Source organism: Taudactylus pleione, unplaced genomic scaffold, assembly GCF_031769625.1.
Source record: "Taudactylus pleione unplaced genomic scaffold, aTauple2 ptg000084l, whole genome shotgun sequence".
Lineage (NCBI taxonomy): Eukaryota > Metazoa > Chordata > Amphibia > Anura > Myobatrachidae > Taudactylus > Taudactylus pleione.
The window spans coordinates 204,138-348,316 of NW_028284486.1; the positions used below are offsets into that span (position 1 = coordinate 204,138).

The following is a 144,179-nucleotide window of genomic DNA, read 5'->3' on the forward strand; positions in this document are numbered from 1 at the left end:
CACCAGTGCTTTACCACCTCAGCCTGTGTGCAGCTATATCGTTCATCTCACCAGTGCTTTACCACCTCAGCCTGTGTGCAGCTATATCATTCATCTCACCAGTGCTTTACCATCTCAGCCTGTGTACAGCTATACCATTCAGTTCATCTCATCAGTGCTTTACCACCTCAGCCTGTGTGCAGCTATATCGTTCTTCTCATCAGTGCTTTACCACCTCAGCCTGTGTGCAGCTATATCATTCATCTCATCAGTGCTTAACCATCTCAGCCTGTGTGCAGCTATACCGTTCATCTCATCAGTGCTTTACCATCTCATCCTGTGTGCAGCTATATCGTCCATCTCACCAGTGCTTTACCATCTCATCCTGTGTGCAGCTATATCATTCATCTCATCAGTGCTTTACCATCTCAGCCTGTGTGCAGCTATATCATTCATCTCATCAGTGCTTTACCACCTCAGCCTGTGTGCAGCTATACCATTCATCTCACCAGTGCTTTACCATCTCAGCCTGTGTGCAGCTATATCATTTATCTCATCACTGCTTTACCACCTCAGCCTGTGTGCAGCTATACCATTCATCTCATCAGTGCTTTACCATCTCAGCCTGTGTGCAGCTATATCATTCATCTCACCAGTGCTTTACCATCTCAGCCTGTGTGCAGCTATATCATTCATCTCACCAGTGCTTTACCACCTCAGCCTGTGTGCAGCTATATCATTCATCTCATCAGTGCTTTACCACCGCTGCCTGTGTGCAGCTATATCATTCATCTCACCAGTGCTTTACCACCTCACCCTGTGTGCAGCTATATCATCCATCTCACCAGTGCTTTACCACCTCAGCCTGTGTGCAGCTATATCATTCATCTCATCAGTGCTTTACCACCTCAGCCTGTGTGCAGCTATATCATTCATCTCATCAGTGCTTTACCACCTCAGCCTGTGTGCAGCTATATCATTCATCTCACCAGTGCTTTACCATCTCAGCCTGTGTGCAGCTATATCATCCATCTCACCAGTGCTTTACCACCTCAGCCTGTGTGCAGCTTTATCATCCATCTCATCAGTGCTTTACCACCTCAGCCTGTGTGCAGCTATATCATTCATCTCATCAGTGCTCTACCATCTCAGCCTGTGTGCAGCTATATCATCCATCTCATCAGTGCTTTACCACCTCAGCCATCTCACCAGTGCTTTACCACCTCAGCCTGTGTGCAGCTATATCGTTCATCTCACCAGTGCTTTACCACCTCAGCCTGTGTGCAGCTATATCGTTCATCTCACCAGTGCTTTACCACCTCAGCCTGTGTGCAGCTATATCGTTCATCTCACCAGTGCTTTACCACCTCAGCCTGTGTGCAGCTATACCATTCATCTCACCTCAGCCTGTGTGCAGCTATATCATCCATCTCACCAGTGCTTTACCACCTCAGCCTGTGTGCAGCTATATCATTCATCTCATCAGTGCTTTACCACCTCAGCCTGTGTGCAGCTATATCATTCATCTCACCAGTGCTTTACCATCTCAGCCTGTGTGCAGCTATATCATTCATCTCACCAGCGCTTTACCACCTCAGCCTGTGTGCAGCTATATCATTCATCTCACCAGCGCTTTACCACCTCAGCCTGTGTGCAGCTATATCATTCATCTCACCAGTGCTTTACCATCTCACCTGTGTGCAGCTATATCATTCATCTCACCAGCGCTTTACCACCTCAGCCTGTGTGCAGCTATATCATTCATCTCACCAGCGCTTTACCACCTCAGCCTGTGTGCAGCTATATCATTCATCTCACCAGCGCTTTACCACCTCAGCCTGTGTGCAGCTATATCATTCATCTCACCAGCGCTTTACCACCTCAGCCTGTGTGCAGCTATATCATTCATCTCACCAGCGCTTTACCACCTCAGCCTGTGTGCAGCTATATCATTCATCTCACCAGCGCTTTACCATCTCAGCCTGTGTGCAGCTATATTATTCATCTCACCAGTGCTTTACCATCACAGCCTGAGTGCAGCTATACGTACCCACCTCTCCAGCGTCATAATCTCTGGCTGGCTCCAGTACCACTACCCACCTCGTTACTGGACTCTGTGGTCCCCACCTACGTGTTACAGTATTGCACCGTGGTGCACTCTTTCTGACCAGCAACCCGGTAGAGTGTGTCCGTAGTGCACACTTCCTTGTACCTCGACCAACACTGGGCGAACTGCAGCAGGCGGCCTCCCACTTTGGGATCGCCCAAAGGGAGGCCCGGACTGTCAGGCCACAGGTTTGTCATCTGACTTAGGGGCCGGACGTCTGGTACTCCAGGCCTGTTTCCTGGGCTTGGCCGATTTCTTGGGCCCAGCCTGCTGGGGAAAAGACTGTGCTTTAGGCCTACCCTGGGCCCTGTAAGGCCGAAAGGAAGATGTACCTGAACTTGAAGGGACCACAGCAGACGGGAGACATGCAGATTTGGCTGCCGCCAGCGTGGCTACAATTTTGTCCAGATCCGGACCAAATAGGACTTCTCCATTAAAAGGCAAAGCTTCCAAGCCCTTTTTGGAATCAGCGTCCGCCTTCCAAGATCGCAACCATAAGGTACGACGAGCAGCAACAGCTGCCAAAGAAATCCTAGACGTGAGGATACTGATATCCAAGGCCGCTTCATTGATGTAAGATTGCCTACCAACTCGACCTGTTCAGCCGAACAGTCGGAATCCAAAGATGCCTCCAAACTATCAGCCCAGTGCTCCATAGCTCTGGCTACCCAACATACGGCCATAGCCGGTCTGGATGCCCCCACCGTGAGGGAATAAGTGGACTTTAGGCAGATCTCCACCTTGCGGTCCGTAGCATCCTTCAAGGAGGACATGGGCAAGGTGGCACTTCGGACCAGGCGTGTCACGTGAGAATCCACTTGTGGAGGGGATTCCCACTTAGAAAAATAATTGTCCGCAAACGAATAAGCCACCGCCAAGCGCCTCTGAGGCTGATACCGTTTACCAGGGTGTTTCCACGCCTCCTCTAAATGGTCTACTAACTGACCTGAAAGAGGAAACACTGTGGCGTCACCCTTAATATCCTTAAAAAAGGCATATTTGGACTGGGACACCGGAGGATCGTCATCCTCAATAACTAAAGCCGTGCGGACTGCCCGAATAAGGCCAGGAATATAAACCTTGGACTTAGCGTCTGACTCTTTAGAACGGAGAGGTTCTTGGTCAGATAGATCCAGAAACTCACCATCATCAGACATCACATCGTCATCCTAAGGAGCAGACAGATGCCACCGGCCGCTTATGTGGCCGCAACACAGACTCCCCCTGTAACACGTCCGACAAATGCTGTACCGAATTTGTCAGTGAATTAACCCACGCAGGCTCCTGGGAAACCTGGGGAGGGGAAATAGAAAGACTGTGGGGTACCATCAATTGTCTCGGGAACCCCTGCATGGGTGACGACACCACTGACTGCTGGGACAATCCCATCTGAGAAAACGCAGGTGGTGGAGCTAACTGGCCCACTAGGGTTGTAAGCGCTTTAGAGAAAAAAGCCCAGGGAGGTTCCTGTACCGGAGCGGCGACAGTAATTCGCCGCGCCAATAAATAACACTGCCGACATAGCCCCTCCGCGTTACCCTCCCCCTCCGCTATTGGTACATTGCACTTAGTACACATAAGCTGGAGAAGAAATTCACTCTCAGACATGATGGTAAGTATGTGACCCCTCTCACTGATACTCATTAGTATAGTGGGAGAACCACCGTGCAATCACCGCACCGCAAGGGCTTTAGCAGAAGAGCAGGGACAGTGAAATGGCTGACAGTAGAAAGTGAAAGTACAGGCAGCAGACGCTAACAGAAGTCACATACAATGCGGAAGAATTAATCCCTGCACTATCAGCGCTGTTCCTCAACTACACAGACACAGAGCCTGGTAGGACACAGCGCTGCATACACAGACCTGTTCCAATGGAGGAGAGGTATTTTCGGGGGACCCAGACCGCGATGCCACCGATCACAGCTTCCAGCAGCGTTCACCATGCAAAGATGGCCACCGAGGAGCAGAGAGGAGGCCGGCCTGGGGGAGGAGCGCTGCCACAGGACCAATCGGCAGCGCATAGAGGGCTGTGTGCAGCGGGGGAGGCGCCAGCTGTGTACAGGGAAGGCACGCTCCCCTGGTATGCAATTAACCCCTGGGACGCCACTGCGATTGCCGCTCAGCTGCGGCCTGCTGTCCCAGGGGGGTAGTGGAAGTGCAGGTTAGCTACCTGGCTCCACGCTGCAGCCAGTCCCCAGGGAGCCCCTGCCTGGGGACTGTGGACCATGTGCTTTCAGGAGGGACCCACTGCGGGACCCCCGCTGCTTACCTGCTGCCCCTTGAATCCGGCCATGGTCCGAAACATCTGTGATCACCGCTAGCCGTGACCCCAGATGCTTACCAGCATCCCCGAATCAGTATCAGCGTTCTGGTACCGGCAGGGTGTAGGGAAGACAGCATGGACGTCAGTAGTGACTGTCCATGCTGTACTTCCAGATGTGCAGCCACAGCTGCCTTGAAGAAAACTTCAGGGACTATCCTTAGCCCCCCTCTAAACAGGTGCTCCAACTCCGAGCCGGGCACCAACGAAACTGAGATGCCTTGACTCGGGGTATTGGAGGGGGACCTTAGTGCATCCTGGGAGGCTGAAAACTTAACTCTATGGTGCCCGATGCCTGACGTCATCACCTATACCCCAAGGTATCCTGTGGATACCCTATGGACCCTGATGTAGAAATTAAAATAATTTTAGACTGACTCTCGTCTTCCCCCGGAGGACAGTCAGTGTTAGAGAGATCAGCATCTTCTGCCTCCTCAGATGACACTTCAGAATCTGAGAGCTGCGTGGACTGTGAGGATAACACAGGACGCTTAGAGGGCTTACTGGGTAGGGGATTCTCACCTTGCAACATATTTCGAAAGGCTGTAGAGGTAGCCACCAGACTCTGTACCGAGCTAGAGAGTACGTCTACCCAGCGCACTTCCCCTGAGCAGGATCCAAGACAGCCCACCTACCGATGACTTCCTCCGTGATGCCAGCTCGATGTGGGCCTGTTAAGATTGATTGGGCCAGCGATTGCAGGTGTTTTGGAGCAGCAACATTGCCAGACATCACATCTCCCGTACAAGGGCTGGACACCAGTGCACCTCCGGTGACAACTTTTGTGCTGCCAATACATGTCAGTTGGAACATAGGCCCTGATTCAGAGCCGGACGCTCTGACCAGAGCGCTCGCTCTGAATCAGGGCCCACCTCCATTAATATGGAGCGTCCTCCTGGACGCTCGTATAGCTGTGGGTCACCACCCACAGCATATACGAGCGTGCAGGATGATGGTGGCGATGGTCTTGACCATCGCGACCACCGAAACTGCGAGCAGAAGCCTGCGGTTGAGTTTTTCAACCGCAAGGCCAGGAGTGATTTTGGCTCTATCAGAGCCAAAATCACTCCCACTGACATCACTAGTGATGTCAGTGGGGCCGGCTTCAGACGGTAGGCGTTCCCTTGGGAACGCCTCCGTCTGGCAGCAACGCCCCCGGCACGCCCACCAAAGGGGGCGTGCTGTCAGTCAACATCGACAGCACGCCCCCTTTGATGAGACACTCCGAGCGAAGGAAAGTCCTTCGCTCGTCGCGTCTCGCGCACGACGGAGCTCCCTCCGTCGTGCGCATGCGCAGACCATCGACTCACTTGCGAGCGGACAGCCGCTCGCGAGTGGGTCTGAATGAGGGCCATAGACACCACCTGCTTGCATGTTTTGTTCCCGGAGTGGGACACTATAACATTGCACTGTTATCATTTACATCAGCGCTGGGGGAAACACCGATATATCACACGCTATGAGAGTTTTATTTTACCATTTACCGCTGATGACATCTCCATCACTACTGAGCCCACCCCGATATCGCTGCCTTAATCATGGAGTTTATTATCTATTTATTATTCAATAGTGGACTATGGAGCTCATTCAGACCCGCTTGCAAGATGTGATCGCTCCCTGGCAAAAAGGGGCCGGATATTTAAATTAAGCGCTCACACTGAGTTGCGTATGGACGCCCACTCTGTTTTAGCGAGCTACAGCAAAGTGCGCTCGCAAGTGTCTGAAGACGTCCCCTTGCCACTCGCAACACACGTCATCTCCGGGAAATGAAGGATTAATCGGGACCATCGAGAGCCATCGGAGCTGCTCGCAGCCCTTGGGGTTGCCTTAACCTGCCGCAAGCACTGTGATCAGTGCTGGCTGAAATACATGCAAGTGACGTGTACAATGACGCTACTTTGCTAATTACTAAAGCCCTTTAAACAGCGTTTTGGCGGCCTAACACGCCTGCGTTCGCACATCCACTCCACAAGCACCTTCCCGTTCAAAAACACAGTTGTCATTCCTACATTAGTATCTGATAGATTGTTTTAGTAACCATATACTGTTACTTAGTCAAAAGATCTGATAGTATCCCTTCTTTCATATAACAAAGTGATTGTGAAGTTAAATCCACATTTCATTGAGTGTAAATCCTCTATCCTATGACTTGGTGTACAGAGAATGCAGTGCGGAGGCACCGATCCCTGCGTGATGTCAGTCTGTCCTGCGCTTATTCTATTAAACGCTTCTCGTATGTCACTGTAACCCCCGTATCATATCACACGTGGGACTGAGTACTCAGTCATTCAATACATTTGGTATATTATAGCATAATAACGCTAAGTCCGGCGGCAGCGTGTGGAATGTCGACGCGCGTTTCGCCGAGTGGTTGCTTTTGAAAATGCGTCTGGGATAATGTGCAGACGGTTCCAGATATTCCATACGGCTATAAACCATTGTGTGGACAAAATAGATTCTGTCGTCACGGCCTGTTGTGTTCTTCACAATTTCTTAAGGAAAAGTTCGATACAACAGCAGACAATGGGGATGACCATCGACGACACAGAGCAACCACATGAGGGTGTCCAAATGCCCTCTGTCGCCACAACCACAGTGAGGGAGACACTAGCGAGTGTGCAGGCAAAACAGGTCAGGGAGAAATACCTGGCCTACTTTAATGGAGTAGGGGCAGCACCATGGCAGGAGGACAGTATCCGATAATGAACTAATATTTACATACAGCATCCATACTGGAGGAAGGCTCACTCCCAGGGTTCTCCAATGCCTCATCTTCAGGCACTAACATGCTTTGAGATGTTCTCTGGGGTTCTGCTTCATGGAGGAAATCTAACAGATAATAGTACCAAAGGGTACAGTTGTACAGCTCATCCGTCCCCGCTCATGAAGCCCGCGACTCACTCTCCTTCCGTCTCTCTTTGACATACACGGTCCTCAGGTTCTGGATCTGCTGTTTTACTCACTTGGGGCATGCTTCATCGTGGTACCTCAGGCTGTAGGTGACCATGTCATCTATCACAGAAGCCCTTTTGTGCTGATTTTTATAATCCCTGGATTTGACTCTCCAAAGACACCTGTGAGAGCGATAAAGCTCCAAGAATCGGGTAATAAATTGCCATTCCCGTGGGCTTGTTATATCTGTGGAAATACAATATATAAACAGCATAAATGTATATGTTTAATGTTTATCACTGTTTATTTTATAATGCTGCTAAAGTTGAGTTTTTATTATATTTTAGAAGTTTTTAATAAAATAAATATTAATCTGCACCAAGGAAATGATTTGTACAGTGGTATAAGCAATGCAGGGCCAGGGGGGATACGCATTGGTGGCACAGTGGTATAAACAATGCAGGGCCAGGGGGGATACGCATTGGTGGCACAGTGGTATAAGCAATGCAGGGCCAGGGGGGATACGCATTGGTGGTACAGTGGTATAAGCATTGCAGGGCCAGGGGGGATACGCATTGGTGGCACAGTGGTATAAACAATACACGGCCAGGGGGGATACGCATTGGTGGCACAGTGGTATAAACAATGCACGGCCAGGGGGGATACGCATTGGTGGCACAGTGGTATAAACAATGCAGGGCCAGGGGGGATACACATTGGTGGCACAGTGGTATAAACAATACACGGCCAGGGGGGATACGCATTGGTGGCACAGTGGTATAAACAATGCAGGGTCAGGGGGGATACGCATTGGTGGCACAGTGGTATAAGCATTGCAGGGCCAGGGGGGATACGCATTGGTGGCACAGTGGTATAAGCATTGCAGGGCCAGGGGGGATACGCATTGGTGGCACAGTGGTATAAGCATTGCAGGGCCAGGGGGGATACGCATTGGTGGCACAGTGGTATAAACAATACACGGCCAGGGGGGATACGCATTGGTGGCACAGTGGTATAAACAATACACGGCCAGGGGGGATACGCATTGGTGGCACAGTGGTATAAACAATGCAGGGCCAGGGGGGATACACATTGGTGGCACAGTGGTATAAACAATACACGGCCAGGGGGGATACGCATTGGTGGCACAGTGGTATAAACAATGCAGGGTCAGGGGGGATACGCATTGGTGGCACAGTGGTATAAGCATTGCAGGGCCAGGGGGGATACGCATTGGTGGCACAGTGGTATAAGCATTGCAGGGCCAGGGGGGATACGCATTGGTGGCACAGTGATATAAGCATTGCAGGGCCAGGGGGGATACGCATTGGTGGCACAGTGGTATAAACAATACACGGCCAGGGGGGATACGCATTGGTGGCACAGTGGTATAAACAATGCAGGGCCAGGGGGGATACACATTGATGGCACAGTGGTATAAACAATACACGGCCAGGGGGGATACACATTGGTGGCACAGTGGTATAACAATGCAGGGCCAGGGGGGATACGCATTGGTGGCACAGTGGTATAAACATTGCAGGGCCAGGGGGGATACGCATTGGTGGCACAGTGGTATAAACAATACACGGCCAGGGGGGATACGCATTGGTGGCACAGTGGTATAAACATTGCAGGGCCAGGGGGGATACGCATTGGTGGCACAGTGGTATAAGCATTGCAGGGTCAGGGGGGATACGCATTGGTGGCACAGTGGTATAACCATTGCAGGGTCAGGGGGGATACACATTGGTGGCACAGTGGTATAAGCATTGCAGGGCCAGGGGGGATACACATTGGTGGCACAGTGATATAAGCATTGCAGGGCCAGGGGGGATACGCATTGGTGGCACAGTGATATAAGCATTGCAGGGCCAGGGGGGATACGCATTGGTGGCACAGTGGTATAAGCATTGCAGGGCCAGGGGGGATACGCATTGGTGGCACAGTGGTATAAGCATTGCAGGGCCAGGGGGGATACACATTGGTGGCACAGTGGTATAAGCATTGCAGGGCCAGGGGGGATACACATTGGTGGCACAGTGGTATAAGCATTGCAGGGCCAGGGGGGATACGCATTGGTGGCACAGTGGTATAAGCATTGCAGGGCCAGGGGGGATACGCATTGGTGGCACAGTGGTATAAGCATTGCAGGGCCAGGGGGGATACGCATTGGTGGCACAGAGGTATAAGCATTGCAGGGCCAGGGGGGATACGCATTGGTGGCACAGTGGTATAAACAATGCAGGGTCAGGGGGGATACGCATTGGTGGCACAGTGGTATAAGCATTGCAGGGCCAGGGGGGATACGCATTGGTGGCACAGTGGTATAAGCATTGCAGGGCCAGGGGGGATACGCATTGGTGGCACAGTGATATAAGCATTGCAGGGCCAGGGGGGATACACATTGATGGCACAGTGGTATAAGCATTGCAGGGCCAGGGGGGATACGCATTGATGGCACAGTGGTATAAGCATTGCAGGGCCAGGGGGGATACGCATTGGTGGCACAGTGGTATAAGCATTGCAGGGCCAGGGGGGATACGCATTGGTGGCACAGTGGTATAAACAATGCAGGGTCAGGGGGGATACGCATTGGTGGCACAGTGGTATAAGCATTGCAGGGCCAGGGGGGATACGCATTGGTGGCACAGTGGTATAAGCATTGCAGGGCCAGGGGGGATACGCATTGGTGGCACAGTGGTATAAGCATTGCAGGGCCAGGGGGGATACGCATTGGTGGCACAGTGGTATAAACAATGCAGGGTCAGGGGGGATACGCATTGGTGGCACAGTGGTATAAGCATTGCAGGGCCAGGGGGGATACGCATTGGTGGCACAGTGGTATAAGCATTGCAGGGCCAGGGGGGATACGCATTGGTGGCACAGTGATATAAGCATTGCAGGGCCAGGGGGGATACACATTGATGGCACAGTGGTATAAGCATTGCAGGGCCAGGGGGGATACGCATTGATGGCACAGTGGTATAAGCATTGCAGGGCCAGGGGGGATACGCATTGGTGGCACAGTGGTATAAGCATTGCAGGGCCAGGGGGGATACGCATTGGTGGCACAGTGGTATAAACAATGCAGGGTCAGGGGGGATACGCATTGGTGGCACAGTGGTATAAGCATTGCAGGGCCAGGGGGGATACGCATTGGTGGCACAGTGGTATAAGCATTGCAGGGCCAGGGGGGATACGCATTGGTGGCACAGTGGTATAAGCATTGCAGGGCCAGGGGGGATACGCATTGGTGGCACAGTGGTATAAACAATGCAGGGTCAGGGGGGATACGCATTGGTGGCACAGTGGTATAAGCATTGCAGGGCCAGGGGGGATACGCATTGGTGGCACAGTGGTATAAGCATTGCAGGGCCAGGGGGGATACGCATTGGTGGCACAGTGATATAAGCATTGCAGGGCCAGGGGGGATACGCATTGATGGCACAGTGGTATAAGCATTGCAGGGCCAGGGGGGATACACATTGATGGCACAGTGGTATAAGCATTGCAGGGCCAGGGGGGATACGCATTGGTGGCACAGTGGTATAAGCATTGCAGGGCCAGGGGGGATACGCATTGGTGGCACAGTGGTATAAACAATGCAGGGTCAGGGGGGATACGCATTGGTGGCACAGTGGTATAAGCATTGCAGGGCCAGGGGGGATACGCATTGGTGGCACAGTGGTATAAGCATTGCAGGGCCAGGGGGGATACGCATTGGTGGCACAGTGATATAAGCATTGCAGGGCCAGGGGGGATACGCATTGGTAGCACAGTGGTATAAACAATACACGGCCAGGGGGGATACGCATTGGTGGCACAGTGGTATAAACAATGCAGGGCCAGGGGGGATACACATTGATGGCACAGTGGTATAAACAATACACGGCCAGGGGGGATACACATTGGTGGCACAGTGGTATAACAATGCAGGGCCAGGGGGGATACGCATTGGTGGCACAGTGGTATAAACATTGCAGGGCCAGGGGGGATACGCATTGGTGGCACAGTGGTATAAACAATACACGGCCAGGGGGGATACGCATTGGTGGCACAGTGGTATAAACAATGCAGGGCCAGGGGGGATACGCATTGGTGGCACAGTGGTATAAACAATACACGGCCAGGGGGGATACGCATTGGTGGCACAGTGGTATAAACAATGCAGGGTCAGGGGGGATACGCATTGGTGGCACAGTGGTATAAGCATTGCAGGGCCAGGGGGGATACGCATTGGTGGCACAGTGGTATAAGCATTGCAGGGCCAGGGGGGATACGCATTGGTGGCACAGTGATATAAGCATTGCAGGGCCAGGGGGGATACGCATTGGTGGCACAGTGGTATAAACAATACACGGCCAGGGGGGATACGCATTGGTGGCACAGTGGTATAAACAATGCAGGGCCAGGGGGGATACACATTGATGGCACAGTGGTATAAACAATACACGGCCAGGGGGGATACACATTGGTGGCACAGTGGTATAACAATGCAGGGCCAGGGGGGATACGCATTGGTGGCACAGTGGTATAAACATTGCAGGGCCAGGGGGGATACGCATTGGTGGCACAGTGGTATAAACAATACACGGCCAGGGGGGATACGCATTGGTGGCACAGTGGTATAAACATTGCAGGGCCAGGGGGGATACACATTGGTGGCACAGTGGTATAAGCATTGCAGGGCCAGGGGGGATACGCATTGGTGGCACAGTGGTATAAGCATTGCAGGGTCAGGGGGGATACGCATTGGTGGCACAGTGGTATAACCATTGCAGGGTCAGGGGGGATACACATTGGTGGCACAGTGGTATAAGCATTGCAGGGCCAGGGGGGATACACATTGGTGGCACAGTGATATAAGCATTGCAGGGCCAGGGGGGATACGCATTGGTGGCACAGTGATATAAGCATTGCAGGGCCAGGGGGGATACGCATTGGTGGCACAGTGGTATAAGCATTGCAGGGCCAGGGGGGATACACATTGGTGGCACAGTGATATAAGCATTGCAGGGCCAGGGGGGATACGCATTGGTGGCACAGTGATATAAGCATTGCAGGGCCAGGGGGGATACGCATTGGTGGCACAGTGGTATAAACAATACACGGCCAGGGGGGATACGCATTGGTGGCACAGTGGTATAAACAATGCAGGGCCAGGGGGGATACACATTGATGGCACAGTGGTATAAACAATACACGGCCAGGGGGGATACGCATTGGTGGCACAGTGGTATAAGCATTGCAGGGTCAGGGGGGATACACATTGATGGCACAGTGGTATAAACAATACACGGCCAGGGGGGATACGCATTGGTGGCACAGTGGTATAAACAATGCAGGGCCAGGGGGGATACACATTGATGGCACAGTGGTATAAACAATGCAGGGCCAGGGGGGATACGCATTGATGGCACAGTGGTATAACAATGCAGGGCCAGGGGGGATACGCATTGGTGGCACAGTGGTATAAACAATGCAGGGCCGGGGGGATACGCATTGGTGGCACAGTGGTATAAACAATACACGGCCAGGGGGGATACGCATTGGTGGCACAGTGGTATAAGCATTGCAGGGTCAGGGGGGATACACATTGGTGGCACAGTGATATAAGCATTGCAGGGCCAGGGGGGATACGCATTGGTGGCACAGTGGTATAAGCATTGCAGGGTCAGGGGGGATACACATTGGTGGCACAGTGATATAAGCATTGCAGGGCCAGGGGGGATACGCATTGGTGGCACAGTGATATAAGCATTGCAGGGCCAGGGGGGATACGCATTGGTGGCACAGTGATATAAGCATTGCAGGGCCAGGGGGGATACACATTGGTGGCACAGTGGTATAAACATTGCAGGGCCAGGGGGGATACGCATTGGTGGCACAGTGGTATAAGCATTGCAGGGCCAGGGGGGATACACATTGATGGCACAGTGGTATAAACATTGCAGGGCCAGGGGGGATACGCATTGGTGGCACAGTGGTATAACAATGCAGGGCCAGGGGGGATACACATTGATGGCACAGTGGTATAAACAATGCAGGGCCAGGGGGGATACGCATTGATGGCACAGTGGTATAACAATGCAGGGCCAGGGGGGATACGCATTGGTGGCACAGTGGTATAAACAATGCAGGGCCGGGGGGATACGCATTGGTGGCACAGTGGTATAAACAATGCAGGGCCAGGGGGGATACGCATTGGTGGCACAGTGGTATAAACATTGCAGGGCCAGGGGGGATACGCATTGGTGGCACAGTGATATAAGCATTGCAGGGCCAGGGGGGATACACATTGGTGGCACAGTGGTATAAACATTGCAGGGCCAGGGGGGATACGCATTGGTGGCACAGTGGTATAAGCATTGCAGGGCCAGGGGGGATACACATTGATGGCACAGTGGTATAAACATTGCAGGGCCAGGGGGGATACGCATTGGTGGCACAGTGGTATAACAATGCAGGGCCAGGGGGGATAGACATTGGTGGCACAGTGGTATAAACAATGCACGGCCAGGGGGGATACGCATTGGTGGCACAGTGGTATAAACATTGCAGGGCCAGGGGGGATACGCATTGGTGGCACAGTGGTATAAACAATGCACGGCCAGGGGGGATACGCATTGGTGGCACAGTGGTATAAACATTGCAGGGCCAGGGGGGATACGCATTGGTGGCACAGTGGTATAAACAATACACGGCCAGGGGGGATACGCATTGGTGGCACAGTGGTATAAACATTGCAGGGCCAGGGGGGATACACATTGGTGGCACAGTGGTATAAGCATTGCAGGGCCAGGGGGGATACGCATTGGTGGCACAGTGGTATAAGCATTGCAGGGTCAGGGGGGATACGCATTGGTGGCACAGTGGTATAACCATTGCAGGGTCAGGGGGGATACACATTGGTGGCACAGTGGTATAAACAATACACGGCCAGGGGGGATACACATTGGTGGCACAGTGGTATAAACAATGCAGGGCCAGGGGGGATACGCATTGATGGCACAGTGGTATAACAATGCAGGGCCAGGGGGGATACGCATTGGTGGCACAGTGGTATAAACAATGCAGGGCCGGGGGGATACGCATTGGTGGCACAGTGGTATAAACAATGCAGGGCCAGGGGGGATACGCATTGGTGGCACAGTGGTATAAACATTGCAGGGCCAGGGGGGATACGCATTGGTGGCACAGTGATATAAGCATTGCAGGGCCAGGGGGGATACACATTGGTGGCACAGTGGTATAAACATTGCAGGGCCAGGGGGGATACGCATTGGTGGCACAGTGGTATAAGCATTGCAGGGCCAGGGGGGATACACATTGATGGCACAGTGGTATAAACATTGCAGGGCCAGGGGGGATACGCATTGGTGGCACAGTGGTATAACAATGCAGGGCCAGGGGGGATACACATTGGTGGCACAGTGGTATAAACAATGCACGGCCAGGGGGGATACGCATTGGTGGCACAGTGGTATAAACATTGCAGGGCCAGGGGAGATACGCATTGGTGGCACAGTGGTATAAACAATACACGGCCAGGGGGGATACGCATTGGTGGCACAGTGGTATAAACAATGCAGGGCCAGGGGGGATACACATTGGTGGCACAGTGGTATAAACAATGCACGGCCAGGGGGGATACGCATTGGTGGCACAGTGGTATAAACATTGCAGGGCCAGGGGGGATACGCATTGGTGGCACAGTGGTATAAACAATACACGGCCAGGGGGGATACGCATTGGTGGCACAGTGGTATAAACATTGCAGGGCCAGGGGGGATACACATTGGTGGCACAGTGGTATAAGCATTGCAGGGCCAGGGGGGATACGCATTGGTGGCACAGTGGTATAAGCATTGCAGGGTCAGGGGGGATACGCATTGGTGGCACAGTGGTATAACCATTGCAGGGTCAGGGGGGATACACATTGGTGGCACAGTGGTATAAGCATTGCAGGGTCAGGGGGGATACGCATTGGTGGCACAGTGGTATAAGCATTGCAGGGTCAGGGGGGATACGCATTGGTGGCACAGTGGTATAAGCATTGCAGGGTCAGGGGGGATACACATTGGTGGCACAGTGGTATAAGCATTGCAGGGTCAGGGGGGATACGCATTGGTGGCACAGTGGTATAAGCATTGCAGGGTCAGGGGGGATACGCATTGGTGGCACAGTGGTATAAGCATTGCAGGGTCAGGGGGGATACACATTGGTGGCACAGTGGTATAAACAATACACGGCCAGGGGGGATACGCATTGGTGGCACAGTGGTATAAACAATGCAGGGCCAGGGGGGATACACATTGGTGGCACAGTGGTATAAACAATGCAGGGCCAGGGGGGATACACATTGATGGCACAGTGGTATAAACATTGCAGGGCCAGGGGGGATACACATTGATGGCACAGTGGTATAAACATTGCAGGGCCAGGGGGGATACACATTGGTGGCACAGTGGTATAAACATAGCAGGGCCAGTGTGGAAACGCATTGGTGGCACAGTGATATAAACAATGCACGGCCAGGGGGGATACACATTGGTGGCACAGTGGTATAACAATGCAGGGCCAGGGGGGATACACATTGATGGCACTGTGGTATAAGCATTGCAGGGCCAGGGGGGATACGCATTGGTGGCACAGTGGTATAAACAATGCAGGGTCAGGGGGGATACGCATTGGTGGCACAGTGGTATAAGCATTGCAGGGCCAGGGGGGATACGCATTGGTGGCACAGTGGTATAAGCATTGCAGGGTCAGGGGGGATACGCATTGGTGGCACAGTGGTATAAACATTGCAGGGCCAGGGGGGATACGCATTGGTGGCACAGTGGTATAAACAATGCACGGCCAGGGGGGATACGCATTGGTGGCACAGTGGTATAAGCATTGCAGGGCCAGGGGGGATACGCATTGGTGGCACAGTGGTATAAGCATTGCAGGGTCAGGGGGGATACGCATTGGTGGCACAGTGGTATAACCATTGCAGGGTCAGGGGGGATACACATTGGTGGCACAGTGGTATAAGCATTGCAGGGTCAGGGGGGATACGCAGGGGGGATACGCATTGGTGGCACAGTGGTATAAGCATTGCAGGGTCAGGGGGGATACACATTGGTGGCACAGTGGTATAAACAATACACGGCCAGGGGGGATACGCATTGGTGGCACAGTGGTATAAACAATGCAGGGCCAGGGGGGATACACATTGGTGGCACAGTGGTAAAAACAATGCAGGGCCAGGGGGGATACACATTGATGGCACAGTGGTATAAACATTGCAGGGCCAGGGGGGATACACATTGATGGCACAGTGGTATAAACATTGCAGGGCCAGGGGGGATACACATTGGTGGCACAGTGGTATAAACATAGCAGGGCCAGTGTGGAAACGCATTGGTGGCACAGTGATATAAACAATGCACGGCCAGGGGGGATACACATTGGTGGCACAGTGGTATAACAATGCAGGGCCAGGGGGGATACACATTGATGGCACAGTGGTATAAGCATTGCAGGGCCAGGGGGGATACGCATTGGTGGCACAGTGGTATAAACAATGCAGGGTCAGGGGGGATACGCATTGGTGGCACAGTGGTATAAGCATTGCAGGGTCAGGGGGGATACACATTGGTGGCACAGTGGTATAAACAATACACGGCCAGGGGGGATACGCATTGGTGGCACAGTGGTATAAACAATGCAGGGCCAGGGGGGATACACATTGGTGGCACAGTGGTATAAACAATGCAGGGCCAGGGGGGATACACATTGATGGCACAGTGGTATAAAAATTGCAGGGCCAGGGGGGATACACATTGATGGCACAGTGGTATAAACATTGCAGGGCCAGGGGGGATACACATTGGTGGCACAGTGGTATAAACATAGCAGGGCCAGTGTGGAAACGCATTGGTGGCACAGTGATATAAACAATGCACGGCCAGGGGGGATACACATTGGTGGCACAGTGGTATAACAATGCAGGGCCAGGGGGGATACACATTGATGGCACAGTGGTATAAGCATTGCAGGGCCAGGGGGGATACGCATTGGTGGCACAGTGGTATAAACAATGCAGGGCCAGGGGGGATACACATTGGTGGCACAGTGGTATAACAATGCAGGGCCAGGGGGGATACACATTGATGGCACAGTGGTATAAGCATTGCAGGGCCAGGGGGGATACGCATTGGTGGCACAGTGGTATAAACAATGCAGGGCCAGGGGGGATACACATTGGTGGCACAGTGGTATAAACAATGCAGGGCCAGGGGGGATACGCATTGGTGGCACAGTGGTATAAGCATTGCAGGGCCAGGGGGGATACGCATTGGTGGCACAGTGATATAAACATTGCAGGGCCAGGGGGGATACACATTGGTGGCACAGTGGTATAAACATAGCAGGGCCAGTGTGGAAACGCATTGGTGGCACAGTGATATAAACAATGCACGGCCAGGGGGGATACACATTGGTGGCACAGTGGTATAACAATGCAGGGCCAGGGGGGATACACATTGATGGCACAGTGGTATAAGCATTGCAGGGCCAGGGGGGATACGCATTGGTGGCACAGTGGTATAAACAATGCAGGGCCAGGGGGGATACACATTGGTGGCACAGTGGTATAACAATGCAGGGCCAGGGGGGATACACATTGATGGCACAGTGGTATAAGCATTGCAGGGCCAGGGGGGATACGCATTGGTGGCACAGTGGTATAAACAATGCAGGGCCAGGGGGGATACACATTGGTGGCACAGTGGTATAAACAATGCAGGGCCAGGGGGGATACGCATTGGTGGCACAGTGGTATAAGCATTGCAGGGCCAGGGGGGATACGCATTGGTGGCACAGTGATATAAACATTGCAGGGCCAGGGGGGATACACATTGGTGGCACAGTGGTATAAACATAGCAGGGCCAGTGTGGAAACGCATTGGTGGCACAGTGATATAAACAATGCACGGCCAGGGGGGATACACATTGGTGGCACAGTGGTATAACAATGCAGGGCCAGGGGGGATACACATTGATGGCACAGTGGTATAAGCATTGCAGGGCCAGGGGGGATACGCATTGGTGGCACAGTGGTATAAACAATGCAGGGCCAGGGGGGATACACATTGGTGGCACAGTGGTATAACAATGCAGGGCCAGGGGGGATACACATTGATGGCACAGTGGTATAAGCATTGCAGGGCCAGGGGGGATACGCATTGGTGGCACAGTGGTATAAACAATGCAGGGCCAGGGGGGATACACATTGGTGGCACAGTGGTATAAACAATGCAGGGCCAGGGGGGATACGCATTGGTGGCACAGTGGTATAAGCATTGCAGGGCCAGGGGGGATACGCATTGGTGGCACAGTGGTATAAACATTACAGGGCCAGGGGGGATACGCATTGGTGGCACAGTGGTATAAACAATGCAGGGCCAGGGGGGATACACATTGATGGCACAGTGGTATAAACATTGCAGGGCCAGGGGGGATACACATTGGTGGCACAGTGGTATAAACATAGCAGGGCCAGTGTGGAAACGCATTGGTGGCACAGTGATATAAACAATGCACGGCCAGGGGGGATACACATTGGTGGCACAGTGGTATAACAATGCAGGGCCAGGGGGGATACACATTGATGGCACAGTGGTATAAGCATTGCAGGGCCAGGGGGGATACGCATTGGTGGCACAGTGGTATAAACAATGCAGGGCCAGGGGGGATACACATTGGTGGCACAGTGGTATAACAATGCAGGGCCAGGGGGGATACACATTGATGGCACAGTGGTATAAGCATTGCAGGGCCAGGGGGGATACGCATTGGTGGCACAGTGGTATAAACAATGCAGGGCCAGGGGGGATACACATTGGTGGCACAGTGGTATAAACAATGCAGGGCCAGGGGGGATACGCATTGGTGGCACAGTGGTATAAGCATTGCAGGGCCAGGGGGGATACGCATTGGTGGCACAGTGATATAAACAATGCACGGCCAGGGGGGATACACATTGGTGGCACAGTGGTATAACAATGCAGGGCCAGGGGGGATACACATTGATGGCACAGTGGTATAAGCATTGCAGGGCCAGGGGGGATACGCATTGGTGGCACAGTGGTATAAACAATGCAGGGCCAGGGGGGATACACATTGATGGCACAGTGGTATAAACATTGCAGGGCCAGGGGGGATACACATTGGTGGCACAGTGGTATAAACATAGCAGGGCCAGTGTGGAAACGCATTGGTGGCACAGTGATATCAACAATGCACGGCCAGGGGGGATACACATTGGTGGCACAGTGGTATAACAATGCAGGGCCAGGGGGGATACGCATTGGTGGCACAGTGGTATAAACATTGCAGGGCCAGGGGGGATACGCATTGATGGCACAGTGGTATAAACAATACACGGCCAGGGGGGATACGCATTGGTGGCACAGTGGTATAAACAATGCAGGGCCAGGGGGGATACGCATTGGTGGCACAGTGGTATAAACAATGCACGGCCAGGGGGGATACACATTGATGGCACAGTGGTATAAACAATACACGGCCAGGGGGGATACGCATTGGTGGTACAGTGGTATAAACAATGCAGGGCCAGGGGGGATACACATTGGTGGCACAGTGGTATAAACAATACACGGCCAGGGGGGATACGCATTGGTGGCACAGTGGTATAACAATGCAGGGCCAGGGGGGATACGCATTGGTGGCACAGTGGTATAAGCATAGCAGGGCCAGGGGGGAAACGCATTGGTGGCACAGTGGTATAAACAATGCAGGGCCGGGGGGATACGCATTGGTGGCACAGTGGTATAAACATAGCAGGGCCAGTGTGGAAACGCATTGGTGGCACAGTGATATAAACAATGCACGGCCAGGGGGGATACACATTGGTGGCAAAGTGGTATAACAATGCAGGGCCAGGGGGGATACACATTGATGGCACAGTGGTATAAGCATTGCAGGGCCAGGGGGGATACGCATTGGTGGCACAGTGGTATAAACAATGCAGGGCCAGGGGGGATACACATTGGTGGCACAGTGGTATAACAATGCAGGGCCAGGGGGGATACACATTGATGGCACAGTGGTATAAGCATTGCAGGGCCAGGGGGGATACGCATTGGTGGCACAGTGGTATAAACAATGCAGGGCCAGGGGGGATACACATTGGTGGCACAGTGGTATAAACAATGCAGGGCCAGGGGGGATACGCATTGGTGGCACAGTGGTATAAGCATTGCAGGGCCAGGGGGGATACGCATTGGTGGCACAGTGATATAAACAATGCACGGCCAGGGGGGATACACATTGGTGGCACAGTGGTATAACAATGCAGGGCCAGGGGGGATACACATTGATGGCACAGTGGTATAAGCATTGCAGGGCCAGGGGGGATACGCATTGGTGGCACAGTGGTATAAACAATGCAGGGTCAGGGGGGATACACATTGGTGGCACAGTGGTATAACAATGCAGGGCCAGGGGGGATACACATTGATGGCACAGTGGTATAAGCATTGCAGGGCCAGGGGGGATACGCATTGGTGGCACAGTGGTATAAACAATGCAGGGCCAGGGGGGATACACATTGGTGGCACAGTGGTATAAACAATGCAGGGCCAGGGGGGATACGCATTGGTGGCACAGTGGTATAAGCATTGCAGGGCCAGGGGGGATACGCATTGGTGGCACAGTGGTATAAACATTACAGGGCCAGGGGGGATACGCATTGGTGGCACAGTGGTATAAACAATGCAGGGCCAGGGGGGATACACATTGATGGCACAGTGGTATAAACATTGCAGGGCCAGGGGGGATACACATTGGTGGCACAGTGGTATAAACATAGCAGGGCCAGTGTGGAAACGCATTGGTGGCACAGTGATATAAACAATGCACGGCCAGGGGGGATACACATTGGTGGCACAGTGGTATAACAATGCAGGGCCAGGGGGGATACACATTGATGGCACAGTGGTATAAGCATTGCAGGGCCAGGGGGGATACGCATTGGTGGCACAGTGGTATAAACAATGCAGGGCCAGGGGGGATACACATTGGTGGCACAGTGGTATAACAATGCAGGGCCAGGGGGGATACGCATTGGTGGCACAGTGGTATAAGCATTGCAGGGCCAGGGGGGATACGCATTGGTGGCACAGTGGTATAAACAATGCAGGGCCAGGGGGGATACACATTGGTGGCACAGTGGTATAAACAATGCAGGGCCAGGGGGGATACGCATTGGTGGCACAGTGGTATAAGCATTGCAGGGCCAGGGGGGATACGCATTGGTGGCACAGTGGTATAAACATTACAGGGCCAGGGGGGATACGCATTGGTGGCACAGTGGTATAAACAATGCAGGGCCAGGGGGGATACACATTGATGGCACAGTGGTATAAACATTGCAGGGCCAGGGGGGATACACATTGGTGGCACAGTGGTATAAACATAGCAGGGCCAGTGTGGAAACGCATTGGTGGCACAGTGATATAAACAATGCACGGCCAGGGGGGATACACATTGGTGGCACAGTGGTATAAACAATGCAGGGCCAGGGGGGATACACATTGGTGGCACAGTGGTATAAACAATGCAGGGCCAGGGGGGATACGCATTGGTGGCACAGTGGTATAAGCATTGCAGGGCCAGGGGGGATACGCATTGGTGGCACAGTGGTATAAACATTACAGGGCCAGGGGGGATACGCATTGGTGGCACAGTGGTATAAACAATGCAGGGCCAGGGGGGATACACATTGATGGCACAGTGGTATAAACAATGCAGGGCCAGGGGGGATACACATTGATGGCACAGTGGTATAAACATTGCAGGGCCAGGGGGGATACACATTGGTGGCACAGTGGTATAAACATAGCAGGGCCAGTGTGGAAACGCATTGGTGGCACAGTGATATAAACAATGCACGGCCAGGGGGGATACACATTGGTGGCACAGTGGTATAACAATGCAGGGCCAGGGGGGATACGCATTGGTGGCACAGTGGTATAAACATTGCAGGGCCAGGGGGGATACGCATTGATGGCACAGTGGTATAAACAATACACGGCCAGGGGGGATACGCATTGGTGGCACAGTGGTATAAACAATGCAGGGCCAGGGGGGATACGCATTGGTGGCACAGTGGTATAAACAATGCAGGGCCAGGGGGGATACGCATTGGTGGCACAGTGGTATAAACAATGCACGGCCAGGGGGGATACACATTGATGGCACAGTGGTATAAACAATACACGGCCAGGGGGGATACGCATTGGTGGTACAGTGGTATAAACAATGCAGGGCCAGGGGGGATACACATTGGTGGCACAGTGGTATAAACAATACACGGCCAGGGGGGATACGCATTGGTGGCACAGTGGTATAACAATGCAGGGCCAGGGGGGATACGCATTGGTGGCACAGTGGTATAAGCATAGCAGGGCCAGGGGGGAAACGCATTGGTGGCACAGTGGTATAAACAATGCAGGGCCGGGGGGATACGCATTGGTGTCACAGTGGTATAAACATTGCAGGGCCAGGGGGGATACGCATTGGTGGCACAGTGGTATAAACATTGCAGGGCCAGGGGGGATACGCATTGGTGGTACAGTGGTATAAACATAGCAGGGCCAGTGTGGAAACGCATTGGTGGCACAGTGATATAAACAATGCACGGCCAGGGGGGATACACATTGGTGGCACAGTGGTATAAACAATACACAGCCAGGGGGGATACGCATTGGTGGCACAGTGGTATAACAATGCAGGGCCAGGGGGGATACGCATTGGTGGCACAGTGGTATAAGCATTGCAGGGCCAGGGGGGATACGCATTGGTGGCACAGTGGTATAAGCATTGCAGGGTCAGGGGGGATACGCATTGATGGCACAGTGGTATAAGCATAGCAGGGCCAGGGGGGAAACGCATTGGTGGCACAGTGGTATAAACAATGCAGGGCCGGGGGGATACGCATTGGTGTCACAGTGGTATAAACATTGCAGGACCAGGGGGGATACACATTGGTGGCACAGTGGTATAAATATTGCAGGGCCAGGTGGATACGCATTGGTGGCACAGTGGAATAAACAATGCAGGGCCAGGAGGGATACGCATTGGTTGGACAGTGGTATAAACAATGCAGGGCCGGGGGGATACGCATTGCTGGCACAGTGGTATAAACATAGCAGGGCCAGGGGGGTACACATTGGTGGCACAGTGGTATAACAATGCAGGGCCAGGGGGGATACGCATTGGTGGCACAGTGGTATAAGCATTGCAGGGCCAGGGGGGATACACATTGGTGGCACAGTGATATAAACATTGCAGGGCCAAGGGGGATACGCATTGGTGGCACAGTGGTATAAACAATGCAGGGCCAGGGGGGATACGCATTGGTGGCACAGTGATATAAACAATGCAGGGCCAGGGGGTATACGCATTGGTGGCACAGTGCTATAAACATTGCAGGGCCAGGGGGTATACGCATTGGTGGCACAGTGCTATAAACATTGCAGGGCCAGGGGGGATACACATTGGTGGCACAGTGATATAAATATTGCAGGGCCAGGGGGGATACGCATTGGTGGCACCGTGGTATAAACAATGCAGAGCCAGGGGGGATACGCATTGGTGGCACAGTGGTATAAGCATTGCAGGGCCAGGGGGGATACGCATTGGTGGCACAGTGGTATAAACATTGCAGGGCCAGGGGGGATACGCATTGGTGGTACAGTGGTATAAACATAGCAGGGCCAGTGTGGAAACGCATTGGTGGCACAGTGATATAAACAATGCACGGCCAGGGGGGATACACATTGGTGGCACAGTGGTATAAACAATACACAGCCAGGGGGGATACGCATTGGTGGCACAGTGGTATAACAATGCAGGGCCAGGGGGGATACGCATTGGTGGCACAGTGGTATAAGCATTGCAGGGCCAGGGGGGATACGCATTGGTGGCACAGTGGTATAAGCATTGCAGGGTCAGGGGGGATACGCATTGATGGCACAGTGGTATAAGCATAGCAGGGCCAGGGGGGAAACGCATTGGTGGCACAGTGGTATAAACAATGCAGGGCCGGGGGGATACGCATTGGTGTCACAGTGGTATAAACATTGCAGGACCAGGGGGGATACACATTGGTGGCACAGTGGTATAAATATTGCAGGGCCAGGTGGATACGCATTGGTGGCACAGTGGAATAAACAATGCAGGGCCAGGAGGGATACGCATTGGTTGGACAGTGGTATAAACAATGCAGGGCCGGGGGGATACGCATTGCTGGCACAGTGGTATAAACATAGCAGGGCCAGGGGGGTACACATTGGTGGCACAGTGGTATAACAATGCAGGGCCAGGGGGGATACGCATTGGTGGCACAGTGGTATAAGCATTGCAGGGCCAGGGGGGATACACATTGGTGGCACAGTGATATAAACATTGCAGGGCCAAGGGGGATACGCATTGGTGGCACAGTGGTATAAACAATGCAGGGCCAGGGGGGATACGCATTGGTGGCACAGTGATATAAACAATGCAGGGCCAGGGGGTATACGCATTGGTGGCACAGTGCTATAAACATTGCAGGGCCAGGGGGTATACGCATTGGTGGCACAGTGCTATAAACATTGCAGGGCCAAGGGGGATACGCATTGGTGGCACAGTGGTATAAACAATGCAGGGCCAGGGGGGATACGCATTGGTGGCACAGTGATATAAACAATGCAGGGCCAGGGGGTATACGCATTGGTGGCACAGTGCTATAAACATTGCAGGGCCAGGGGGTATACGCATTGGTGGCACAGTGCTATAAACATTGCAGGGCCAGGGGGGATACACATTGGTGGCACAGTGATATAAATATTGCAGGGCCAGGGGGGATACGCATTGGTGGCACCGTGGTATAAACAATGCAGAGCCAGGGGGGATACGCATTGGTGGCACAGTGGTATAAGCATTGCAGGGCCAGGGGGGATACGCATTGGTGGCACAGTGGTATAAACATTGCAGGGCCAGGGGGGATACGCATTGGTGGTACAGTGGTATAAACATAGCAGGGCCAGTGTGGAAACGCATTGGTGGCACAGTGATATAAACAATGCACGGCCAGGGGGGATACACATTGGTGGCACAGTGGTATAAACAATACACAGCCAGGGGGGATACGCATTGGTGGCACAGTGGTATAACAATGCAGGGCCAGGGGGGATACGCATTGGTGGCACAGTGGTATAAGCATTGCAGGGCCAGGGGGGATACGCATTGGTGGCACAGTGGTATAAGCATTGCAGGGTCAGGGGGGATACGCATTGATGGCACAGTGGTATAAGCATAGCAGGGCCAGGGGGGAAACGCATTGGTGGCACAGTGGTATAAACAATGCAGGGCCGGGGGGATACGCATTGGTGTCACAGTGGTATAAACATTGCAGGACCAGGGGGGATACACATTGGTGGCACAGTGGTATAAATATTGCAGGGCCAGGTGGATACGCATTGGTGGCACAGTGGAATAAACAATGCAGGGCCAGGAGGGATACGCATTGGTTGGACAGTGGTATAAACAATGCAGGGCCGGGGGGATACGCATTGCTGGCACAGTGGTATAAACATAGCAGGGCCAGGGGGGTACACATTGGTGGCACAGTGGTATAACAATGCAGGGCCAGGGGGGATACGCATTGGTGGCACAGTGGTATAAGCATTGCAGGGCCAGGGGGGATACACATTGGTGGCACAGTGATATAAACATTGCAGGGCCAAGGGGGATACGCATTGGTGGCACAGTGGTATAAACAATGCAGGGCCAGGGGGGATACGCATTGGTGGCACAGTGATATAAACAATGCAGGGCCAGGGGGTATACGCATTGGTGGCACAGTGCTATAAACATTGCAGGGCCAGGGGGTATACGCATTGGTGGCACAGTGCTATAAACATTGCAGGGCCAGGGGGGATACACATTGGTGGCACAGTGATATAAATATTGCAGGGCCAGGGGGGATACGCATTGGTGGCACCGTGGTATAAACAATGCAGAGCCAGGGGGGATACGCATTGGTGGCACAGTGGTATAAGCATTGCAGGGCCAGGGGGGATACGCATTGATGGCACAGTGGTATAACAATGCAGGGCCAGGGGGGATACGCATTGGTGGCACAGTGGTATAACAATGCAGGGCAAGGGGGGATACGCATTGGTGGCACAGTGATATAAACATTGCAGGGCCAGGGGGGATACGCATTGGTGGCACAGTGGTATAAACATTGCAGGGCCAGGGGGGATACGCATTGGTGGCACAGTGGTATAAGCATTGCAGGGCCAGGGGGGATACGCATTGGTGGCACAGTGATATAAACATTGCAGGGCCAGGGGGAATACGCATTGGTGGCACAGTGATATAAACATTGCAGGGCCAGGGGGGATACGCATTGGTGGCACCGTGGTATAAACAATGCAGAGCCAGGGGGGATACGCATTGGTGGCACAGTGGTATAAGCATTGGTGGCACAGTGGTATAACAAAGCAGGGCCAGGGGGGATACACATTGGTGGCACAGTGGTATAACAATGCAGGGCCAGGGGGGATACGCATTGGTGGCACAGTGATATAAACATTGCAGGGCCAGGGGGGATACACATTGGTGGCACAGTGGTATAAGCATTGCAGGGCCAGGGGGGATACGCATTGGTGGCACAGTGGTATAAACATTGCAGGGCCAGGGGGGATACGCATTGGTGGCACAGTGGTATAAACATTGCAGGGCCAGGGGGTTACGCATTGGTGGCACAGTGGTATAAACATTGCAGGGCCAGGGGGGATACGTATTGGTGGCACAGTGGTATAACAATGCAGGGCCAGGGGGGATACACATTGGTGGCACAGTGGTATAAACATTGCAGGGCCAGGGGGGATACACATTGGTGGCACACTGGTATAAACATTGCAGGGCCAGGGGGGATACGCATTGGTGGCACAGTGGTATAAGCATTGCAGGGCCAGGGGGGATACGCATTGGTGGCACAGTGGTATAACATTGCAGGGCCAGGGGGGATACGCATTGGTGGCACAGTGGTATAACAATGCAGGGCCAGGGGGGATACACATTGGTGGCACAGTGGTATAAGCATTGCAGGGCCAGTGGGGATACGCATTGGTGGCACAGAGGTATAAGCATTGCTGTGCCCAGTGGGGATACGCATTGGTGGCACAGTGGTATAAACATTGCAGGGCCAGGGGTGATACGCATTGGTGGCACAGTGGTATAAGCATTGCTGTGCCCAGGGCTGCTAGAGTGTACAATGTTGTATGGCTATGTACAGTATATACTATTTATCAGATTCTGCTCACACACATGATGAAACGCACAGACGATGCTGCCAGCTTCTTCTTCCCTGATACGCTGTTTCTCACAAAATGGAGGGAGGGATTTTGCAATACCTCTTACAATGGATCGTAGAACCAGCAAAACAGCATAGTGTGTGTCACATCTTACACGATAGGTCACAATCTTACGGCTGTGCCGTAAGATCTATGATCCAGCTATACGACAGTGGGGACGCACATCGGCATCGTAAATGTACACAAACATACAATGGCCCTCATTCAGAGGCGCTCGCAAAATGCGAGCGGTTGTTCTGAATGAGGGCGGCCGCTTGTGTTTTGAAGTGCGGCCTCCTGGTCACTAGCTAAGCTGTGGATTACCACCCACAGCTTTAGCGACCGACCAGGTTGATGGTTGCGATGGTCGTGACGATCGGGGCTTACGACGAGACCCTAAGATTGGGTCTCGGCAACTGCAAGCCCCAGGGAGCTTCCTGCTCTGATCGACCAGGAAGTTCCCCACTGACATCACTGCTGATGTCAGTGCGGCCACCCACAAAACGGCAAGCGTTCCTTAAGGAACACCTCCGTTTGTGAAACCACCCCCCCTCCCCACCTAGTAAATGGGGCGAACTGTCGATCAACATCGACAGCCGCCGCTTTTGTAGTGAGGGGCTTGCGCACGTGCAGTGCGGCCGCTGCGTGTACGCAGTGCCTGAACATCGACCGCTTGCGAGCGCTCAGCACTTGCGAACGGGTCTGAATAAGATCCAATGTGCACAATTGATCGTTACGATAGATCGAAATCGTCCCAATCATGCAAAAAATTGCACCGTGTATGGGCCGTATAAAGTTTTAGAATACTGACAAATGTCTACAAGTAATTTCCAACTGTAAGTATTTTTTCTTAAACTGTGGTTTATGATATATGTGTTTTTAACATTATATGTGAACAATAAATAAGAAACTCTTATGTTTAATGATAAACACCTACACGGCTCTTTCTGGTTCTTTAGTTTTGCTTTACGTTTGCATTTGTTTTACCAGGATTGTGTAGACTTACAGCGCCACTATGTTTGTTCTTATTCATGTAGTTACCAACCAAGAGACTATTTGTTTTCTTTTAGAGGCTGCTTAGATGTACCAATTGCAATCTGCTGTTACATATTGTGTTTTAAGATCTATACTCACCTCTGAAGTGCCTTCATCAGCGCCCCTTATATCCACATATATGTGACAACCCTCACCAGTACATTTATTGTAGAGATGTGAGGTAGTGGGAAAAACCCTGAATACGTCAGGGCAATGCCAGAAAAAAGGGACAGATATATACTGATAGTATAGAGAAATATACAGACAGGCAGCGCTAGCATAAGTCACATACAATGCAGAAATACAATATAATGCAGAATGGCGCTACAATCATCTACACAGATTCTGTGGTCAGAGACCCTACATCTGCTAGGCTATAGCGCTACATTACCTGACTCCAGGAAGAGGTATATAGGGGGACCGGACCCTGCGTATCCCTGAGAGAGCTGTGGCTGAGCCTGGAGAAAATGGCCGCCGAAGACCTCTGAGGGGGGTCAGAGGAGGAGAGCAGCCCAGGGACGCGATACCTCAGAGGAATGGCGCCCTGAGCTGAGGGGATGGGACACTTTAATGGGGAAAGCTGACCTCCCCATGCTGATATGCAACCACCGGGATGCTGGATTCCCGTTCCATCTGTACCCTGGTGGTCTAGTGGATCACGTTGGACAAAGCCTGTGTTCACTCTCAGCGCCTCCGGTCTGTCTCCTGAGACCGGAGTTTAGACTGCCAATCCGCAGGTCACCACAAGCGATGACCCGCCTTACCTGTCCTTTGTGTCCGGGCTGCAGTCTGGGTCCGTCCGCAGGGCTGGCTAGTGAGAACCCCCGGGATGCCCGCTGAAACCCCCAGCCGAAGCTGGCGTTGCGGCGCCCGGAGGGGTGACAGAGCGGCAGCGCAGACGTCCTGCGGACAGTCTGCTGCTGCTCGCTCAGTAGATAAATTAAAATCATAAAAAGAAAGCTGTTTGGGCTGCCAAAGCAGCGCACTGCATAATGGTGACCCGACTCTGGCCGGGCACCGATGAAATTGAGGTGCCTCTGGCTCGGGGGTGGGGTATGGGGGTTGGACCAGTGCATCCTGGGAGCTGAAAGCTTTAACTGTGTGGTGCCTGGTCCTCAACCACCACCTACACCCCAAGGTCTCCCTGTGGAGCCCTATGGACCCTGAAGAAGAAATAGAAATAAATTAAATCAAAAAATAAAAGCTTGGGCTGCATAAGGCAGCCCCCTATTATAATGGTGGTCCAGCTCCTACCGGACACCAACGAAACTGAAGTGACCTCAGGCTGGGGGTAGGGTATAGGGAAGGGGTATATTGGGGAAGGGGTATATTAGGGCACATTACAGCCCCCCTCCTGCAGTGTGACACTGTGCTGCTGTCGCCTCTGTACCTGGGTACTGTCAGTGTATGAGGTGTGACTCTGTGTGTGATGGGGAGTATATTGGGGGGGGGGGGAATATTAGGGCACAATACAGCCCCCCTGTGCTGCTGTCTCCTCTCCTCACCCCTTGTTCCCAGCAGAGCAAATTCGTTATAAATAAAGTTGGTAGGAGATGGAGAAGCCTGGGAGCAGCAATATGGCGGCGGCTGTGGCTGTGACGGCGTCATCCCTGTCACCCTGAGCGGCGCTGGGTGTAGGAAGATGGCGGACACTTCCGGTGGCGCTCCCGGCGCGTCCCCGGCGCCCTTTCTCCTCTGCTCGTGCCCGCGCCCGCGCGCCCGCCGGAAGGAAGGAGCCGCCATTACAGGAGGAGCCCCGAGTCACCCGGATACACCCGGAAACCGCGGCCGGGGGCTCGCTGACACCCGACTCACCAGGAGATTGGATGTGCTCGCGGCGGGTGTCACGTCTGCAGCCCGCCCCCCTGCAACACCCGGGAGCCCACAGCTAGGCCCTGTACACCCGGAAACCCAGCCCGGGCCTCATCTACACCCGAGTCCCGAAGGAGAGCACAGAAAGCCGGGTGAGAGAGCGGTGACAGATGTCCTGTCTGTGTGTGAGCGGGGATCCGGGTGTCATGTGCTCCCCCTCCCCCATTATATACATGTTATATACCACCCCCCATTATATACATATATTATATACCACCCCCCCATTATATACATATATTATATACCACCCCCCCATTATATACATATATTATATACCACCCCCCCATTATATACATATATTATATACCACCCCCCCATTATATACATATATTATATACCACCCCCCCATTATATACATATATTATATACCACCCCCCCATTATATACATATATTATATACCACCCCCCCATTATATACATATATTATATACCACCCCCCCATTATATACATGTTATATACCACCCCCCCATTATATACATATTATATACCACCCCCCCATTATATACATATATTATATACCACCCCCCGTTATATACATATATTATATACCACCCCCCCATTATATACATATATTATATACCACCCCCCCATTATATACATATATTATATACCACCCCCCCATTATATACATGTTATATACCACCCCCCCATTATATACATATTATATACCACCCCCCATTATATACATATATTATATACCACCCCCCCATTATATACATATATTATATACCACCCCCCGTTATATACATATATTATATACCACCCCCCCATTATATACATATATTATATACCACCCCCCCATTATATACATATATTATATACCACCCCCCCATTATATACATGTTATATACCACCCCCCCATTATATACATATTATATACCACCCCCCCATTATATACATATATTATATACCACCCCCCGTTATATACATATATTATATACCACCCCCCCATTATATACATATATTATATACCACCCCCCCATTATATACATATATTATATACCACCCCCCCATTATATACATGTTATATACCACCCCCCCATTATATACATATTATATACCACCCCCCCATTATATACATATATTATATACCACCCCCCGTTATATACATATATTATATACCACCCCCCATTATATACATATATTATATACCACCCCCCCATTATATACATGTTATATACCACCCCCCCATTATATACATATTATATACCACCCCCCCATTATATACATATATTATATACCACCCCCCCATTATATACATGTTATATACCACCCCCCCATTATATACATGTTATATACCACCCCCCCATTATATACATATTATATACCACCCCCCATTATATACATATATTATATACCACCCCCCCATTATATACATATATTATATACCACCCCCCCATTATATACATATATTATATACCACCCCCCCATTATATACATATATTATATACCACCCCCCCATTATATACATATATTATATACCACCCCCCCATTATATACATATATTATATACCACCCCCCCATTATATACATATATTATATACCACCCCCCCATTATATACATGTTATATACCACCCCCCCATTATATACATATTATATACCACCCCCCATTATATACATATATTATATACCACCCCCCCATTATATACATATATTATATACCACCCCCCGTTATATACATATTATATACCACCCCCCCATTATATACATATTATATACCACCCCCCCATTATATACATATATTATATACCACCCCCCCATTATATACATATATTATATACCAGCCCCCATTATATACATATATTATATACCACCCCCCCATTATATACATATTATATACCACCCCCTATTATATACACATATACCCCCCATTATATACATATTATATACCACCCCCCCATTATATACATATTATATACCACCCCCCATTATATACATATTATATACCACCCCCCATTATATACACATTATATACCACCCCCCATTATATACACATATTATATACCACCCCCCATTATATACACATATTATATACCACCCCCATTATATACACATATTATATACCACCCCCCATTATATACATGTTATATACCACCCCCCATTATATACATGTTATATACACCCCTCATTATATACATGTTATATGCACCCCCCATTATATGCATGTTATATACACCCCCCATTATATGCATGTTATATAAACCCCCCATTATATACACATATTATATACCACCCCCCATTATATACATATTATATATACCACCCCCATTATATACATATTATATACCACCCCCCATTATATACATATTATATACCACCCCCCATTATATACATATTATATACCACCCCCCATTAGATACATATTATATACCACCCCCCATTAGATACATGTTATAAACACCCCCCATTAGATACATGTTATATACACCCCCATTAGATACATATTGTATACACATATATACCACCCCCCATTATATACACATATATACCACCCCCCATTATATACACATATATACCACCCCCCATTATATATACCACCCCCCATTATATACCCATATATACCACCCCCATTATATACCCATATATACCACCCCCATTATATACCCATATATACCACACCCCATTATATACCCATATATACCACCCCCCATTATATACACATATATACCACCCACCATTATATACATATTATATATCACATATATACCACCCCCCATTATATAGACATATATACCACCCCCCATTATATAGACATATATACCACCCCCCATTATATAGACATATATACCACCCCCCATTATATAGACATATATACCACCCCCCATTATATAGACATATATACCACCCCCCATTATATACACATATATACCACCCCCCATTATATACCCATATATACCACCCCCCATTATATACCCATATATACCACCCCCCATTATATACCCATATATACCACCCCCCATTATATACCCATATATACCACCCCCCATTATATACCCATATATACCACCCCCCATTATATACCCATATATACCACCCCCCATTATATACCCATATATACCACCCCCCATTATATACCCATATATACCACCCCCCCATTATATACACATATATACCACCCCACCATTATATACATGTTACATACACCCCACCATTATATACACGTTATATACACCCCACCATTTTGTTATATATGTTATATACATGTTATATACACCCCCATTATATACATTTTATATACACCCCCATTATATACATGTTATATACACCCCACCATTATACATACACCCCCATTTACATGTTATATACACACCCCCATTATATATGTATTATATAAATCCACCATTATATACACATATTCACCTCCCATTATATACCCATATATACCACCCCCCATTATATACCCATATATACCACCCCCATTATATACCCATATATACCACCCCCCATTATATACCACCCCCCATTATATACCCATATATACCACCCCCCATTATATACATGTTATATACACCCCCTCATTATATACCACCCGCATTATATACATATATATATATATGTTCTATACACCCCCCTCATTTACATATATTATATACCACCCCCCATTATATACATATTATATACCACCCCCCAATATATATATATATTATATACCACCCCCCAATATATACATGTTATATACACCCCCCTCCTTTTATACATGTTATATACACCGCACCATTATATACATGTTATATTCACAGCGCCATTATACACATGTTATATACACCCCACCATTATATACACGTTATATACACCCCACCATTATATACACGTTATATACACCCCACCATTATATACACATGTTATATACACCCCACCATTATATACACATGTTATATACACCCCACCATTATATACACATGTTATATACACCCCACCATTATATACACATGTAATATACACCCCACCATTATATACACATGTTATATACACCCCACCATTCTATACACATGTTATATACACCCCACCATTATATACACATGTTATATACACCCCACCATTATATACACATGTTATATACACCCCACCATTATATAAACATGTTATATACACCCCACCATTATATACACCCCCCCATTATATAAATGTTTTATACACACCCCATTATATACATGTTATATACACTCCACTATTATGTACATATATACATGTTCTATACACCCCCCCACCATTATATACATGTTATATACACCCCCCAATATTATATACATGTTATATACACTCCCCATTATTATATACATGTTATATACACCCCCCATTATTATATACATGTTATATACACCCCCCATTATTATATACATGTTATATACACCCCCCATTATTATATACATGTTATATACACCCCCCATTATTATATACATGTTATATACACCCCCCATTATTATATACATGTTATATACACCCCCCATTATTATATACATGTTATATACACCCCCCATTATTATATACATGTTATATACACCCCCCATTATTATATACATGTTATATACACCCCCCATTATTATATACATGTTATATACACCCCCCATTATTATATACATGTTATATACACCCCCTCATTGTTATATACATGTTATATACATCCCCCTCATTATATACATGTTATATACACCCCACCATTATATGCATGTTATATACACCCCACCATTTTGTTATATATGTTATATACACCCCCATTATATACATGTTATATACACCCCACCATTATACATACACCCCCATTATTTACGTTATATACACACCCCCATTATATATGTATAAATCCACCATTATATACACATTATATTCACCTCCCATTATATACACATTATATTCCACACCCCCATAATATACATGTTATATACACACCCCATTATATAGATATATGCCACCCCCCATTATTTACATATTCTATACACCCCACTATTATATACATATTTCTACTTCAGGGTCCATAGGGTATCCACAGGATACCTTGGGGTATAGGTGTGACGTCAGTCGCAGGGCACCAAAGAGTTAAGCTTTCAGCCTCCCAGGATGCACTAGGTCCCCCTCCTATACCCCGCCCCCGGGCCAAGGCACCTCAGTTTAGTTTGGTGCCCGGCCGGAGTCGGGTGCACCTGTTGGAGTGGGGGCTAGAAGAGCCCCTGAAGCTTTTTCTTCATGCAGCTGTGGCTGCACATCTGGATGAACAGCATGGACAGTCAGTCCTGACGTCCATGCTGTCTTCCCTACACCCCGCCGGTACCAGAACGCCGGTACTGATCCGGGGATGCTGGTGGGCATCTGGGGTCACAGCTAGCGGTGACCCCAGATGCTCCGGACCATGGCCGGATTCAAGGGGGACAGAGGTAAGCAGCGGGGTCCCGCGGTGGGTCCCCGCTGATCACATGGTCCTAAGTCCCCAGGCAGGGGGCTCCCTGGGGACTGGCTGCAGCGTGGAGCCAGGCGACCAACCTGCGCTTCCACTACCCCCTGGGACAGCGGACCGCAGCAGAGCGGTAGCGCTGCGGCGTCCCAGGGGTTAAATGCATGCCAGGGGAGCGCGCCTTCCCTGTCTCACAGCCGGCGCCTCCCCCGCTGCACACAGCCCTCTCTGCATGCTGCCGACTGGTCCTGTGGCAGCGCTCCTCCCCCAGGCCAGCCTCCTCTCTGCTCCTCGGCGGCCATCTTCTCCAGAACGCATGGTGAACGCTGCTGGAAGCGCTGGACGGAAGCATCGTGGTCTGGTTCCCCCCGCATACCTCTCCTCCGCTGTGGCTCAGGTCTGTGTATGCAGCGCTGTGTCCTACCAGGCCCTGTGTCTGTGTAGTTGAGTAATCAGCGCTGTTAGTGCAGGAATTGTTATTTCTCTGCATTGTATGTGACTGTGCTAGCGCTGCCTGTAACTTTTCTTCTCTAAACTGTCAGCTTTATTACTGTCCCTGTTCTTCTGCTAAAGCCCTTGCGGTGCGGTGCTGCAGGGTGGTCTCTCGCCTATTTAATACTTAATTGGTGAGAGAGGTCACATACGTGGTGCCATCATGTCTGAAAGTGATTTTCCCCTCCGGCTACAGTGTACCACGTGCAAAGTACCGTTAGCGGAGGGGGAGGGTAGCGCGGAGGGCCTTTGCCGGCAGTGTTTGTCCATGGCGCGGCCTATTACGGTTACAGCACCGGTACAGGAGCCGCCCTGGGCTTGTTTCGCTCAGGCGTTAACAGCTTTAGTGGGCCAGTTAGCTCCGCAGCCCGCGTTTACTCCGATGGGTTTGTCCCAGCAGTCTGTGGTGTCGTCACCCATGCAGGGGTTCCCACTACAATTGGTGGTACCCCACAGTCTCCCTATTTCCCCGCTCCCGGGTTCTCAGGAGCCAGCGTGGGTTAACTCCCTGACGAGTTCTGTACAGCACTTGTCGGATGTGTTGCAAGGGGAGTCTGTGATGCGGCCTCATAAAAGGCCGGTGGCGTCTCTGTCCGCTCCTTATGAGGATGACGAAGGGACGTCTGATGATGGGGAGATTCTGGATCCTTACGATCAGGAACCTCTCCATACTAAGGACGCTGATGCTAAGTCCAAAGTATATATTCCTGGACTTATTCGGGCGGTCCGCACAGCCTTGGTGATTGAGGACGAAGCAGCTAAATCTAAGTATGCCTTTTTCAAAGATGTGAAGGGCGATGCCACAGTCTTTCCTCTTTCGGGTCAGTTGGTGGACCATTTAGAGGAGGCGTGGAAACAACCTGGCAAAAGATACCAGCCGCAGAGACGCCTGGCGGTGGCTTATCCGTTCGCGGATAATTATTTTGCTAAGTGGGAATCCCCTCCACAGGTGGATTCTCACGTGACCCGTCTTGTCCGTAGTGCCACATTGCCGATGCCATCCATGTCCTCCCTTAAGGATGCTACGGACCGCAAGGTAGAAATCTGCCTGAAGTCCGCTTATTCCCTTGCAGGGGGGGCAGCACGGCCGGCTATGGCCATTTGCTGGGTTGCCAGAGCGATGGAGCGCTGGGCGGATTCATTAGAGGCTTCTTTTGAATCCGACTGTCCGGCTGAACAGGCGGAGTTGATTGGCAATCTCCGTGATTCGGCCACCTACATCAACGAGGCGGCTCTAGACATTAGTACTCTGGTGTCTAGAATTTCTTCAGCAGCGGTAGCTGCTCGTCGCACCTTGTGGCTGCGATCCTGGAAGGCGGACGCAGATTCCAAGAAAGGTCTGGAAGCGTTGCCGTTTACCGGAGAAGTTCTCTTCGGTCCGGATCTGGATAAGATTGTGGCCACGCTGGCGGCAGCCAAATCTGCTTGTCTCCCGTCGGCCGCTGCTCCTTCTGGTTCGGGACCATCGTCCTTTCGGTCATCTAGGGCCCAGGGCAGGCCCAAACCACAGTCGTTTCCTCGACAGGCTGGCCCTAAGAAATCGGTCAAGCCCCGGAAGCAGGCATGGAGTACCAGATGTCCGGCCCCCAAGCCAGATGACAAGCCTGCGGCCTGACGGTCCGGGCCTCCCTTTGGGGGATCCCAGGGTGGGAGGCCGCCTGCTACAGTTCGCCCAGTGTTGGTCGACCACTACGACAGACACTTGGGTTCTGGAGGTGGTTTCCCACGGATACGCCCTCTCCTTCCGGCACAGACCCCCGGCTCGCTTCTTCACCACGGGTCTCCCATCAGACCGGAACAAGGCTACGGAGCTGCGGAAGGTATTGCACACTATGCTCCAGGCTGGAGTTATAGTGCCTGTTCCATTCTCCCAGAGGGGCCAGGGTTTCTATTCAAATCTATTTTTGGTACAGAAACCCAATGGGTCATATCGTCCGATTCTCAACCTCAAAGCACTCAACAAGTCTTTGCGGGTCCCGAAGTTTCGGATGGAGACCCTACGGTCCATCATTCTGGCGCTGGAACCTGGGGACTACTTGGTGTCATTGGACATACAGGACGCTTACCTGCATGTCCCTATTCTTTTGCGCCATCAACAGTTCCTCAGGTTTGCAATCCGCAGCGACCACTTCCAGTTTCGGGCGTTACCTTTTGGCCTGGCAACAGCACCACGTGTTTTCACCAAGGTGATGGCGGTCATGGCGGCTTCTCTGCGGCTGCAGGGAGTCCGCATGTTACCGTATTTGGACGACCTGTTATTGGTGGCAGGATCTCCAGAGCTCCTGTTACGCCACTTGGACCTGACCATTGCACTGCTGCAACGGCACGGCTGGCTAATCAACTGGCAGAAGTCCACTCTAATCCCGTCTCGGAGGATTCTGCATCTTGGAGCCTTATTGGACTCGGGACAGCAAAGGATCTTCGTGACGGAGGACAAGATCTCTGCTTTACAGTCAAGGGTGCGCAGTTGCCTGCACAGCCGCCGGGTGTCCTTACACTCGGCGATGAGGTTACTGGGCTCCATGGTGTCGGTGTTCGACATGGTGGAATACGCCCAGTTTCACTCCAGACCTCTGCAGCACCTGATCCTGTCCAAGTGGAACGGGCTGACTCAGTCTCTGAAGTCCCAGACGATTGTGCTCACCCAGGAGGTTCGCCTGTCCCTTACGTGGTGGTTACAGACGACCCACCTCAACAAGGGACGTCCGTTCTGGGTTCCAAATTGGGTCCTGTTGACAACGGACGCCAGTCTTCGGGGCTGGGGAGCAGTTTCGGGTCCACACTTGTTCCAGGGCAGGTGGACGCCGACAGAAGCGGAGCTTCCAATAAATATCTTGGAACTCCGTGCGGTCTTCAATGCTCTCCAGCAGGCACAGCGGTTTCTCAAGGGTCGCCCGGTGCAGGTCCAGTCGGACAACGCTACCACCGTGGCCTACATAAACAGGCAAGGAGGAACTCGCAGTCGGGCGGCTCTCGTAGAGGTCTCTCGGATCCTGGTTTGGGCGGAGCGCAATCTTCCGGCCATATCAGCGGTCTTCATCCCGGGAGTGCTCAATTGGGAGGCGGACTTTCTAAGTCGCCAGGACGTTCATCCGGGGGAATGGTCCCTGCACCCGGACGTTTTTCAACTACTGGTGGACAGGTGGGGTCTTCCACAAATCGACCTCATGGCGTCCCGGCACAACAACAAGTTGCCGGTGTACGGGTCTCGCACAAGAGACGAAGGGGCGTCTCTGGTGGATGCTCTGTCCGTCCGGTGGACGTTCCGGTTCGCATACCTGTTCCCTCCGGTCTCCCTTCTTCCACGGGTAATCCGGAAATTCAAACAGGAAGGAGGGACGCTCCTGTTGATAGCTCCCGCGTGGCCCAGACGGCACTGGTTCTCAGACCTTCAGGGTCTGTCCGTGGACAGTCCTCTGCGGTTGCCGCTACGACCGGACCTTCTGTCTCAGGGTCCTTGCCTTCACCCGGACCTGACTCGGCTGTCTTTGACGGCGTGGCTGTTGAGACGGCCATGCTGAGGTCTCGGGGGTTTTCCAGCTCTGTGGTGCGTACCATGTTACGAGCTCGGAAACCGTCTTCCGCGAGGATATACCATCGCGTGTGGCATACGTTCTTCCAGTGGTGTCGACCGAGAGGTTATGCACCGCGGGAGTTTCGTCTGTCTCGGATTCTCGCCTTCCTGCAAGCGGGACTAGATCATGGGCTTCGCCTTGCTTCTTTGAAGGTACAGGTTTCGGCCCTATCTGTCTGGTTTCACCGTAGGATTGCTACAATCCCGGATGTGCGCACCTTTATGCAGGGTGTTCTCCGCATTCAGCCGCCCTTTGTTCCACCTGTGGCGCCTTGGGATTTGGCTGTGGTCCTGAGGGCTCTCCAAGGACCGCCGTTTGAACCACTGGGCTCAGTGGATCTTAAATGGCTAACAGCTAAGACTGTTTTCCTTCTGGCCATTGCTTCGGCCAGACGTGTTTCTGAGTTAGGGGCTCTTTCTTGTAGACCCCCTTTCTTGGTTTTTTATGGGAACAGGGCAGTACTCCGCACTCGGCCCGAGTTTCTTCCCAAAGTTGTTTCCCAGTTTCATGTTAACGAGGAAATAGTTGTTCCGGCCTTTAACTCACCGGGTCTTTCCGTGGGTGAGGCCTCTTTGGATGTTGTGCGGGCCTTAAGGACTTATGTTGACCGCACTTCTTCGTTTAGGAAGTCGGACGCTTTGTTTGTCCTCTATGGCTTCCGTAAAAAGGGTTGGCCTGCTTCAAAGCAAACTTTGGCAGCCTGGATCCGTATGGCTATTTCTGAAGCTTATCTTCATGAAGGCCTACCGGTCCCTCCTTCTCTGAAGGCTCATTCCACTAGGTCTGTGGGTCCTTCTTGGGCAGCTCGACGTGGTGCCTCGGCAGTTCAGATCTGCAAGGCTGCTACGTGGTCTTCTGTCCATACCTTCGTGAGGTACTACAGGTTTGACACCTTCGCCTCTCAGGATGCTTCCTTCGGGCGGCGGATTCTCCTTTCTGCACAGGAGCGTCCCCACCCTTAAAGGATACTGCTTTGGGACATCCCCAAGGTATCCTGTGGATACCCTATGGACCCTGAAGTAGAAAATATGAGATATGGTAAGAACTTACCCTTGTTATCTCTATTTCTACGAAGTCCATAGGGTTCCACAGGACTCCCGCCCTGTCGCACCTGTGCTGCAGATGGGCTTTGCTCTGGTCACCGGTTTTCCGTCTCCCTCTGGTGAGAATGTGATTCTTGTATGTGTCCAGATCTTTGTTCTCTCTCTTCCTTCTCCTCCTCCGGCCTATGGCTTGGTAACTAACTGAGGTGCCTTGGCCCGGGGGCGGGGTATAGGAGGGGGACCTAGTGCATCCTGGGAGGCTGAAAGCTTAACTCTTTGGTGCCCTGCGACTGACGTCACACCTATACCCCAAGGTATCCTGTGGAACCCTATGGACTTCGTAGAAATAGAGATAACAAGGGTAAGTTCTTACCATATCTCATATTATATACACCCCGATTATACACATTATATACCACCCCCATTATATACATGATCGATACACCAACCATTATATGCATGTTATATAGACCCCCATTATATACACTTTGTATACCACCCCCATTATATACATACCCCATTATGAACACGTCACCCCATTATTTACATGTTATATACACCCCCATTCTACACATTATTTGCCACCCCCATTATATACACCACCCCTATATTTACATGTTATATACACCCCACCATTATATACATATTATATATACGTCCCCCATTAAACACATTATATATCATCCCCATTATATACACATATTATATACACCCCCATTATGTACATGTTATATACATATGATATACATTCCCCATTCTATACATATTATATACAACCCCATTATATACATATATATATACCCCCCACCATTATATACCCCCACCATTATATACACATATACAACCCCCATTATATAGATGTTATATATACACCCCACCGTTATATAGATGTTATCTATACACCCCACCGTTATATAGATGTTATCTATACACCCCACCGTTATATAGATGTTATCTATACACCCCACCGTTATATAGATGTTATCTATACACCCCACCGTTATATAGATGTTATCTATACACCCCACCGTTATATAGATGTTATCTATACACCCCACCGTTATATAGATGTTATCTATACACCCCACCGTTATATAGATGTTATCTATACACCCCACCGTTATATAGATGTTATCTATACACCCCACCGTTATATAGATGTTATCTATACACCCCACCGTTATATAGATGTTATCTATACACCCCACCGTTATATAGATGTTATCTATACACCCCACCGTTATATAGATGTTATCTATACACCCCACCGTTATATAGATGTTATCTATACACCCCACCGTTATATAGATGTTATCTATACACCCCACCGTTATATAGATGTTATCTATACACCCCACCGTTATATAGATGTTATATATATACCCGATGTTACATATACACCCCCCATTATATATACATGTTATATACACCCCACCGTTATATATACACCCCACCATTATATACATATTATATACACCCCACCATTATATACTGTACATCAGAGGTCACCAACCTTAAAAGCTACTTGAAAAATGAACCTTCTAAAGAGCTACTAAAATTGTAGGGAAAAAAATCTGGCTAATCGAAAAAGTGAAGATCATTTAATGAAAAGTAAAAAAAAAATATTTAATAAAATATAACACTGCATTTAATTATTAGTGATATCGTTGTAACTTGTAAATACAATTTAAGAACAGGCACATTTCACTGTTAATTACCGTCTCCAAGGAGTACCTCCTTGAGCTGGTAATTAACAGTGAAATGTACAGTAGAGGAGCAAAATATATAGGCAGCGCTGCTGTGATTTTTCCGGTAGGGCTGGGGCGGTACACCCTTGCTTCGTCGTAGTGTAGACACTGTGGGTGGAAGCACGTCAGGTGATTCATGTAGAGGCTGCGGAAGTCACCTGACGTGTTTCCTTGTGGCTCCACCCCCCACGTCGACGCCACGGGGGAGTACACATATCAGAGGTCACTTCCTCCTAGTTATCTGCGCTGCTGCTCAATCACCCCTCCGGTGCTGCAATGCCAGTACTGATCTGGGGATCTCGACGGGCATTCCGGGGGTCATCGCTAACCAGGGCCCCCGGAGAGGACCCAGACTGCACCAAGACAACCGGGGACAGGTAAGACGGATCGCCGCTTGCGGTGATCCGCATGTTATAGCAGTCGATTCCTCTGGTCTCAGGGGACAGACCGGAGGTGCTGGGTGTGGGCTCAGGCCATCGCGTTCCACTGGACCACCAAGGACTTATCGGTGCTGGAAACCAGCGTCCCAGGGAGTAATAACCAGCCAGGGCAGACAGCTTCCCTGAGTTGCTCTCCTCCTTCGGACACGACCCCTCTGAGCTCTCCGGCGGCCATTTTCTCTGGTTCAGTCACAGTTCTCCCAGGACAGCGTGGTCTGGTCCCCCTGCATACCTCTCCCCAGGGTCAGCGTATGTAGCGCTATTTCCTAGCAGACGTCTGTGTAGTTGAGTATAGTGCCCCTTTGCAGCATCTTTCCTGCATTGTATGTGACTTGTGCTAGCTCTCAGCTTATGGCTATACCCTCTCTCTTTTTCTCTCCTAATACAGGTGTTATTAGGGTGGCTCATACCTGACCATATATATTGCTGAGATCGGTCACATACTGTTGTGTACTGCACTGAGCCATATCTTGGCAACGGGTTCCTGCAGCTTCCATAAGCATAAGACAGGACCAGTATATTGCTCCCTGTTAGTATCTATACATAGCAGTGGTTACTTTGTACACAGTGCGCTAGTGTGCGTCATGTACCCAGCAGACATGTCTGACGAGGGTAATGGGCACATGCCCGTACTTATGTCGCAAACTTGCAGATCATGTACTGCGGTTTTCAGTGAGGAGGATGTGGTGCGGGATGGGTTATGTGCGAGATATTATACCTCGCCAGGTGCCCCGACATCAGTACAGGAGCCCCCTTGGGTGTTTTTTCCCCAGATGCTGGCCTCCTTTGTGGACCGCCTGGCGGTTCCTCCTATGGGGGGTACCACAGCAGTCCGTCCCTCACTCACAGGGACTACCACTGATTGTGCAGACCCCTCCTGTACCACAGCAGGCAGTCATTCCCACAGTGGGATTATTACAGGGTGGTCCACCACCATGGGTGGATGTTTTATCTACCTCCGTACAGAGTCCTGCTACAGCCATTCAGGCCATGTTGCAGAGTGAGAAACCTGTACGACCAGCTAAGTGTCCTGTGTTGTCATCTCAATCCACACAGCTATCACAGTCTGACATGTCATCTGATGACGGAGAGGTGGCTGATGCCTCTAACCCATGTCCCCTCGGCAAGAGGTGGAGCCCAATTCCAGAATTAATATCCCTGCCTTGGTGCATGCGGTCAGATCCGCATTGGTTATAGAGGATGACGAACCAGCCCCTAAATCCAAACACCCTCTGTTTAAACAGATAAAGGTGTCTTCGGCAGTGTTCCCTCTGTCAGATCAGCTGGTGGGTCACATGGCTGAGGCCTGGTGAGAGGTATCAACCTCAGAAACGTCTGACCTCATGTTACCGATTTCCTGAGGCTCATTGTAAGAAGTGGGAATCGCCCCCTGCAATGAATTCACACGTTACACGAGTAATTAAAAGTGCAACGTTGCCTATGCCTCCACTTCTTCCTTAAAGGATCCTACGGATAGGAAGGTAGAAACTTGCCTAAAGTCTATGGGCCTGATTCAGAGGCGGTCGGAGGATGCAAGCGGTTGCTCAGAAACTGGGCTGCCGCTTGCATCCTGGCCGCCCGCCTCTGTTGCGGTCGTTAGGCTGTGGGTTTACACCCACAGCTCTAACGACCGCTCCGGTGATGGTGACCATCGGGGCTTACGACGAGACCCTAGGGTAGGGTCTCGCTTGTCGTAAGCCCCGGAGAGCTTCTGGCTCTGTCTGAGCCGGAAGCTCTCCTCCCCCAAACGATAGGCGTTCCCATGGGAACGCCTCCGTTTGGGCTGCCACCCCCCCGGCCCGCCTTCCAAACGGGGCGAGCTGTCAATCAACATCAACAGCTCGCCCCCTTTGGAAAGAGACCCGCTACGACCAGCGCTGTCGGTCGTAGCGGGTCTCACGAATGCGCACGAGGGAGCCGGCTCCCTCGTGCGCATGCGCACTGGCCAAACATTGAGGCGGCCGTGCGGTCGTAGACCGTACGGCCGCCTCTGAATGAAGGCCTATATACTCTCTTTCAGGAGCTGTTGCTTGGCCATCCGTGGCTATCGCCTGGGTAGCTAAGGCTATAGAGAGTTGGCCCGATACACTTGAGGATTCCTTGGAAGTTCCGGAGAATCAGGTGTCACTGGTCAGCCATATTAGGGATGCGGCTGCATATATATCGGGGAGGCCGCTCTGGATGCTAGTCTACTGACATCTAGGGTCTCGGCTGCGGCCATGTCTGCTCGCCGTTCCCTCTGGCTACGCTATTGGAGTGCGGATGCTGATTCTAAGAAAGGTCTTGAGGCCTTTCCCTATAACGGGGAGATTTTGTTTGGTCCAGACCTGGACAAGATTGTGTCACACGTTGGCCAAATCTGCATTTCTGCCCTCAGCATCTGCTCCTGCAAAGTCTTGAAGCTCCTCCCTTCGGTCCTTTCGTACCCAAGGAAAATCCACAGGGCAGTCCTTCCCTAGGCAGTCCTCTGCCAAGCCTAAGAAACGGGCCTGGAGCACAAGACGCCCGGCCTCCAAACAGGAGGCTAAACACTCAGCCTGATGGGGCGGGCCTCCCTCTGGGGGACCCCAGAGTGGGAGGCCGACTACTTCAGTTCGCCCAGTGCTGGTGTGAAACCACCAAATATCCTTGGGTAAGAGAAGTGGTCTCTCAGGGGTACGCCCTCTCATTCCTTCAAAGGCCTCCCCTCCCAATTTTTCTGCACAGGCCCTCCTTCCGACAAGATCGAGACCTTGCAGATCCAGAAAGCCATACAGTCCTTGCTGCAGGCAGGGGTAATTTGTACCAGTTCCGCTATCTCAACAAAGGACTGGATATTATTCTACTCTCTTCCTGGTTCAGAAACCGAATGGGTCTCATCGGCCTATCCTCAACCTCATATCTCTGAACAAGTTTCTCAGGGTGCCCAGGTTCAGGATGGAAACCTTACGATCCATCATACTGGCTATGGAACCTGGGGATTACATGGTATCACTGGATATTCAGGATGCAAACCTACATGTGCCCATAACGCTTTCTCACCAGCGTTATCTGCGGTTTGCCATACTGCAACAACACTTCCAGTTTCGTGCGCTGCCCTTTGGCCTATCCACGGACCCAAGGGTGTTTACCAAAATTATGGCTGTTGTGGTGGCCCATCTGCTGAGTCAGGGTATCCGTCTCCTACCATATCTGGACGACCTCTTGTTGGGAAATTCTGCAGAAGTGCTTCACCACCACCTGCACCTGACAGTCGCTTGTCTACAAGCACATGGGTGGTTAATCAATTGGCAAAAGTCCACCCTAATTCCGTCACAGAGGATGGTTTATTTGGGAGCTCTTCTGGACTCGCACCAGCAGATAATCTTTCTAACTCCAGAAAAAATCTCCACGCTGCAGCTGCGAGTACGCAGGTGTCTCCACATTCGCAGGGTGTCAGTCCACTCGGCAATGCAGGTTCTGGGATCCACGGTGTCCACATTCGACATGGTAGAATATGCTCAGTTCCATTCCAGGCCCCTGCAGGGTCTGATCCTCTGCAAGTTAAACGGATTATCTCACCAGATCAGAGCTCAGACGATGGAACTCTCTCCGGAGGTGCGTCTGTCCCTCTCTTGGTGGTTATAGAAATCCCATCTAAACAAGGGTCGCCCCTTTTGGATCCCGGACTGGATACTCCTAACAACGGATGCCAGGGTCCTGGGATGCGCCGTGACCATGACTCTTTTCAGGGCAGGTGGACAACGATAGAGGCATCCCTGCCCATCAACATATTGCAATTTCGGGCTGTGTACAGGGCCCTCATGATGGCAAAGCACATTATTCACGGAAAGCCCGTGCAGGTTCAGTCCGACAACGCCACCACAGTGGCTTACATCAACCATCAGGGAGGCACTTGAAGTCTGGCAGCAACGACCGAAGTGTCACACATTCTGACATGAGCAGAATCTCATCTCCTGGCCATTTCAGCAGTGTTCATTCCGGGAGTTAACAAGAGCTGCCGGAGCAAGCCTGGTGGATGCTCTGTCAGTAAAATGGACCTTCCGGTTTGCGTACCTATTTCCTCCAGTCTCCCTGCTTCCTCGAGTTCTTCGGATATTCAAGCAAGACAGAGGCACTGTCCTGGTGGCTCCAGCTTGGCCCAGACATCATTGTTACTCAGCTCTTCAGAGTCTCTCCATCGACACTCTGTTCCTGCTGCCTCAACGTCCGGATCTGTTGTCTCAGGGTCCTTGCCTTTACCCGGACCTGGATCATTTGTCTTTGACGGCGTGGCTATTGAGACATCCCTCCTAATGTCCAAAGGATTCTCTAGCCCGGTCATCTATCGATAGATATATATATCTCATATCTATCTATCCTCCGCCAGGATCTACCACAGAGTGTGGCGTACATATTTCCAGTGGTGTCGTACAAGCGACTATGATCCTCAGGTGTTTTGAATCTCCTTCAAGCTGGATTGGACCTACGCCTGGCCTCATTGAAAGTGCATGCCTCTGCACTGTCAGAGTGGTTCCAACATAGAATTGCTCCGCTTCCGGATATCCACACCTTCCTCCAGGGTGTCCTCCGGATTCAACCTCCCTTTGTCCCACCAGTGGCTCCTTGGGATTTGGCAGTAGTTCCTCGGGCCCTACAGGGTCCTCCATTTGAACCGCTGGATTCAATGGAACTTAAGTGGTTGACAGCTAAGGCTCTCTTCTGGCTATTGCATCTGCCAGAAGGGTGTCAGAATTGTCGTCCTTTTCTGATATTTCACCAGGACAGGGCGGTGCTTCGTACTCGCCCTGAGTTCCTTCCTAAGGTTGTTTCTAGATTCCATATTAATCAGGAAATTATAGTACCGGCCTTTCTATCACCAGACCTGTCGGCAGATGAGGGATCATTGGATGTGGTCCGCGCCCTCAGGATTTATGTGGACCCTCCCAGTTCTCTTCGGAGATCAGACTCCATGTTTGTGCTTTATGGATTTCACAAGAAGGGATGGCCAGCCAATAAACAAACTTTGGTTAGATGGCTTCGTATGACTATTTCAGAAGCTGACACGCAGGAAGGCCTGCCTGTTCTGACTTCTGTTAAGGCTCATTCTACTCGGTCTGTGGCTCCCTCGTGGTCAGCTCGCTGTGGCGCCTTGGCTGTTCAGCTTTGTAAGGCGGCCACGTGGTCTTTGTAAGATGGCCACGTGGTCTTCTGTCCAGACCTTTCTGAGGTTCTATGTCTTTGATAACTCTCCTCTCAGGATGCTTCCTTTGGGAGCCGGATTTCTCCTCTCAGCGCAGGAGCGTACCCACCCTTAAAAGGACTGCTTTGGGACATCCACAAGGTCTCCCTGTGGAGCCTATGGACCCTGAAGAAGAAAATAAGTTATGGTAAGAACTTACCTTTGTTAACTCTTTCTTTGAAGTCCATAGGGTCCACAGGGCACCCGCCCTGACACACCTGGCTTCATATGGGCTCTCTTACTGGTCACCGGTTTCCCGTCTCCTTCTCTGTGAGTGTGATTCTTGTGTGTACCAGTCTTCCTTCTCTCTTATCCTCCTCTAGCCTTTGGCTTGTTACCAACTGAGGTGCCTCTGGCTCGGGGGCAGGGTATAGGGAGAGTGGACACAGTGCATCCTGGGAGCTAAAGCTTTAACTGCGTGGTGCCTGGATTAAATCCCATCACCTACACCCCAAGGTCTCCCTGTGGACCCTATGGATGTCGAAGACAGTTAACAAAGGTAAGTTCTTACCATAACTCTCATTATATACACCCCACCATTATATACATGTTATATACACCCCACCATTATATCCATGTTATATACACCCCACCATTATATACATATTGTATGCCACCCCCTTTATATATTATAAACCACACTAGTATTCACTCTGTCTGGTGTCGGACTTAGAGAAAGGATACTTCTGTGCGTGCCCGAAAAAGGGGCATTGTCCCCTTGACATGTCCCCTTTTCGTCACTCTTGTGGGCGTACCCGGTACTTACGGACATGCCGAGCAGCCCCCAAGCGCTGTGGTCACTCTGAATGCGCCTGGCATCCATTCACCGGCGGTGACCGCCGTTTTCCCCAACCGCGGAACCGCAGGAGGGCACCGAGCCCACAGGCTGTTTCAGCGGGGCACCGTGCCGGAGGACAGGGTTCTTTCTGCCCTTTGGAACTAGGACAGGGCGTGGCGCTCCACTGAACCAGCCTAGTGGAATCGCTACACTCTATGCATATTATAGATCTGTCTAAAAAGTTTGGTGAATGGTCTGATATATCTGCACGCATGGACATGTCTGGACCTGCCCCCTGTAGGGGGTTTGCCAGAGGCCGCCACCGCACTGCCATTGCATTCATTTCAACAGAGTGTCCCGAGCAGTATGCGTCGAACATCAGCAACATAAGGGGGTGGGAGGTTTAAATAACATGCATATATAATTGGGGGGGGGGGGTGTATACAAACGTGAGTGGGTGTATATAACATATATATAGTACTAGCTGGAGTACCTGGCGTAGCCTGGGATTTTAAGAATGTTTGTTTACACATCATCCTCTCCTTAGGTAAGTCTCACGAATAGTGACAGTCTTCCCCATCAACAGTCCTAAGGAAGTAGGACCTTTAACGGTGTAAAGCAAACTTCGGAGATAGAGGCATTCAAAATGTGTAGGATGTACAGTGTAAACACGGCCAAGAGCTTCTGTTGCTCTGATACCAGGATGACCATCTACAGCGACTCCCTGTTTTCTGCGCAGAAGAACTTTGGGAGAAGCTTTCCATGTGTAATATTTTGGCAGCTCACAGTACTTCAGGGTCCTTGCAAAGTCAGCATTTTGACGTAGTTGGAAGAAAAGTAAATGTTGTGTAATTTGGTATAGTCAGAGAGCTGAGAATGCTGGGAAAGCCGGCTAAAGCTCTCTTCGATAATAAAACTTAAGATCATGACAACACAAAACGCTTGCTCCTAGGCCCTACCCATATGCCGTGATGTCCCGCAATGAGCGTCCAGCAAAAATTGTGGCTTTAAATTAATTAATAATGAACAGTAATTAATTTCGATGTAAAATTTTTTTTAGTTGCCTCCGCCGTGTTTTAATACGCTCGTATGTAAAATGTCACGATCTTCGCTTGTAAACTGTGGATTTGTATAGAAAGCTAGAAGGACAAATTTTCACTTTGATATAGTAGAGAAGATAGAAAAGAAAAAATAAGCTAAATCCTTTTGTAATTCCGTACCTGACCTGTAAAAGGCGAATGCTATGCAAAAATTGTGGTTTTTAATGAATTAAAAAGTAACAGTAATTCATTTCGATTTAAAATTATTATTATTTTTTTTTTTAGTTGCCTCCGCCGTGTTTTAATACGCTCGTATGTAAAATGTCACTATCGTGGCTTGTAAACTGGATTTGTATAGAAAGACAGAAGGACAAATTTTCGCTTTTATATAGTAGAGATAATAGAGAGATATATAGAGATATATATATATATATTTTCTTTTTTTTTTTATTGTCGCTAGGCTGTTTTAGCAGGGCACTGCACTCTGCCTGGAATGGTGCAACGACACAACATTAAGTTCTGCTTCAAATTGGGTAAATAGGCGACGAGACGCACAAAATGTTGGTGAAAGTGTACGGGCAGGATGCTGTGAGTAGAAAATGTGTACGATTTCGCAGTGGCGAGGAATCAGAAGACGAGCTCCATTGCTGGTCGATGCACACTGCTCGGGACACTGTTGAAATGAGTGCAATGGCAGTGCGGCGGAGGCCTCGGGCAAACCCCGACTGGGGGCAGGTCCAGACATGTCCATGCATACAGATATACAAGACCATTCACCAAACTTTAGACAGGCCTCATTGGATGTATATACACTCCCATTATATGCATATTATTTACAGGTATGCCACCACCATTATATGCATGTTATATAGTGTTCACTCTAGGTCTGGCGCTGTCCCTTGAAAGGGACACTTCTGCGCACGCATCTGTAAAGGGGAGATTTTAAGATACGCCCCCTGTCGGCACTCTTGGGGGCGTGTCCGCTACTTAGATATGCCTGGCTGCCCCCAAATTTTCCTGTCTCTATTCACTGTCTGATCGTTGCACCGCTATTTCTTCTTCAGGGTCCATAGGGTCCGCAGAATCTACAATGGGGGGTATGTAGTGGAAACGATCCACTGCACCAAACAGCTTCTAGCTTTGCAGCTCCCAGCATGCATCGGTCCTCCTCCCTATATACCCGGCCCCCAGCCACAGGCATTCAGTTTTTTTGTTTGGTGCTTGGCAAGTGTCCAGACGCACCTGTTATATAGTGAGACTGCCTAGGCAGTCCCAGGCTTTTCTTCAGGGTCCATAGGGTCCACAGGGAGACCTCGGGGTGTAGGTGATGGATCTGGAATCCGGGCACCAGTTAAAAGCTTTCAGCTTCCAGGATGCACTAGTCCGCTCTCTATACCCCGCCCCCGAGGCACCTCAGTTTTGTTGGTGCCCGGCTGGAGTCGGGTCACCATTACGCAGGGGACTGCCTAAGCAGCAGCAGACTGTCCGTGGGTCTACGGCGCTGCCGCTCTGTCACCCCTCTGGTGCCGCGATGCCATTACTGAGCTGGGGATCTCGGGGGGCATTCCGGGGGTCAGCGCAAGCCAAGGCCCCCGGTGAGGACCCAGACTGCAGCCAGACACTAAGGGGACAGGTAAGGCAGGTCACTGCTCGCGGTGACCCGTGCGTTAAGGCAGTCAATACCTGCAGTCTCAGGACAGATCGGAGGTGGCTGAGTGTGGACGCAGGCTCTAGCCACCGCGATCCACTAGACCACCAGGGACAATCGGTGCGGGACCCAGCTTCCCGGGGAGTTAACTATCAGCTAGGGCAGACAGCTTCCCCATTGCCTACGGCTCCTCCCCTCAGCTCAGGGCGCCTTTCCTCTGAGGTCTGGCTTCTCTGAGCTCTTCTCCTCCGGCCACGCCCCCTCTGAGGTCTCCAGCGGTGCAGTCGCAGCTCTCTCAGGACAGCGCAAGGTCCAGTCCCCCTACATACCTCTCTTTTTGGTTAGTGTATGTAGCGCTATAGCCTACCAGACTTATGCTAGCGCTGCCTGTCTGTGTTTTCTTTTTCCTAACTGTCAGCATATGTCTGTACCTTTCCTCTAATCTGCCCTAATACAGGTGTAGTTAGGGTGGTTCTTATACCTCACATATATAAAAGATATTTGTGAGGTCTGTCACATACTGTTGTGTGCTGCACTGTGCCATATTTAGGCAAAGGCTCCTGCAGCTTACCCAATTATCAGACAGGAGCAATGTTTTGCTCTCCGACTAGTTTCCTATATACTCAGGATTGCATCATACCCAGTGCCATATTGTGTGTCACACATGTCTGACAAGAGTAACGAACACACATCTGCACCCATTCTACTATCTTGCAGGTTATGTGCTGCAGGTTTAAGTGAGGAGGATTTGGTTCAGGAGAGATTGTGTGAGGTGTTATAATCCTCCATGCACCTCAAACTCCCCAACAACGGTACAGGAACCCCCTTGGGCTGCCTTTTCTCAGGTCCTGGCCTCCATTGCAGGCCCAGTTGTTTTTTTCCCAGATGGGGTTACCTCAGCAGACCATCATGCCCTTTCAGGGTCTACCTCAGTTTATGTAGACTCCTCCTGTACCTCAGCAGTCTCATTCTCTTACTGGGACTACCACAGGCTATGCGTCCACCATGGGTAGATGTTTTCTCCACTTTAATGCAGAGCCTGGCGGCTTCCTCTACTGCCCTTCAGACCATGTTGCAGGGTGAGAAACCCCTAAAGCCAGCTAAGCGTCCTGTGTTGTCCTCTCAGTCCACACAACTCTGAGATGTCATTTGACGACGGAGAGATTGTTGAGGCCTCGAACCCTGACTCACCTCGGCAAGAGGTGGAGACTAGGTCAAATATTGATATTCCTGCCTTGGTGTGTGCTGTCAGATCCATATTGGTAATAGAAGATGACGAGCCAGCCCCTCAATCCAAACACCCTCACTTTAAATGGGTCAAGGTGACTTCGGCAGTATTCCCTCTATCAGATCAGCTAGTAGATCACATGGCTGCTGCCTGGCAATCGCCTAGTAAGGGGTATCAGCCTCACAAGCGTTTGGCCTCATGTTACCCATTTTCTGATGCTCATTGTAAAAAATGGGAATCTCCCCCCTGCGTTGGATTCTCATGTTACATGTTTAATAAAGTGTGCTACACTACCTATGCCTTCCATTGCTTCCTTAAAGAATCCTACAGATAGGAAGGTGGAAACTTGCCTGAAATCTATATACTCCCTTCCAGGAGCTGTTGCCCGCCTGTCCATGGCTATCTCATGGGTAGCTGAAGCTATAGAGAGCTGGGCCGATGCATTTGAGGACAGCTTCCCCTCGGAAGCTCCTGAGAATCAGTTATCATTGGTTGACCACATTAGGGATGCGGCTGCAAATATTGGTGAGGCAGCTCTGGATACCAGTCTACTGACCTCCAGAGTCTCGCCGTGTCTGCTCGCCGTTCCCTATGGCTGCGCTCTTGGAGGGCAGATGCTGATTCTAAGAAAGTTTCTGCCTTCAGCATCTGCCCCTTCAAAGTCTCGAACATCTTCCTTTTGGTCCTTTCGTCCCCAAGGAAAACCCAAAGGACAGTCCTTTCCTAGACAGTCGGCTGCCAAGAAGGCCTAAGAGACAGGCCTGGAGCACTAGACGCCCTGCTTCCAAACCAGAGGATAAACCCTCAGCCTGGCGGGGCGGACCTCCCTCTGGGGGATCCCAGAGTGGGAGGCTGACTTCTTCAGTTCGCCCAGTGCTGGTGTCAAACCACCAAGAACGCTTGGGTAAGAGAAGTAGTCTCTCAGGGGTACGCCCTCTCATTCCTTCGAAGACCTCACCAGTTTTTTTCTGCTCAGGCCCTTCAGAAAAGAACAAGGTCTTACAGATCCAGAAAGCCAGACAGTCCTTGCTGCAGGCAGGGGTAATTGTGCCAGTCCCACTATCCCAGCGAGGAACTGGTTATTATTCTGCTCTTTCTGGTGAAGAAGCAGAATGGGTCTCATCGGCCTATCCTCAACCTCAAATACCTGAAAAAAATCCTCAGGGTGCCCAGGTTCAGGATGGAAACCCTATGCTCCATCATACTGGCTATGGAACCTGGGAATTTTATGGTATCACTGGATATTCAGGACGCATACCTACGTGTCCCTCTCGCCAGCGTTGTCTCCGGTTTGCTATACTACAGCAACACTTCCAGTTTCAGGTGCTACTCTTTGGCCTGTCCACAGCTCCAAGGGTGTTTACCAAAGTTATGACTATCATGGCGGCCCATCTGTGGAATCAGGCTATCCGACTACTACCATACCTGGATGACCTCCTGTTGGCAGGTTCTCCAGAAGTGCTCGCCACCACCTGCAATTAACAATTGCCTTTCTACATGTGCACTGGTGGTTAATTGGAAGAAGTCCTTGAATCCCTCGCAGAGTATGATTCATCTGGGGGCCCTACTGGATTCTCAACCACAGAGAATCTTTCTGACTTCAGAAAAGATCTCCACATTACAACTACGAATACGCAGATGCCTCCACAGTCGCCAGGTGGCAATCCACTCGGCGATCAGGTTCTGGGATCCATGGTGTCCACCTTCAACATGGTGGAATATGCTCAATTTCACTCCAGGTCTCTGCAGCAGCTCATCCTCTCCAGATGGAACGGATTGCCCCACCGGATCAAAGCTCAGACAATAGTGCTTTCTCCGAATGGGGGGGTCTGTTTCAGTCTTGTTGGCTACTGACGTCTCATGTAATCAAGGGTCGCCCCTTTTGGATCCCGGACTGGGTACACCTAACAACGGACGCTAGTCTCCGAGGCTGGGGCGCAGTGACCGGTCCGCAATCTTTTCAGGGTTGTTGGACAGCAGTTGAGGCAACACTCCCAATCAACATATTGGAACTTCAGGCCGTGTACAGGGCCCTCAAGATGGCTAAACACATGCTTCACGGAAAACCAGTGCAGGTTCAGTCCGACAACGCCACCACGGTAGCTTACATCAACCATCAAGGAAGCACTCAAAGTCGGGCAGCAATGAGAGAAGTGTCACGCATTCTGACATGGGCAGAGTGTCACCTCCCAGCCATTTCGGCAGTGTTCATCCCGGGAGTTCTCAATTGGGAAGCGGACTTCCTCAGCCGTCATGACTGCATCCAGGGGAATGGTCCCTTCACCAAGAGGTGTTTCAACACTTAGGGGTAAATTTACTAAAGTGAGAGTTTTTAGAAGTGAGTTTTAAAAGTGATGTTGCCCATAGTAACCAATCAGATTCTAGCTATTATCTTCTAGGAGGTGCTAGTTAAATGTTAAGTAGAATCTGACAACTTCACTTTTCAAACTCTCTTCTAAAAAATCTTACTTTAGTAAATTTACCCCTTAGTGGACAAATGGGGCCTCCCAGAGGTGGACCTCATGGCCTACCGACACAATCACAAATTACCAGTGTACGGGTCCAGAACAAGAGATGCCGAGGCAAGCTTGGTGGACGCTCTGGAGGAAACAGGTACGCAAACTGGAAGGCCCATTTTACAGACAGTCTCCCTTCTTCCTCGAGTTCTTTGGAAGTTCAAACAAGACTGAGGCACTGTCCTGCTGGTGGCTCCAGCCTGGCCCAGGCGTCATTGGTACTCAGATTTTCTGAGTTTCTCCATCGACGCTCCATTCCTACTGCCTCAACGTCCGGACCTGCTGTCTCAGGGTCCTTGCCTTTACCAGGTCCTGGATCGTCTGTCTTTGACGGCGTGGCTTTTGAGACATCCCTTCTAATGTCCAAAAGATTCTTTCGCTCTGTCGTCAACCTGATGCTTAGAGCGCGCAAGCCAGCTTCTGCTTGGATCTATCACAGAGTGTGGCATACATATTTCCAATAGTGTAGTCCCAGAAATTACGACCCTCGGGTGTTTCGGATTCCCTGAGTCCTGGCCTTTCTTCAAGTTGGATTGGACCTCTGCCTCCGCCTGGCCTCCTTAAAAGTGCATGTCTCTGCTCTTAGTATGGTTTCAACAAAGCCTTGTTCCGCTTTGGCGGGAGTTCATCTGGCCCTAGAGGGTCCTCCATTTGAACCACTATATTCGTTGGAACTCAAGTGGTTAACGGCTAAGACTTTTTCTTCTGGCAATTGCATCCGCCAGGAGGGTGTCGGAGTTAGGGGTGCTCTATTGTCACTCCCCTTTTCTGATTTTTCACCAGGACGGGGCTGTGCTTCGCACTCGCCCTGGGTTCCTTCCTAAAGTTGTTTGTAGTTTCCACATTAATGAAGAAGCTATAGTTCCGGCCTTTCAGTCACCGGTCTCTCGGCAGATGTGGCCTCTTTGGATGTGGTCCGCGCTCTCAGAATTTATGTGGACCAGACCAGTTCCCTCCGAAAATCGGACTCTTTATTTGTGCTGTAAGGATTTCACAAGAAAGAATCGCCAGCCAATAAAAAACATTGGCTAGATGGCTTTGTATGGTTCTCTCAGAGGCTTACACACAGGCAGGCCTTCCTGTTCCGGCTTCTGTTACTGCTCATTCCACTTGGTTTGTTGGTCCCTCCATGGGCAGCTCGCCGTTGCGCCTCGGCTGTTCAGCTGTGTAAGGCATCTACGTGGTCTTCTCTCCAGACCTTTCTAAGGTTCTATGCCTTTGATACCTTTGCCTCTCAGGATGCTTCTTTTTGTCGTCGAATTCTCCCAGTGCAGGAGCGTCCCCACCCTTAAAGGGACTGCTTTGGGATATCCCCAAGGTCTCCTTGTGGAGCCTATGGACCCTGAAGAAGAAAATGAGTTATAGTAAGAACTTACCTTTTGTTAACTCTTTCTTCGACGTTCACAGGGTACCCGCTCTGACGCATCTGGCTTTATCTGGGCTATGTTGCTGGTTACCGGCTTTCCATCTTCTCTGTGGGAGTGTGATTCTTGAGAGTTCCAATCTTCCTTCTCTCTTTTATACACTTTTGGCTTATTACCAACTGAGGCGCCCCTGGCTCGGGGGCAGGGTATACGGGGAGTGGACCAGTACATCCTGGGAACTGAAAGCTTTTAACTGCGTGGTACCCGGATTCCAGAGCCATCACCTACACCCCAAGGTCTCCCTGTGGACCCTATGGACTTTGAAGATAGAGTAGGCAGGTCTGTCTGAGCAGGATGTTATACAGGATGGATTGTGTAGCCTCTGTTGTAAGCGGCTACCTGTTCAAGCCAGTACATCTAGAGCTCCAGCGCAAGAACCACTCGGGTGGTATCAGGTTTTGTCGCACTTAGTGGACAAAATTTCAGAAGCGTGGGCTCTGGCTGTGATATTTCCCCATGCTATGGGGTATTCACAGCAGATGTGTGTGTATTTATTACACCCACCCACACCACCCTTCCGTCCCCCCATTCCACCCCCCCATGAATTCCTGTTGGGTCAATTCCACTGCTCATGAGTATGCCGGCTTCTATAGCTCCTCAGCAGTCAGATAGACAAAGTGCGACAAAGCAGGGGCATAAGAGGTTCCTATCGGTTGCCTCTTTACGACCCAGACTCCTCTTTAGATTCTGATACTCAGCGTTCTGGGTCTTGCTCAGTAGAAGACAATCAGTCTCTGGTGAATGTTCCCTCTCTGGGAGAGCGGTTAGAGCTGTCCTCAGTATAGAGGAAGAGGCCACGCTGACAGCCAAGGCTTCGGTCTTTAGGTGTCAGAAGGTGGCTAAGGATTATTTTCCTCAGTCTGAGCAACTGACGAATCTCATGTCTGAGGCATGGGGTGCTCCTGGGAAGCGTTTCCATGCTACAAGGAATATAACTTCTCGGTACCCATTTACACTTGGTGAGTGTAACAAATGGGAAGTTCCCCCAACGATAGACGCTCATGTCACGAGGTTGATTAGGAACCGCTACGTTACCCGTTCCTGCATCATCTTCTTTAAAAGAGGTTACATATAAATTTGATCATTTGGAATCAATCTTTTCATTATCTGGAGCAATTACCAGACCAGCTATGGCTGTAACCTGGGTAGCGAAAGCTATGGAAGAATGGATGAAGGCTCTGGAGGGTACTATGCCTGAGGCTACCAGACAACAGCAGTCTTTTCTCTATCCGATGCGGGAAGCAGCTGTGTATATGGAGGAAGCGGTCATTGACGTAGGTATTTTGGCTTCTAGGGTCTCGGCGACTTCGGTTACAGCTCGAAGATCCCTTTAGCTAAAAACTTGGAAGGCGGATGCAGGATCCAAGAAGGCTCTTGAATCTTTGCCTTTTGCGGGGAAGGTACTGTTTGGACCAGAGCTGGATGAAATAATGACTTCTCTGGCAACACCGAAGCTCGGTCTTTTCGCCCACAGAGTAGAGTGAAGGGTCAGTCATCCTCTAGACAGTCAGGCCCGCAGGACACGTCAGTCCAAGAAATCTTTGCCAAGCAAACATCATGCCTCCAAGCCAGATAGTAAGTCTACTGACTTATGTGGCGGTACTCCCCCTGGGGGGTCTCAGGGTTGGAGGCCGACTTTTACAGTTCTCCCAGGCCTTTGATCAGGCAACTACGGATGCCTGAGTTCAAGAGCTAATCTCTCGGGGTTATGTCATCACGTTCCTGAGGCATCCCCTTCAGAGGTTTGTAGATACAAACCTTCCTTTAGACCCGGTCAGGGCTTTCCCTACGGGGAGTCTATTGGGGTCCTCCTGAAGTTAAGGAGTCATAGTCCCCATTCCTGTGACGCAACAGGGAAAGGGTGGTTATACAAATTTATTTTTGATTTAAAAAACCAAATGGATCACATCTCCCTATCCTGAATCTGAAGTCTCTCAACAGGTTCATGGATGTGCCAAAATTCTGTATAGAAACCCTAAGGTCAGTTATGCTGGCGATGGAGCCTGGGGATTTCTTGGTCTCCATGGACATACAGGATGCATATCTGCATATTCAGATTGCACAATCCCACCAAAGTTTTTTGAGATTGGCGGTAGATCAACTGGGAAGCGGACTTCCTAAATCGCCAGGACATACACGCTGGAGAATGGGCTCTTCATCCGGATGTCTTTCAACTCCTGGTGGACAAGTGGAGAGTAACGGACGTAGATCTCATGGCGTCACGCCACAATCACAAAGTCCCCCAGGTACGGGTCCAGAACAAGGGACCAGTCCGCTGCCTTCGTGGATGCTCTGGCGGTGAGATGGGATTTCAGGTTGGCATACCTATTTCCTCCAATCTCCCTCCTCCCAAGGGTCATCAGAAATTTCAAGCAGGAAGGCTGCAGGATAATACTAATAACCCCTGTTTGGCCCAGGGGTATTCAATCGGGAAACCGGCTGACGTAAGCCCGATAGCCGGCTTCCCAATTGCTTTACCCCGGCGAGGCGCAGTGGGGGGGGGAGGGTTAGGTTTAGGGCACCCGGGGGGGGGAGGGTTAGGTTTAGGGCTCCCGGGGGGGGGACTTTAGGTTAGGCACCCCCCTCTGGAGGGTTAGGGATAGGGGAAGGGGGGGTTTAGGGTTAGGCACCCCCAGGGGGAGGTTAGGGTTAGGCACCCCCAGGGGGAGGTTAGGGTTAGGCACCCCCCGGGGGACTTAGGTTTAGGCAGCGAGGAAGGGGGGGAGGTTAGGGTTAGGCACCCCTAAGGAGGGTTAGGGGTGTTAGGTTAGTTTGGTTAGGTTAGTTTGTACTTACCTAGTGACTATCAAGATTTCCAGCGCTGTCTGGCTGCCGGGATGTCTGCATCTGTTGGACTGACGCTGCCGGGAGTCGAACTGCCGGCCATGCGTCAGCCGCTTATTTCATACCGATTCCGGCCCAGGAGGCATTGGTACTCCGATCTAACATGTCTATCCATAGACAGTTCACTGCCTCTACGGCCGGATCTGCTTTGGCTTTGACGGCATGGCTGTTGAGTCTGCCTTCCTCAAGGCTAAGGGTTTTTCAGTCTCTGTGATTGACGATGCTGAGGGCAAGGAAGCCTGCTTCCGCCCGCATCTATCACAGAATTTGGCATTCATTTTTTCTTTGGTGCTCTCACAGAAAATATGACCCTAACATTTTCAAGGTCGCAAAAATACTTGTTTTTCTGCAGGCGGGATTAGACTTAGGTCTTCGCCTGGCAATCTTCAGAGGTCAGGTTTCTGCATTGTCAGTTTTGTTCCAATACAGAATTGCCCTTCTACCGGATGTTAGAACGTTATTGCAGGGGGTTCTCCAGGTGCAACCTCCTTTTGTTCCTCCGGTGGCACCGTGGGATTTGACTTTAGTTCTCAGGGCATTGCAGACGGCTCCCTTTGAACCTTTGGATACTGTGAACGCAAGATGGCTGACAGCGAAGAGTTTTTCTCCTCACTATCGCCTCGGCTCGTAAAGTTTCTGACTTGGCAGCTCTCTCATCTCGCTTTCCATATTTGATTTTCCATCAAAATAGAGCTGTGTCCTCCGTACTAAGGCGGGTTACCTTCCAAAGGTGGTTTCCCGTTTCCATATAAATGAGGAGATTGTCTTCAGACCAGTCTACAGGTTAAGCTTCCCTGGATGTGGTTCGCGCCCTTAGTATTTACGTGGATCGTACCAGCTCCATCAGGAAATCGGATTTGCTCTTTGTGTTAGAGGGGTTTCACAAACTAGGCTGGCCAGCAGACAAGCAGACTTTGGCTCGCTGGCTTTGTACGACTATTTCTCAGGTCTATACACAGTCTGATCTCTCTGTCCCAAACAAGGTGACAGCACATTCTACTCTGTGGGACCGTCGTGGGTGGTTAGACATGGCGCCACGGCTGAACAGCTTTGCAAGGTAGCCACTTAGTCTTCCGTCCAGACCTTTTATCAAATTCTATGCATGTGATATTTTTGCATTCCAGGATGCTTCCTTTGGGCGGCTTCCTCTCTGCACAGGAGCCTCCCCACCCTTAAGGGAACTGCTTTAGGACGTCCCCAAGGTATAGTCTGTGGACCCTGAAGAAAATATGGGTTATGGTATAACATACTTTAGATAACTCTTTTGCTTTGAGGTCCACAGAGCACCCTCCCTGACGCTCCTGGCCTCAGTTGGGATCTGTTCTTTTGCTTTTTTTCGTATCACTGATTCCCTCTTTGTATGCTGAGTGTTTCTTGTGTGCGATGTACGTCCTTGGGGGCGGGGTATATAGAGAGGAGGACCGATGCATGCTGGGAGCATCAAAGCTAGAAACTGTTTGGTGAAATGGATCGTTTCCACTAGATACCACCAAGGTACATACTCCGGAGCACACAGATATACAGGTGTCACATATCCCAATACACAGCGCAGTGTCCCATATACAGATATACAGGTGTCAACTATCACATTACTCAGCGCAGTCTCCCATATACAGACTCAGGAGCACACTGATATACAGGTGTCACATATCACATTACTCAGCGCCGTCTCCCATATACAGACTCAGGAGCACACAGATATACAGATGTCACATATCACATTACTCAGCGCAGTCTCCCATATACAGACTCAGGAGCACACAGATATACAGGTGTCACATATCACATTACTCAGCGCAGTCTCCCATATACAGACTCAGGAGCACACAGATATACAGGTGTCACATATCCCAATACACAGCGCAGTGTCCCATATACAGATATACAGGTGTCACATATCACATTACTCAGCGCAGTCTCCTATATACAGACTCAGGAGCACACAGATATACAGGTGTCACATATCACATTACTCAGCGCAGTCTCCTATATACAGACTCAGGAGCACACAGATATACAGGTGTCACATATCACATTACTCAGCGCAGTCTCCTATATACAGACTCAGGAGCACACAGATATACAGGTGTCACATATCACATTACTCAGCGCAGTCTCCATATACAGACTCAGGAGCACACAGATATACAGGTGTCACATATCACATTACTCAGCGCAGTCTCCCATATACAGACTCAGGAGCACACAGATATACAGGTGTCACATATCACATTACTCAGCGCAGTCTCCTATATACAGACTCAGGAGCACACAGATATACAGGTGTCACATATCACATTACTCAGCGCAGTCTCCATATACAGACTCAGGAGCACACAGATATACAGGTGTCACATATCACATTACTCAGCGCAGTCTCCTATATACAGACTCAGGAGCACACAGATATACAGGTGTCACATATCACATTACACAGCGCAGTCTCCATATACAGACTCAGGAGCACACAGATATACAGGTGTCACATATCACATTACTCAGCGCAGTCTCCTATATACAGACTCAGGAGCACACAGATATACAGGTGTCACATATCACATTACTCAGCGCAGTCTCCTATATACAGACTCAGGAGCACACAGATATACAGGTGTCACATATCACATTACTCAGCGCAGTCTCCTATATACAGACTCAGGAGCACACAGATATACAGGTGTCACATATCACATTACTCAGCGCAGTCTCCTATATACAGACTCAGGAGCACACAGATATACAGGTGTCACATATCACATTACTCAGCGCAGTCTCCATATACAGACTCAGGAGCACACAGATATACAGGTGTCACATATCACATTACTCAGCGCAGTCTCCATATACAGACTCAGGAGCACACAGATATACAGGTGTCACATATCACATTACTCAGCGCAGTCTCCATATACAGACTCAGGAGCACACAGATATACAGGTGTCACATATCACATTACACAGCGCAGTCTCCATATACAGACTCAGGAGCACACAGATATACAGGTGTCACATATCACATTACTCAGCGCAGTCTCCTATATACAGACTCAGGAGCACACAGATATACAGGTGTCACATATCACATTACTCAGCGCAGTCTCCTATATACAGACTCAGGAGCACACAGATATACAGGTGTCACATATTACATTACTCAGCGCAGTCTCCCATATACAGACTCAGGAGCACACAGATATACAGGTGTCACATATCACATTACTCAGCGCAGTCTCCATATACAGACTCAGGAGCACACAGATATACAGGTGTCACATATCACATTACTCAGCGCAGTCTCCATATACAGACTCAGGAGCACAGATATACAGGTGTCACATATCACATTACTCAGCGCAGTCTCCATATACAGACTCAGGAGCACACAGATATACAGGTGTCACATATCACATTACTCAGCACAATCTCCCATATACAGACTCAGGAGCACACAGATATACAGGTGTCACATATCACATTACTCAGGGGGCACATACATGTATTATGTGTATACAGGGTAATTACTGGCTGCTCTGTATGTATCCCACACATGCTGTACAGCTTTTTCTACTTCAGGGTCCATAGGGGGTCCACAGGGTTGACCTTGGGGTATAGCTGGATCTGGATCCATGGGCACCACACAGTTAAAGCTTTAGCTGCTCCCAGGATGCACTTGGGTCCGTCCTCCTCTATACCCCGCCCCCGGCCACAGCACCTCAGTTTGAGTTGGTGCCCGGCCGGAGTCGGGTCACCTGCGCAGGGGGGCTGCAGGAGCAGCCCCCAAAAGCTTTCTATTTTTATTTTAAAACAGAGGCTCTAGTGTGGCAGCGACGGGCTGTCTATGCAGACGCCCACGCTGCCGCTCTCCCCCGCTGGCGCCGCGACGCCAGTACTGCACTGGGGATCGCGGCGGGAGGCCAGAGTCCGTACTAGCCGGACTCTGGGTCCCTCCCTGGACTGCTGCCGGAGTCGTCGGGGACAAGGTGAGTCGCCGATTAGCGGCGGCTCGCGGGTTTTGCCTGCAAATGCAGTCCTTTGCCCCCGGTCCTAGGGGACAGACCGGGGGCCGCTAGCGGTGGCGGCGGGCTCCCCATCTGAGGAGGAATAACCCGTGGGACCACTAGACCAGGGATATATGGCAAGCGGGATGCCGGCAAGCCCTGGGGTTAATATGCTAGCCTGGGCAGGAAGCCTTCCCTGTTTAGCGGCTCCTCCCCTCAGCTCAGCGCGCCTTTCAGCACGGAGTCTGGCGTCGCTGAGCTGCAGATTACTCGGGCCACTCCTCCTCTGCGGTCTCCAGCGGCCATTTTCTCACAGTGGCAGCGCAGATCTTCAGGGAGCACGCGGACCGGTCCCCCTGTGTACCTCTCCCCTGATTAAGGACAGTGTACACAGCACTATAGCCCTCCCAGACACTGAATCTGGGAGGTTGATTGTAGTGTAAAGGTGCAGTGAGTATATCTTCCTGCATGGTATGTGACTTTTGCTAGTGCTGCCTGTCTGTGCTTATTTTCCGCTTACTGTCAGCTTATACCTATCCCTTTACTTCTCCTACAAGCCCTACAGGTGTGTGGGGGAGGGGCGTTTCTACTGACCTCACTTATATAGATCACTTATTTGTGAGGTCCGTCACATACAGTTGTGTGCTACACAGTGCCGTATTGTGGGCTGTTGTTTAGCACACCAGTGAGTGCGTTTTCTTCTGCCCTGTTGCCAGATATATTTTTTGACTATATAATATATTCTGTCATGTCAGACGAGGAGGTTGAGCGCTCAGTGGCTCCGGTGTTGGCCTCCTGCGGACGCTGTTCTGCAGGAGTAGATAGGGAGGATTTGTCACAGGATGGCCTGTGTAGTCGATGCCAGGTGGCTCCTGGCCCATCCAGACCTTCTCTGGCGCAGGAACCACCGTGGGCGATGTTTTCTCAAGTGCTGGTGTCTATTGCGGACCGTCTGTCGGTCCCGACTGCTCTCCCTACTAGGGCGTTGCCCCAGCCGACCATCCCCCATTCCCCGGGTGTCCCGCAGTTATTGCGGAGTCCTCCTGGGTCTCAGTCGGTGGGTCCCTATGCGGGGTTGCCTATGTATATACAGGCTTCCCCTGTGCCGCAGCAGCCTGTGGTACCTTTTCAGGCCCCTATGGTGACTCCTCCACCCTGGGTGGATGTGCTCTCCAACTCCGTGCAAAATTTGGCGGCCGCTTCCTCGGCTTTTCAGTCAATGTTGCAGACTGACATGCCTTCTAGGATTTCAAAACGCCCACTCATGACACGGGCTGCTCAGGTATCGGACTCAGAGAGTTCCTCAGATGATGGGGAGGTCCCTGATGATACTGACTCAGACGCCTCGGTCCAGGAAATGGATACCAAGTCGTCCATTAATGTGCGAGCACTAGTTAGGGCGGTGCGAGCTATTCTTCTTATAGAGGATGAGGCACCGGTTCCTAAGTCGAAGTTTCCTAGTTTCAAAAAAACTAAGGTGGCTTCTGCGGTGTTTCCCCTGTCGGATCAGTTGACGGATCATATGGCGGTAGCTTGGCAGGCGCCCAGTAAGAGATTCCTTCCTCAGAAGCGGTTGGCTTCTAATTACCCCTTCCCTGAGGCACATTGTAAAAAATGGGAAACTCCATCGGCGGTGGATTCCCATGTCACCCGTTTAACTCGGGGCGCCACCTTACCATTACCGTCGATATCCTCGCTGAAGGATCCCACGGACAGGAAAGTTGAGACTTGCTTAAAGTCTATTTACTCCCTCTCCGGGGCGGTGGCCCGACCGTCCATGGCCATCTCCTGGGTGGCCAAGGCCATTGAGGGGTGGGCCAATGCATTGGAAGATACCTTCCCGGACGATGCTCCGGATGTCCAGCGGGCGTTGTTGGGTCAAATGAGGGACGCTGCTTCTTACATTGGAGAAGCTTCTTTAGATGCTAGTCTGCTGACCTCGCGGGTATCGGCTGCAGCGGTGTCTGCCCGCCGATCCTTATGGTTGCGGTCCTGGAGAGCGGACTCTGATTCAAAGAAAGGTCTGGAGGCCTTACCTTTCAATGGGGAATTACTATTTGGTCCGGACTTGGACAAAATAGTGGACACCCTGGCTAAATCCAAGTCGGCCTTCCTCCCTTCGGCGGCACTGCCTGCTAAGGTTCGGAGTTCGGCTTTTCGTTCCTTTCGGGTTCAGGGTAAGGCGAAAGGTCAGTCCTTCCCGAGACAGTCTGCGAGTAAGACGGCCTCTAAACCCAAGAAGCAAGCCTGGAGTGCTCGGCGCCCTTCTTCCAAGCAGGAAGATAAACCTGCGGCCTGATGGGACGGGCCTCCCTCTGGGGGACCTCAGAGTGGGAGGCCGACTTCTTCTATTTGCCCAGTGCTGGCACAATACCACCACGGATGCCTGGGTTCGAGAAGTGGTCTCCCAGGGGTACGCCCTGTCTTTTCGGCACAGACCACCCCACCATTTTTTCTGCACAAGTCCTTCTCAGGACAAGACCAAGGCGTTACAGGTTCAGGAGGCTATAGAGTCCTTGCTGAAAGCAGGGGTCATTGTTCCCGTTCCTCTATCACAACGAGGGACGGGGTATTATTCGTCTCTGTTTCTAGTGCAGAAACCCAATGGTTCTCATCGCCCTATCCTCAACTTGAAGTCTCTGAACAAATTCCTCAGAGTTCCCAAGTTCAGGATGGAAACGTTACGTTCCATCATTCTGGCGATGGAACCGGGGGATTACATGGTGTCCCTGGACATCCAGGACGCCTACCTCCATGTTCCGATAGCATCTTCACACCAGCGGTATCTGAGGTTCGCTATCCTTCAACACCACTATCAGTTCCGGGCGCTACCCTTTGGTCTCTCCACGGCACCGAGGGTGTTCACGAAGATTATGGCGGTCATGGCCGCACATGTTCGGAACCAGAATGTACGGCTGCTGCCGTACCTGGACGACCTCCTGTTGCTGGCGAGCTCCCCGGAGGTACTGCTTCAACATCTCCACCTGACGATCGCTTGCCTGCAAGCACACGGGTGGTTGATAAATTGGAAAAAGTCCTCCCTGATTCCATCACAGCGGATGGTTCATTTGGGAGCCCTGCTGGATTCGCGTCAGCAAAGGATCTTCCTGACTCCGGAGAAGGTCGCCTCCCTACAGCTGCGGATACGCAGTTGCCTGAGCCGTTGCCGCCTGTCGGTCCATTCGGCTATGAGAGTTCTGGGGTCCATGGTGTCGACATTCGACATGGTGGAATTTGCCCAGTTCCATTCCCGGCCCCTGCAGGGGCTGATTCTATCAGAATGGAACGGGTTACCTCACCGGATCCGCTCTCAGGTGCTGGTGTTGTCTCCGGACGTTCGGCTATCTTTGGCTTGGTGGCTTCAGACAGCTCATCTGGTCGAGGGGCGCCCATTTTGGATCCCGGACTGGGTCCTGCTCACGACGGATGCCAGTCTCCGGGGTTGGGGGGCAGTGACCGGCTCTTTGTCGCTTCAGGGTCGTTGGTCAGCGGAAGAAGCACTTCTCCCCATCAACATCCTGGAACTGCGGGCAGTATACAGGGCCCTGCAGTCGTCCGGCCCCGCTCTTCACGGAAGGGCGGTACAGGTGCAGTCCGACAACGCCACCACGGTGGCGTATATCAACCACCAGGGCGGAACTCGCAGTCAGGCAGCGATGTCGGAGGTGTCTCGTATCCTGACTTGGGCGGAGGGTCACATTCCAGCGATCTCGGCGGTCTTCATCCCCGGAGTCCTCAATTGGGAGGCGGACTTCCTCAGCCGTCACGACGTGCATCCCGGGGAATGGTCGCTTCACCCAGAGGTGTTTCAGCTACTCGTGGACAGGTGGGGACTGCCGGAGCTGGACTTGATGGCCTCCCGTCACAATCACAAGTTGCCCGTTTATGGGTCAAGGACAAGAGACGCAGGTGCAAGTCTGGTGGACGCGCTGTCGGTGAAATGGACGTTTCACCTGGCGTATCTGTTTCCTCCGATATCCCTGCTTCCTCGGGTTCTGCGGAAATTCAAGCAGGACGGCGGCATGCTCGTGCTGGTAGCTCTGGCGTGGCCCAGACGTCCTTGGTACTCCGATCTCAGGAGCCTCTCCATCGACGCTCCGTACCTTCTTCCTCAGCGTCGGGACCTGTTGTCTCAGGGGCCCTGCCTTTACCCGGATCTGGGTCGGCTGTCTTTGATGGCGTGGCTCTTGAGACAGCCGTCTTGAGGTCTCGGGGCTTCTCCAGTTCGGTTATTGGTACCATGCTCAGGGCACGCAAGCCTGCTTCAGCACGGATTTATCACAGAGTGTGGCACACTTACTTTCAGTGGTGTGAGTCCAGACATTTTGATCCTCAGGTGTTCCGAGTTTCTAGGATCTTGGAATTTCTTCAGTCAGGATTGGATCTCGGCTTACGCCTTGCATCTCTGAAGGTTCATGTGTCCGCCTTGTCCGTGTGGTTTCAACGGCGGATTGCTATACTACCAGACGTTCACACCTTTTTCCAAGGTGTTCTCAGGATCCAGCCTCCCTTTGTGCCTCCTGTGGCTCCTTGGGACTTGGCGGTGGTGCTACGGGTCCTGCAGGGTCCTCCGTTTGAGCCTCTTGAGGCGGTGGAGCTCAAGTGGCTGACATTTAAGACGGTTTTTCTCCTGGCAATTGCTTCGGCCAGGAGGGTGTCTGAATTGGGGGCGCTTTCCTGTCGCCCTCCTTTCCTGATTTTTCACCAGGACAGAGCGGTGCTCCGCACTCGTCCTGAGTTTTTGCCCAAAGTGGTCTCGAAGTTCCATATTAATCAGGAACTTGTTGTGCCAGCTTTTCAGTCCCCTGATCTTTCAGCTGGTGAGACTTCCTTAGATGTGGTCCGGGCGCTTAGAATTTATGTAGACCGGACGGCTTCGGTTAGGAAGTCTGATTCCTTGTTTTTCCTCTTTGGTTTTCACAAGAGGGGTTGGCCTGCCAACAAACAAACGTTAGCCCGTTGGCTTCGTTCCGTTATTTGTGAGGCTTATGCACAGGAGGGCTTACCTGTGCCAGCCTCTGTTAAGGCTCATTCCACTCGTTCTGTGGGTCCCTCTTGGGCTGCTAGACGCGGCGCTTCTGCTGTTCAGCTGTGTAAGGCGGCCACTTGGTCTTCAATTCAAACGTTTTTGAGGTTCTATGCGTTTGACACCTTTGCCTCTCAGGATGCATCCTTTGGGCGCCGGGTACTCCTTTCAGCACAGGAGCGTCCCCGCCCTTAGTTGTACTGATTTGGGACATCCCCAAGGTCAACCCTGTGGACCCCCTATGGACCCTGAAGTAGAAAACAAAAGATATGGTAAGAACTTACCTTTGTTATCTCTGTTTCTACGAAGTCCATAGGGTCCACAGGGCGCCCGCCCTGACGCACCTGGCTTCAAATGGGCTGTGTGGCTGGTCACCGGTTTTCCGTCTCCCATTTCTGTGAGAGTGGTTTCTTGTGTGTTCCAGTCTTCCTTCTCTCTGTTTAGTCTCCTCCTCCGGCCTTGGCTGCTTACCAACTGAGGTGCTGTGGCCGGGGGCGGGGTATAGAGGAGGACGGACCCAAGTGCATCCTGGGAGCAGCTAAAGCTTTAACTGCGTGGTGCCCATGGATCCAGATCCAGCTATACCCCAAGGTCAACCCTGTGGACCCTATGGACTTCGTAGAAACAGAGATAACAAAGGTAAGTTCTTACCATATCTCTTGTTGTTATTACACTGCAGGGGGCACATACATGTATTATGTGTACATGCAGGGTAATTACTGTATGTATCCCACACATGCTGTACAGCTTCATTATTACACTGCAGGGGGCACATACATGTATTATTACACTGCAGGGGGCACATACATGTATTATGTGTGTATACAGGGTAATTACTGGCTGCTCTGTATGTATCCCACACATGCTGTACAGCTTTATTATTACACTGCAGGGGGCACATACATGTATTATGTGTACATACAGGGTAATTACTGGCTCCTTCTGTATGTATCCCACACATGCTGTACAGCTTTATTACACTGCAGGGGGCACATACATGTATTATGTACATGCAGGGTAATTACTGGCTGCTCTGTATGTATCCCACACATGCTGTACAGCTTTATTATTACACTGCAGGGGGCACATACATGTATTATGTGTGCATGCAGGGTAATTACTGGCTGCTCTGTATGTATCACACACATGCTGTACAGCTTTATTACACTGCAGGGGGCATATACATGTATTATTACATTGCAAGGGCCACATACATGTATTATTACACTGCAGGGGGCACATACATGTATTATGTGTACATGCAGGGTAATTACTGGCTGCTCTGTATGTATCACACACATGTTGGGCAGCTTTATTATTACTCTGATTTAGGTATCAGTGTGGATATAAAATATACGCTATATACGGCCCCTGTAGACGCACACACATGGTATATATACTGTACACTATTTCCCCTTTGGAAGGACTATGCACCTACAGGAAGGTTACAGGGCTCTGACATTTTGAGACCAATTGTTCCGAGGACATTCTCACAGAATAAGTGATGGGGTAATTATTCTGACCTAGGAGAGGTCTAGGCCCCCATTTATTAATGATCGATATGGGCATGACCTGACGGTACCGCCCATGATCGCATTGCAATATGGGTTCATAGCGCCAGGATGTACCATCCGCATCCGGCACATGCAGGGACACGGGCTCCGAAATGCCCGGAGAGCTGCCGTGGTTGCTGCGCATTCGCAGTCGTGCTGACTGTACCTGCACAGCCGCCATAGCCGGGGAGGGTTCCCTTATATTAAGGCTTAATCCAATAATCAGAATTCTCCTATAGGGAATTCCTGAGATGGGGCTATTGTTCGTACAGAGCTGATATTTGGCATGGGCGGGTAGAACTGTCGCTCGGTGCCGCATGCCAAATTTCAGGGCAAAAACATAAATAATTCCCAATGACTCATTTTCTATTTCTTCCACTGCCACTTTCCTGCTTTACTGTGAGGGATTCTTGGGATGGCATAACCCAGGGTAGAGGGCGAATTAGGACTTGGGGTTTGTTTTATTAGGTAGGTATTGTGCCAGGGTAGGGCCTTTTGGGGTTCAGGTAATTGAGAAAGTTAGTTTTTAAACTATTAGCCCACAAATGCCCCATTATATAGATAGGAAATGTCATCTTGCTGCACATGCTCAGTAGGTGCCTCCTGCAGGGGGTGCACAGTGGCATCACCTGGGTGCACTAGCATGGCTGGCCTTAGCGGCGGCAGGGAAGCGGCAGAGGTTGCGAGCAAGGTGGCAGACTTGGATTCGAGAGGTTCCAATCCCTGCCAGCCTTTCTGCAGAGTTTGGCAGCTGTGCCATTTTCAGAAATGGTGCCCCAACACCATTTTTGAATTCCAAGATGGCCGCCACAAGCCAATCACGACGGCAGCTGCTGGCAGTCCATCCGGGAAGGAGCGTTAAGAGTTCCTGAAGAAAGAAAATGCCGGAAGCCCAGGGGAGGCAGAGGCCATGAAAAAGAGCTTAAAGGCCACCACCCCCCAGGAGAAGATGCCGTATAATAAACTTTTATTGAAATATTAAAGTGTATTGTTTGATTTAATATTTATTTTGCAGGTGAGCTACAGGTGCCAGCAGACCCTTAATGCCCCGCATGCTGGTACTTTTTTTTTTCTCCAAGTACCAGCATGTAGGGGGGGCTTGCTGGGACCTGTAGTTCTACTGCAAAAAAGACAATATTTTTACACTACACATTTTACACAATCGACCCGGAACCCACCGACCCACCTAGACCTAGGGTTCCCTGGAGAGAGCAACCCATTTATTGGGGGGTTCCCACCACTCCAGGGATCCCCGGCCTGGGCTGACTAGCGTACAGGGGGTAATGCTTTAGCCGGGGGACCCGGTAAAAGGGTTCCCCTGGCCGTGGCATTACTCCCCTGCTAGAAAGGCTGCTGCTGGTTATGGATAATACAGGGGACCCCTACGCTTTTTGTCTCCTGTGTTTCCAAAACCAGGACCGGCTGTGAATAGCCCGAGGCTAGTTGTGCTTTAAGGAGGGGGGAAGAGGGGGGAGTCTGTGCATGCAGTCAGCTATATTTAGAATTTTCTTGATGGTTTTTAAGTCAAAATTTGCTCTTTAAGCCACATATCGTGTCCTGGAGTCCTGGGGAGAGTTCAGAGGAAATCGTTCATGATATCACATTTTGAGCACGTCGTTCCTTGTGTAGGGGCCTTAAGAAGCAGATCAGGGCTGGGACCATCGGCGTCAGTGAGCCCCTCTGTCCCCCGCTGCTGCCCCTGCTCCGCATGTCTGCAGCCGTCTCACCCTCTGCACCCCGAAGACACCTCCCGTGTGCTGTCCGCTCCTCCACCCGCGCTTGAGTACCATTTTGTTGCCCATCTCCCCTGCAGGTGGCCCCGGTTTGCTGCTCCCGTCCCTAATGGTTAATAAATTATAAATAAGCAATGAAATTCCATAGACAAAAAAAACCTTCGTGTCACATGTCCCATTAAGGCTTCTTAGACATGATCTGAAATGTAACAAAAAAGAATGAATTTCTGCCACTCAAACTCCAAAAAGCGATGTAATTACGACCATAGGGCTGACGCCTGATGCGTTCCTCGCGCAATACAGATATGGTTCTTGCGCTGAGAGATACTTTGTGTCTGTGTCACAGCCTATTGCATATAGTTATCATTTAATTGTTTAGATGTCCATACAATAAATATAGAACCTATTCGTCTTGACTTCCTTTCTGTCCAGTAGGATTGGGAACCTTTGCCGCCATCATCTGTGGGTAGAGCACTGATCCGTTCCGTCTGTGTTTTCACACGTGACCAGTGAGAATGTACATCCCACAGTTATGTTCAGCGTCGCAAGGAATATAAACCATAAACATGCAATACTGGTCACACTACAGTACACGTCTCTGTTTTGTCTATAATCTTTTGTAGTCTAACAATGTTATCATTTTTATTATGCTAAAAGTCTCCTTTTTTTTTTTTCTACAGGCCGCACTGGAACCCTAGAGATGACCGCCATTCATGGCTTGTGTGAGGAAACGCCGAGTGGAGCATGGTCCCGATAGCCTGCTGTGCCAGTCTTATGAGGATCTCCTGTGTGCCGGGGAGAGTCTGTTCCTGATCCTAGTGTCCTGCTGTGGCCTGTCTTCACTTTGTGCATGGGGTGGCGTTGCCAAGCCTCACCACAGCAGCTGTTGATGTGGGCAGGATGAGTGCTGCGCCATGATGATGGCACGGAAACAAGATGTGCGTGTGCCCACCTATGGTATCAGCGTGGTGGGCCTATCTGGCACTGAAAAGGAGAAAGGCCAGTGTGGCATCGGGAAGTCATGCCTGTGCAACCGCTTCGCACGTCCCAGTGCGGACGATTTCCACTTGGACCACACATCCGTCCTCAGCACTAGTGACTTTGGAGGCCGTGTGGTGAACAATGACCATTTCCTGTACTGGGGAGAGTTGACCCGGCTGCTGGAGGATTGTATAGAATGCAAGGTACATGTGGTCGAACAAACAGAGTTCATAGACGATCAGACGTTCCAGCCTCATCGTAGCACAGCCCTGCAGCCTTACATCAAGCGGGCAGCCTCCAGTAAACTTGCTTCTGCTGAGAAACTCATGTATTTCTGCACGGATCAGTTGGGGTTGGAGCAGGACTTTGAACAGAAACAGATGCCTGAAGGCAAATTGCTGGTAGATGGTTTCCTGCTGTGTGTAGACGTCAGTCGTGGGATGAATAGAAACTTTGATGACCAACTGAAGTTTGTGTCCACCCTATACACTCAGTTAGCCAAGACTAAGAAGCCTATCGTACTCGTTCTGACCAAGTGTGATGAAGGAGTGGAGCGGTATATCCGCGATGCTCACGGATTCGCACTTAACAAGAAGAACTTGCAGGTGGTGGAAACCTCGGCCCGGTCTAATGTCAATGTGGACCTTGCTTTTACTGCGCTTATACAGCTGATAGATAAAAGTCGTGGTAAGTCCAAGATCATTCCTTACTTTGAGGCACTGAAGCAGCAGAGCCAGCACATTGCAGCAGCCAAGGACAAGTACGAGTGGCTGGTGGGACGCATTGTGAAGTCTCACAATGAGACGTGGCCGAACGCCAGCCGACGCATGCTGAGCTGCAGCGAGTATCAGGAGTATTTGTACTTGGAAGGTACAGATAAAGCAAAGAAGCTGTTCCAGCAGCACATCCAGCGCCTCAAGCAGGACCATACCGAGCGGCGTCGCAAGGTTTACTTGTCCGTTCTCCCACGTGCTTTAGATGTCCTTGTGCCTGACCTGGGTGAAATAGACCACCTGAGCTGGCCCAAAGTGGCCAAGTTGCTGGACTCCAAGCATGACTTCTCCCAGTGGTTTGTGGTACTTGAAGACACTCCCTGGGATCTGACAAGTCACATAGACAACATGGAAGATGATCGCATACCTTACGATATGATGGAAACCCCTCCGGCTGCAGAGGTATACTTTAGTCACCTTGAAAAACTAAGGAATGCAAGGAAGAAGGCTGAGATGAAAAAATCATTCAAAGAAAATCTAGGTACATCCCCGTTTATCACCCCGGGGAAGCCTTGGGAAGAGGCGCGTAGCTTTATCATGAGTGAGGAGTTTTATCAGTGGTTGGAGGAACCAGTCTATATGGACATTTATAGTAAGCATCAGAAGGAAATCATTGACAAGGCCAAGGAAGAGTTCCAAGAGTTACTGCTGGAATACTCCGAGTTGTTCTATGAACTGGAATTAGATGCCAAGCCCAGCAAAGAGAAAATGGGGGTGATTCAGGATGTTCTGGGTGAGGAACAACGGTTTAAAGCACTGCAGAAGCTGCAGGCAGAGCGCGATGCCCTAATCCTCAAACACATCCACTTTGTCTATCATCCCACTAAAGACACTTGTCCTAGTAACCCTTCTTGCGTAGAGACCAAAATTGAACAACTTCTAAGCTCCAGGTGCACTTATCCATATGAATACCTCCATAAAGACCCAAATGTGGACAGGATTAATTTGGTGATCCTTGGCAAGGATGGACTGGCTCGGGAACTGGCTAATGAGATCCGTGCCCTTTGCACCAATGACGATAAGTACGTGATTGATGGGAAGATGTACGAGTTATCTTTGCGTCCTATTGAGGGCAATGTGCGGCTCCCAGTGAATTCATTTCAAACAATAACTTTCATGCCTCATGGATGTCTCTGCCTTTACAACTCCAAAGAGTCTTTGTCCTACATAGTAGAGAGTATTGAGAAGAGCAGAGAGTCCAGTCTCGGACGGAAGGAAAACCACTTGCTCAATTTGCCCCTTACATTAATTCTAGTTAACCGGAGGGGTGACACAAGTGGAGAAACGGCGCACAGCCTCATTCAGCAGGGCAAGCAAATGGCCAGCAAACTGCAGTGCGTCTTCTTAGACGCCGCCTCCACGGGATTAGGCTATGGCCGCAACATAAATGAGAAGCAGATTAGTCAGATACTTCTGCGCGTCCTTCTCGAGTCCAAAAGGAATCTGAATCTTGTAAGCTCCTCGCCCAGTATCAAGGACCTGGTTGATTGTGAACTGCGTATAGTTATGTGTCTGATGTGCAGCGATCCCTTCAATATGGAGGAAGTGCTTAACGCTCTCAAACCTCACACTTATCGTCCATCACAGTTTGGAGTTGGTGGCTCTGTGGTACTTGACTTGCCCATAGGTAGTCAGAAGCGCCGGCTGGAGTTGCTCATCTTGTCCTATCATGCCTCCTTCAACATTCGCAAGACACGACTGGTACACGGCTACATGGTTTTCTATGCAGCTAAGCGTCGTGCCTCTTTGGCTATGCTGCGTGCCTTTCTGTGCGAAGTGCAAGACATCGTCCCTGTGCAGCTGGTTGCCTTGACAGAGGGCCCAGTAACGCTCTTAGACAATGTGACCAGAGACCAACTGACAGAAGGAGAAGAGATTGCACAAGATATCGAAGGCAAGTTCTTGATGTTGCAGTATGGGCAAGCCCAACCCAAGCTGGACATGTTCTACTCTTTTTTTAAGGATGTGGTGGAAAAGAAAGTTATTATTGAAGCCTCGCACATGTATGACAACACCGCAGAAGCATGTAGCACTACTGAAGAGGTTTTCAGTTCACCTCGGGCAGGTTCTCCTCTCTGCAATTCCCATATGCCTGACTCTGAGGAGGACCTAGACCCATCCCCTCAACATATTCTACCTAGAGAGGACATTGGTAAAGCTGCACCCTCCAGAAACCTTTCAAAATTGACCAGAGAGTTGGAGGACAGTGAGAGTATTCCATTCATCTCTGTCATGAACACCACCTTAGAGAGCAAACTCAACAACAAGGTACCTCCACCCCTCAAACCAAAGCCTCCTATTCCATTTGAAATTTCCAAGTCTGATCTGTCCTATCTAGAGCCGGGGTCCCGTGATGGACACAGGAGGTCCTTGACGTCCATCACCTGGCCCCCATCAGAAGCCTTTGACCCTTCAGACTATGCTGAACCTATGGATTCAGTAGTGAAGCCAAGGAACCAGGAAGAGAACATTTACTCTGTGCCTCACGATAGCACACAAGGAAAGATAATTACTATTCGAAACACTAACAAGCCACAGTCCAATGGCAGTGGCAATGGTTCCGACAGTGACATGGACACCAACTCTCTGGAGCGAGCACGGAAAGCATCCATAGTGACCAAACCAGTCCTGTATCGGACCAAGTGTGCCAAACTCGGGAAGTTTTCCAGCTATCGGAGCAGCTTCAGTGTGGGCAGTGACGATGAACTGGGGCCAATAAGGAAAAAAGAGGAGGAGACTGGAACCCAAGGACCAAAGGGGGACAACACTACAAATACCTATGAGGCGGATGGAGAGGATCCACGCAGGAGGAACATCCTGCGCAGTCTTAGAAGAACCACTAAGGTATTATTATGGGTGTTGTGTATGCAGATCAATTAGTCTGGCAGGAGAGCTTACATAAGTATCTGTGTGTATAAATGTATAAAAAAGTCTGTATAGAGAGAGAGATGTGTGCATGTAGATTCTCAATCATGTAAAAAACAAATATTTGCTGGGGTGACTACCCAAATGAATCCAAAGGTTCCCTGATGCAAACAGATACCATAAAAGTTTATTTTTATCCTTCGTTTCGTTTGTGGATGATGGAAAATAAATCAGCAGTAGCCATGCTCCTATGGGTGATGCAGTTGGTGCAGCGATGGATTCTGAAATTATAAACAAGTGGGGACACTTTTTGTGTAGGGCATAATTCTGGACACATAACCATATCCTTCAAATTTGAACCTCGTTTATAGCTATTCAAAGGTTATTCAGGTATACGCTTCTTACAGACTGGATTTGTGGCCACAAGGTGCCAATGTTTAATGGCATCTCGAACAATAGAACATGTGGTATCATATGTTCTGGTAAATACAAACATATCATCTAATCCTTCACGTCGTCTTTTAACAATACAAAGACGGTAGACTTCACAAGTTTTAATCTGGCATTTTGAGACATCTATCACTATAGCCCCTGTGGATGAATCTAGAGCTGTAGTTCTGCATTGGATTAGTCAGAGTTATTACACAGAACCCTTAGGAACTGCGTCATTGGGAGATTCTGCTTTAGTTGGGTACACTGGTGACTTTTATAGGATAACCATGTTACAATGTCTGTTTTCTAAACAGTCTCTGCCCATAACACTTGGTGGTGTGATATCCCAAAAATCTATCTTGTTAGAGTTCAAAGTAAATCTAATGGGTGTATCAAGATAATTCATATATTTTAGCATGTCTTTGCAGTATCTTCAGACCCCATCTAAATAACAAATATACCATTGATGTAGCGTCGACAGTGTACAATATTTTTTGCACATTTTTTTTAAATTAGTATATTCATAGGTATCCATACACAAATTAGAATTCAATGGGGCAATGTTACTACCCATCACAGTACCTGCAATTTGGAGAAAACATTGATCCCCCATATTTTAAGTAGTTACAAATTAAGATAAATTCAAGTAAATTAATAAAAAACTCTCGGAGGGGATACCCTTGCGTCTGTCACGGCCTGTCTGATGTTTGCAATACCTTCGAAGTGAGGGATGACTGTATATAATGATGAAATGTCCATTGTTACCAAGGTTGAGTCATCTAATCTGGGTAGAGTAATAATTCCAGATATAAAGCCATTAGTATCTTTGAGATTAGCTTTTGATAATTTGACACATGGTTGTAAAATGCTATCCAGATATTGCACTACAGGAGAAAACATTGAGTTGCGAGCCGATATCTGGCGCCCCAGTGAAAGTTTTGTGTATTTTTGGTAACATATGATAGAGCATCTTGGAAAATCTGTTCTCAAAAACTGTGACTGTTTACCAATCCCATTTGTTATGTAAGACCACCTCAAGTAAAGAATTGAGTTTGGTTTTTAAATAAGAATGTAGGATCACCCCTTAATCTAAGGCATGTGCCAACATCAGACCGTTCTCTCCTCAGCTCTTTGTCATACTTAGTGTCTTGTACGACGACTCCACCTTTGTCTGCTCATGTATTAGTGACGAGGAGATATTTTTTCTCAAATTATTTAATGCAACTCCATCAAAAAGGATCACTTTATATCTGTATTTTCTGTTTGTTTTAAAATACTCCTGTATAGTTTGAACCATCAGATGAGAGAAGGTTTTAATACTCAAATTCTATGGGGTCACAGGTATTTTTATGTTTGAATTTAACAATCTCACTAGCGCTATCTGTCATATGGGTGAAATTTCTCTTTTAATTTAAATTATGTGCCAGTTTGTCAGTCAGTACTTAGGGGGGGGTGCCAGGACTATTACTGTCAGTCAGTACTTAATAATAGTCCTTGCTCCCCCCTGTCAGTCAGTACTTTGTAATAGTCCTTGCTCCCCCCTGTCAGTCAGTACTGAGTAATGGTCCGGGCTTCCCCCTGTCAGTCAGTACTCAGTACTGAGTAATGGTCCGGGCTCCCCCCGTCAGTCAGTATTGAGTAATCGTCCGGGCTCCCCCGTCAGTCAATACTTGGTAATAGTTCGGGCTCCCCCGTCAGTCAATACTTGGTAATAGTTCGGGCTCCCCCCTGTCAGTCAGTACTTCGTAATAGTTCGGGCTCCCTCCAGTCATTCAGTGTTGAGCAATGGTCCGGGCTTCCCCCTGTCAGTCAATACATAGTAATAGTTCGGGCTCCCCCCTGTCAGTCAGTACTGAGTAATAGTCCGGGCTCCCCCCTGTCAGTCAGTACTGAGTAATAGTCCGGGCTCCCCCCTGTCAGTCAGTACTGAGTAATAGTCCGGGCTCCCCCCTGTCAGTCAGTACTGAGTAATAGTCCGGGCTCCCCCCTGTCAGTCAGTACTGAGTAATAGTCCGGGCTCCCCCCTGTCAGTCAGTACTGAGTAATAGTCCGGGCTCCCCCCTGTCTCAGTCAGTACTGAGTAATAATCCGGGCTCCCCCTGTCTCAGTCAGTACTGAGTAATAATCCGGGCTCCCCCCTGTCTCAGTCAGTACTGAGTAATAGTCCCCTTATCAGTATTTTTATACTCAAGTAATTCTCTCCATCCTTCCTTTATAGAATCCTTGTAGCCCAAAAATGTTTTTCATACCTACCAGGAGTAAGCCGTACATTATAGTCCAGTTGCAGATAATAATTTGGACAGTACATTGCTGCCATCACATCTCTTTACAACAACAGTCACCAGAGGTTCCAGGCAGTATGAGTGAAGCCATGTGGTGGTGATTCTCGTGTGTGTTTGTACCTTATTGATGATGACTGTTATTGATTATGCAGTTATCACCTGCAGATGTCGGTACACATTTGCACCACTTGTTCTTTATAATGGTGTATGTGAATATAAATGTATATAAAATATATATAACATTTTTTTTTTTTTTGCTTTATCGAGATCTAGAGACCATCTTAGTAACAATCTTTTAGTTGGTGGAATTGGCGAATGTTGTACGGCAGATATCGGACTCTGTAGGCTCAGTACATAGTCCCCTGTATGTTCCTGGATGTCGTGTAGTGTGACGGGTTGGTTGTGTGGCAGCAAGGTTGTGTATTTTGGGTATTAGACAGTGGAGTTAGGGAAAGTACCATCTTCTCTGTAACTGGCAGCCAGCTTCTGCTGGTGGGAAGATCATTCGCTCAGTGTATGAAGATGGTGAGGACATCCACGTTGGTAATAAGCCCTATTTGTATTCCCTGTCTCAGACATGCAGTTTATGGCTAGTTATATTTCCTGTCATTTCTCTATGGCAGCCGCAATGTATAACCCTCAGTAAGGAGAAGAGACTTGTGGGAACGTACATGATGTTATTCCTTCTTCTCTGTGGTCTCTGAGAATGTTCCGCAGCTGTCCATGGCTGCCATGGAAATATACATGAATGATTATTTCATTTCCTTTTTTCAACTCCGTGCCAGTCATAATGTATGGCACATACCCAAGCAATATGTAATAATAAGGATGGTTCAGTATAATCAGCAGTAATAAGATGCAGGTCATTCATATCAAATCACTGCTGCTAAACGGAGTATGTGAAGAGATGACCAACCTGCTGCCATGTGTAGATCATCTGCTAGGGCCTATGCCCATGTGCCCAGGAGGTTGGCACCGCCCCTGGAGAATTCGCCTTTTCTGGCACCTCGCGCCCGCTCCCCCTGTACGCCCGCACAATGACCCCTCTGATTCATCTTTTAAGACCGGTTTCTTGTAGACCCCCTACGGCCATGTCCTACAGGGATGGCAGAAAGTTGATCTGTTTTCCTGAATTTGTTATTTCTGGAAAGGCGCACAGAACTTATCCGTGTATGATGTCATTATTTATCGTCCGCTGGATGGAGACAAAAGTATCACTCACTGATTGTCAATATTGTAAATTACATTTGGTAAAATGTACGACCACTTTCTCTGTATAGATGTTCAAAAAGGGCTCCATACCCCATAGGGCATAGACCAAAGAGCAGGTGTCTGCGCTGGGCCAGAATCTGTGCCTGATGGACATCTGACAGACACAGCTGAGAACAAGACTGTTCCTGAAGCATTCTCTAAGCTACCGCAAACCAAGGACGGCACGGCCAAAACGGAACCCCCCCCCCCCCCCGTCCTATCGCTGCGTCTCCTTTTCTGCATACACTAAGCTGCTTGCAGTGAACTGAAATGTAGGGAATGAACCCTAGCTGAATGGACAGCGCCAGTATCCCTTGTTCTGGTGTCCCTGTGCTGGGGATAGAGCAGTTACTTTGCTCTTTGTAGATGTGGCCATTGAGCCTATTTGAGGGAGTCCTGTCTGCAGTTATAGATGCAGAACCTCTTAATGTAAGGCCCCATGCTACTGTATGGAGAAGAAATGGACTGATGGAGTATATCTTCTCTCATTCCCTTGCTACGCATTGCACAGATGGACATCCAATTTCATTTTTAATTTTATCCAGTCTTCTGCTAAAGATACTGTCTCTGTCCTAAGCGGTAGCTGTTGTGAATTAGCCAGGTGCCTTTTTGCTGTATTAATCCAATAGTGTTCCTGTAGGGGATGCGGTCATAATACCAACCGTGGGGATTCCAGCGCTCAGAATGCCGGGAGCCAGCATCCCAAAGGTAAGTAGGTGGGGTTAGGCACCAAAATGGGGGAGGATTAGGATGCGGGTAAGGGGAGGTTAGGTTTAGGCACCAGGAAGGGAAGGTGGAGGGGTAGGATACCGACCGACAAGTGTTGGTATCCTAACCCTGTCGGGATGCCGGCGTCGGGATTCTGGCCGCCGGAATCCCGAGCGCCTGCATCACGTACCCAACCATCCTGTAGGAACGTCACTGTCTAAGCTGGTCTGTGCTTGGCAACATTCTCTAACTTTATCTTCACCGGAATGTCCTACAGATAAGTCCTCAAGGTGATTCCTTGTGTTCTGAGTATCCATAAGAACAGCACCTTGTGGAATGGGAGATAGGTGATGTGGAGGCCGGGTCCAAGCATGCAGAACCTGAGAAAATGGTGATTTTGAACTGTAGTCGCAATGAGGAGATGAGCATCTTTTAGTTCTAGGCATTAAAGCAGTTTCCTCATTTCCGTTTGGAGCCAAGTCCATTATCCAGGTGGACTCTACAGGGTCCAAGCGGAAATATGACGATCCATGTATCTGCATACTTTGATATCCTGCTCCCCAGAGGACTCCATGGTTGTTGTGAGGCCTTTCTTCCCTTCTTTAAGGAACAAAAAAAGCTGCCTAAATGTGGCACCACCAAAATGTGCAAAGTCCTGCTTCCTAGGCCGGCAGTGCCTGGACTTTCCTGGACTTCTGTCTAGAAGAAGACAGAAAATCAAAATGAGTGAAGTCCTATATTGGATCACAAAATAATTTGAGGCCTCCAGATTTTTGGGACCAATAGACACCTCCGGGGTGATGGCTGTCAGCCAATCTTCAAAGCCAGTTCTCTTCTTAGAGAATTTAGGTGCCTCCTAGGTGTTGTATCAAAAAGTCATATTTTATGAAACCAATAAAGTTCTTGTGCCAGAAGGAAGCATAAATGAGCTTTTGTGTATTACTTACTAGAGGTCATCTATGAGGTGGTGTTATGGTATAGTCCTCTCATACATATGAAAGAACAAGAATTTGTCACAAACTACTGCAGTATATGTAGACAAGATTTATTACTATAAACATGAGATTGAAAATTTGTACATCAAATAAAATATATCTGGAAAGAAATTGTTTCTTTAAAATAACCGAATAGGCGGAAGGTATCCAATGGCACCCCAGCACGTTTCAACCTAAATGAACTTCATAATACACAACTGTATTTATAATCCAAATGTCGACTCGTTTTTATAATAATGTAGGACCTGCGGCTGCTTTCCCTAGCAGACACCGGTTTTCCACCTTCAATGTGCTCCTTCTGAGACTGCAGAGCTCTACAAATGGCTGTCCCCCATTGGATGCCACGGTGGTTATTTTAAACCCGAGAGAACGGGCAATGGTAGCGAGACGGGGACCTTGCCACCGTGCTTATATCATTGGGTCTCTCCCCCTGTATATTTTCATAAATCCTCTTAAATTAGACAAGTATCCAGCATTGACGTCTCCTTCTGAGAAATGTACGGTTTCATCTGTTCGGAAAGCGGCACTGCGCTGTCTCCGGGCTGAAGGATACAGCACACGCGTCAGATAAAGGTGCATCACGTGCCACGTGGACATCATGGTGAGGCTACTGCTCTTCCCTTCCAGCTATGGAGAGTACTGAGAAAGAAAGGATCGCTAACTTACCATCTATGTAGAACCGCTGCGCTCTGGCTCTTTGAGGGTGGGCCCGTTGTGTACAGCTTCTCCAACAGGTGGCATAAAACATATTAGCGCTGTGACCGCCAGGTGCACCAGATAAAATAGAAAGGGGGGGCTGAAGCTCCAGTCTCGTGTTTTTTTATATGGAAGTATCAATCAGCGTCTGCAAGTGGCCACCCCTGGCCCTACTTGCACTCCTGTAGGTGCTCCGGGGGGCCCTCTGGGAACCGTTAGAACACTGGGGTAAAGATAACATAACACCCTCTGTTCACACTGCCTTACTCATCTGAGAGACTGGGGAAAGATCTCAAAGGGAGGGAGCAGTCACACTATATACAGGGAGGGGGGGTATATGTTGGCTAAGGAGTTATCCCATACATTATGGCTGCCATGGAGTTGATGAGAGAGGTTCTTTAGATATTACATATTATGTTATTGAGAGCTCTATGGTAAGGTAATTTGGTTTAAATGGTGCATCCAGCCTCCCATCAAAAAGACCCCTGGTTTTCTAAAGGGAAACATTTGGCAAAGTTTGTTTCTACTTCAGGGTCCACAGGGCTTTCACCTTGGGATATAGGTAGGCTGGGCAATCAGTCCGGGCACCACATAGTTAAATTCCTTGAGCCTCCCAGGATGCAACAGGCTCCCCTCCTATACCCTACCCCCCGGCCAAGGCACAGTCTGTTTCGTCGGTGCTCGGCCGGAGTCGGGTGTTCCACAAGCAGGGGGGGCTGTTCACAGCCCCTGAAGATTTCTATGAGTGGTAATGTGGACAGTCCGGATGTCCGCATAACCGCCAGCGGCGAGACCCCAGTACTGATCTGGGGATCTCGGCGGGCCTCTGGGGATTATTTCTGCTGACAGGGACCCCGGAGGATCCCTGACTGGCCGGATTTAGGGGGGATGGGTAAGTAACGGCGGACATCCGCGGTGGGCGACCGCCATCACAGTCATATTTTCACCCAGGGCTGGGGGCTTCCTGGGTGCAGGTCTGCTGGAGGAGCCAGGCACTGAGTCCTGCGCTCCACCTAACCTCCAGGGACAGCAGGCCAGAACAGTAGCGGTACCGCTCTGGCGTCCCTGGAGTTAATTGCAGCCAGGGGGAGGATGCCTTCCCAAGGTGGGAGGCCGACTCTTTCAGTTCGCCCAGTGTTGGTGTCAGACCACCTTGGACACTTGGGTAAGGGAAGTGGTCTCTCACGGAAAAGACCATCAATTCTTTTTCACGGATCTTCATTCAAACCCAGAGAAGGCTCTGGAAATTCACAAGATGGTACGATCCATGCTCTAAGAGGGGGTTATTGTGCCGGTCCCACTGCCCCAGAGGGGAATGTGTCATTACTCCTATCTCTTCCTGGTGCAAAAACCGAATGGATCATACAGGCCTATCCTCAACTTGAAGGCTCTAAACAAATATTTGAGGGTGCCTCGGTTCAGGATGGAGACCCTGCGTTCCATTACCTTGGCTATGGAACCTGGGGACTTTATGGTGTCTCTGGACATCCAGGATGCCTACCTTCATGTACCAATAGCGGTCTCTCATCAGCGCTTTCTCCGATTTGCGGTAGCAAATTAGCATTATCAGTTTCAGGCTTTACAGTTTGGCCTTTCTACAGCCCCGAGGGTGTTTACCAAGGTCATGGCGGTAATGGCGGCACACCTGCACCTGCAGGTGGTACGCCTCCTACCTTACCTGGACGATCTGCTACTTCTGGCAGGATCTCCAGAGGTACTTCACCAGCTCCTGCAACTAACTATACAAGTGTTGCAGAATCACAGATTGCTGTTAAATTGCATGAAGTCGTCCCTAACGCCATCTCAGAGGATGCTTCATCTCTGAGCTCTGCTGGACACTCAGCAACAGCAAATCTTTCTGACGGAGAAAGAGATCTGTGTTACAGGCAAGGATTCGCACTTGCCTGCGGGATCACAGAAATTAGATCTATTCTGCAATGAGGTTACTGGGGTCCATGGTGTCGACGTTCGACATGGTAGAATATTCCCAGTTTCACTCAAGACCTCTACAGAAACTGATCCTATCCAAATGGGGCGGAATACCTCTTCGGCTAAAGGTTCAGACACTGGTGCTGTCTCCGGAGTTATGTCTATCATTGACCTGGTGGCTTCAGAAGTCTCATCTCCTCATGGGACGCCCTTTTTGGATAACGGATTGGACTCTCCTGATGACGGATGCCTGTCTCGGGGGTGGGGCGCTGTGTTGGGTCCACATGTGTTTCAGGGCCGGTGGACCTCGGCAGAGTCTGCTCTTCCAATTAACATCTTAGAACTTCGGGCAGTTTTTCGGGCCTTACAAAAAACTACACTGTTTCTACAGGGTCGTCCTGTACAGATTCAATCAGACAACACCACGACTGTGGCTTATATAAATCATCAGGGAGGAACTCGAAGTCAGGCAGCTCTAAGAGAGGTGTCTCGCATTCTGACTTGGGCGGAAAACAACCTACCAGCCATCTCTGCAGTGTTTTATTCCGGGAGTACTCAACTGGGAAGCGGACTTCCTCAGCCATCACGACATGCTTCCAGGGGAATGGTCTCTTCACCAGGAAGTATTTCAGCTACTGGTGGACAGGTGGGGACTTCCGGAAATAAATCTCAATTCATCCAGACACAATCGCAAACTGCGGGTGTGCGGCTCCCGAACAAGAGACGCAGAAGCTCTCCTTGTAGACGCTCTGTTGGTACAATGGACCTTTCAGTTTCCGTACCTAATTCCTCCGTTCCCCCTGCTTCCTCGCGTGTTGCGAAAGTTCAAGCAGGACGGAGGCATGATTTTACTGGTGGTACGGCGTGGCCCTGATGTCACTGGTACTCCGATCTACGGAGTCTTTCCATAGACACTGTGGCTACCCCCTCAGCGTCCGGACCTGTTGTCTCAGGGTCCGTGTCTTTACCCGGATCTGGGTCGGCTGTTTTTGACGGCGTGGCTCTTGAAACATCCCTCTTGAGGTCAAAGGGTTTTTCAAGCTCGGTGGTTCCCACCATGCTCCAGGCCAGGAAAGCCGGCTTAGTCCAGGATTTACCACAGGGTCTGGCACGCCTATTTTGTGTGGTGCCAACCTCAGAAATATGATCCTTTTGGTGTTTCGTGTTTCTAGAGTCCTTGCCTTCCTTCAGGCAGGCTTGGATAAGGGCCTGCGCCTTGCTTCTTTGAAGGTGCAGGTGGTCTCCCTTGTCGGTGTGGTTTCAGTGTCGAATTGCTCGTTTGGCTGATGTCCGCACCTTTATGCAAGGGGTTCTTCGCATTCTGTCCCCCTTTGTCCCTCCGGTGGCACCATGGGACTTGGCGGTGCTGAAGGCTATTCAGGGTTCCCCATTTGAACCACTGGGCTCAGTGGACCTCAAATGGCTTTCGACGAAGGCCGTTTTTCTTTTGGCTATTGCATCTGCCAGAAGAGTGTCGGATTTGGGGGCTCTTTCTTGTCGTCCCCCTTATTTGATTTTTCATCAAGATAGGGCGGTTCTTAGGACATGTTCTGGTTTTCTCCCTAAGGTGGTATCCAGTTTCCACATTAATGAGGAGATCATTGTTCCGGCCTTTCACTCTCCTGGTTTGTCGGTGGGTGCGGCTACGTTGGATGTGGTTCGCGCTCTTTGCATTTATGTGGAGCGCACCTGTTCTTTACGGAAATCGGATTGTTTGTGTTGTACAGTTTTCGCAAAAAAGGTTGGCCGGCCAATAAGCAACCTTTGGCCCGTTTGGCGTTTGTTTGGCGATTTCCGTGGCCTAGGTTCATGAGGCCATTCCTGTTCCTCCCTCGGTCACTGCTCATTCTACGAGGTCCGTCGGTCCCTCGTGGGCAGCTCGGCTTGGCACCTCGGCTTTTCAGCTATGTAAGGCGGCCACGTGGTCTACGGTTCAGACCTTTGTGAGGTATTATGCTTTCGATACCTTCGCCTCTCAGGTTACTTCCTTCGGACGCCGGATTCTCCTTTATGCACAGGAGCGTCCCCGCCCTTGAAGGGTACAGCTTTGGGACATCCCCAAGGTGAAGGCCCTGTGGGACCCTAAGGACCCTGAAGTAGAAAACAAGAGATATGGTAAGAACTTCCCTTTATCTCTGTTTCTACGAGTCCACCCTGTGCTTCAGAAGGGTCTTGTTCTGGTCGCCAGTTTCCTGCCTCTTGTCTGTGAGTATGGAATTCTTGTGTGTGCCGGACTTTCTCCTTTCTATTTTCTCCTCCTCCGGCCTCTGGCTTGGTAATGTAACTGACGGTGCCTTGGCCGGGGGACGGGGTATAGGAGGGGAGCTTGCTGCATCCTGGGAGGCTCACGGAATTTAACTGTGGTGCCCGGACTGGTTGCCCAGCCTACCTATACCCCAAGGTGAATGCCCTGTGGACCCTAAGGACCTCGTAGAAACAGAAAGAGATAACAAAGGTAAGTTCTTACCATATCTCTTGTTTTTTGTAGGACGAAGTGCTCAGCAGAGATGTTTCCCGGAGTCTGCAAATTGCACCATTCTCTGTTTCAAATGAGATGCCTCTTCTCTCTTCCCACTGTGTGACCTAGTTTGGGTTATATGGCTTCACTGTGTGATCTAGTCTGGGTTACACGGCTCCACTGTATGATCTAGTCTGGGTTATATGACTCCACTGTGTGATCTAGCCTGGGTTATATGGCTCCACTGTGTGACTTAGCCTGGGTTATATGGCTCCACTGTGTGACCTAGCCTGGGTTATATGGCTCCACTGTGTGATCTAGTTTGGGTTCTCCACTGTGTGACTTAGCCTGGGTTATATGGCTCCACTGTGTGATCTAGTCTGGGTTACATGGCTCCACTGTGTGACCTAGCCTGGGTTATATGGCTCCACTGTGTGACCTAGCCTGGGTTACACGGCTCCACTGTGTGACTTAGCCTGGGTTATATGGCTCCACTGTGTGACCTAGCCTGGGTTATATGGCTCCACTGTGTGACCTAGCCTGGGTTATATGGCTCCACTGTGTGACCTAGCCTGGGTTATATGGCTCCACTGTGTGACCTAGCCTGGGTTATATGGCTCCACTGTGTGACCTAGCCTGGGTTATATGGCTCCACTGTGTGACCTAGCCTGGGTTATATGGCTCCACGGTGTGACCTAGCCTAGGTTATATGGCTCCACTGTGTGACTTAGCCTGGGTTATATGGCTTCACTGTGATCTAGTCTGGATTACACGGCTCCACTGTATGATCTAGTCTGGGTTATATGGCTCCACTGTGTGATCTAGTCTGGGTTATATGGCTCCACTGTGTGATCTAGCCTGGGTTACACGGCTCCTCTGTGTGATCTAGTCTGGGTTATATGGCTCCACTGTGATCTAGCCTGGGTTACACGCCTCCACTGTGTGACCTAGCCTGGGTTACACGCCTCCACTGTGTGACCTAGCCTGGGTTACACGCCTCCACTGTGTGACTTAACCTGGGTTACACGGCTCCAGCTTTGGCTTTTACTACGTGCAGTGAAGTGTTAACCTGGAAGTATTCTCTGGTACTTCGGTTAGTAGTTGGGTTTAGTGAGTGCTGCGATGAGCTGTTGCTTTAGTCTCGCTGTTGTCGGCTGGATCTGGCTGATTCCCTTATCTTCCTTTGTACGCCAACCCCACAGTGTCTATACCTAAGAATACACTTGTGTTCAATCCACCAGTGTGTAATCTGTCATTGATCAACCTCTATTTATATGGTATCTTCCTAAACGCTGTAGAAGAGGCAGCTGTGTGGTGGCTGAGGGTGACCGACATCACTGGTGGGTTATGTGATGGCATAGGTGTAACTGTGTCTGCTAGACTTTCTGAGCGCTCATGTGCTATTGTTATACTTTATTTATAAAGGCCTGACATATTACATAGCGCTGCACATCGGGCACAGGCCGAGTGACAAATCTGTGTGTGGGTAACTAGTGCCGCTCTGTCTGTGCTCCGGTGACCCCGACAGCGTGGTGCAGTCGGGTCTGCGGGCCGATCCCAGCTGCTCTGTCTGTGCTCCGGTGACCCCGGGGCCGTGGTGCAGTCAGGTCTGCGGGCCGATCCCAGCTGCTCTGTCTGTGCTCCGGTGACCCCGGGACCGTGGTGCAGTCAGGTCTGCGGGCCGATCCCAGCCGCTCTGTCTGTGCTCCGGTGATCCCGGGACTGTGGTGCAGTCAGGTCTGCGGGCCGATCCCATCCGCTCTGTCTGTGCTCGGGTGACCCCGACCCCGTGGTGTAGTCAGGTCTGCGGGGCGATCCCAGCCGTTCTGTCTGTGCTCCGGTGACCCCGGGACATGTTACACATCGGGCACAGGCCGATCCCAGCATGTCTATCAGTGGGGGTCTCATACCTGTAGCAGCTGATAACTGAGAGGAGGAAACGTCTCCTGTTACATACAGATATCGTCATACTCGTGTCCTTTATGCCTTATTGCACAAGACGTCTGCTGCGACTTAGACGCACTGACACGGGTAGCGAATCCAGTGCTTGCGCCATAAGGCATAACTCGTACTAGGCGCCTATGATTAGTATTTGTCGCACAGGAATTGGTATGAAGTCGCAGATAACTATGCGCGGCGCGGGTCACTCATGTCGGACCCCTGTCTTTTTTGCCTCTTTGCCCTGATTAAGTACTTTATCCTGGGTTCTGCGTCTTGATTCGCTTATAATGTGTTTAGAATTATTATTTGTGTTACAGAGGAATTGGTTTGCGGCCTAAGACGCATATTTTAATAAGTGTAATCGCTGAGGCCATGATGTGCCAAGTGAGGCTGTTTGGCAGGATTTTGGGGATGGGGGTGTGTACTTACAGGGGATATAAAGTCTCCTACCCCCTGTCATTGAAGTGTGCTGTTTTCTGGGCACTAAAGCCTGAAATGATGATAAATGACATCCGGCGTTCTCCAACCTTACTGCGACCTTATAGCAAACAGTATTCAAGTGAGACACAAAGACCGTATCTAGGACATGACCCAAAGACGTATTATAACTCTCTTAGGGGTATTCAATATGGAGCGAAAATGCCGTTTCTGCGAGGTTTTCGCTCGGATGACGTCATTTTCGCCGGTTTTACTTTTACACCGTATTCGATTTGAAAACTTTTCGCCGGTGCGATAAGTATATTGCATTCGACCCTACGAAAAAGTATTACCAAGGAATGGGTGGCGAAAAAAAAGTGCGGGATTGGGGTTTTGGGGTGCAACATTTCAGAAACCTCCCTGCAACCTTCAGACAGTCCCCCACAGGTAAAATATTTTTTGAAAAATACCTCAGAGGACTCCAAAAAAAGCACTTTCATTTTGGGGGCAAAAAAAAAAATTGTGGGGTACAAACTTAAAAACTAGCGAACTACAATCTAGGGGGGTCCCCAAGTATGCCCCAGGTGTTTTTTTCATTGCAGGTGTTTGCGGCAGTGGATTTTTCTCGTTGTTTAAAACTTCAAATTTAGCAACTTTTAAATATGCTCACCCCCATTTTCAAGTACCCCAAATTTGCTGGGACTACTTATTTTCTGCAAAAAAAACCCTTCTAAATACTATTCTTCACCACCTTCCCAAATCCCCAAAATAGGAGCTATCGAGCCCGTTTAAAGACCCCAAAAACCTTCAGCAGGGCTAATCGGGGGTATCCAGAGTGATCCCCCATGTCAGAGCATCTTTTTGGGGGTGTTAGGGTGATTTCGCCAAAAATCTGCAAAGTTTTCATGATTTCACCTTCGCCGGGTGCCGTTTTCGAAGACTTCATATTGAATACGGGTATAATCGGGGGCGCGCGCGCGATACTTTTTGGCCGGCAAAAGCTCCGATGTGCGGCGAAAACTTCGATGGCGAGGTTAACGTTTCATATTGAATACCCCTATTTATCTGATGCTGCTGTGCCGTAGGGTGTGGGGAGGAGATGATGAATACGTGAGGGAAGGAAGAGGGCCCTGCTCGTGCAGGCAGGCAGGGGTGGCACAGAGCGGAGAGGCGCTGCGGTGAGAGCTGGAAGTGGGTCTTGAGAGCCCGTGTGAAGCGTTGTAGAGCGGGTCAGAGTGTGATAGTGATACATATGAGTGTATTGTATTATGGCGGATGGCTAACCATCATCTTTCCTGTACATCACCTGTTTCCTTTCTGCCACCTAGAAACGGGCACCCAAACCTCGTCCCTCCCTGACCAAGCAGACCTGGGAGAGCAACTACTTCGGGATGCCGCTAACTACCGTTGTGAGCGTGGAGAGGCCGATCCCCGTGTTCATCGAGAAGTGTGTGGAGTACATTGAGGCCACGGGTGAGGGTGTGTGTGCGCTTCCATACTTATTCCAGCATGCGTGTGGTGCCTGACAGCAGGTTCCTCACTTATAGCTCACCTGGGGCTCATTGCGTAGAGCGCGTGTAATGTTCAGCTGCTTCCTGCGAGGTGCGTACACGTTACGGAAAGGGAGAAGAGCGTCTCCATGGGCGCCCGGGATCCCTACATTTCATGATCTGGTCAGCGCTCCCCGCACCGCGGCTAATGTTCCTCTGATAGGTTTCCCCCGCAGCTGTCCACTCAGCGTCACCCATTCCAGGCTGGTCAGCCCTCCCCGCACCGCGGCTAATGTTCCTCTGATAGGGTTCCCCCGCAGCTGTCCACTCAGCGTCACCCATACCAGGCTGGTCAGCCCTCCCCGCACCGCTGCTAATGCTCCTCTGATAGGGTTCCTCCGCAGCTGTCCACTCAGCGTCACCCATTCCAGGCTGGTCAGCGCTCCCCGCACCGCGGCTAATGCTCCTCTGATAGGGTTCCCCCGCAGCTGTCCACTCAGCGTCACCCATTCCAGGCTGGTCAGCCCTCCCCGCACCGCGGCTAATGCTCCTCTGATAGGGTTCCCCCGCAGCTGTCCACTCAGCGTCACCTATTCCAGGCTGGTCAGCCCTCCCCGCACCGCGGCTAATGTTCCTCTGATCGGGTTCCCCCGCAGCTGTCCACTCAGCGTCACCCATTCCAGGCTGGTCAGCCCTCCCCGCACCGCGGCTAATGCTCCTCTGATAGGGTTCCCCCGCAGCTGTCCACTCAGCGTCACCCATTCCAGGCTGGTCAGCCCTCCCCGCACCGCGGCTAATGCTCCTCTGATAGGGTTCCCCCGCAGCTGTCCACTCAGCGTCACCTATTCCAGGCTGGTCAGCCCTCCCCGCACCGCGGCTAATGTTCCTCTGATCGGGTTCCCCCGCAGCTGTCCACTCAGCGTCACCCATTCCAGGCTGTTCAGCCCTCCCGCACCGCGGGTAATGCTCCTCTGATAGGGTTCTTCCGCATCTGTCCACTCAGCGTCACCCATACCAGGTGAATCAGTCGATGACCATCTTGCTGTTCAATGGTGAAAACATGGGGTTGTCATTGTTACCGGATGGTTAATTACATAGCAAATTGGATATATGGAAATTAGCTGGAGCATTTAATTTGCCTCTAAGCATTGTCCCGTCCTGCTGACGGAGCACCACCATGAATAACAGCGCTGAGCGACTAGAGGGGTTTATTCAGCTGGGAGTAGTTATTTTGTAGGCCGTGTGTTGGTCGTGGCTGCACCCTAAGTCTGTCTTCTCCCGCAGGGATGAGCACCGAGGGCATCTATCGTGTTAGCGGCAACAAATCCGAAATGGATTCTCTGCAGCGACAGTTTGACCAAGGTGAGCATGAAATATAAAGATATTCTCATGTTAGATAGGGATAGTTGTGATAGAAATATATTACATCTTTCACATATAATATCTGATCTTCCTGCCCTGTTGTACATGACGTGTAATGTATCCCTTAGATCATAGCCTGGACCTTGCAGAGAAGGATTTCACCGTGAACACGGTTGCTGGTGCCCTGAAGAGTTTCTTTGCCGAGCTTCCAGATCCCCTGGTGCCATACGCTGTGCAGTCTGAGCTTGTGGATGCATACAGTAAGCTATACAGTCTCTCAGGCCCCTGGTCCCATACGCTGTGCGGTCTGAGCTGGTGGATGCATACAGTAAGCTATACAGTCTCTCAGGCCCCTGGTCCCATACGCTGTGCGGTCTGTGCTGGTGGATGCATACAGTAAGCTATACAGTCTCTCAGGCCCCTGGTCCCATACGCTGTGCAGTCTGAGCTTGTGGATGCATACAGTAAGCTATACAGTCTCTCAGGCCCCTGGTACCATACACTGTGCGGTCTGTGCTGGTGGATGCATACAGTAAGCTATACAGTCTCTCAGGCCCCTGGTGCCATACGCTGTGCAGTCTGAGCTGGTGGATGCATACAGTAAGCTATACATTCTCTCAGGCCCCTGGTGCCATACGCTGTGCGGTCTGTGCTGGTGGATACATACAGTAAGCTATACATTCTCTCAGGCCTCTGGTGCCATACACTGTGCGGTCTGTGCTGGTGGATACATACAGTAAGCTATACAGTCTCTCAGGCCCCTGGTGCCATACGCTGTGCAGTCTGAGCTGGTGGATGCATACAGTAAGCTATACATTCTCTCAGGCCCCTGGTGCCATACGCTGTGCGGTCTGTGCTGGTGGATACATACAGTAAGCTATACATTCTCTCAGGCCTCTGGTACCATACGCTGTGCGGTCTGTGCTGGTGGATACATACAGTAAGCTATACATTCTCTCAGGCCTCTGGTACCATACGCTGTGCGGTCTGTGCTGGTGGATGCATACAGTAAGCTATACATTCTCTCAGGCCCCTGGTACCATACACTGTGCGGTCTGTGCTGGTGGATACATACAGTAAGCTATACATTCTCTCAGGCCCCTGGTACCATACACTGTGCGGTCTGTGCTGGTGGATGCATACAGTAAGCTATACATTCTCTCAGGCCTCTGGTACCATACACTGTGCGGTCTGTGCTGGTGGATACATACAGTAAGCTATACATTCTCTCAGGCCCCTGGTACCATACGCTGTGCGGTCTGTGCTGGTGGATGCATACAGTAAGCTATACATTCTCTCAGGCCTCTGGTGCCATACGCTGTGCGGTCTGTGCTGGTGGATGCATATAGTAAGCTATACATTCTCTCAGGCCCCTGGTACCATACACTGTGCAGTCTGAGCTGGTGGATGCATACAGTAAGCTATACATTCTCTCAGGCCTCTGGTACCATACGCTGTGCGGTCTGAGCTGGTGGATGCATACAGTAAGCTATACATTCTCTCAGGCCCCTGGTACCATACGCTGTGCGGTCTGTGCTGGTGGATGCATACAGTAAGCTATACATTCTCTCAGGCCCTTGTCCCATACGCTGTGCGGTCTGAGCTGGTGGATGCATACAGTAAGCTATACATTCTCTCAGGCCCTGGTCCCATACGCTGTGCGGTCTGAGCTGGTGGATGCATACAGTAAGCTATACAGTCTCTCAGGCCCCTGGTCCCATACGCTGTGCGGTCTGTGCTGGTGGATGCATACAGTAAGCTATACAGTCTCTCAGGCCCCTGGTCCCATACGCTGTGCGGTCTGTGCTGGTGGATGCATACAGTAAGCTATACAGTCTCTCAGGCCCCTGGTCCCATACGCTGTGCGGTTTGTGCTGGTGGATGCATATAGAAGACCCTTTGATGGCTATATAGTGACTATTTGCTTGGTATCAGACTATGGAAGCACATCACATGGAGGCGCGAGCGGTGCTGCAGTCACAGGAGATTGTACTGTAGCTGCTGCTTTTTGTTTCTGAGTGGGGTGGGTATAACTTAGCCTTCAGAATGTCGACAAGGGGGGCGGCATATGGAACCCAGCATGCCACCATGATAGTAATGTGATGTAAAGCATCCATGTTGACTTTAGAATTATAACCATGGTGGAAAGGTTTTACTATCATGTCGGCATACCGGTTTCGACATACCGCTGCCCCCCTTGTCTTTGTTAAACGCTTATTGAATCATTGAGCAGGTGGCTAATTTGTTATTTGTGCTCTGTAGAAATCAATGACCAGGAGCAGAAACTTCAGGCCATGAAGGATCTTCTGAAAAAACTCCCCAAGGAAAACCAAGAGATCTTCAAATATGTTATCTCTCATTTGAACCGGTGAGTGACCTTGTTTTGTGTCCAAAGTCCCTTCATAGTGGGTATTGGTTGTTATGACTTTGTCCATAGGGGGCCCTGTTTGTCCCGAGTCTCTCCATGGTGGGCACCTCATTAGCCGAGTCTCTGCGTGGCGGGGTACATGTCCTCTCTCAACTCTCTATGGTGTGGCTTTTGTGTCATATCCCGAGTGTGTCTATGGTGGGGCTTTTGTGTCATGTCCCGAGTCTCTCTGTGGTGGGGCTCGTGTGTCATGTCCTCGGTCTCTCTGTGGTGGGGCTCTTGTGTCATGTCCCGAGTGTCTCTATGGTGGGCACCTCATTGGCCCGAGTCTCTCTGTTGGGAGAGACTCTCTAAGTCTAAGAGACTCTCTAAGTCATGTCAGTCATGTCTCTCTAAGGTGGGGCTCCTTACGTCATGTCCTGTCTCTCTCTGGTGGGCACCTCATTGGTCCTAATCTCTGTGTTGGGTCTCTGCATGTCCCGAGTGTCTCTGTGGTGGGGCTCTTAGGTCATGTCCTGAGTCCCTGTGGTAGGGCTTTTGTGCCATTGTCCTGTCTCTCTATGGTGGGCACCTCATTGGCCCGAGTCTCTCTGTGGTGGAGCTCTTATGCCATCGTCCTGTGTCTCTCTCTGGCTTGGACCTGTGTGTCCCAAGTCTCTATATACAGTGTCATGTTTCCCTGTTACTTCTCTCCCTTCTCTGCTATTCATTAGTTGTTCTTGTTGTGTTTTCTCCTCAGGGTGAGCCAGCACCATCACATAAACCTAATGACCAGTGAGAATTTGTCCATCTGTTTCTGGCCAACATTGATGCGCCCTGATTTTACCACCATGGACGCTCTGACAGCGACTCGTACCTACCAGACAATCATCGAGCTCTTCATCCACCAGTGCCCCTACTTCTTCTACCAGCGCCCTCCCTTGGACCTTCCCACACCTAGTTCTCCTTCTGCTCCTCTTCTCAATCAACCCTCTCCCCCCCAGTCTCCTCCTTTAACTCCTGTGTCCCCCTCGCAAACCCTTCTCCCCACAGACCAGAACATCCTGTGACCGTTCCCTCCATGTGCAGCTTCTAGACGCCAGGAGGCAATATCCTCCCCCTTCCCTGCCACTCGCTGACCTCTCCTGGAGGGCCAGTGGCATTACATATGGGACCACTACAGATATGAGAGACTAGGAGTTTGAGCTGGGGACCGAGCCTTCGAGGGAGAGAGTGCGCTTGTTTCAGAGGATGGGGATTTGGTACATTACTGAGAGGGGGCTTCCCTGGTACTCTAACTGCAAGGGATGGTGCCTGGTACACGGACTGTGCTAGAATGCGATCTGGTACCCCTTCATCACTGAGCGCTTGGTCACGGTGGGGGACCCTAATTCTGTGGTCGGTAAATGGATTTGAAAATCCACAACGTTCTGTGGTTTGTACAGGAATCGGCGCTCGGTCTTGATCACGTGAGCATTACAGGAGAAACGGCGCACGGCCTGAGATCTACGAGGAGCCGCACTGTGAATGGATTACTCAGCGAGGGCCCCCCCACCCCCCACCCCGTGTTCCTCTGTGCCCCCGCCGGCCCCAGGTTATAGGACACTAATGTAAACGGACACAGATACCACACTACATATCGTAGCACTTACAGATGCGGCCCGTGCCAGACACTAGGGTTATTGGGGGCTGCATGAATTGTATGCTTTGTACATTACTACACGGACGACACTAATGTGTGACACTGGCTGGAGATTACACGCATGTTTCATGTGTTAGAGAGTTTGAACGTCGGTCTAACCACCCGCTGCTTGAGCTTCTTTTGTTTTCTTTTAATAGAGGCACCTTGGGATGTGAGTGGATGGTCAATTCACTTTGATGTCTGGTTTGTGGTAACTGATCTCCTGAGGTGCGTTATTGCCCGGGCTCTGCTTTGAGCCTTTTTCATGTGTTGATATTATTTTATGTTCAAAGCAAGGCCTGATCCTCACATACATAAAGGGTAAGCCTGCACTGCCCCCTCCCTCCCCATTTTAACCGAAATATTCTACTGAAAATGACCCCGAGTAATAGTCCTCCCCCCCACCTTACTGACTTCAGAATGAGTTTGCCCTCACCTACCTCTTTGTGAAGACGCTAATTATCCTTAAGTGTTAACACCTCCCTAATACCTGTGTGACAGATGACAGTACATACCAGTTCTCTTCCTTCTAACGTAAGTAACCCCAAGTCAGTTAGTGGCTGACTCCCCCTACCGGCGAGCCTGACCCTGCGCAGGAACCGGAACACCGACCTACTGGGGGATGTCGGGACGGTTTCTACGTCTTTCGATGAACGATTTGTATGTTAGAGCCGAGAGGTGTTTTGTAAGTGGCTGTAGAATGTGTATAGTGTGAGAAGCAGAGGCTCGGTCTCACTCTGTAGGGTTATGTTATGTGAAGGCGCCAGAGGGAAAGTTACAGCCTGCACGAGGGGGAGATTGTGAGAATTGAACCCACGAGCTAAAGCAGACCCTCAAACTTGTCAAACACGTGTGCAGCGGGGCCCAGTTACACGCGATCACCCGGGGGCCCCGGGTATTACCTGTTCTGTTTGTTGCTGTCCATTGGTTGTGATTGAGGGGTTGGGTCATTTCGTGCATGAGAACGTGATCCTTCCGCTGACGCCCTGAATCATGTATTTGCTGAGAGTCTGCTCATTGTAATTGGAACAAACTTCGAGGGCCTTAATGTGACTTGTATTATAGCTAATAAATCTTGTTATAAACTCCCAGTGCACTCTCTCTTCCTGTATCTAGATATGTAGGAAGCATGAAAATATGATTATTACCCCCAGGTAAGTGGCTGAGAACTGTTGGTGCCACTTTGCTCTCTGAGCTGCGATTGCCTCAGGCTCCCCAAGTTCTGATACCTTCGTCCTGTAGATCCTGAGCCATGTATTTGAATGATTGGTGTTGAGGGTTTGATAGTCTGTAGACACCTGGATGCGTGCCTCCATCTGGTATAGGTTCTGCGTGACACAAAGCCATTCTGCAGAGCTGATGCATGTGATGTGTAACACGGGTAATTATGGCCAGGAATGTGTGCACGAGGAAAGCAACATATGGAAGGTTAGTAATTTGTTTATCCCACTGTGTTACATCTGTTGGGTGTCTCAGGCCTGTGTTATTCATGCATTGTGTGAGTGTACTCCGGGGGTCCGCATACAGCTGTGCCGCAGTTCCTCACTCTGCTGATATTTATGTAGTGGAATGGTCCCCTCATTCCCCTCTCTCTGCCTCCTGTAAGTTATAATGATTACCGTGGAGCTGCTGGTACCATACACTGTGTACAGCGCAAATGACTGCACCCCATCACAGATGGCTCCTACTATCATAGGAAAGCTCATGGCTACCCGCCATTAGGGTTATACTGTCTCTGCAGAATTATTGTCCTGGTGAAAGAATTTTGGGGGTGAGGTGACCGTGTGACCGCTTCCTGGACATCTTCTGTTTCATTGCTGCAGATGCACATCCCAAAATATGCAGGAAAGCAATATAGTAAATTATATAAATGCTAAAGGTGATTTCACGGAGTGTGTGCAGCCCGAGGAGAGTTCTATAACTGCCAGGTACTGAGTGGGTGCAGCCTGAGGAGAGTTCTATAACTGCCAGGTACTGAGTGGGTGCAGCCCGAGGAGAGTTCTATAACTACCAGGTACTGAGTGGGTGCAGCCCGAGGAGAGTTATATAACTGCCAGTTACTGAGTGGGTGCAGCCCGAGGAGAGTTCTATAACTGCCGGGTACTGAGTGGGTGCAGCCCGAGGAGAGTTCTATAACTGCCGGGTAGTGAGTGGGTGCAGCCCGAGGAGAGTTCTATAACTGCCAGGTACTGAGTGGGTGCGGCCCGAGGAGAGTTCTATAACTGCCGGGTACTGAGTGGGTGTGAGAGACGGATTTGGGAGATATGAGACAAGGGAATAGACATGTTCTCTTGTTAATGGCTTTGTATGATAGTCGTAGTTTGTATTGTATTATTTAAGATGCAGGCAGCCAATGTAGGGACTGAGTGTGGAGCAGCAGTAGAGATCAGTCTAGTTGCTGTGTTCAGCATAGATTGTAGGGTGTAACCAATGTCTCGCTAGGTGATCACCTGTATGTTGTAGTACATGGAGGAGGTTACTCATCCTTAGTGTATTTACTGCTAGGGATTACCTCTCACTGTCAGTAACCACCTGTTACCGAGTCCTCCCACTGCGTAATGGGCAGGTAACTCACTGCTACCACCAACACCTGGAACAGCTTCTCCCTGGCTCCTAACACCGGCACCTGGAACTGTCTACTTCTGGGTATGTGTGGTCACGCTACTCCAGCACCTCCAACGTTGGCTAATTCCCTCACCATGGACCATGTGCATTGGGTGGCTGACAGAGGGCTTGAGGTTGAACGGAGCAGCAGTTGGCATTATATTGGTGGTCACAGAATACAAGCAGATGCAGGCGTCTTGAAGCAAGGGGGTGTTTAATGCTCAAAGGATATGACTTTACAAAGATAATTACTCCACAGCATACAAGATGTTACAGAAGTACCCACCTCTCATTGTCAAAGTATCATTCATTTTCAGAGCTCACAGGCTTCCTCTTTCTTCAGCTCCAAGACCATACCACAGGTAGAAATCCAGCTACGTCAATGAGCTGTGCACATAGGGACAATGATAAATGTCCAAGATACTGCACGCATTAGTTTCAGTGCCTAGAAATCTGAAGGATGGTATCTCTTCATCTCCCTCCAAGACTTTTTCCCAGGTATCTTTCTCCTAGAGCAGTATTTCCCAACCGGTCCTCAGAATCCCCCTAACAGCGCATGTTTTACTGATCCACATGTGGATTTTTTTTAAAATGTAAGCCTGTAATGAATACTCCTCTTCAACACCTAGGAGATCTGTTAAACATGCACTGCTAGGGGGCTATGAGGACTGACATTGGAGAATACTGTACTGGCAGTTGTCTAGCCACTGTGGTCTTTTCCTCTGGGCTGTGCTGGTACAGATGATGAAGACTGAAGTCAGGGCTCGAGCACAGGGGTGGGCAATAAGCAGCCCTCTAGCTGTTGTTGAACTACAAATCCCATCATGCACTGCAATATTTTTTAGAAAGGCCAAATAGTAATAATGTGGCAGGGCATGCTGGGATGTGTAGTTTTACAACATCTTGGGGGCCGCTTATTGCCCATCCCCCTACTCTAGAGACAAGTAGCCAGATCATGGGGATACCATCCTGCTGCTACTGAGTTGGTGCTCTTTGGCGTTCCATTATAGCAACTAGCTGGCTGTGACTCCCAGCTCTATCTACATCCCTCTACCTTACACGTTCTCAAGGATCTGTTGAAGGAGACTTCCAGACAGCTTAATGAATTCAGCTGTCAGGGGGACTTGGAGGCTGCTGTAATGTAATGCTGTATTGACCAGAAACTAGGGGTCTTGGAGGCTGCTGTAATGTAATGACTCGGGTACACCAGAAGAGGGTGGCATGTGCTGTAGTGACCAGAGACTAGGGGCCTGACTCAGAGCTACACCAGAAGAGGGTGGCATGTGCTGTAGTGACCATAGACTAGGGGCCTGACTCAGAGGTACACCTGAAGAGGGTGCCATGTGCTGTAGTGACCATAGACTAGGGGCCTGCCTCAGAGCTACACCAGAAGAAGGTAACGTGCTGTAGTGACCAGAGACTAGGGGCCTGACTCAGAGGTACACCAGAAGAAGGTGCCATGAGCAGTAGTGACCAGAGACTAGGGCCTGACTCAGAGGTACACCAGAAGAAGGTGCCATGAGCAGTAGTGACCATAGACTAGGGGCTGACTCAGAGGTACACCAGAAGAAGGTGCCATGAGCAGTAGTGACCATAGACTAGGGGCCTGACTCAAAGCTACACCAGAAGAAGGTGCCATGTGCTGTAGTGACCATAGACTAGGGGCCTGCCTCAGAGCTACACCAGAAGAAGGTGCCCTGTGCTGTAGTGACCAGAGACTAGGGGCCTGCCTCAGAGCTACACCAGAAGAGGGTGGCATGTGCTGTAGTGACCAGAGACTAGGGGCCTGACTCGGAGCTACACCAGAAGAGGGTGCCATGTGCTGTAGTGACCAGAGACTAGGGGCCTGACTCAGGTACACCAGAAGAGGGTGCCATGTGCTGTAGTGACCATAGACTAGGGGCCTGCCTCAGAGCTACATCAGAAGAAGGTAACGTGCTGTAGTGACCAGAGACTAGGGGCCTGACTCAGAGGTACACCAGAAGAAGGTGCCATGAGCAGTAGTGACCAGAGACTAGGGTCTGACTCAGCTACACCAGAAGAAGGTGCCATGCGCTGTAGTGACCATAGACTAGGGGCCTGACTCGGAGGTACACCAGAAGAAGGTGCCATGAGCAGTAGTGACCATAGACTAGGGGCTGACTCAGAGGTACACCAGAAGAAGGTGCCATGAGCAGTAGTGACCATAGACTAGGGGCCTGACTCAAAGCTACACCAGAAGAAGGTGCCATGTGCTGTAGTGACCATAGACTAGGGGCCTGCCTCAGAGCTACACCAGAAGAAGGTGCCCTGTGCTGTAGTGACCAGAGACTAGGGGCCTGCCTCAGAGCTACACCAGAAGAGGGTGGCATGTGCTGTAGTGACCAGAGACTAGGGGCCTGACTCGGAGCTACACCAGAAGAAGGTGCCATGAGCAGTAGTGACCAGAGACTAGGGTCTGACTCAGCTACACCAGAAGAAGGTGCCATGCGCTGTAGTGACCATAGACTAGGGGCCTGACTCGGAGGTACACCAGAAGAAGGTGCCATGAGCAGTAGTGACCAGAGACTAGGGCCTGACTCAGAGGTACACCAGAAGAAGGTGCCATGAGCAGTAGTGACCATAGACTAGGGGCCTGACTCAAAGCTACACCAGAAGAAGGTGCCATGTGCTGTAGTGACCATAGACTAGGGGCCTGACTCAGGTACACCTGAAGAGGGTGACATGTGCTGTAGTGACCATAGACTAGGGGCCTGCCTCAGAGCTACACCAGAAGAAGGTGCCCTGTGCTGTAGTGACCAGAGACTAGGGGCCTGACTCGGAGCTACACCAGAAGAGGGTGCCATGTGCTGTAGTGACCAGAGACTAGGGGCCTGACTCAGGTACACCAGAAGAAGGTGCCATGTGCTGTAGTGACCATAGACTAGGGGCCTGACTCTGAGCTACACCAGAAGAGGGTGCCATGTGCTGTAGTGACCATAGACTAGGGGCCTGACTCGGAGCTACACCAGAAGAAGGTGTCATGTGCTGTAGTGACCAGAGACTAGGGGCCTGACTCAGAGGTACACCAGAAGAAGGTAACATGTGCTGTAGTGACCATAGACTAGGGGCCTGACTCAGATACACCTGAAGAGGGTGACATGTGCTGTAGTGACCATAGACTAGGGGCCTGCCTCAGAGCTACACCAGAAGAAGGTGAACTGTGCTGTAGTGACCAGAGACTAGGGGCCTGACTCAGAGGTACACCAGAAGAAGGTGCCATGTGCTGTAGTGACCATAGACTAGGGGCCTGCCTCAGAGCTACACCAGAAGAAGGTGCCATGTGCTGTAGTGACCAGAGACTAGGGACCTGCCTCAGAGCTACACCAGAAGAGGGTGGCATGTGCTGTAGTGACCAGAGACTAGGGGCCTGACTCAGGTACACCAGAAGAGGGTGCCATGGGCTGTAGTGACCATAGACTAGGGGCCTGACTCTGAGCTACACCAGAAGAGGGTGCCATGTGCTGTAGTGACCATAGACTAGGGGCCTGACTCGGAGCTACACCAGAAGAGGCTGCCATGTGCTGTAGTGACCATAGACTAGGGGCCTGCCTCAGAGCTACACCAGAAGAGGGTGGCATGACCCTTGAGGGTCGCAGAGTGTACCTGTTACCTGAGTCACAGCTGCGATATGTAAATGCTAGCGTCAGCCTTCCCCTGGTGTAGTAGCCTGCGTCTCCGTGTGTAGCACTGAGATTCCCACTTTGTGTGTCTGCACGCTGTACACCGCCGGTGATTCTCAACACGTCACTGTCGCATGCACCATAGACACTTGCCTCTGCGGCTGGGCTTCAGACAACGCAGCCACTTTCACTGACGCCCATGAGAAGTCATTTATTTTGTGATCACTTTAGGTCACCTCCCAGGAAGGCCCATCGCTTTGCCGCCCTGTTTCTGACACAATCTCTTCTAATCACATTGGGATCATTGCATGTACACTCTCCGTAAGTTTTCACAATTTTCCACATATGCGCACTGGCAAATACTTGTGAACGTTAGCCGTGCGTTCTAATTGTGCGCACCTTTGACTCAGGCCCGGGGAGAGGTGAAGCGCAGAGTGGGGGAGGGAGTAAGGACAGAGGTGAGGTTACAGGTGTGGAGGTAGGCAGTGGTTAAGGCGAGGATTTTCATCTGGAGGCTGAGGGGCATTGGAGCCTGTGACGCAGGTTGTAGATGGGAACTGACAGGAAAATTAGTTGAGTAATAGCATTAAAGATAGATGAGAGGTTGACCATGGAGAAGGAAGGTGAGACTGTGGATGAGCGTTTCCATGGCATGTAGGGTGAGGAAGGGACGGATTATGGAGATGTTATGACGGTTGAAGCAATAAGAATGAGATCTTGCCTGAATGTTGGGAGTAAGGAGAGCGTGAGTGGCAGGGTAGGGTAGAGATGGGGCAGAGGAGGATGTCTAATGAGCGGAACTGTGGGATTCAGCCACCACCAACTCATCCTACCATTACACCCTGCTCACCCTCTTAACTCACACCCTCTCACACTCTTACCTCACACCCTCTCACCTCTTGCCTTACACCCTCTTACCCCACACCCTCTGTCCTTCCGCCTCATCGTTTCTGAGTTCATATCCCAGTTTTACACTCACTCCCTTAGACTGCAGTTCTTTCCAAGCTCTGACCTCTGGCAACTGCTAAGAGCAGCACTGCTCCATGGTGACCAGCCAGTGGGGAACTAACCGAGACCATCCAGCAGACCACACATTCCCATGAATGCTCTGATGATGCAGTGGAAGTAGTCACTGGTTATGTAAGCCCACTGGGGTTGCTGAAGAATTAGTAACTTGCCTGCGGTCTGTTCCCCCCCAGTGGCGTAAAGCCATCCAGCCATCCAGTCATACCGGTACTGCACAACGGGCCTGATTCATTACGGCATGCAATATTGCGTACACATGCAGTTCATCTGTGATTGCATTGCTATCACAATGGATTAGCATACTAACTTGCCGCTACATAAGGACTCCCACATTACATTGCACACATCCGTAATACTTAGCAGAATAGCAAAACCATTGGCACAGCCTCACACACTTGCACAAGCTCTGACCTTACTCAGAAATTGCTAACTTCATTGCACGCTATGAAACCTCAGACTGGCATCGTAGTGGATAATTTATGCATGCCCCTGCAACGGTGTTTGAATGTACTGGCATGCCTGCGTTTTCTGACCACCCCCCCATCACCACCCACACACGGTGCCTCCTGTCAATCAATCTCCAAAGGATCTGTGTAGTCTCTCCGATCGCAGTTCCAATCGCAATAGCTAGTTTGCGCACGCACACTGCGATGCATGTGCAGTACACAACAATCGGCCGATTGCGTGCGTATTCCCAACTGCGTTCCTTGCTGAATCAGGCCCAATATCCACAGTTCACCTTCGCTTATTCTCTGCATTGTGTTTCACACCTCATTCCTCTGGTGTTTGTTTGTTTTGTTTTTTAAATCTAATGCAAAAGCTGTTGTCACTTCCTGAGCTCGAAGGTCTTTTTTTTTATATAATTCTGGGGGACAAACTCCGAGTGCTGCTTCAGAATCCTTGTGGGGCTCCACCTTTTACTCCCATTCCCACCAGAACCTCATCCTACACAAAATACTGAAAGCAGAGCTGATCTAGTGCCTGTGAGCCGAGCACTCACATTGCTCTATCCAGCCCTCCAGAAGCCCGATCCATGGTTATTAGATGAGGTTCTCCTCCCTGTTCCTGGCTCTGCAGAGATTTCTGAGGTCCTCTCACCCCGTATTAGTGTGAGGATCCCATATATCACATTCTGCCTCGATCTTCCCTCTGTAACTTTGCACGTAAGAAGCTAGTGGTGGAGCGGGGCCAGAATGTGCTCCTATCTGAGAAAGCAGGCAAATCCCTAAAATGGCTCCAACAAGAAAAGTGACAAATCAGATTCCTTTTTAGCACAAGGAAAAACCTTATCTTATGCAGATTCTATTTCTCATACTGAAGACACCAATGACCATCCAATTTACCATCCAGAAGATAACTGGATTTAGGATCTTTTATGCCAATATATAACCTCTAGTCCCCCACAGTATTTCCGCCCAGGACTTAAGTAGCTATTGATGACTACTTGTTGTCCTGTAATCAAGGCCATAATTGGCTGTGCCACCACCCCCATGGCACATGTATTTGGCATGCATGGTGCCAGGACTGGCACCCTGTTGTTTAGAAAGCTGTTGCCTAGAGCGTCCTTAGTTCCGGCTCCCGTGCCCCTTCACTGTGATGTCATGATGTTGCATGCTTGGGGGCAGGCTCTGACACAGGGCACATTTTCTGCATGCCATCTACATAAACGTATCCCTGTAACTATGCAGATATGGGACCATTTGACCTGTCCCCTTTTTACTACAAGAAATTTTGTGACGTTCTGGTTGCATAAGGCACAGCTGGTAGCACTCCCTAGAGGGAGGCTCATCTGACCTTGCCCCCACCAGTGCTAGACTACCCGTTATTCTCAGGAAGGCAAGGGCCCCTCTTTGTTGCTGATATGATCCCATTTTTGTACTAAATATTAATCTCAAGATTTTTATTAAAACTTTAATCACCATAGTTATCATCCTATGTGCCCGCATAAACACAGATCTAGTAGATTTTGCCCCTGATTTTTATGCCACCAACAAGACAAGAACTATTTACTTGATCCACCAAAGTACCAAAAGGAGAAGCCCTCTCTGATTCTGTCATTGGTGCTGAAAAGCCTTTGCCCGCATTGGCTGGACCTTCATGGTGAAAGCTCTTGCGTCCCATGGTTGCCTGATGGGGTCCTGACTCTTTACCTCAACCCCATGGCATTTGTTAGAACAAATGGGTGCACCTCCTTCACATTACTCAATAAAATGGTCCTAGGCCAGTATGGATGCCCTTTATCGCCTCTGCTCTAGTAAATGAACCTCAGAATCACCAGCCTTAGGCCAAACCCAGATATTACTGTTGTTCCAGTGATCTGGAAGCTCTGGCTTTCTACATTCTTCTTAATACAGATCCCCTAATTTCTTTCCCGAAGTGTTTGATGAGATGCAACAAGTTTCATCCCTATGTAATTACAAAGCGAACGTGGTCAGAATGGACATTTTGTAACTTTCACGCTAAGAAGCTCTTGGAACTCAATTTCCCTTCCAACAGCTGACCTGCTGATAAAGTATTTAGCTAATTATCTCACCAGAGTCATTAACGCTCTTTACCAGCCAATTATATCCATTACTGGAACAAATTAAGAGAGATCTTGAACTATATAATTTTTATTTCCTGAATTGGCTTCATTACTCCCATCAAGATGAAAATACCCAGACAGGTTTCTCCTCGTACAACATTTATCTTCCTGCAGTAGCTGGTAATGTGATTCTACTGTATACTGCAGGTGAGTATTAAGTGCTAGCTCAAACTATCTCCTAAATGGAAATCCATTGGCATGAAATTAATGAAGTTCTCTTGATTTAGACTTCTATAGTCTGACAAATCAGAATGCCCTGTATTATATACTACCTGGGATACCTGTCATTGCCTGGGTTGAAGACTGGCCCTTGAAGTACATCTGAATCCTTCAATTTTTACATTGCAGACCAGCATTGGAGACCATGGCATAGGAGAATGCGCTTGAAGGAAATGAGTAATTGTTAGTGCAGGTGCAGTGTGACAGTTGGAGGAAATGAGTAACTGTCAGTGCAGGTGCAGTGTGACAGTTGATCCTCCGTGTCACTGCTCTTCCGTTGGAGCTCTGCCTGGCCCCCACTGGTACGTATCAGCCTGTGCCTTCAGATCAGTGCAGGTTTTGTCATTGGAAGACATCCTGAGTGAACTAGCTTAAACCAAAATCTGAAATCAGAGACTCCACAGCCTACTTGGTGGGCACCATGTGGACCTCCACGGCCCTGAGGAACTTCAAACAGCCAAAAACGTAATCCTGGTCAAACTACACCACCATGCCAAATTTGGTGGAGCCAGGTACAAAACTCTGGCTATCTTTTATGCACGGCCAAACGCACGCTTTCTTGCTTATTATATAGGTAATCATAAACTACAATGAATTTGGGGGTGCTGCCCAGGACAACTAACAACAGAGTTGTCTTTTAGTGGTGTACAAGAAATAGTAAAATAAAACTTTTCTTAATCTTTTTTTAAAATAAGTACAGAGAACCCTGTGTTAAAAACAGACAATAAAGTAAGAATTTATGATTAAACACAAAACATAATTAACCCTATAACAGGTGAACACACTACATTACGGCGCCCTCGAGTATCAGCATTGTTTGCATGTCACCGCTAAGTTTAAGTTTGTTATTGAGAAATTTAAAAAAAAAATGAAGTAAAGTGAAGTAAATTGCGTTACCTGTCATCCTCAGGCTCAGTTATGTAATGGTGGACAGGTTTGCACTTCTGTTTGCCCACACATTTACATTACATTGATCATAAATAATTTGATTTGGTGCTGAACCACCAACCTGAGGCACCGCTGCAAGTGTCCCGAGGCTCCCCAAGGTGCCACGGCGCACAGTTTGGGAACCACTGCACTAGACAATATTTTACACGATTCGCCCGAATTCGACGCATTGGAATGACAAATCATGTAAAATATGTCCAAATCGTGAGTGTCCACAATGCCGATGCGTGTACCCGCTGGTTGTACATCGCATCTTCAGATCTTGCCTTCAGTGGGCAAGATTTGCCAATGTACACAATTTTGTGCAGATCTTACGTGTGTTACGATCTATCGTCCATTCCGCGTCACTTGCCTGACAAACACCTGTACACACCCAGTCTCCATTTTGTACAGCATCGTGCCTTGGAAGGAGACGGACGCGATTCCAGCAGCTGGCACACCTGATTGCGCCGACCTTTGTATTTTGGTGAGTATAATGATAGATGCTGAGCACCAATGTATGCAAACCCTGTCCACCTATGTGTAAGCATGATCCACTGTCCACCAATGTGTATAATGCATGACCCACTCTCCACCAATGTGTATAATGCATGACCCACTGTCCACTAATGTGTATAATGCATGACCCACTGTCCACCAATGTGTATAATGCATGACCCACTCTCCACCAATGTGTATAATGCATGACCCACTGTCCACCAATGTGTATAATGCATGACCCACTGTCCACCAATGTGTATAATGCATGACCCACTCTCCACCAATGTGTATAATGCATGACCCTCCCACTGTCCACCAATGTGTATTAAATGAATAACCCACAGTCCACCATTCCGTGCCCAACCCTATTGTGTGTATATATAAAATATATATTTAATTCATATTATGAACATAATAAAATAATGAAATGATTCTAAAAACTTTACTGAAAAATGCAAGAAGAAAAAATTTACTTTAATACACCATAGTATTAACAACATACCTAAAAACAACATTAAAAATACTATAACTATAAACAACATTAAAAACAACAAATGGCAACATTCTAAATGCTAAAATATAACCAAACTCTTTAAAATGATTATAAATTCTTATGCGTCCATTTATTTTTTTTGTTTTTTTTTTCCCCCCTAGAAATGTCTTTGGATAAGGAACGTGAATTTATAAATGGATTCCTGGAGTTTTATGATGCCAAAGAATGTCTCTGGAGGGTCACTTGTCATGACTATGCCAACAAGTCCAACAACTATTGGCATTGGAGGAGTTGGTCCAATATAGCAGACGATACTACAGCGATGCAACAGTTACATGGGTGAGGAGTAAGATACAGAATCTCAGGACAGTTTCTGTGAAAGAGCGGAAGAAGGTGGAAGAGTCCAAAAGACCTGGAGCCTCCGCTGATGATGTGTACCAGCCTACCTTGTGGTATTACAATTTGATATCCTTTCTTCTGCAGCAAGAACCTCAGCAAGGGTCGGTTGTCCTGATGACCAAGCGAGAGGGAGAAGAGTAGGCAGCCGAAGTTGCCAGCGTGGCGCCCGAGGTAGGTTTGGTAAGTAGAGGACAAGGCATACACACCATGTTGTTGTTTTTTTTTTTTTTTTTTTTTTTACATTAAGTTTTTTCAGTTCCCCAAATGTCCACTCTTAATTTATTTTATCTGAGACAGTCCTCCTGCCATGGCACTGCCCCCGGTCCATTAAAACAGGCCATGTACTCCTCCCTCTCTTGTTTTGCCCGTGGTTTGCAGTACAGGTGTTGCCACAGATGACAACTGACCAATCTCCTCAGGCTGGTCTGGGTCTCCTGGCATAGCTGTGCCTGGTGCCCTTTATTGTGGTGTTCTGCACAGTAGAAAGTTATGCAGGACACAGCACGCCAAGACGACCCAGTCTATCTTGTCCACACGTAGGTTTATTGAGGTGTGGAAAATGCGGAACAGTTTACTTAGAATTCCAAATGCATTTTCCACAATACGGCGTGCTCTGGAAAGCCTGTAATTGTAGATCCGCTACCCCTTTGCGCATATGGCTTCTTGATATTTTCATGTAACGTGAAAGCCTCGTCAGCCACAAGCACAAAGTTTAGGCCATGGTTGGTCTCCTCCGTCGGCAAGTTGAGGGTCTTGGAGGTGAGCCTCTGGTAGAATGCCGTCTGAACGACCCACCATCCGAAGCACGGCCATTCTTGGCAACATCCACAAAGACAAATTCGTAATCGACATTCCCCACCGCCATGAGAACGATGCTGAAGTACCCCTTATAGTTATAATAGTATGATCTGCTATTGGCAGGTGGGGTGATGCAGATAAGTTTCCCATCAATGGCTCCCCCGCAGATAGGGAAATTCCGGCGCCGTTCAAAGTCTTCAGCGATGGTTTTCTACTCTTCCATGGATGTAGGAAACTAGAAAAAGAAGAAAATATTGGTTACAACATGAACATTATTCTTATTTTTATTTATTTTTTTATCTCTACAGGCTCCCACCTAAGAACTGGATTTGGCGGGGACCCCAGACTTGAGTCTGATTGGAGAAAGTGAGCTGGATGTCTCTTTCCCCATGCCAACCACCAAGTGCACCTCCCTAGAAAAAAAGGCCAGGGAACAAAGCAGCCGACCACGGAGCCTGCAGATGACTTCTTGCGGCAGGCGGAAGAAGTCTTAAGATGCCCCCCGACCACCTAGGTCACTTTACGTCACACATTAATAGCTCCATGCGTCAGATGAGGCCTGAAATGCAGCTAGAATTTCAGAGCCTGGTGTATGAGTTGGTCATCAGGGTGATGAGATATCCATAATCTCCAGCTACCTACATCGCTGACCCTCATCCCAGCCCACCTGCCACTACCGCCTCTGTGATGCCTCCCACCCAGTCACAGCCTACTCCCCCACCCACTAACCCCTCTACTCCAGCCAGGCTTTTTATAGTGCCCTTTTGGAATCTGAGGAGGAGATTCCTGGGTTTTACAACCTTTAAAAGTTTTATTTTATGGGTTTTTTTTTTTTTCAATTATCAACAAGTTTTACCAATAGCTACTCTATGGTATATGTTGGTGACGACGCTGACCGGACACGGTCACTAAACACATGGCGTAAGGACAGACTTTTGGAAGCCGGGGCCACAATCTGTACTTGCGCCTTGTGTTTCTTGGCCTATTCAATCTGGCATCTGACCCACCGTATATCATAGAGCAGCATAGCTGTTGGGACTGATAAAATATGTTGGTAATTGCTTTTACATTATAAATATATATGCAGTTTACAAAAAATGCATTTTAAAAGTTGTTTTTTTTCCATGTTTGGAATGGCAATTTTATAATGTTGTCATTAAAGACAGTTTTGTTACACTCAGCCATGTTGGCAGCAAATTGTACACTGCTTTAAAGTGTTTTTACACCAGTTTTCTACATTTCTAAGCCCCAAATTTTTTCTTTCACAAGAAATAAATATGTAGTGTAAAGTGTAGCTCCCCCGGCAGCTCCTCCCCCGACCCAGACGCAGATCCATCAAAGGTTTTCGCGCGTCTGGATCGCTCTTACCCTCGTGTAAATCAGACGCTCACAGTCCACCATCTGTGCTCTGCTGAAGTGATTTGGTCTCAGGAGGTTTTTTGGGTCAGTCTTAAGGATATTGACTTAGAACCTCTATACTCTCCTGCCTATACCTTCTAATATCCTGCCTATAAACCTCTAAGGATGACGCTAATTTGCATACGCAGTCATATAGTAAATAAAGACTCCAGACCTTGAACCTGTGGTTTCAAAGCACAAAGTGATATTTCAAGTAAAAGTACAGTCAGTTACACGCTATTACAATTTAGCGCAAAGAATTATACAGACCCAAATACAGTTATACATACTTAGCACTCTGGACCAGATGTAGGCATCAGCAAGAAACCCCCGTCAATCAGCAAGAAGACTCAGACTGGGGTCACAACACACACGTTTATACTCTCACAGAAACAGACAACACAATAGAGAGGCTTGTCGCTGATGCCATTGGTTCCCAGGAGGATGCATCTGTTGCAGAGCATTTAAGGTTGATTCAAATAGACACAGTCCAGCCTCTAACAACTGGTTGTCTCTGGTTTCCTGCCTCATGCACATCCTAACAGTTGGTCATATAATGTACATTTCTACTTCAGGGTCCATAGGGTATCCACAGGATACCTTGGGGTATAGGTGATGACGTCAGGCATCGGGCACCATAGAGTTAAGTTTTCAGCCTCCCAGGATGCACTAGGGTCCCCCTCCTATACCCCGCCCCCGAGCCAAGGCATCCCAGTTTCGTGTGGTGCCCGGCCGGAGTCGGATGCACCTGCTAGAGGGGGCTTAGAAGAGCCCCTGAAGTTTTCTTCATTGCAGCTGTGGCTGCACATCTGAAAGTACAGCGTGTACAGTCAGTACTGACGTCCATGCTGTCTTCCCTACACCCCCGCCGGTACCAGAACGCCGGTACCGATCCGGGGATGCTGGTAAGCATCTGGGGTCATAGCTAGCGGTGACCCCAGATGTTTTGGACCATGGCCGGATCTAAGGGGGACAAAGGTAAGCAGCAGGGGTCCCGCGGTTGGACCCTGCTGAACATGGTCCAAAAGTCCCCAGGCAGGGGGCTCCCTGGGGACTGGCTGTAGCGTGGAGCCAGGTATTAACCTACCCCCTGGGACAGCGGACCGCAGCAGCGCTGCGGCATCCCAGGGGTTAAATGCATGCCAGGGGAGCGCGCCTTCCCTGTCTCACACCCGGCGCCTCCCCCGCTGCACACAGCCCTCTCTGCACACGCCGACTGGCCCTGTGGCAGCGCTCCTCCCCCAGGCCAGCCTCCTCTATGCTCCTCGGTGGCCATCTTCAGTAACTCATGGTGAACGCTGCTGGAAGCCTAAGATCGGAGGCATTGTGGTCTGGGTCCCCACGCATACCTCTCCGCTTGGTCAGGTCTGTATGCAGCACTGTGTCCTACCAGACTCTGTGTCTGTGTAGTTGAGTATCAGCGCTGATAGTGCAGGATTTATTTTTCTGTGCATTGTATGTGACTGTGCTAGCGCTGCTGCCTGTACTTTTGATTTCTTACTGTCAGCCTTATCACTGTCCCTGTTCTTTCTGCTAAAGCCCTTGCGGTGCGGTGCTGCAGGGTGATCTCTCGCTATACTAACGAGTATTGTGAGAGGGGTCACATACTTTCCACCATCATGTCTGGGAGTGACTTTCCTCTCCAGCTTCAGTGTCCTACGTGTAAAGTACCTATAGTGGAGGGGGAGGGTAGCGCGGAGGGGCTATGCCGGCAGTGTTTTTTAATGGCGCGGCCAATTACGGTCACAGCACCGGTACAGGAGCCGCCCTGGGCTTGTTTCGCTAAGGCGCTAACAACCTTGGTGGGCCAGTTAGCTCCGCAGCCCGCGTTCTCACAGATGGGATTGTCCCAGCAATCAGTGGTGTCGTCACCCATGCAGGGTTTCCCGAGGCAATTGCTGGTACCCTACATTTCCCCTCCCCCGGTCTCTCAGGAGCCTGCGTGGGTTAATTCCCTGACTAGTTCTGTACAGCACTTGTCGGATGTGTTACAAGGGGAGTCTGTGTTGCGGCCATAGAAGCGGCCGGTGGCGTCTCTGTCTGCTCCTTATGAGGATGACGAAGTGACGTCTGATGATGGGGAGATTCTGGATCCTTCCGACCAGGAACCTCTCCATACTAAGGAGGCGGACGCTAGGTCCAAAGTGTATATTCCTGGACTTATTCGGGCAGTCGGCACAGCTTTGGTGATTGAGGACGAAGATCCTCCGGTGTCCAAATCTAAATATGCCTTTTTTAAAAATATTAAGGGTGACGCCACAGTGTTTCCTCTTTCGGGTCAGTTGGTGGACCATTTAGAGGAGGCGTGGAAACAGCCTGGCAACTGATACCAGCCACAGAGGCGTTTGGCGGTGGCTTATCCGTTTGCGGATAATTTTTCTAAGTGGGAATCCCCTCCACAGGTGGATTCTCATGTGACACGCCTAGTCCGTAGTGCCACATTACCTATGCCATCCATGTCTTCCCTTAAGGATGCTATGGACCGCAAGGTGGAGATCTGCCTAAAGTCCGTTTATTCCCTTGTGGGGGGGGGCAGCTAGGCCGGCTATGGCCATTTGCTGGGTTGCCAGAGCTATGGAGCGCTGGGCTGACACTTTGGAGGCGTCCTTCGATTACGACTGTTCGGCTGAACAGACGGAGTTGATCGGCAATCTCCGGGATTCGGCCACTTATATCAACGAAGCGGCCTTGGATATCAGTACCCTGGCGTCTTGCATTTCTTCGGCAGCGGTAGCTGCTCGTCTCACCTTATGGTTGCGATCTTGGAAGGCAGACACTGATTCCAAAAAGGGCTTGGAAGCGTTGCTTTTTAACGGAGAAGTTCTATTTGGTCCAGACCTGGACAAAATTGTAGCCACACTGGCGGCAGCCAAATCGGCATGTCTCCCGTCTGCTGCAGTTCCTTCAGGTTCAGGTACGTCGTCCTTTCGGCCTTACAGGGCCCAGGGTAGGCCTAAAGCACAATCCTTTCCCCGACAGGCTGGCCCCAAAAAATCGGCCAAGCCCCAGAAGCAGGCCTGGAGTACCAGGCGTCCGGCCCCTAAGCCACATGACAAGCCTGCGGCCTGACGGTCCGGGCCTCCCTTTGGGAGGCCGCCTGCTGCAGTTCGCCCGGTGTTGGTCAGTCACCACGACAGACACTTGGGTTCTCGAGGTGGTTTCTCACGGGTACGCCCTCTCCTTCCGGCACAGACTCCCATCTCGATTCTTCAAAACGGGTCTGCCATCAGACCGGAACAAAGCCTGGGAACTGCGGAAGGTTTTGCACACTATGGTCCAGGCTGGAGTTATAGTGCCTGTTCCATTCTCCAAGAGGGGCCAGGGTTTCTATTCCAATCTCTTTTTGGTGCAGAAACCCAATGGGTCGTATCGTCCGATACTCAACCTCAAAGCTCTCAACAAGTCTTTGCGGGTGCCAAAGTTTTGGATGGAGACCCTGCGGTCCATCATTCTGGCGCTGGAACCTGGGGACTACATGGTGACGCTTACCTGCATGTCCCTATTCTTTTACACCATCAACAGTTCCTCAGGTTTGCAATCCGCAGCGACCACTTTCAGTTCCGGGCGTTGCCTTTTGGCCTGGCTACAGCACCACGTGTTTTTACCAAGGTGATGGCGGTCATGGCGGCTTCCCTGCGGCTGCAGGGAATCCACATGTTACCGTACTTGGACGACCTTCTCTTCTCCAGAGCTCCTTCTACGGCACTTGGACCTGACCATTGCGGTACTGCAACGGCACGGCTGGTTAATAAACTGGCAGAAGTCCACCCTGATCCCGTCTCAGCGGTTTCTGCACCGCGGAGCCTTATTGGACTCCGGACAGCAAAGGATCTTTGTGACAGGGGAAGAGATCTCTGCCTTGCAGTTGAGGGTGCGCAGTTGTCTGCAGAGCCGCCGGGTGTCTCTGCATTCGGCGATGAGATTACTGGGCTCCATGGTGTCGGTATTCGACATGGAATATGCCCAGTTTCACTCCAGACCTCTGCAGCACCTGATCCTGTCCAAATGGAATGGGCTGCCTCAGTCTCTAAAATCCCAGACGATGGCGCTCACTCTGGAGGTTAGCCTGGTGGTTGCAGACGACCCATCTCAACAAGGGTCGTCCGTTCTGGGTGGCGAATTGGGTCCTGTTGACAATGGACGCCAGTCTTCGGGGCTGGAGAGCAGTCTCGGGTCCACACTTGTTCCAGGGCAGGTGGACTCAGGCAGAAGCAGAGCTTCCAATAAACATTTTGGAGCTCCGCGCGGTGTTCAATGCTCTCCAGCAGGCACATCTGGTTCTCCAAGGTCACCCAGTGCAGGTCCAGTCGGACAACGCTACCACCGTGGCCTACATAAATCGGCAGGGAGGAACCCGAAGTCGGGCGGCTCTCGTAGAGGTGTCCCGAATCCTGGCATGGGCGGAGCGCAATCTCCCGTCTATATCAGCAGTATTCATCCCGGGAGTGCTGAACTGGGAGGCGGACTTTCTCAGTCGCCAGGACGTTCATCCGGGGGAAATGGTCCCTGCACCTGGACGTTTTTCAACTGCTGGTTGGACAGGTGGGGTCTTCCAGAGATCGACCTCATGGCGTCCCGGCACAACAACAAGTTGCCGGTGTACGGGTCTCGCACAAGAGACGAAGAGGCGTCTCTGGTGGATGCTCTGTCCGTCCGGTGGAAGTTCCGGTTCGCTTATCTGTTTCCTCTGTTTTCCCTTCTTCCGCAGGTAATCCGGAAATTCAAACAGGAAGGAGGGATGCTTCTGTTGATAGCTCCCGCATGGCCCAGACGGCACTGGTTCTCAGACCTTCAGGGTCTGTCCGTGGACAGTCCTCTGCAGTTGCCGCTACGACCGGACCTTCTGTCACAGGGTCCTTGTCTTCACCCGGACCTGACTCTGCTGTCTTTGACGGCGTGGCTGTTGAGACGGCCATGTTAAGGTCCAGGGGGTTTTCCAGCTCTGTAGTGTGAACAATGCTAAGAGCTCGGAAACAGTCTTCCGCGAGAGTATACCATCGCGTGTGGCATACGTTCTTCCAGTGGTATCGACCGAGAGGTTATGCACCTCGGGAGTTTCGTCTGTCTAGAGTGCTAGCCTTCCTACAAGCGGGACTAGACCATGGGCTTCGCCTTGCTTCTTTCTGGTTCCATCGTTGGATTGCTACAATCCCTGATGTGCGCACCTTTATGCAAGGTGTTCTGCGAATTCAGCTGCCTTTTGTTTGAAATGGGCTGCCTCAGGGCCACAGCCAAATGCTTGGGATTTTGCTGTGGTCCTGAGGGCTCTCCAGGGACCGCCGTTTGAACCACTGGGCTCAGTAGATCTTAAATGGCTAACAGCTAAGACTGTTTTCCTTCTGGCCATCGCTTCGGCTAGATGTGTTTCTGATTTAGGGGCTCTTTCTTGTAGACCCCCTTTCTTGATTTTTCATGGGAACAGGGCAGTACTGCGCACTCGTCCTGAATTTCTTCCCAAAGTTGTTTCCCAGTTTCATATTAACGAAGAAATCGTTGTGCCGGCTTTTAACTCACCTGGTCTTTCAGTGGGTGAGGCCACTTTGGATGTTGTGCGGGCCTTAAGGACTTATGTTGACCGCACTTCTTCATTTCGGAAGTCGGACGCCTTGTTTGTCCTCTATGGCTTCCGTAAAAAGGGTTGGCGTGCTTCCAAACAAACTTTGTCAGCTTGGATCCGTATGGCCATTTCAGAAGCTTATCTTCATGAAGGCCTGCCGGTTCCATCCTCTGTGAGGGCTCATTCCACTAGGTCTGTGGGTCCCTCGTGGGCAGCATGACGTGGTGCCTCTGCAGTCCAGATCTGCAAGGCCGTCACGTGGTCCTCTGTCCATACCTTTGTGAGGTATTACGCGTTTGACACCTTTGCCTCTCAGGATGCTTCCTTCGGGCGGCGGATTCTCCTTTCAGCACAGGAGCGTCCCCACCCTTGAAGGATACTGCTTTGGGACATCCCCAAAGTATCCTGTGGATACCCTATGGACCCTGAAGTAGAAAATATGAGATATGGTAAGAACTTACCCTTGTTATCTCTATTTCTACGAAGTCCATAGGGTTCCACAGGACTCCCGCCCTGTCGCACCTGTGCTGCAGATAGGCTTTACTCTGGTCACCGGTTTTTCCGTCTCCCTCTGGTGAGAATGTGATTCTTGTGTGTGTCCAGATCTTTTATCTCTCTCTTCCTTCTCCTCTGGCCTATGGCTTGGTACGTAACTGAGATGCCTTGGCTCGGGGGCCAGGTATAGGAGGGGGACCCTAGTGCATCCTGGGAGGCTGAAAACTTAACTCTATGGTGCCCGATGCCTGACGTCATCACCTATACCCCAAGGTATCCTGTGGAACCCTATGGACTTCGTAGAAATAGAGATAACAAAGGTAAGTTCTTACCATATCTCATATTTTCGGTGCTTTAAGTCTCTGCGGTCCATAAGTTGAGAATGCATGTTGCGATCTTCACACCGACGATACCGTAATGCTGTTGAAAGAGTGCAGATCAGTATAATATCAAACATGACTTACTTATCATGTATTAAACCTTAGCTACCAAATAACCTTTATTTCTCAGCAATTATAATAATGAACAAACTTGAATCTTATACCTTAAAGCTTATGGAACCTTGTATGTGAATATGTAATGTGTGAGTATGTGGGGTCTGATAGGAAGACGCTAGTTAACTTGTGGCAGATGCGTGTGCATGAAGCTAATAAACAGCGTTTTCATACAGGATCTTATGCATTCGCTAAGGTGCGACTAGTTAACAGCGCAATTGTGCGTATTTATGGGTGTATGAGAAATGGTGTAAGATGCAATCGCATGATGCTAATAGTAACATCGCCATATGTACTTAAGTATGAGTTTAGCTAAAATGGCGCTGGGCGGCCATTCACAAGATGGCGTCTTGCGGCCAGTCGCAACATGGCGTTACAATCTAATTTTAAGCTGATCTTATCCAGCTTCGACAGTCTCCCTGTATACCTCTCCCTCGAGTCAAGTATATAGTACTCTATATCCTACCAAGCCTTGTGTTTGAGTAGTTGATTCAGAGTCTATTGCAACTAAATTACATATGCATTGTATGTGACTGCTTGCTAGCTGCTGTGTTGATAATGGCTTTTATTTCTCGACAGTATGTCAGTTTTATAACTATCATTGTTTTTTCTCCTCATCCCTCTGGTACAGGTGGATGGGGGGTTTCTGTGTACTTCATATTTACTAGTATTTGTGAAGGCTGTCACATTGCATTGTTACCTTTTATAATGGAATATGCAAAAGGTAAAGGAAAACAGGATGTTGAGGCCTCTGTGCTGGTTTCAGGTAAATCCTGTTTGGTGGGCTTGTCCCCTCAGGACTTCATACAGGATGGTTGGTGTGCTGTCTGTTATAAAGAAACACATCACCAGTCCAGTCTACCAGCCCTGGTACAGGAGCCATCTTGGGTGCCTCCTTGTCCCAGGTGATGATGCAGCAAGTGGATCATTTGGCTACTTCTATACTGCCTCCTTTAATAGGATACTCACAGCATGCTATGTTTGTCCTTCCTGGTTGGATGTTTATACCCACTCAGGTCAGAGTATGGTGGCTGTTACAAACAGACTGGTAGGCGCTAAGGTGGTTAAGAGGACATTAGTTTGTCTTTTCAGCATGTAGATTCTCCTCATCGGAGGAATCAGATGAAGAGCTGGGTTCTTCTCCAGAGTCTAGCTTGGTAGAGGAGGACCATCCTACTACTGTGAATGTCTTTGTTTTGGTGAGGGCGATCAAATCAATCCTAAGTGTACAGGATGATGTGCCGGTTCCTTGAAAGTAGTCTACAGTATTTAAACACCAGAAGATGGTAAAACCTGAGTTTCCTAAATCAGCTTACTGAACTGATTAGAGGCATGGAGTAACCCGGATAAACAGAAAGACTAGCTTCTTTGTGTCCTTTCCCAGCTACTGAATGTACTAAGTGGGAAATCCCTCCCACTGTGGATGCTCAGGTGACACATTTAGTCAGCAACGCTACGTTGCTTATTTTGCCAGCGTCTCTTAAAGATCCTACAGATTAGGAAACTTGAAACATGTCTTAAAGCAGTAGTTTCATCATATAGAGCTGTTACTCGACCAGCTATGGCTGGGGCTTGGGTGTCCAAGGCTGTTTAAGAATGGATGAGGGCATTGGAGGATACTCTACCAAATGCTACCAGAGAACAGCTGACATATATCTCCCACATACGAGAATTGGCCCCTTTTTGGGAGAAGCTGCAATAGATGCTGGGCTCCTAGCTTCTAAAGCATCGTCGGCCTCTGTTGTGGCTCATAGAGCCCTTTAGTTAAGGTCCTGGAAAGCAAATACGGGTTTAAAGAAGGCTCTGGAATCCTTACTTTGGAAATATACTTTTTGGAGCAGAATTAGATAAGATACTGGCTACTCTGGCAGCTTCAAATTCTGCAGGTCTGCTATCAACAGCTACATTAAAGTCTAGGAAATCTTTGCAGGACCATCAAGCAAAGCGGTCCTAGTCGGCCAGACGTCCAGCTTTTAAGCGGGACAACAAAACTCTGCCTGATGGGGCGGGGCGGGCCTCCTCCCAGGGGGGCCCAGGATGGGAGGCCGACTTCGTCAATTTGCAGACTACTGGCATCAAATAACAGATGCCTGGGTCCGAGAACTGGTTTTTCAGTGGTATGCTGTCACTTTTCGGAGAAATCCTCCCCAGAAGTTTTTTTGCACTAACTCCTCCATCGGAGTCTATCAGGAACTTGGCCCTAGAGGAGGCCATTTACTCCCTGCTGCAGGCTGGGGTGATAATCCTGGTTCCTGCGGTTCAACAGGGAAAGGATTATTATTCCAATTTATTTTTGGTTCAGAAACAGAATTGATCTCACCCCCTATTCTAAAGCTGAAAATCCTCAACAGGATTATCCATGTACTCAAATTCCGTATGGAACCGCTTCGATCAATGGAACCTGTGGATTTTTTTTGGCTTCTTTGGACATTCAGGGTGCGTGCTTCCAACCAACAATTTCTACGGATTGCTGTCCTAAAACAACATTACCAATTTTAGGCACTGCACTTTGGGTTCTCGACGGCCCCGCGGGTCTTCACCAAAATAATGGCAGTGATGACGGCCTATTTCAGACTTCAGGTAATCAGAATATGGCTATACCTGGGCAGGTCTTCTGATGATGATATAGTCTCCAGCGATTCTACAACACCATCTCCAACTGACATGGCCTGCCTACAGAAGCATCGATTGGAAGAAATCCTCTCTGTCTCCAATACAGCGGATGGTACATCTTGGGGCGCTTCCGGATTCTTGGGCATAAAGGGTGTTTCTGCCAGAGGACAAGCCTGTGGCCCTGTCATTGCGAGGATGCAAATTTCTCCGCAATCAAAGGGTATCCATTCTATTAGTGATGCAGGTCTTGGGGTAGATAGTATCCACCTTTGACATGGTGGAATATGCTCAGCTCCATTCCAGGCCTTTGCAGCAATTTATTCTCTCCAGATGGAACAGACAGTATCATCCAATATGGTACTAGAGGATCCTCCTCACTCCAGAGATTCATCTCTCTCTCTTGTGGTTCCTACATAAGGATCATCTGGATAAAGGTCGCCCATTCTGGATCCAAGATGGGGTGCTTTTCACCACGGACGCCAGTCTTCGTGGATGGGGAGAGGTGACCGGTCATCACACCTTTCAGGGAAAATGGAAAGTCCTCTGCCCATAAACATTCCAGTGATTCAAGCAGCATACAAAGCACTCGTCATGGCACAGGACCTGCTCCCTGGCAGGCCAGTCCAGATCTAGTCCGACAACACGACCACAGTTGCCTATCCCCATAGTCAGAGAGGCATGCAAAGTCATGCAGCCTTGAGAGAAGTTAGAAACATTCTGGTTTGGACAGAACATCATCTTCTGGCTATATCTGCAATATTCATCCAGGGAGTCCTCAGTTGGGAAGTGGACTTCCTAAATTGTCAGAACATACATGCCTGGAGAGTGGGTTCTCCTCCTGGGTTTTTTTTTCCCCAACTCCTGGTGGACAAATGGGACCTACCTGACATAGACCTCATGGAATCACGTCACAACCACAAGGTCTCCAGGTATGGGTCCAGGACCAAAGACCCATCAGCCGCCTTCAGGGACGCATTGGCAGTAAGATGAGACTTCAAGCTGGCATATCTGTTTCCTCCGATTTCCCTTCCCCCAAGGATCCGCAGGAAATTCAAGCAGGAAGGCGAAACGGTAATACTAGTGTCTCCTGCTTTGCCTAGATGTCATTGGTTCACCGACATACAAAATCTATCCATAGACAGTCAGTTTCCTCTTCCTCTATGGTCAGATCTGTTAGTGCAGTGTCCCTGCCTGCATCCGGACTTACCTACTCATTCCTTGACAGGGTGGCTATTAAGGCTTCCATCTTAAAAGCCAAAGGTTTCTACAGCTCTGTGATTTAAACGATGCTTAGGGCACGAAAGCCTTCCTCTGCTCGCATCTGTCACAGAGTTTGGCATTCTGTTGGGTGTTCCCACAGAAACTATGACCCTAAGGTTTTAGGTTTTCCCGGGTACTTATTTTTCTACTTCAGGGTCCATAGGGGTCCACAGGGTGACCTTGGGGTATAGCTGGATCCTGGATCCTCGGGCACCACGGAGTTAAAGCTTTTAGCTGCTCCCAGGATGCACTTGGGTCCAACCTCCCCTATACCCCGCCCCCGAGCCACAGGCACCTCAGTTTAAGATGGTGCCCGGCCGGAGTCGGGTCACCCTGCGGGGGGGGGGCTGCAGGAGCAGCCCCCTAAAGCTTTTTATTTAACTAGGTTAAATTTATTTTTACATTAGTTCTTTTTTCCAGAGCGGCAGCGCTGGGCTTTCTGTACAGACGCCCACGCTGCCGCTCCTTCTCCCTGCTGGCGCCGCGACGCCAGCACTGAACTGGGGATCGCGGCGGGGGAAGCCAGAGTCTGTACTAGCCGGACTCTGGCTTCCCCCGGGACTGCTGCCGGAAGACGCCGGGGAGATCAGGTAAGCCGCGCACCGCTGATTAGCGGCGGTGCGCGGGTAATGCCTTTTATATGCAGTCCCATGCCCCCGGTCTAGGGGACAGACCGGGGGCGCTAGCGGTGGCGGCGGGCCCCCCCTCCATCGGAGGCATACCCCGTCAGACCACTAGACCACCAGGGTAATTAAGCGGCAAGCGGGATGCCGCAACCTTGGGGGTTAATATGCTAGCCAGGGGAGGAAGCCTTCCCTGTCTAGCGGCTCCTCCCCTCAGCTCAGCGCGCCTTTCAGCTCGTAGTCTGGCGTCGCTGAGCTGCAGCTACTCGGGCCACTCCTCCTCTGAGGTCTCCAGCGGCCATTTTCTTACTGGCAGCGTGGATACTCTCAGGGAGCACGCGGACCGGTCCCCCTGTGTACCTCTCCCCCGACAAGGACAGTGTACACAGCACTATAGCCCTCCCAGACACTGAATCTGGGAGGTTGATTGTAGTGGAAAGGTGCAGTGAGTATATCTTCCTGCATGGTATGTGACTTTTGCTAGTGCTGCCTGTCTGTGTCTTTTTTCTACTTACTGTCAGCCTGTACCTATCCCTTTCCTTCTACAAGCCCTACAGGTGTGCGGGGGAAGGGTGTTTCTACTGACCTCACCTATATAGATCACGTATTTGTGAGGTCCGTCACATACAGTTGTGTGCTACACGGTGCCATATTGTGGGCTGTTGTTCAGCACACTGGTGAGTGCGCACGTTTTCTTCCTAAGTCATGTCTGAGGAGGAGATTGAGCACTCCGGGACTCCGGCATTGTTCTCCTGCAGGCGCTGTTCTGCAGGAGTGGATAGGGAGGATTTGTCACAGGACGGCCTGTGCGGACGGTGCCAGGCGGTCCCTGGTATGTCTAAACCTCCCATGTCGCAGGAGCCACCATGGGCGATGTTTTCCCAGGTGCTGGTGTCCATCGCGGACCGTCTGTCGGTCCTGACTGCCGCCCCTACTAGGGCGTTGCCCCAGCCTGCCATCCCCCATTCCCCGGGTGTCCCACAATTATTGCAGACTCCCCCGGGGTCTCAGCCTGTTGGTCCCTATGCGGGGTTGCCAATGTATATTCAGTCCACCCCTGTGGCACAGCCGGCTGTGGTGCCGTTTCAGGCTCCTGTGACAGCTCCTCCACCCTGGGTGGATGCGCTTTCCCACACTGTCCAAGATTTGGCGGCAGCATCTTCGGCTTTTCAGTCGATGTTGCGCAGTGACGTGCCCTCCAGGGCGTCTAAACGCTCAGTCATGGCACAGGCTGCGCATCTTTCGGATTCTGAGGGGTCCTCGGATGATGGTGAGGTGCAGGATGACTCAGCCTCAGATGCCTCAGTCCAGGAGGTAGACACTAAGTCTTCCATCAATGTGCGGGCTCTGGTTAAGGCGGTGCGGGCTATTCTTCTGATTGAGGATGAGGCACCCGCTCCCAAGTCAAGGTATCCTAGTTTTAAAAAAGCTAAGGTTACTTCTACAGCGTTCCCCTTGTCTGATCAGTTGACTGATCACATGGCGGTGGCCTGGCAGACGCCCAGTAAGCGTTTCCTGCCACAGAAATGCTTGGCGTCCAATTATCCATTCCCGGAAGCGCATTGTAAGAAATGGGAAACTCCGCCTGCAGTCGATTCCCATGTAACACGCCTCATCAGGAGTGCTACTTTGCCATTGCCGTCTATATCCTCGCTGAAGGATCCTACGGACAGGAAGGTGGAGACTTGTCTAAAGTCTATTTATTCTCTCTCAGGGGCTGTAGCCCGGCCGTCCATGGCCATCTCCTGGGTGGCCAAGGCCATTGAGGGGTGGGCCAACGCCTTGGAGGACACGTTTACGGATGAATCTCCGGACGTCCAGAGGGCGTTGTTAGGACAGATGAGAGATGCCGCCTCCTACATTGGAGAAGCATCTTTGGATGCTAGCCTGTTGACCTCTAGGGTTTCGGCGGCAGCAGTGTCTGCTCGTAGATCCTTGTGGTTGCGGTCTTGGAGAGCAGACGCGGATTCAAAGAAAGGCTTGGAGGCCTTACCTTTTAATGGGGAATTACTATTTGGTCCGGACCTGGACAAAATAGTAGATACCCTGGCAAAATCCAAGTCAGCCTTCCTCCCTTCAGCTACTACACCTGCTAAGGTCCGGAGCTCGGCGTTTCGTTCCTTTCGGGTTCAGGGCAAGGCAAAGGGTCAGTCCTTCCCGAGGCAGTCCGCACCCAAGACCGCCTCAAAGCCAAAGAAGCAAGCCTGGAGTGCTAGGCGCCCTTCTTCCAAGCCAGAAGATAAGCCTTCTGCGTGATGGGACGGGCCTCCCTCTGGGGGACCCCAGAGTGGGAGGCCGACTTCTTCAATTCGCCCAGTGCTGGCACAATACCACTACGGATGCCTGGATGCGAGAAGTGGTCTCCCAGGGGTACGCCCTGTCTTTTCGGCACAGGCCGCCTTGCCAGTTTTTTTGCACAAGTCCTTCTCAGGACAAAACCAAGGCCTTGCAGGTTCAGGAAGCCATAGAGGCCTTGCTGACGGCGGGGGTCATTATACCCGTACCACAGTCTCAACGTGGGATGGGGTATTACTCTACGCTGTTTCTGGTGCAGAAACCCAATGGCTCTCATCGCCCCATCCTCAATTTGAAGTCCCTGAACAGGTTTCTCAGGGTTCCCAAATTCAGGATGGAAACTTTGCGTTCCATCATACTGGCGATGGAACCGGGGGATTATATGGTCTCCCTGGATATCCAGGACGCCTACCTCCATGTGCCTATAGCAACATCGCACCAACTGTTTCTGCGGTTTGCTAATCTCCACAACCACTACCAATTCAGGGCTCTACCCTTTGGTCTCTCCACGGCACCAAGGGTATTTACCAAGGTGATGGCGGTCATGGCGGCTCACCTTCGGAGCCAGGGGATACGGTTGCTACCGTATCTAGACGACCTCCTCTTGCTGGCAAGCTCCCCGGAGGTACTGATCCAGCATCTCCACCTGACGGTCGCTTGTCTACAGGCGCACGGCTGGTTGATCAACTGGAAGAAATCCTCCCTCATCCCATCACAACGGATGGTTCATTTGGGGGCCCTGCTGGACTCTCGTCAGCAACGGATTTTTCTGACTCCAGAGAAGGTCTCCTCCTTACAGCTGCGGATTCACAGTTGTCTGAGCAGTGGCAGAGTGTCGGTGCACTCAGCGATGAGAGTTTTGGGGTCCATGGTGTCGGCATTCGACATGGTGGAGTTTGCCCAGTTCCATTCCAGGCCCCTGCAGGGGCTGATTCTTTCAGAATGGAACGGATTGCCACACAGGATCCGCTCTCAGATGCTGGTGTTGTCCTCGGAGGTGCGTCTGTCCATAGCAGACAGCGCATCTCCTGGAGGGGCGCCCCTTTTGGATCCCGGAATGGGTTCTGCTCACGACAGATGCCAGTCTCCGGGGTTGGGGGGCGGTGACAGGCTCCTTGTCACTTCAGGGTCATTGGTCGGCGGAGGAAGCGATTCTTCCCATCAACATCCTGGAACTGCGGGCAGTATACAGAGCCCTGCAGTCGTCCGGCACCGCTCTTCACGGAAGGGCCGTTCAGGTGCAGTCAGACAACGCCACCACGGTGGCGTACATCAATCACCAGGGAGGGACTCGCAGTCGAGCTGCGATGTCGGAGGTGTCCCGCGTCCTGGCTTGGGCGGAGCGCTATCTTCCAGCTCTCTCGGCAGTTTTCATCCCAGGAGTCCTCAATTGGGAGGCAGACTTCCTCAGCCGTTACGATGTGCATCCCGGGGAATGGTCGCTTCATCCAGAGGTATTCCAACTACTCGTGGACAAGTGGGGGCTGCCAGAGCTGGACCTGATGGCGTCCCGTCACAATCACAAGCTGCCTGTGTACGGGTCAAGGACAAGGGACGCAGGCGCAAGTCTGATAGACGCGCTGTCGGTGAAATGGCTGTTTCAACTGGCTTACTTGTTCCCTCCGATATCTCTGCTGCCTCGGGTCCTGCGCAAGTTCAAACAGGACGGAGGCACACTGATCCTGGTGGCCCCAACGTGGCCCAGAAGGCCGTGGTACTCCGATCTGCGGAGCCTGTCCATCGACGCTCCGTACCTCCTACCTCAACGGCGGGACCTGTTGTCTCAGGGGCCCTGTCTTCACCCGGATCTGGGTCGACTATCTTTGACGGCGTGGCTCTTGAGACAGCCGTCCTGAGGTCTCGGGGCTTTTCTAGCTCCGTTATTACCACCATGCTGAGGGCGCGCAAGCCTGCTTCCGCGAGGATCTATCACAGAGTGTGGCACACTTACTTTCAGTGGTGCGAGGCCAGAAACTATGATCCCCAGGTGTTCCGGGTTTCGCGTATTCTGGCTTTCCTTCAGTCGGGTTTGGACTTAGGATTACGTCTTTCTTCACTGAAGGTACACGTGTCTGCTCTGTCGGTGTGGTTCCAGCGCAGGATCGCTGCTATGCCGGACGTACACCTTTTTCCAGGGTGTTTTGAGAATCCAGCCTCCCTTTGTGCCACCTGTGGCCCCGTGGGATTTGGCGGTGGTTCTTCGGGCCTTACAGGGTCCTCCTTTTGAGCCCTTGGAGTCAGTGGAGCTCAAGTGGCTAACTTTTAAAACTGTTTTCCTCTTGGCAATTGCTTCTGCCAGGAGGGTTTCAGATTTGGGGGCGCTTTCTTGTCGTCCCCCTTTTCTGATTTTTCATCAGGACAGAGCGGTGCTTCGCACTCGTCCTGATTTCCTGCCTAAGGTGGTTTCCAGGTTCCACATTAATCAGGAAATTGTTGTACCAGCCTTTCAGTCACCTGATCTTTCGGCTGGGGAGACTTCCTTAGACGTTGTAAGGGCACTCCAGGTTTATGTGGACCGGTCTAGTTCTGTGAGGAAGTCGGATTCTTTGTTTATCCTCTTTGGTTTTCACAAGAGGGGTTGGCCTGCCAACAAACAGACTCTAGCCCGTTGGCTTCGTTCTGTTATTATTGAGGCTTATATGCAGGAGGGTTTACCTGTTCCAGCCTCTGTTAAGGCTCATTCCACTCGGTCCGTGGGCCCTTCTTGGGCTGCTAGCCATGGCGCCTCTGCTGTTCAGCTCTGTAAGGCGGCCACCTGGTCTTCCATTCAGACCTTTTTGAGGTTCTATGCGTTTGACACCTTTGCCTCTCAGGATGCATCCTTTGGGCGCCGGGTTCTCCTATCAGCACAGGAGCGTCCCCGCCCTTAGTTGGACTGCTTTGGGACATCCCCAAGGTCACCCTGTGGACCCCTATGGACCCTGAAGTAGAAAACAAGAGATATGGTAAGAACTTACCTTTGTTATCTCTGTTTCTACGAAGTCCATAGGGTCCACAGGGCACCCGCCCTGACGCACCTGGCTTCATATGGGCTCTGTGACTGATCACCGGTTTTCCGTCTCCCATTTCTGAGTATGGTTCTTGTGTGTTCCAGTCTTCCTTCTCTCTGTTTCGTCTCCTCCTCCGGCCTGGGCTGCTTACCAACTGAGGTGCCTGTGGCTCGGGGGCGGGGTATAGGGGAGGTTGGACCCAAGTGCATCCTGGGAGCAGCTAAAAGCTTTAACTCCGTGGTGCCCGAGGATCCAGGATCCAGCTATACCCCAAGGTCACCCTGTGGACCCTATGGACTTCGTAGAAACAGAGATAACAAAGGTAAGTTCTTACCATATCTCTTGTTTTTCTAGGCTGGGTTAGACTTTGGTCTCTGCCTGACTAACCTGGGAGTGCAGGTTTCTGCATTGTCAGTTTGGTTTCCGAAGAGAATGACTTCTTTGCTGGATCTTAGAATCCTTTTTTTTTTCAGGGCGTTCTCTGAGTTCAGCCACCGTTTGTACCCCCGTCGGATTTGTCTTTGGGGTTACAAGCTCCCCCATTGGAACCTCTGGACTCTGTAGAGTGGAAGAGGTTGACAGCTAAGACATTTTTTTTCTCCTCGCTATCTCTTCTGCACGCAGAGTCGCTGATTTGGCAGCACTTTTATTGTTGCTCCCCATTTTTTTTATTTTTTCACCAGGTTAATGCTATCCTCCATACAGAGGAGGGTCACCTTTCTCAGGTAGTGTTCCATCTTCATGTGAATGAAGAAATTGTGGTTCCAGTTTTTTAAGTCTTCAGACCTTTCTGTAGGTGAAGCCTCCCTGTATGTGGTTCATGCTCTCTGTATCTATGTGGAGCGTACAAAGGACCTCATTCAGACAAATTCTCTCGCTCCGGGGCTTACTACAAAAGGGGCAGCTGTCGATGGTGATCGACAGCTCGCACCGTTTTGTAGGCGTGGTGGGGGGGTGGCTTGCCAAACGGAGGCGTTCCCGACGAAACGCCTGCCGTTTGGGGGCGGTCCCACTGACATCACTCGTAATGTCAGTGGCGAGCTTCCGGCTCTAATAGAGCTGAAAGCTCACTGGGGATTGCGCACGCACAGTGCGGCCGCTGTACGAGCGCAGGACCTCTACATCGACCTGCTTGCGAGCGCATCTGCATGAGACCCAAACTCTGTAAAATCAGATGCTCTTTTTGTGTTTATATGGTTTTCACATACAAGGTTGGCCAGCTAATAAGCAGACCCTGGCAAGATGGCTACGTATGACTATCTCCCAGGTCTACACACAGGCTGATCTCCCTGTCCCAAACATGGCGACAGCATATTCTACTCTCTGTGGAACCATTGTGGGCGTTTCATCTTGGTGCCTATGTTGAACATTTGTACAAGGTTCAAACTTTTCTTAGGTTTTACACCTGTGATATTTTTGCCTCTCAGGATACTTCCTTTTGGGTGATGAGTTTTCCTTTCTGCTCAGGAGCATTCCCCACCCTTAGGGGAACTGCATTAGGATATCCCCATGGTATGTCTGTGGATCCCTATGGACCCTGAAGAAGAAAATAAGAGTTACGGTAGACTTACCATTGATAACTCTTTGAAGAAAGGAAAAAAGTCCATATTGTCCACAGGGCACCCACCCTGACGCACGTGGCTACTTTTGGTAATTTTTGCTTTTGGGCACGGATTCCCTCATTTTCTGAGAGTTTCTGGTGTGCGATTGTTCTTCCTTCTCTTTCTTTCTCCTGCCTTGGGCATGTTTACAGAACTTAATGCCGGGTACTGCGTATATATGGAGGAGGACCAGAGGCATCCTGGGACCTGAAAGCTTAACTGTTTGCTGCCTGGATCACTCCAACCACATTATTCCCATGGTATCCCTGTGGACCCTATGGACTCCGAAGAAAAAGAGTTATCAATGGTATGTATACCATAACTCTTATTATAGTGCACAATATCAGGATTTGGAAATCATACACCATGCACGATAGATCAATGACCAGATTGGACACTTTTTCGCACCATATTGTTTCCTGGAGTGCCGGGGAGAGCTCAAAGGAAATCGTTCACGATATTGCATCGTGAGCGCATTGTCTGGTGAGCGCATTGTCTGGTGAGCGCATTGTCTGGCGAGCGCATTGTCTGGCGAGCGCATTGTCTGGCGAGCGCATTGTCTGGCGAGCGCATTGTCTGGCGAGCGCATTGTCTGGCGAGCTCATTGTCTGGCGAGCTCATCGTCTGGCGAGCGCATCATCTGGTGAGTACGCACCTTAAGTGTGTGGCTGAAAGATCTTACTGTGCTTCACCTGCCATAGGGTTCATTTCATATCCACTGCTAGTGCCTTTTACCCAATATAAATGGTTTTTCCTCTTATTATGACCAATACAGAAACAAAGAGAATACAGTATGTTATGGGAGAATACACTGAAATCTAATTTGTTACAATTCTATGGTTGTGAATACTGAGATCCTGGACACTGAAACAATTTACTAATTACCCATCTCCAATCTATTCACTGGGCCCCACAAAGATACAATATTCCTCTATTATAAACTCATTCCGGTTTGTCTGCAGAAGTTTCTGTTATACGGGTACGCTGCTAATTGCAGACGCTAAACCTTTTACTTTAGCGCAGATTAAGAGATCTCTGAATTTTACCAATAACACTGTAGTGAGTCTGGAGAGTAGATGATAAGTTTTGTTATTTTTCTTTAATGTTTACTATGTCCCTCATTTCACACCTGCTATTATCTCTATTACTGTGTGATGACCCCTCATGGCAGAGGTTGGTTACTTTACCCTGCACTGGTCCTGCTGGCATCATTATTATTATTATTGTGCGTGTTATGCTGCTGAAAAGCTTGTTGCCAGATGTTCTGATATCATTCCGCAGTGACTCCATTTGCAGCAGTAATATTGAACCTTCCCTGTGGTTCTATTTGTATGGCCAGGGCTGTAACTAGGGTGGTGCGACCAGTGCCGTGGCACAGGGCACCGCAGGGGGCGCTGTTTGGGTGCTGTCAATTTTCCTGTATTATCATTCTCACTTGTAGCTTCCTCTTCTTTTATCCCCAGCATCTCCTGGCCTCCGCTATCTCTTCCCTGGCCCCAGCATCTCCTGGCCTCCGCTATCTCTTCCCTGGCCCCAGCATCTCCTGGCCTCCGCTATCTCTTCCCTGGCCCCAGCATCTCCTGGCCTCCGCTATCTTTTCCCTGGCCCCAGCATCTCCTGGCCTCCCCTATCTCTTCCCTTGCCCCAGCATCTCCTGGCCTCCCCTATCTCTCCCCCTGGCCCCGGCATCTCCTGGCCTCCCCTATCTCTTCCCTGGCCTCCGCTATCTCTTCCCTGGCCCCGGCATCTCCTGGCCTCCCCTATCTCTCCCCCTGGCCCCGGCATCTCCTGGCCTCCCCTATCTCTCCTGGCCCCGGCATCTCCTGGCCTCTCCTATCTCTTCCCTGGCCCCGGCATCTCCTGGCCTCCCCTATCTCTTCCCTAGCCCCAGCATCTCCTGGCCTCCCCTATCTCTTCCCTGGCCCCAGCATCTCTTGGCCTCCCCTATCTCTCCCCTGGCCCTTCCTCATGCCATTTTTTTCAGGTGCGTTACGTCCCTATTTGAAAAATAGGAGAAGGCGCCAATGATCTTTCTGGCACAGGGCACCAAAAAGTCTAGTTACAGCCCTGTATGGCTTATGTGTTAGACCACATTTGTGTCCCATGTAGCCTTTAAAATAAACCATGGATAAGTCATTACTACCCACGCTGCCGGCATCGAAGTATGATTCCTTAATGGTGTGGTTTGGCCAGTGCCTGCAGATTCAGCTTTCGGAGATCGCCCAGCAGGTATAGATCATTTACATCAAACACTCAGCAGCGCTCTACAATACAACACTCGTCTCGTCAATGGGGTCAAGGAAAGTGAAAGATTGAAGCAGTTTGTGGAAGGGTGTTAGATTCCATTTCCAGGTCATAATAGGTCAGGTTCATGGTGCCTGGATCCATCCCATAACAGGATATTTATGTTAGAAAATACAAATATAACCATTTCAGAAAACCCAAAACACTGTGCTCCCCTTGCAGACCTCCCTGTCCTTTTCGTCTTCACCCCTCAGTATTGTAGGTATGAAGTTACATTGTCGATGTTTGTTATGTTGGCAGTTAAGTTGCTGACATCTGGAAAAAGTCAACATGGACAAAATGGTGGCAATGACCCGTTACTACGTTATCCTTCGCATGGATGAGTGATGCCTGGTACTGACCTACGTACAGCGCTAACTAGAGTATTCCATTCTTCAAAGTATTCGTCTTACGGGGACAACTGCGTCTCTGTAACAGTAATTATATCGGGGTAAGACATTACAATGTACATTAGTTATGCTCTTATTGTTCTTTATTCTCTTTTTCCTATGTTTTTGTACAGAAATGATGTCAACCTGAGCTCTTTATACTTCTCTGATAATCTCCTGAGAGTAAGTTTCCTGCAATTCAAGTTGGGACCTTGAACTACGACACCGTTCACAAATGTTTAACTGAAGCCAGATTGTGCTGCCCTGAAAGACTTTGCTCTGTCACATTCCCTGACTGCATTGTAATGTGCCCGTTCCTGCTGCCGTCCTCTCCTTTATGGACACGTTATATCCCCTAAACTAACCCATCAAACCCCCAATTACTACCCCTCTGCTCCTGGACCACTGCTTTGCAGTAAGGTCACTGAGGTCCTGTAATAATCTATCACTCAGAGGGGTCGTATCAGCCTCCCCTGCACCTGCCATGTGGGGACCCTCCTGTATCACACAGGAGACTAGTAATAGTCATGGTGACCTATACCGACATCATACTGTAGATTTCCCTTCTCCCTCCTGGCTCAGCGTTACTATAGGCTGTCGCCATCTGGGACTGACCACTCCACTGCATGACATCCCCCACCCCAACTTCCTACATTCTGACGATTTACCATCCTGGCATTATGCTCTGACGCTCTTAACATACCTGCTGGCATACAGTATCTGGCACACAGCCAATATATTGCCCAGGAACCAGCCTGGTAATGCCTCATACTCATATAAGACCTGGGGGTAAATTTACTAAGATTTGAGTTTGGTGGAGAAGACAATCTCGGGTGAGTTTAGGAATGTTTTTTCATCTCGTAAATTTACTAAAGGAAAACTCTGGTGAGTTTGGGAGAGATATCTTTAAGCACACTCGTAAAACTCGCGAGATAGAGATCGCAAACTCAAATCTCACCATCGGGCAAACTCGCAAGTACTTTTCATGAAAAAGATGCTGTTTGCAAATTTTCTAAGAATCGAGTTTTATTTCTCGGGTGAAATTAGAGCAAACTCGCAGAGAAATTGGAGTTTCTCACACACACCCTCAAGAGCTGCGAGTTTCCCAGAAACAGACACAGATCAGTGGCATTTGTGTATTTAATGTATAATGGTTTTATAAAAATAAAAAAAAGTAGGGCCGGGCCGCCCCCCCTCCCCCCAAAAAAAGCCTTAACCAGCCCCTTTAGTGGCCAGATCAGAATGACATATAGTCAGGATGTCCGGCTGGCTGTGCACACTGGGCGATGTGCGCCATATTGCTGGTGATGTCAGGTTTGATCTGCTGCACATCAAACCTCACGATGTATGTGACCACGGGAGAGCGCATATTCAGCGTACACACACTGTGAGCGATGTAGGCAATTTGTCATCATGAAATGGCAAATTGGTCAACAACGCTCCAGTGTGTACCCAGCGTTAGCCAGGACAAGGTGTGTCACTACAGATGGCAGATGCTTAGTCCCAGGCTGCAGTGTAAGGCTATCCTCTGCATGGCGCTGGGGCACGTCATAGGCAAGTACCACCGCTGGGAGCTGGGGCTAGTGTATTTAACAGGTGAAGGAATATATGTATCTGTATTACAATATAAACTGATGCATTTAAGCGGCTCTGCAGACAGGACTGCGGCGCCGTATTAGCAGAGATCAGAGATGGGACTGCGGCGCTGTATTATAGATCAGAGACAGGACTGCGGCGCTGTATTATAGATCAGAGACAGGACTGCGGCGCTGTATTAGCAGAGATCAGAGACAGGACTGCAGCGCTGTATTAGAGATCAGAGACAGGACTACGGCGCTGTATTAGCAGAGATCAGAGACAGGACTGCGGCGCTTTATTAGCAGAGATCAGAGACAGGACTGCGGCGCTGTATTAGAGATCAGAGACAGGACTGCGGCGCTGTATTAGCAGAGATCAGAGACAGGACTGCGGCGCTTTATTAGCAGAGATCAGAGACAGGACTGCGGCGCTGTATTAGAGATCAGAGACAGGACTGCGGCGCTGTATTATAGATCAGAGACAGGACTCTGGCGCTGTATTAGCAGAGATCAGAGACAGGACTGCGGTGCTGTATTATAGATCAGAGACAGGACTACGGCACTGTATTATAGATCAGAGACAGGACTGCGGCTCTGTATTAGCAGAGATCAGAGATGGGACTGCGGCACTGTATTATAGATCAGAGACAGGACTGCGGTGCTGTATTAGCAGAGATCAGAGACTGGACTGCGGTGCTGTATTATAGATCAGGGACAGGACTACGGCGCTGTATTAGAGATCAGAGACAGGACTGCGGCTCTGTATTATAGATCAGAGACAGGACTGTGGAGCTGTATTAGCAGAGATCAGAGACTGGACTGCGGCGCTGTATTAGCAGAGATCAGAGATGGGACTACGGCGCTGTATTAGCAGAGATCAGAGACAGGACTGCAGCTCTGTATTAGATCTGAGACAGGACTGCGGCGCTGTATTAGATCAGAGACAGGACTGCGGCGCTGTATTAGATCAGAGACAGGACTGCGGCGCTGTATTAGATCTGAGACAGGACTGCAGCGCTGTATTAGAGATCAGAGACAGGACTGCAGCGCTGTAATAGAGATCAGAGACAGGACTGCAGCGCTGTATTAGAGATCAGAGACAGGACTGCAGCGCTGTATTAGATATCAGAGACGTGACTGCGGCGCTGTATTAGATCAGAGACAGGACTGCGGCGCTGTATTATAGATCAGAGACAGGACTGCGGTGCTGTATTAGCAGAGATCAGAGACTGGACTGCGGTGCTGTATTATAGATCAGAGACAGGACTACGGCGCTGTATTATAGATCAGAGACAGGACTGCGGCGCTGTATTAGCAGAGATCAGAGACGGGACTGCAGCGCTGTATTATAGATCAGAGACAGGACTGCGGCGCTGTATTAGCAGAGATCAGAGACGGGACTGCAGCGCTGTATTAGCAGAGATCAGAGACGACTGCAGCGCTGTATTAGATCAGAGACGGGACTGCAGTGCTGTATTAGCAGAGATCAGAGACGGGACTGCAGCGCTGTATTAGCAGAGATCAGAGATGGGACTGCGGCACTGTATTATAGATCAGAGACTGGACTACGGCACTGTATTATAGATCAGAGACAGGACTGCAGCGCTGTATTAGCAGAGATCAGAGACGGGACTGCGGCGCTGTATTAGAGATCAGAGACAGGACTGCAGCGCTGTATTAGAGATCAGAGACAGGACTGCAGCGCTGTATTAGAGATCAGAGACAGGACTGCAGCGCTGTATTAGATCAGAGACAGGACTGCAGCGCTGTATTAGAGATCAGAGACGGGACTGCGGCGCTGTATTAGATCAGAGACAGGACTGCGGCTCTGTATTAGCAGAGATCAGAGACAGGACTGCGGCACTGTATTATAGATCAGACAGGACTGCAGCGCTGTATTAGCAGAGATCAGAGACTGGACTGCGGCGCTGTATTAGCAGAGATCAGAGATGGGACTATGGCGCTGTATTAGCAGAGATCAGAGACAGGACTGCGCGCTGTATTAGATCAGAGACAGGACTGCGGCGCTGTATTAGATCAGAGACAGGACTGCGGCGCTGTATTAGATCAGAGACAGGACTGCGGCGCTGTATTATAGATCAGAGACGGGACTGCGGCGCTGTATTAGAGATCAGAGACAGGACTGCAGCGCTGTATTAGAGATCAGAGACAGGACTGCGGCGCTGTTTTAGCAGAGACAGGACAGCGGTGCTGTATTATAGATCAGAGACAGGACTCTGGCACTGTATTAGCAGAGATCAGAGACAGGACTGCGGCGCTGTATTATAGATCAGAGACAGGACTACGGCGCTGTATTAGCAGAGTTCAGAGACAGGACTGCGGCGCTGTATTAGCAGAGATCAGAGACAGGACTGCCGCGCTGTATTAGCAGAGATCAGAGACTGGACTGCGGCGCTGAATTATAGATCAGACAGGACTGCAGCGATGTATTAGCAGAGATCAGAGACAAGACTACGGCGCTGTATTAGCAGAGATCAGAGACAGGACTGCAGCGCTGTAATATAGATCAGAGACAGGACTGCGGCGCTGTATTAGCAGAGATCAGAGACAGGACTGCGGCGCTGTATTAGCAGAGATCAGAGACAGGACTACGGCGCTGTATTCGATCTCTAATACAGCGCCACAGTCCCGTCTCTGATCTCTAATACAGCGCCGCAGTCCTGTCTCCGATCTCTAATACAGCGCCACAGTCCCGTCTCTGATCTCTGAGACAGGACTGCGGCGCTGTATTAGAGATCAGAGACAGGACTGCGGCGCTGTCTTATAGATCAGAGACCGGACTCTGGCGCTGTATTAGCAGAGATCAGAGACAGGACTGTGGAGCTGTATTAGCAGAGATCAGAGACAGGACTGCGGTGCTGTATTATAGATCAGACTGGACTGCAGCGCTGTATTAGCAGAGATCAGAGACTGGACTGCGGCGCTGTATTAGCAGAGATCAGAGATGGGACTACGGCGCTGTATTAGCAGAGATCAGAGACAGGACTGCAGCTCTGTATTAGATCAGAGACAGGACTGCGGCGCTGTATTATAGATCAGAGACAGGACTGCGGCGCTGTATTATAGATCAGAGACGGGACTGCAGCGCTGTATTATAGATCAGAGACGGGACTGCGGCGCTGTATTATAGATCAGAGACGGGACTCTGGCCCTGTATTATAGATCAGAGACAGGACTGCAGCGCTGTATTAGAGATCAGAGACAGGACAGCGGTGCTGTATTATAGATCAGAGACAGGTCTCTGGCACTGTATTAGCAGAGATCAGAGACAGGACTGCGGCGCTGTATTATAGATCAGAGACAGGAATACGGCGCTGTATTAGCAGAGTTCAGAGACAGGACTGCGGCGCTGTATTAGCAGAGATCAGAGACAGGACTGCCGCGCTGTATTAGCAGAGATCAGAGACTGGACTGCGGCGCTGAATTATAGATCAGACAGGACTGCAGCGGTGTATTAGCAGAGATCAGAGACAGGACTACGGCGCTGTATTAGCAGAGATCAGAGACAGGACTGCGGCGCTGTCTTATAGATCAGAGACCGGACTCTGGCACTGTATTAGCAGAGATCAGAGACAGGACTACGGCGCTGTATTCGATCTCTAATACAGCGCCACAGTCCCGTCTCTGATCTCTAATACAGCGCCGCAGTCCTGTCTCCGATCTCTAATACAGCGCCACAGTCCCGTCTCTGATCTCTGAGACAGGACTGCGGCGCTGTATTAGAGATCAGAGACAGGACTGCGGCGCTGTCTTATAGATCAGAGACCGGACTCTGGCGCTGTATTAGCAGAGATCAGAGACAGGACTGTGGAGCTGTATTAGCAGAGATCAGAGACAGGACTGCGGTGCTGTATTATAGATCAGACTGGACTGCAGCGCTGTATTAGCAGAGATCAGAGACTGGACTGCGGCGCTGTATTAGCAGAGATCAGAAATGGGACTACAGCGCTGTATTAGCAGAGATCAGAGACAGGACTGCAGCTCTGTATTAGATCAGAGACAGGACTGCGGCGCTGTATTAGATCAGAGACAGGACTGCGGCGCTGTATTAGATCAGAGACAGGACTGCGGCGCTGTATTATAGATCAGAGACAGGACTGCGGCGCTGTATTATAGATCAGAGACGGGACTGCAGCGCTGTATTATAGATCAGAGACGGGACTGCGGCGCTGTATTATAGATCAGAGACGGGACTCTGGCGCTGTATTATAGATCAGAGACAGGACTGCGGCGCTGTATTAGAGATCAGAGACAGGACAGCGGTGCTGTATTATAGATCAGAGACAGGTCTCTGGCACTGTATTAGCAGAGATCAGAGACAGGACTGCGGCGCTGTATTATAGATCAGAGACAGGAATACGGCGCTGTATTAGCAGAGTTCAGAGACAGGACTGCGGCGCTGTATTAGCAGAGATCAGAGACAGGACTGCGGCGCTGTATTAGATCAGAGACAGGACTGCGGCGCTGTATTAGATCAAAGACAGGACTGCAGCGCTGTATTAGAGATCAGAGACAGGACTGCAGCGCTGTATTAGAGATCAGAGACGGGACTGCGGCGCTGTATTAGATCAGAGACAGGACTGCGGCGCTGTATTATAGATCAGAGACAGGACTGCGGCTCTGTATTAGCAGAGATCAGAGATGGGACTGCGGCGCTGTATTATAGATCAGAGACAGGACTGCGGTGCTGTATTAGCAGAGATCAGAGACTGGACTGCGGTGCAGTATTATAGATCAGAGACAGGACTGCAGCGCTGTATTAGCAGAGATCAGAGACGACTGCAGCGCTGTATTAGATCAGAGACGGGACTGCAGTGCTGTATTAGCAGAGATCAGAGACGGGACTGCAGCGCTGTATTAGCAGAGATCAGAGACTGGACTGCGGCACTGTATTATAGATCAGAGACAGGACTGCAGCGCTGTATTAGCAGAGATCAGAGATGGGACTGCGGCGCTGTATTAGAGATCAGAGACAGGACTGCGGCGCTGTATTAAAGATCAGAGACGGGACTGCGGCGCTGTATTAGAGATCAGAGACAGGACTGCGGCGCTGTATTAGAGATCAGAGACAGGACTGCGGCGCTGTATTAGAGATCAGAGACGGGACTGCGGCGCTGTATTAGAGATCAGAGACGGGACTGCGGCGCTGTATTAGATCAGAGACAGGACTGCGGCTCTGTATTAGCAGAGATCAGAGATGGGACTGCGGCGCTGTATTATACATCAGAGACTGGACTGCGGTGCTGTATTATAGATCAGAGACAGGACTACGGCGCTGTATTAGCAGAGATCAGAGACAGGACTGCGGCGCTGTATTATAGATCAGAGACAGGACTGTGGAGCTGTATTAGCAGAGATCAGAGACAGGACTGCGGCGCTGTATTATAGATCAGACTGGACTGCGGCGCTGTATTAGCAGTGATCAGAGATGGGACTACGGCGCTGTATAAGCAGAGATCAGAGACAGGACTGCAGCTCTGTATTAGATCTGAGACAGGACTGCGGCGCTGTATTAGATCAGAGACAGGACTGCGGCGCTGTATTAGATCAGAGACAAGACTGCGGCGCTGTATTGTAGATCAGAGACGGGACTGCGGCGCTGTATTATAGATCAGAGACGGGACTGCGGCGCTGTATTATAGATCAGAGACGGGACTGCGGCGCTGTATTATAGATCAGAGACGGGACTGCGGCGCTGTATTATAGATCAGAGACGGGACTGCGGCGCTGTATTATAGATCAGAGACGGGACTGCGGTGCTGTATTATAGATCAGAGACGGGACTCTGGCGCTGTATTATAGATCAGAGACAGGACTGCAGCGCTGTATTAGAGATCAGAGACAGGACTGCAGCGCTGTATTAGAGATCAGAGACAGGACTGTGGAGCTGTATTAGCAGAGATCAGAGACAGGACTGCGGCGCTGTATTATAGATCAGAGACAGGACTGCGGCGCTGTATTAGCAGAGATCAGAGATGGGACTACGGCGCTGTATTAGCAGAGATCAGAGACAGGACTGCAGCTCTGTATTAGATCTGAGACAGGACTGCAGCGCTGTATTAGAGATCAGAGACAGGACTGCGGCGCTGTATTAGAGATCAGAGACAGGACTGCGGCGCTGTATTAGAGATCAGAGACAGGACTGCGGAGCTGTTTTAGCAGAGACAGGACAGCGGTGCTGTATTATAGATCAGAGACAGGACTCTGGCACTGTATTAGCAGAGACAGGACTGCGGCGCTGTATTATAGATCAGAGACAGGACTACGGCGCTGTATTAGCAGAGTTCAGAGACAGGACTGTGGCGCTGTATTAGCAGAGATCAGAGACAGCACTGCGGCGCTGTATTAGCAGAGATCAGAGACAGGACTGCGGCTCTGTATTAGCTGAGATCAGAGACAGGACTGCGGCACTGTATTAGAGATCAGAGACAGGACTGCAGCGCTGTATTAGCAGAGACAGGACTGCGGCGCTGTATTAGAGATCAGAGACAGGACTGCAGCGCTGTATTAGAGATCAGAGACAGGACTGCGGCGCTGTATTAGAGATCAGAGACGGGACTACGGCGCTGTATTATAGATCAGAGACAGGACTGCGGCGCTGTATTAGAGATCAGAGACAGGACTGCAGCGCTGTATTAGAGATCAGAGACGGGACTGCGGTGCTGTATTATAGATCAGAGACAGGACTGCGGCGCTGTATTAGCAGAGATCAGAGACGGGACTGCGGCGCTGTATTATAGATCAGAGATGGGACTACGGCACTGTATTATAGATCAGAGACAGGACTGCAGCGCTGTATTAGCAGAGATCAGAGACAGGACTGCAGCGCTGTATTAGCAGAGATCAGAGACAGGACTGCAGCGCTGTATTAGCAGAGACAGGACTGCGGCGCTGTATTAGCAGAAACAGGACTGCGGCGCTGTATTATAGATCAGAGACAGGACTGCGGCGCTGTGTTAGCAGAGATCAGAGACAGGACTGTGGCGCTGTATTAGCAGCGATCAGAGACGGGACTGCCGCGCTGTATTAGCAGAGATCAGAGACGGGACTGCCGCGCTGTATTAGCAGAGATCAGAGACGGGACTGCGGCGCTGTATTAGCAGAGATCAGAGACGGGACTGCGGCGCTGTATTAGCAGAGATCAGAGACGGGACTGCGGCGCTGTATTAGCAGAGATCAGAGACGGGACTGCGGCGCTGTATTAGAGATCAGAGACAGGACTGCAGCGCTGTATTAGCAGAGATCAGAGACTGGACTGCGGTGCTGTATTAGCAGAGATCAGAGACAGGACTGCGGTGCTGTATTATAGATCAGAGACGGGACTGCGGTGCTGTATTAGCAGAGATCAGAGACAGGACTCTGGCGCTGTATTAGCAGAGATCAGAGACGGGACTGCGGCGCTGTATTAGCAGAGATCAGAGACGGGACTGCGGCACTGTATTATAGATCAGAGACAGGACTACGGCGCTGTATTAGACATCAGAGACAGGACTGCAGTGCTGTATTCTAGATCAGAGACAGAACTCTGGTGCTGTATTTGCAGAGATCAGAGACGGGACTGCGGCGCTGTATTAGCAGAGATAAGAGACAGGACTGCGGCGCTGTATTATAGATCAGAGACAGGACTGCGGCGCTGTATTAGCAGAGTTCAGAGACAGGACTGCGGCGCGGTATTATAGATCAGACAGGACTGCGGCGCTGTATTAGCAGAGATCAGAGACGGGACTGCAGCGCTGTATTATAGATCAGAGACGGGACTGCGGCGCTGTATTATAGATCAGAGACAGGACTGCGGCGCTGTATTAGCAGAGATCAGAGACGGGACTGCGGCAATGTATTATAGATCAGAGACTGGACTGCGGCGCTGTATTATAGATCAAAGACAGGACTGTGGCGCTGTATTATAGATCAGAGACAGGACTGTGGCGCTGCGGCGCTGTATTAGCAGAGATCAGAGACGGGACTGCGGCGCTGTATTAGCAGAGATCATAGACGGGACTGCAGCGCTGTATTATAGATCAGAGACGGGACTGCGGCGCTGTATTATAGATCAGAGACAGGACTGCGGCGCTGTATTAGCAGAGATCAGAGACGGGACTGCGGCAATGTATTATAGATCAGAGACTGGACTGCGGCGCTGTATTATAGATCAAAGACAGGACTGTGGCGCTGTATTATAGATCAGAGACAGGACTGTGGCGCTGCGGCGCTGTATTAGCAGAGATCAGAGACGGGACTGCGGCGCTGTATTAGCAGAGATCAGAGACGGGACTGCGGCGCTGTATTAGCAGAGATCAGAGACAGGACTACGGCACTGTATTATAGATCAGAGATAGGACTGCAGCGCTGTATTAGCAGAGATCAGAGATGGGACTGCGGCGCTGTATTAGAGATCAGAGACAGGACTGCAGCGCTGTATTAGAGATCAGAGACAGGACTGCAGCGCTGTATTAGAGATCAGAGACAGGACTGCAGCGCTGTATTAGAGATCAGAGACAGGACTGCGGTGCTGTATTAGCAGAGATCAGAGACTGGACTGCGGCGCTGTATTAGCAGAGATCAGAGATGGGACTACGGCGCTGTATTAGCAGAGATCAGAGACAGGACTGCAGCTCTTTATTAGATCTGAGACAGGACTGCGGCGCTGTATTAGATCTGAGACAGGACTGCGGCGCTGTATTAGATCTGAGACAGGACTGCGGCGCTGTATTAGAGATCAGAGACAGGACTGCAGCGCTGTATTAGAGATCAGAGACAGGACTGCAGCGCTGTATTAGAGATCAGAGACAGGACTGCAGCGCTGTATTAGAGATCAGAGACGTGACTGCGGCGCTGTATTAGATCAGAGACAGGACTGCGGCGCTGTATTATAGATCAGAGACAGGACTGCGGTGCTGTATTAGCAGAGATAAGAGACGGGACTGCGTCGCTGTATTAGCAGAGATAAGAGACAGGACTGCGGTGCTGTATTAAAGATCAGAGACAGGACTGCGGCGCTGTATTAGCAGAGATCAGAGACGGGACTGCAGCGCTGTATTATAGATCAGAGACAGGACTGCGGCGCTGTATTAGCAGAGATCAGAGACGGGACTGCAGCGCTTTATTAGCAGAGATCAGAGACGACTGCAGCGCTGTATTAGATCAGAGACGGGACTGCAGTGCTGTATTAGCAGAGATCAGAGACGGGACTGCAGCGCTGTATTAGCAGAGATCAGAGACTGGACTGCGGCACTGTATTATAGATCAGAGACTGGACTACGGCACTGTATTATAGATCAGAGATAGGACTGCAGCGCTGTATTAGCAGAGATCAGAGATGGGACTGCGGCGCTGTATTAGAGATCAGAGACAGGACTGCAGCGCTGTATTAGAGATCAGAGACAGGACTGCAGCGCTGTATTAGAGATCAGAGACAGGACTGCAGCGCTGTATTAGAGATCAGAGACGGGACTGCGGCGCTGTATTAGAGATCAGAGACGGGACTGCGGCGCTGTATTAGATCAGAGACAGGACTGCAGCGCTGTATTAGCAGAGATCAGAGACTGGACTGCGGCGCTGTATTAGCAGAGATCAGAGATGGGACTACGGCGCTGTATTAGCAGAGATCAGAGACAGGACTGCGGCGCTGTATTAGATCAGAGACAGGACTGCGGCGCTGTATTATAGATCAGAGACGGGACTGCGGCGCTGTATTATAGATCAGAGACGGGACTGCGGTGCTGTATTAGCAGAGATCAGAGACAGGACTGCGGTGCTGTATTATAGATCAGAGACGGGACTGCGGTGATGTATTAGCAGAGATCAGAGACAGGACTGCGGTGCTGTATTAGCAGAGATCAGAGACAGGACTCTGGCGCTGTATTAGCAGAGATCAGAGACAGGACTCTGGCGCTGTATTAGCAGAGATCAGAGACGGGACTGCGGCGCTGTATTAGCAGAGATAAGAGACAGGACTGCGGCACTGTATTATAGATCAGAGACAGGACTGCGGCGCTGTATTAGCAGAGTTCAGAGACAGAACTGCGGCGCTGTATTATAGATCAGACAGGACTGCGGCGCTGTATTAGCAGAGATCAGAGACGGGACTGCAGCGCTGTATTATAGATCAGAGACGGGACTGCGGCGCTGTATTATAGATCAGAGACGGGACTGCGGCGCTGTATTATAGATCAGAGACGGGACTGCGGTGCTGTATTAGCAGAGATCAGAGACAGGACTGCGGTGCTGTATTATAGATCAGAGACGGGACTGCGGTGCTGTATTAGCAGAGATCAGAGACAGGACTCTGGCGCTGTATTAGCAGAGATCAGAGACAGGACTCTGGCGCTGTATTAGCAGAGATCAGAGACGGGACTGCGGCGCTGTATTAGCAGAGATAAGAGACAGGACTGCGGCACTGTATTATAGATCAGAGACGGGACTGCGGCGCTGTATTAGCAGAGATCAGAGACGGGACTGCAGCGCTGTATTATAGATCAGAG

General features: G+C 50.3%; 1 protein-coding gene across 2 annotated transcripts; it reads left to right on the forward strand.

Moving 5' to 3' along the window:
* Positions 1–30,456: 30,456 nt before the first annotated feature.
* On the forward strand, positions 30,457–98,001 carry ARHGAP35 (Rho GTPase activating protein 35). 2 transcript variants are annotated; one of them, XM_088468274.1, is made up of 7 exons: positions 30,457–30,720; positions 72,983–76,900; positions 91,359–91,509; positions 92,805–92,882; positions 93,011–93,142; positions 95,145–95,250; positions 95,990–98,001. In XM_088468274.1, the coding sequence occupies exons 2-7, from the start codon at positions 73,217–73,219 to the stop codon at positions 96,297–96,299; spliced, it is 4,461 nt and encodes a 1,486-aa protein (XP_088324400.1). In that variant the 5' UTR covers positions 30,457–30,720; positions 72,983–73,216; the 3' UTR covers positions 96,300–98,001. The 2 variants fall into 2 exon arrangements, with proteins under 2 accessions (XP_088324400.1, XP_088324401.1); XM_088468275.1 differs by having other exon boundaries at positions 91,359–91,503.
* The last annotated feature ends 46,178 nt before the right edge of the window (positions 98,002–144,179 follow it).

What these genes read in the sequence shown, in the direction of transcription:
- ARHGAP35 (XM_088468274.1), top strand. Translation starts at nt 73,217, where the DNA reads ATGATGATGGCACGGAAACAAGATGTGCGTGTGCCCACCTATGGTATC. An exon ending in CATTGAGGCCACGGGTGAGG is followed by an intron (nt 91,510 to 92,804) that starts GTGTGTGTGCGC and finishes CTTCTCCCGCAG; the next exon opens with GGATGAGCACCGAGGGCATC. An exon ending in GTTATCTCTCATTTGAACCG is followed by an intron (nt 95,251 to 95,989) that starts GTGAGTGACCTT and finishes TTTTCTCCTCAG; the next exon opens with GGTGAGCCAGCACCATCACA.